The following is a 118,673-nucleotide window of genomic DNA, read 5'->3' as shown; positions in this document are numbered from 1 at the left end:
TACCCATTGGTGACTTATCCATGCTTCCAACTCGATTCCATCTCTACCCACCCCCACCCACCATCACCATTTCCCTCCCTATTGTGTAATTCCCATCAGTATGTAAACACGTTGTAATTCCTCCAAATTTAAATAGACTTCTCTTGACCACAATTCCTCCAACAGCTTTCCCTATTTATTTGTTTCTGTTTGCAGCAAATTCCTTAAAATAATTGATTGTACCCTGTCTCCAGTTCCTATTCTCCCAGTCTCTCTCCAGCTCTGCTCTGGCTTTTCCCACTGTCATTCCACCATACTGTGCTTTTCTGGGTCACCAATGACTCTGACACTGCTCCATGGAAGGATGGATCCTCAGTCTTTATCTCCACCTCGATGCACTTTCTTTCCTTGGCTTCTGAGTACTGAACTCCCCAGGTTTTCCTCCTACCTCAGTGGTCACGGGCTGGAGTGCAGTGGCGCTATCATTGCTCACGGCAGCCTCGAATTCCTGGGCTCAAGCATTCCTCCTGTTTCAGCCTCCTGAGTAGCTGGGACCACGGGCACACATCATCATGTCCAGCTAATTTTTAATTTTTTTGTAATGATGGAATCTCACTATGTTGCCCGGGTTAGTCTTCTTTCAAGTTTTTTTTTTTTTTTTTTTTTTTTTTTTTTTTTTCCATCTGTTACCAATTGGTTCTGACCAGGTTGGTCTTGAACTCCTGGGCTCAGACGATTCTCCAGCCTCGGCCTCCCAAAGTGCTAGGATTACAGGCATGAGCCACTGCTTTGGACCTAAATTTTTTTTAAATTTAAAGAGCACTATCTATTTTTTGAATAGATAAAACACCTACATCGTTAAAAATTTGAAAGATCAAAACAACATACAATGATAACTTTTCCTTCTACTCCTATGTCCCCACCAGAGACCACCAATATTTCTTGTATATCTTTCCAGTGATCTTTTATACACACGTAAGTGATATATACCTACTCCTGTTATGTATGCAAATAGTAGCATTTTATTTTATTTTATTTTATTTCTTTCATTTTTGTGGCAGAGCCTTGCTGTGTCACTCAGGCTGGAGTACAGTGGTGTGATCATAGTTCATTGCAGCTTCGACCTCCCAGGCTCAAGCCATCCTCCCACCTCAGTCTCTCAAGTAGCTGGGACTACAGGCTTGTGCCACCACACCCGGCTGCAAATGGAAATGGTAGCATTTTATACATAACATTTTATACATTCTGCATCTTACTTGTTTTCACTTAGCATGCTGTCTGTAGTAAGGATTGAGTGGTTACGTTGTATTTCATCATTTGGATATTCCGTAATTTACCTGAAACTTTGGTACCAGATACCTTTCAGAATGCAGGATTCCAATATTTTGTTATTATAAACAATGCTGCAATGACTAACCTACATGTGCCATTTATTTCATATGTGAGAAAATGTGAGCTAAATTCCTAGAAGTTGAATTGGTGAGTGAAAAGGCATATGCATTGGTAATTTTGGTTACCTGTCACCGAATTGCTCTCCGTAGGGTTTGTACCAATATACCTTCCAAAAAGCAATGTGTCAGAGTGATTCTTTCTCTTACGTTTTCAGCAACATAATATATTATTTTTGCCAATCTTACAGGTAAAAAGATGGCATTTTATTTAAATATTTTCCTTATTATGAGTGAAGTTAAGCCCCAAAGCCTCAGAGCAATTTATGTTTTCTTTTCTGTGAACCATCTATTCACAGATCATTGGTTTTGTCTGTATTTTCCAATTCCAGTGTGCTTTCAGAATAAGACACACATGAGTTTGGGCAGGGGAGTGGGAATTAGAAGGTCAGAGGAGTCATTTGTCTCTCCTGGGAACTCCTCCGATTATTAAAATAAGAATAAGAGGGCTGGGCGCTGTGGCTCGTGCCTGTAATCCCAGCCCTTTGGGAGGCCGAGGTGGGCAGATCACTTGAAGTCAGGAGTTCAAGACCAGCCTTGTCAACATGGTGAAACGCCATCTCTACCAAAAGTACAAAAATTAACTGGGCATAGTGGCAGGCGCCTGTAATCCCGGCTACTTGGAGGCTGAGGCAGGAGAATCTCTGGAACCTGGGAGGTGGAGGTTGCAGTGAGCTGAGATCAGGCCATTGCACTCCAGCCTGAATGACAGAGTGAGACTCTGTCTCAAAAAAAAAAAAAAAAAAAAAAAAAAAAAAGAAAAAAGGATAAGGGAACCAGATTCTTAGTTTCCCAGAAGTGTTAGAGATAATAGGGTTCAGGCCAGGTGTGGTGGCTCACACCTGTAATCCCAGCACTTTGGGAGGCTGAGGCGGGTGGGTCATCTGAGATCAGGAGTTCGAGACCAGCCAGGCCAACATGGCAAAACTCTGTCTCTGCTAAAAATACAAAAATCAGCCAGGCATGGTGGTGCATGCCTGTATGCCTAGCTACTCGGGAGGCTGAAGCAGGAATCGCTTGAACTCAGGAGGCAGAGGTTGCAGTGAGCTGAGATCTTGCCACTACACTCCAGCCTGGGCAGCAGAGCAAGACTCCATCTCAGAAAAAAAAAAATAAAAAATAAAAAATAAATAAATAATATGGTTCAGTGGCTTTTTGTTTATTTGTTTTGTTTCTACTACCCTCATCTCCACTCCACTCCAGTCCCCCGGTAGAATGCTGAAGGTGCTTCACTTCTGAAAACATTTCTAATCATTAAAAACCTGGAATAAATGTATACTCCTCAAGTGTATTACACAAAGTTGCTGTATGCTTCTGTGTAGATTGTGGGAAAAAGTTTCTTATGTCATTTCTGCCCATACAGGGCCACATTCCTGAAATCCAAAATGATCTAAAAATGGAAAGTGCTTTTGTAAGTTGGGCACTAAAACTTATTTAATGGCAAAATCTGACCTGAATAGATGGGTAGCTATTTAGAATTTTTTTAAAAAATTAATCTCACTTATTATGAATATTAAATATTTTTGTAAAGAATTATTAATCTATTTTATTATAGGGTGCTGCTCTGGACCATGCTGGCGACATCCCATAATACAGAGTGTATTACATTGTGAAATCTATAGAATCTTGAATATTGAACAGCACTTGGCCCTGAGAGTGTCACATATTGGACTGTGGACCTGCATTTGGGCTTATAAACTCATCACTTCGACTGGGCATGGTGGCACATGCCTGTAGTCCCAGCTACTTGGGAGGCTGAGGCATGAGAATCCCTTGAACCTGGGAGGCAGAGGCTGCAGTGAGCTGAGATTGCGCCACTGCACTCCAGCCTGGGTGATAGAATGAGACTCTGTCTCAAAAAAAAAAAAAAAAAAATTAAAAAAAGTTTAAAAAAAAGTTTAAAAAACCCCTCATCCCTTGGGAATGGTTTAACTCTGCTGGTCTTCTTAAGCTCAGGCCTGTGTGTGCTGGGTCATGTAAAGTTGTTTAAACAAGTCTGGAACAGTCAATTGTGCAATAACATCATGATAGTGTTCTACTACAAATACTTATAATGCTTAATCCAAGTTCTGGGTCCTTTTCTGATCTTTAAAGATGTCTTAAAGAATACAAGTGATTTAACAATATTGTTAGCGATTCAACTTGGAAACAAAAATTTCATAGCACTCCTCTCCTAAGGAATATTTAGAGATTGGAAGATGAGCTGTTAAAAAAGCTGTTGTAGGCTGGGCGCGGTGGTTCACACCTGTAATCTCAGCACTTTGGAGGCCGAGGCAGGTGGATCACTTGAGGTCAGGAGTTCGAGACTAGCCTGGCCAACATGGCAAAACTCTGTCTCTACTATTAGCCTGGCAGCGGTGACAGGTGCCTGTAATTCCAGCTACTCAGGTGGCTGAGGCACGAGAGTCCCTTGAACCCTAAGGCAGAGGTTGCAGATAGCCAAGATTGCGCCACTACACTCCAGCCTGGGCGACAGAGTGAGAGTGTGTCTTGAAAAATTTAAAAAAGCTGTTATATTTACAACTACGCATGTGGGAAAATCAGCATTTTCTTTTTATTGTACAATCAAAACAAAACACGGACATTTATTGTTATCCATAACCCTAATTGTAAGTGTGTGCATGACCTTAATTGTTCTTGTTGCCTTCCTAAGTAAATATTTTAAAAATGACCTTTCTTACAAAATATTTTTTTTTTTTTTTTTTTGAGATGGAGTCTTGCTGTGTCGCCCGGGCTGGAGTGCAGTGGCTGAATCTCAGCTCACTGCAAGCTCCGCCTCCTGGGTTTACGCCATTCTCCTGCCTCAGCCTCCCAAGTAGCTGGGACCACAGGCGCCCGCCACCTCGCCCGGCTAGTTTTTTGTATTTTTAGTAGAGATGGGGTTTCACCGTGTTAGCCAGGATGGTCTCGATCTCCTGACCTCGTGATCCGCCCGTCTCGGCCTCCCAAAGTGCTGGGATTACAGGCTTGAGCCACCGTGCCCGGCCTACAAAATATTTTTATATAAAATAAATACAACTTTTGACTCGTTTTGCACGCTGGCATTTCTCATAAAATTTTATTTGGAGAAAGTTATATTCAATGACCCAATGGTATAAAAGTGGAAAAGGAAAGTGACAGCTAGAGATTGATAACTACATCCTCTGCAATCCTCGGAAGAAAGAAAGGGCCTCTTTGGGTTGTTTCAGGTAAAGTACGTCAATGGGACCATAGGAAAGAGAATTTCCACACTGTCTTTCTGCATCAGTGATTTTAATAGAGACTCTTAGTGGTTATCAACAACTGGTCAGTCTTTTTTTTTTTCGCACTGCTCTCTGGATTTGGACCTAGCGAATTCTGGGCTCAGTCCTCTTCCTCCATCTCTTTCTTGATCCAATCCACGTAGTTGAGCACTTTGGTGTAGAAGCCATAGCCCTTGCTGCACCCGATGCCCCAGGACACGATGCCCGTTGCTATCCAGCGATCAGTGTTCGGGTCCCTTACTGCAAAAACGCCCCCACTATCCCCCTGACAGGCATCCTGCTTTAGAGACGGGTGCCCAGCACAGAACATGTTTTGAGAGAACACATCCATCCTATTCTTTCCCCGGAGCCAGGTCTCACAGTCCTTTCGATTAGCTATGGGCAGACGGACAAACCTGAGGTCGTGAGCAATCTTCTCCTCCATGACCCCAAAGCCACTGACATAGCCCATCAAGCCCAGGTCATAGAAAGTCTCGTTGTCAGGGAGGCAGATGGGGAGGAGGTTGGGACCCAGGGTGACACTATTTTCCAGCTCCAGCAGGGCGATGTCCCCCTCAAAATTGTGGGACTCATCCTGACGGTAGTCCGGGTGGATGCTGACCCTGCGGATGGGGTGATTGGCCAGCTTCATGAGCTCTTCCACATTTGTGTGGCCCAGGAACACATCCAAGGAGGCGTTGCTTTGTGCCTCATGTTCCTTGGGATACAGGGTGTGGGCAGCCGTAAGAATCCAGCGGTCGCCCAGCAGGGCTCCACCCCCTCGCCCATGGATGTTGGTGAACACCTGCCAGGGGAAGTTGCCCATCTTGGCTTTTTGCCCTCCGATGATGCGCTGCCTCTGTTCCACGGGGTTCACGGGCTTCCCACACACTGAGGGAGAGAGAGGGAAGACAAGGGCAAGTCAGCTCCAGGTCCCATACCTCTTCCCTCTGTGGCCAGCCAGCTCCGTATTTGCCCTCTCTTTTTGGCTTCTGTCTCTTTTCTCTTTCTCCTCCCATCCCCACACCTCCGTCATTGGCCTATTGACAGGCTCCTCTCCTTGTTCTTTTTTTTTTTTTTAAATTATTACTTTTATTTTTTGAGACTCCTTGCTTTGTCGCCCAGGCTGGAGTGCAGTGGCGCGATTTCAGCTTCCTGCAACCTCCGCCTCCTGGGTTCGAGTGATTCTTGTGCCTTAGCCACTCAAGTAGCTGGGACTACAGGCATGTGCCACCATGCTTGGCTAATTTTTCTATTTTTAGTAGAGGCTGGGTTTCACCATTGTTGGCCAGACTGGTCTCGAACTCCTGACCTCAGGTGATCCGCCTACCTTGGCCTCCCAAAGTGCTGGGATTACAGGTGTGAGCCACCACGTCTTACTCCTTGTTCTTGTTTATTTCCTCCTAGGATGTCTCCCATTGTTTTTATTCTCTGATTTCCCATCTGCTTAGTGAAAATGCTGGCATTTCGGGATTGAATTCAGCACTCTTCCCCTCTCTCGCTTTCTCCTGGTATGTTCCCCTCTCTTCTCCTCTGTCTCCTTTTTCTGGGCCACACTGCTTTTGAGGCCCTGCAGGCTGCTAAAGGCCCTGAGGGTTGCCCCAGAGGGTTTCCACTCACCTGGCAAGCACCGAGGAATCTTCTCTCCCTTTTGTTCATTCTTCCAAATACCCTGTGCTGTGCAGGTGTACAGCCCTGAAGGCAGAGGAGGCAAGAATCAAGTTGGGAGGTGATGGGTAAGAAAACTAGGTTGCAGAGGCCAGCAAGTACTGAGTGTGCTCGATAGGGAGAGGGGTAGGGAGGAACAACATGGCAAGGGCCAAAGGTCAAAGGCTCAACTCTAGAAGGAAAAAATGTCGAGTGTTCAGAGGCTCTAGACCTATATTTTGTTTTAATGTCAAGTAAAAAAATCAGAATGCTTAACCATTAATATATGTTTGCTGTAATCCCTGTTTGTGAAAGTAGACATAAAAACCAGAAGGAATATATCAAAATCTTATCAGTGATTGCGTCTTAGTCGTGGAATCATAGATGATAATTGTAGCTACGTCTTCTGATTGCTGAAAATGTGCCACGCTTGTTGCGAAGCACTTTATCTGCATGATCTCATTTAACCACTACAGTGACACTTGCAGGTGTGTGTTATTACCCTCACTGTGGATGAGGAAGCTGAGCTTAAATATTTTGCACAGGGTCACATAACTTCTGAGTGCCAGAACCAAGGTGCAAGAAGTTTTCTGACTCCAAAGCCCAGCTCTTAATGAATACCATTTATAATCCAGATTTTTTTTCCTTTTTTCTGTGTTTCAAACCTATAATGCATGTGATTTCTAATATTTCAAAAAAGTTTGAAAAATACCCAATAATGAGTGAGAGTCATTTAGTAAAACTAGGTGCAAAAATCACAACCAGGTTTAGAGGGGAGAATGGAAAGGGGAATTTCACTGAGTTAGCTGTAGGGCTTATGATGGTGATGAAGATTGTGGTGTTGGTGTTGGTGGTGACTGTGGTGTTGATGTTGGTAATGGTGGTGGTGATTGTGGTGTTGATGTTAGTAATGGTGGTGGTGATTGTGGTGTTGGTGTTGGTGGTGACAGTGGTGTTGTTAATGGTGGTATTGTTAATGGTGACAGTGGTGATGGTGGTGTTGGTGGTGATGATGGTGTTGGTACTGGTGGTAATGATGATAGTGTTGGTAATGGTGATGGTTGTAATGGTGGTGGTGGTGATGGTGGTGATGATGTTGGTAATGGTGGTGTTGGTGTTGGTAATGGTGGTGGTGCTGATAGTGGTGTTGGTAATGGTGTTAGTAATGGTGGTGGTTATAATGGTAGTTGTGATGGTGGTATTCGTAATGGTGATAGTGATGATGGTGGTGGTGTTAGTGTGGTGGTGATAGTGGTGTTGGTAATGGTGATGGTAGTGTTGGTGTTGGCAATGGTGGTGGTGGTGATAGTGGTGTTGGTAATGGTGGTGGTGATCATGGTAGTGTTGACAATGGTGTTGATTATGATGATGGTGGTGATGGTGGTGTTAGTGTTGGTGGTGATGAGGATGTTGGTAATGGTGATGGTGGTGATGATGGTGTTGGTGGTGGTGTTGGTGTTGGTAATGGTCATGGTGATAGTGGTGTTGGTAATGGTGGTGGTGATAATGGTAGTGGTGATGGTGGCATTGGTAATGATAATGGTATCGATTGTGGTGATGGCGATGATGGTGGTGATTGTGCTGGCATTGATGCTACTGGTGGTGTTGCTGGTGTTGTTACTAGTAGTAGTGGCGATGGCAGTGATGGTAGCAGTGGGAGTGTGGTGAAGGCAATGGTGGTAGTGGGGACGATGTGGTGACAGTGAGCTGTTTATGCGATTTGAATCTTTTCTTCGCATCAGCTCAGATGCCTTATTCTTCAAACTTACAAGGTTCCTGTTAGCACTATAATTTAGGCCCCTGTAGCCAGTGTCCTGGCAGATACCTTAATATGCATTCCCTAGGGATTCTACTGGGAGAAATCTTAGAGGATACCCCAAGGGGATGGAAGGGAGGAAATTTCCATTTGCATTGGTTCCTACCTTGCTCAGACTCCTTGCTGCCAGCTCTGGTCTGCATCTTGTAATATGGCTCGTGGCAGTAGTACTGGATACGTGCCTTGTAGGTGTTCACCCCCATTGTGGTGGTGTAACGGAAGGCACCATTAGGCAGGTTTCGGGGCTGCCCACAGTCCTTGACTTGGAGAGAACACAGGGCAGGGTGAGAGCTGAGAATGACTATGCTGGAACTTCAGTGCGGGGAGTGTGAGTTGTCCACCCGCAGAGCAGGCTGAGAAGCTTAGAAAAGATAGTCAGTGGAGAGGGCCCTTGCAATGGACAGGAGTTTGGTGGTGTGAAATTCAGTTCTGGGTAGAGCCCATCCATCCTGCTGAGATGAGGGCTCACTGATTCCTGAGATGGGCCATAGGCATCAAAGGACAAGTCAGGGTGAGGGTCTCTTGGAAAGAGGCTTACTCTCGATGCCTCTTTCTTTCTTGGCCCAGGTCCTCAAGGCTGGAGGTGGGAAGTCCCCAGGGTCATATCCCTGAATTATGACTTACTCTTGCATCTGGGCATGGCACGATGCCATGTGCCATCATCCTGGCAGACAGCTGTGAAGGAGTGCAGCACCTGGTTCCCCTGTTGAGCAGAGGACAGAGGTGTCATCAGTGCCAAGAGGCAATGCAGGTCCCCTTGCTGCCCTTCCCACATAGGAGTAGAAGGCAATACAAAGACATCTCTCAGCTCCCCGATGACTGTGGCTCCCCCATGGATGTGGCTCCTTCTTCCTTCTCCCCAGCCCATTGCAGACAGGAGCGCTGAGCCACCCTGCAGCAAGTCAGAGCGGGACTAATTGATAGACCTGATCATCCTCTCTCTAGACTGTGGCCTGTTCCCACTGAGGTCCAATTGAATCCCACAATTTGTAATTAAAAACATCACAAGCCACGTTTGAGTGTTTTTTGTATCAAAACAAAAGCCTGTGCTCCAGGGCAGAACCATGTTTCTCTGGCTGGAGTCCCCGCCTCCAGGCCTGTAGCACTTTCTCTCTCCTGGGTTGCAGTTTTCCTAAGGACAGAGGCCTTCCCTGAAATCCTAGAGCCACCTCACTCCTTTGAACGGTGCTGGAGACGTTGATGTATGTGAAGTGCTGTTGCTGTTGAGCAGGAACAAGACTAGGAAATGGCAGTCTTTGAAATGAAAAGTTACTGGACAATATGAATGAGTTTTACTAAGACCAAAAATCAGCCAGGTGCAGTGGCTCACGCCTGTAATCCCAGCACTTCCGGGGGCCGAGATGGGCGGATCACTTGAGGCCAGGAGTTCGAGACAAGCCTGGGCAACATGGAGAAACCCTGTCTCTACTAAAAATACAAAAATTAGCCGGGCATGGTGGCACACGCCTGTAATTCCAACAACTCAGGTGGCTGAGGCATTTGAATAGCTTGAATCCAAGAGAACCACTTGAAATTGGGAGGCGGAGTTTACAGTGAGCTGAGATCATGCCACTGCCTGGGTGACAGAGCAAGACTGTCTCTCAAAAACAAAACAAAAAGACCAAAAATCATTCCATAGAGTTAGCCCTGGGAAAGATTGCAAGAGAATGTGTATGCGAACTAGACCGTCTGAGTAAAATGTAGGTAATGTGAGAAACGGTGTGACTTGCTTTAAATTCTATGATGTGAATGACAAATGCAAAAGTAAGGGCAGTGGGTGGTGCAGGCAAGGGAGGGTTGTAATATGAGCAAAGAGGTTGTTGGTCTCCAGTCTTCTGGACCCAGGAGACCCACCCAATCCTCCTGATGGAGATGGAAGCACCTTGGAATAAAGAACTGGTGAACTGGACTTGATGCAACATTCAAATGTGAGCTCCACAAAGGCTGTGTGACTTTGTGGGTTTCTTTTTACTGAACCTCCCACATCTAGGACAGTGCCTGACAGTAGACCCTTAAAATGTGCATTATGAATTAACTATGACTTGAGGACATGTCATAGGTCTCGTCTTTGATTCTGATTAAGTCTTCCGTGTGGACCTATTGAGCAACGATGGGATGTTCAGTCTTGGGTCTCTGTCCAGAGAGACAGATAATTTTTAGTTTACCAACTTTTGTGAGATTGATCCATGGATAAAACCATATTCCTTCCTGAATCTTCAGATCTGAGGACAGGACGGTGGGCCCGGGGTGAGACCACCAACATGTGTAAAAGAGCCCTGGAGCAGGAGGCGGGAGATTGGGGTCCTAGTCCCTGCCGTAGACAATCACTATGTGATGTTGATGAGTCACTACATTTCTACCCTGCCTTTCCAGTTCCTTCAGCTTTCTTGATTATTGGATGAGGGCAATAGTTCTTAAACTTGGCTGCACGTTAGAATCACCTGGGTAGTTTAAATAGTCTTGTTGCTCAGGCTCTACTCCAGATCAATGGAATGAGAGTCTCTGCTGGGGGCCCTTGACTTCAGTATTGATTGATTGATTGATTTTTATTTTTTAGAGACAGAGTCTGGCTATATTGCTCAAGCTGGAGTGCAGTGGCTATTCACAGGAGCCTTGAATGATTGGGCTCAAGCAATCTTCCAGGATTGTAAACTCTCTGTTTTAAGTGTGCAGCAAGTTTGAGAGCTGGTGGACCAGGAGTCTCTTCCAGCTGAAACGTCTATGACTCCAGCTGGGGTGAGACTAAATCCTCTGTGAACACATCATCTGAATTCCCCCTGGGATGCTGGGCCGGCTCTCTCCCCTCAGCCCTGGGCTCTTACCTCTATGAGCTGGTAGCCTAGCTTGCAGGTAGCAATGAAGTAGTCACGGAATTGGTACTGAGGCTGCAGGTTCTGGATGACGGTGAACTCATCTAGGGTCTTGGGCTGGGGACACTTGATGACTATTGGGAAGACCAGAGGGCGTATTTATTTGAGAGCCACCTGCCCTTCGTTTTTCCCACTTTTTCCCCATTGCTGGCCATCAAGGGAGGCCCCCAGGGAGCCTTACTCTCGGTGGTGTAGCGCAGCTTCCAGCCCCGGCTGTCCCCCGACTCATCTGTGAAGAACAGCAGATCCACAGCATTGCTGCTGGTGTCAAAGTCGGGGGGCCTCTGCTTCCCACAGAACTCGCCAATGTTCTTCCCGTTGGCATAGATCTGGTAGGGGAGGAGGATTTTTTTTTTTTGTTTTTGTTTTTTTCCAGCTTGGACATTTTTACACAGGGCCAACTGTGTAGTAGCCTGGTGGCCAGGGTGGTGGTGGTGATGAAATCCTGCCTTATGCATGTTTTCAGGGGAAGGTGGAAAGGGATCCCCACGACCCAATTCCAGTTGTATGGGAACTTGCCCAGCCCGTGGTTGATGTTGGCCATTCCTGCCCCAGCAGGCCAGGGGATCCAGGAGGGAGTTGGGACAAGAGGAGCCAAGTGCAGACGGAAGGGAGGAGAAGGGGTCTTTCAGGGGTAGGACGGCTGTACCTGTAGCTGGTCATAGGGGCAGTGTACTTGCTGGTGGTCATCAATTTCAAAAGGCTCTAGGAACTTGAGGTGCAAGGTGAGGCCCCGCTCCACCCGGATGCTGTAGTTGCAGCGCAGGTCAGGGGGGTAGGACCGGGGGTACTCCAGGCTGGAGATGTAGCCCGATGCCTCCGTGTACAGCTCGCTGCTGCACTCAGCTGTGAGAACAGAGCCGCAGGGCATCATGGGGGCGCTCTGGCTGGCCCAGCAAGCCCTGGCTGAACCCCCGCCTCCCTGCTCCACCACTCTGGCTCACCCTGGCAGGAATGCCTGTCCTCCTGAAGCTCATAGCCTGGACGGCAGGAACAGAAGTAGCCTCCAACGTAGTTGTGACACAGGTGCTGGCACTGGGGCTGGAGGTCCTTCTCCCCTGATTCGCTCTGGGAAGCACATTCATCAAGGTCTGGAAGGCATTCAGGAAGGAGGGTTAAGCTCCTGCTGGGAGACCTGAGTAGTGGCTCTGACCTTAGGGAGGTCACTCACCAGAGGCCTAAAGACAAAGGCATCTTTAGGCCACCTGGACCTCCAGGCCTCTCCAAAGCTCTCTGGGGACTGCTCCATGGGGACAGAGCCCAGGTTGACAGGCCTCGTTAGGGAAAGTTCTCTTGAGGGGAGGAACAAGGAAAGCCAGGCTTTTGGCTTCTTTGGATTCAAGATTCCCTTTCTTGGCCTCCATTCAATGTGGCTGAGGTTAGAGAAAAGGGATCCCTGGGGGGCTACTCACCCACAGCTTGGTAGTAGGCCAGGAAGCCCTTGTAGAACATGATGGTCCCATTCTCCTCGTTGGAGAAGTCCGTGTGGAAGGTCAGCAGCATCTTGTTCCCTTGGGACATAAATTCCTTCTTTCCTGGGGGGTTGCCCAGTGGAGAACCCAGTTGCCCACAGAACCTCCCCAGGTTTTTCTTATCAGCAGAGATCTGGTGGAAGAAGGACAAGGAGTAGGAAGAAGACCTGTTGTGGAGTGGCACACGTGGTGGCTCAGTGACAGTCCTCCTTGTCCCGCCCAGAGTGAATCATGCACCACATTGGCTCTGCTGGTCACTACCTGCTGGGCTCGGCTGCTGCAAACTTCCCCATGTGACTTTCAACTGTTCCCTGAGTCTCCCACTGACTCACTCTTACATGTTGTCCTGCACTGGGTACCTCACCTTTCCCTGTTTTCTGCTCCACTGACAGGTTTCAGGTCATCTCCAACCCCACCACCTCCTATGGCCTGTTCCCCTGGGGTCCTGGTTGTCTGTACCCAGCCTTTACCCGCCCCTCATTCCCAGAGCTTGGACAGCTCTGCCTTATTTTTGTCTTCAGATTCCACCTCAGCCTAATCAAACCATTCACACCTGGAGTGCCTCCTGACGCCCTCGGGTGAACATGAGCCCTGAATCCCACCAGTCTCAGCCTCAGCAGACATTGTCTCATCCCTCATCCTTCCTACTCACAGCTCTTCAACCTCTCCTTGCCCCTGCCACCAAACGCCCTCCCCCAACACTGCACACTCGCGAAGTCTTCTGGGTGGGGAAGAAGTGCCATTTGCATGTAATTCACGCATAACCTCCAGGGGTCTCCTGGGAATGGTAGTTATTGGACCTTCGCAGGCTCTGCTTGAGCCCTGAATCTCATTTTTACTGGATAGAGAAAGATGGGCCAGGGAAGGTTGTCACAGAGGTGAGGGTTCTGAGCCTACTGTCCTTGCTGAAGACTATTCCCGTGCTGCCAGAGCACACATTTCTCCTCCTCCTGTTCCTGTGTTCCTGTTGAGGCAGGCAGCCATGCCAATCTTCTCCTTGGAGACAGGGAAGCTGAGGCACGGTGGTTTCCCAAAGGCTCTCAGCTAGAGAGCAGATGGGGAAGGTTTTCTTGACTCAGTGCACAGTGAATTTCCTGAGTGGGTCCTGTCCCCTTCCTTCTCTGTGCTTCTCCCCTCAGTGCTCACTGAGGGTCTCTACACCAGTGAGTGCTCCATCCAGGGCAACCCTTGGCTCTAAGAGATGCAGTCGGCCATCAGATCTTGTGGGGCTGGGCTGTGTTGGGGGTGTGCATGCCATACAGATCCCAGATCCCAGAGGGTCCCGTTTTGTCTCCCCTCTGCCGCCCATCCTGCCCCTACCTTGACATAATCATAGAAGCAGCCTTCAGAAGGCTCCAGGTCAAAGTGCTGGAAGACGAGCTTCACCCCGTATCCTGTGGGGACTGTGATCACAGTGGTTGTTTCAAAGCTGTTGGGGTAAGGCTTGGGGAACAGAGGGGAAGTCACCTCCCCAAATAACTTCTGAGGGATGGGAATGGAGCCTCCTGCCCTGCAGAACAGGGCCGGCACCAGGAGGTACAAGAGCCACCTGCCAAAACAAAAGAGAGTGTCTGGAGTTGGAGGGGTTCAGCACTCTTGCCATGTGGGCAGTGGCCATGGCAGGGGATGAGATGGCCATACTGCTGGGCATCCTCCTCTCTGCCCACTCTGGACCTCACCGACATGTTCTCAGCAGGGGTGCCTGGGTGGGGAGGGCGGCCTTTGCAGCTGCTGCATTGGGTCACTCCCCAGGGCAGTGTCCAGTCCAGAGGCCACCATACTCCCCTCACACTCCCCTTCCAGCCTCCTCCCCTGCCCAGCCCCATCCCTCCCCTCCCCTTCCAGGAATAGGACTGGCTTGGGACCAGTTAATGGAGGGTGAGGGTTTCCACCCGTGGGTCTCTGAAAGGGCTCCCACAGGTTCAGTAAGAGCGTCTGGGAGAGACCATCTGTGGAGTGTGAGACACAGGCAGAGTGTCCCCTCCTGGGCAGGGGGTCCCCTCCTCTCGCTGCTTCCTGCCGTGAGCCCAGAGGGAAGAAAGGACCATGGCATGGGCTTCTATGTATAAGGTCTCCTCTGGTCCTTAGGAGGAGGGATGGGGCGCGTGTTGTGTGTGTCCATGTGTGTGCACAGTGGGATTGATGAGAGAAGAGTGTGTGAAGAGAGAAGGGTGTCCCTGTCTCCCTGAATTGCCTCCTATGTCCTGGCTTCTCCCCTGGCTTCCCCCTCCCTCCTGGGTGCCCATCACCCTTACTCACATTTCTCAAGGCCCGTGTTGAATCCTGGGCTCTCCTGACAGCGTCTTCGTGCACTGTGTGCAGAGGGAGGCCGCGTCGCGCACAGCAGGGAGGGGAGGGTTTTCTGTGGAGTGGAGGGGGGACCATTCCCGGAGGAATGTTGGAGGGAATGAACTATTTGCATAAACAAAAGATCTGAGTTTCCACTTTAATTTAGTTTTGGTTTTGAAATCCCTGTCGGTGGTGCCACCTGCTGGTCTATGAGGGAAAGGGCTAAGGAGACAGGAGTCTGACTTTTTAGGGCCAGGGAGCCTTTGGTTGGAGGCCCAGATGCCTCAGTCTCTGAATCTGATCAGCTTCTCCTTCCTTCCAAGACTTTCCTGGGGGGCTGCTGCTGTGTTTACAAGGTTCCTACCAAAGCAGTGGGAGACCACAGGTTGTGAATTCTCTTTTCTGGGCTGTCCTTTCCCATGACCCCGTTCTTCTTGCCGTCATTCAGCCCACAGCCCTGGTTCAAGAATGGCCCGGGTTTCCATGCCCAGGATGTAATGATAGGAACACTGGGGCAGAGGAGGGCATGTGGGAGTGGGCAGAAGAGAGAGGAGCTTGGTTGCCTTGGGGCCCTGGCCTGCTTTAGCCGTGAATGACACGTGGACATAGAATAGGGATGGCCATGTCAGGGCAGCCCTAAATCAGCCCTGGGTTTGAGACCCTCTGGGGCGGCTGCGGAGGGGGTAAAATGTCCCCATCTCCTCAGCATCTGCTCAACACAACTGCCAGGGCTGAAGCCGAGGGTGCGGGTGTGGAGCAAGAGGCGCTTGGTGTTTCTGAGATGGAGCCAGGCCCCTGGGAGGGATGAGGGACCCTAGACTCTCTTGTCCATGAGGCCATAGTGTCCTGCTTTAAAAATTTTGCTCTTGGCCACGTGTGGTGGCTCATGCCTGTGATCCTGGCACTTTGTGAGGCCAGGGTGGGAAGATCTCTTGAGCCCAGGAGTTCGAGACCAGCCTGGGCAACATAGTGAAACCTCGTCTCTAAAAGTTAAAACAAATAAAAAACAATTTCACTGTTTTTGGAAGGCTTTCTTCATCAACTCTCCGTGGCACCAAATATCTGACGGCACTTTACCCCATAGAGGGGCTTGGGCTGCAGAGCAGGCCTCTGTGTTCTTAAGCCTTTGTAGGCTGTTCTGCTTGTTTCCCTTATTAGATTAATCCCTCCAACCTCCACCCTTCTGCCCCCAACCCCGTTCATCCATTTTTGGGCTACCTGTTTAATGGCAAGGCACTTTCCCAGGCAATAGATTGCAAGAATTCACAGAGCTGATGCAGTTCCCCATCAGGCAGTGACCAAGTCATCAGTAGTTAGACAGCAGGCACACAGTAGGAGCAAGATCCACCAACGCTTCGAGGGTTTCTCCAGCAGGCCTGTGTGTCAGAGCTGAGGACTGAACCTAATGGAGGGCTGGTCTGTACTGGGATCAGGATATGAACCACAGCCTTGTTAGGTCAGGAAAGACAAAAGATAGGGGAGAAGGAAAAGGACTAGATCAGAGGACGAGAAGGAAGAGGAATCTCGTGTAACAAACTGCACATTAATATCCTGGCAGCAGCAGTGGGGTGTGTGTGTGTGTGTGTGTGTGTGTGTGTGTATGCACTGTATGTTCATAATGGAGGCAGAGGGAACGGGTAAGGAGGTAAGTGTTAGCTGAAGTTCTTCCATCCATCCTAGGGAGTCTCGGTTCTGCCTTGTCATTGTGCAACATGCTTGGAGAGTGGCGTGAGCCACCGCGCCCAGCCATGAATTTTATCTCAATACTAATTTTTCAAATGGTTGATTTTTCTGGCATGTGTGGCATCTAGGTAGGGAGATATTTTAGGAATAGAGAGCCTGTCTGCATATCCTTAAAACATATGGCACAAAAAGAGAGTTTCCTCTTACTTCAGCTTGTCGGTCTCTCTTCCTCCTTTTCTTTTCCTTTTTTTCCTTTTTTTTTTTTTTTTTTTGAGATGGAGTCTTGCTCAGCCACCCAGGCTGGGTGCAGTGGCGCCATCCTGGCTACTGCAACCTCCGTCTACTAGGTTCAATGGATTCTCCCCTCTCAGCCTCCTGAGTAGCTGAGATTATAGGCACCTGCCATCAAGCCTGGCTAATTTTTGTGTTTTAGTAGAGATGGGGTTTCACCATGTTGGCCAGGGTGGTCTTGAACTCCTGACCTCAGGTGATCTGCCTGCCTCAGCCTCCCAAAGTGCTGGGATTACAGGCGTGAGCCACCGCTTCCAGCCTTTTCCTCCTTTTCTAGTCCATCTCATTAACTTCCTTCATGCTTTTCCTCAGATATGTCTTGACCCCTGAAGAATGAGGAACAAGCTCCCTGCCTCTTCTTTTCTGGGCCTTCTTGATTGCCGTGTTCTTCCCCACCTTCTGCTTCTTATCTTCCTTTCTATTCTAAGGCTTTCCTTTAACCCCTGTGTCCCGTAGGTCCCAGTCGCAGCTGAGGCTTGTTGGGGGAATGGTGCTGGCAGGTGGCTACTCACCAGACATACACTGAAGAACCTCTTCCCCATCCTGTCTGTGCTTCCAGGTCCCTGGGGTTGTGCAGGTGAGTGCCCCTGAGGCGCAAAATAAGGAGAGGCAAAGAAATAGGCTCAGAGTGGTAGCCGTTGGTTAACAAGGAGGTTCCTGCAGAGGGAGCGTCAAGGCCCTGTGCTGCTGTCCCCGGGGGCCGGAGGGGTTGCCCAGCATGCCCACTGGCCGGAGACAGGGGACTGATCCACTTGCTCCTACCTGCTTCTGAAGGTAAAATCCTTACAAACGAGGAGCAGAGCTTTGATGGAGGAAATAAGAAAGGCAGAAAGCTTCACGTGGGAGGGCTTGGGGCAGTGATAGAGGGCTGACAAAGACACCCTAAAAAAAAGGCAGAATATAGACAGCCTATTTCTCTTAGGCTCACCCCATCCACCCCTACTTCACCCCCTTACCTACCACTGTTTTCAGGGTTAAAGCAATTTTAGCAAGATTTTAGGAACTGTGGGGAGATAGCTTGGATTTTCAGTAATCGGGGGAACATAAACAACCCCAAACGAACTCTGGAAAACGAATGTAGGATGTTTTTATGTTCCTTGTCATTTGGCTGTCCCTTTTCTCCTTCCCCAGACAACCCTGTCTCAGTGGGGCAGCACTTCCTTCTCAGACCACTTGTCCCAGGGTCCCTGCCGTCCCCTAGTGAAAGAAGCTCCTGCCTCCACCTGTGGGCGTTGGGAGCATCAGCAGAGATGCTCCTCACACGGGGCACCAGCTTCTGGGGTCCGTCCCGCAGACCCTGACCCACAGACAGATGAATAACGTACCCAGACACACGGATACTCAGTGGAACAGCAGCTAGGGGTCCTGGCCCCTCAGAGACACCAAGGAAGGTGCTGTAAAGAGTAGCCACCACAGCCCCAACTAGCTGGCCCTGCAGACATTTATTAGCACAGTTTTAACAGCAAAGACTTGAGTCAACACGCCTGTGGGTAATTAATCTGGTCGCCCTCACCCTGGGAGAGCAATCCTGCCCGCCACTGATCAAGGATTAGTTTTAGGACTACATGAGTAAAAAGCTCTTTAGATAAAGTCCTGTATGCTCCTATGTATCTATGTCCTGAGCTTTTAAGAGAACTCAGCTGCCTTCAGCCAAGACTTTTACAAAAGCTGGGCAAACTTCTTGGCTTTCCAAGAAGGCTTATGTTTATTTCCTCTAAAATCTTTCCCACCACCCTAACTGAACTCCCACATATTTTTCTTAGAGATGGGGTTTCACCATGTTGGCCAGGATGGTCTCGATCTCCTGACTTCATGATCTGCCTGCCTCGGCCTCCCAAAATGCACCTAAGATTCTCCCCAGTGGCCGACTGACTGCCTCTCTTCTTCCCCCTTTCTTCTGCCTCTGAGAAATAGCACTTTCTGTCCTAGGCTACTAGTGCCTGGGCCACACACCAATCTATACCTCTTTTTTTTTTTTTTTTTTTTTCAGGTGCATTGTCCTGTTTTCCCTTTTGGCATGGGTTTATGCTGAGCCTACTATGTATGGGGAGATTCTGTCCCCTAACTATCCTCAGGCATACCCCAGTGAGGTAGAGAAATCTTGGGACATAGAAGTTCCTGAAGGGTATGGGATTCACCTCTACTTCACCCATCTGGACATAGAGCTGTCAGAGAACTGTGCGTAGGACTCAGTGCAGGTATGTTATAAGCACAAAAAGAATAGAGAGAGAAGACCAGGGCTGAGGTAGTGGAATAAGGATGTGGGAGGGAGAGCCACCTGTACTCACAGTGAACTGAAGTCAAGTCCTAGGGGCATAAATGTTCTACTCTCTCTGTCCCTTCTCTTACCTCCATACCAAAATATTACCCTTTCCTAGCTTTTTTATTGTTGCTGTTGACTCTTCTCTTAGATAATGTCAGGAGACATTGAAGAAGGGAGGCTCTGTGGACAGAGGACCAGTAACAATCCCCACTCTCCAATTGTGGAAGAGTTCCAAGTCCCATACAACAAACTCCAGGTGATCTTTAAGTCAGACTTTTCCAATGAAGAGCGTTTTACGGGGTTTGCTGCATACTATGTCGCCACAGGTAAGGCTCACCCTTCTGCATGTGCCTTATTGACCCAGCTAAAAGATTAGAAGTGAGAAATCCACTGAGCAACACGTTGAATGAGGATTCTGTTTGTAATTCATACAAAAAGTGTTGACTTGGCCTGAGTCCCTCCATAAATCACTTTTGTGAAATTCAAATGCATGATCACATCTTAGTGGTGACGATGATAATGGTAATAACACATATTACATAATACACAGTAATTTATTGAGAGCCACTGTAAACTGGGTATGTGCCGGGGATTTTTCCTATTTTAACACAATCATCACTTTCACCCTTCAAGGTAGGTGTTATTTGCTCCATATAAAGATGAAGAAAATATAGACTAGGAAAGTTAATAACTTGCCAAGAATCAGATGAGGAATGTGTAGTATTTAAACCCATTCAATATATGGCATTCAAACCTTCAAATTCTGGGTACTTCTGTATCTCTCTCCAGGTTAAAATGAAGCTAGGACATCTCATAAAGCCAAACTATTGTTTAGATTTGATAGAAGGACCAACATCATATAAAGCAATGAATGTACTGATTCCTCCCTGCAGAAGGCATCATCATGATGTTTACCTTGCAGAGCGTCATCCCTGGAGCTGAAACGCTCTGTACATGAGAAAAGTCAAGGATCTCTGACATTAAGAGCTCCCTAGGCCAGGCGTGGTGGCTCATGCCTGTAATCCCAGCACTTTGGGAGGCTGAGGCGGGTGGATTACTGGAGGCCAAGAGTTAAAGACCAGCCTCACCAACGTGATGAAATCCTGTCTCTACTAAAAATACGAAAAATTAACCAGGCATGGTGGCGGTGCTTGTGTTCCCAGATCCTCGGGAGGTGGAGGCATGAGACTTGCTTGAACCTGGGAGGCAGAGGTTGCAGTGAGCTGAGATCACATCACTGTACTCCATCCTGGTTGACAGAGTGAGTCTCTCTCTCTCTGTCACACGCACACATACTGCCCTCCAGCCTCAGTGACAGAGTAAGGCTATGTCACACACACCACACACACACACACACACACACACACACACACAGAGCACTCCAGCCTCAGTGACAGAGTAAGGCTATGTCACACATAACCCCCCCCCGACACACACCACTCCAACCTCGGTGACAGAGTGAGGCTATGTCACACACACACACACACACACACACACACACACAGCACTCCAGCCTCAGTGACAGAGTGAGGCTATGTCACACACACACACACACACACACAGAGCACTCCAGCCTCGGTGACAGAGTGAGGCTATGTCTCACACACACACACACACACACACACACACCCCACTCCAACCTCAGTGACAGAGTGAGGCTATGTCACACACACACACACACACCACTCCAACCTCGGTGACAGAGTGAGGCTATGTCACACACACACACACACACACCCCACTCCAACCTCAGTGACAGAGTGAGGCTATGTCACACACACACACACACACACACACACACACACACACAGAGCACTCCAGCCTCGGTGACAGAGTGAGGCTATGTCACACACACACACACACACACACACACAAGCTCCCTTATACCTGTGTAGTGGTAGGGCTCGACTCTGGAACCATATGTCAGGAGAGTAATATAGAATAATACCAGCCTGAAATGTGATCCCTTGAGAGATCTTTAAGCAATAGGCCTTTTCTACTTTTTCTTATCCTTATGGTTTTGGGTTTAACCTCATTCTGCCTTCTTGGTGTTTGTTCTTGACCTCAGCCTCTCTCTACTCTTTGTAGACATAAATGAATGCACAGATTTTGTAGATGCCCCTTGTAGACATTTCAGCAACAATTTCACTGGTGGTTACTTCTGCTCCTGCCCCCCGGAATATTTCCTCCATGATGACATGAAGAATTGTGGAGGTGAGCTTGGTGTTAAGAGGGTTGCATGTTCCCTGGGATTTGGAATGACTGAGGCCCCAGAAAGGGCTTTGTCCACCCTTCCAACTTCGATTAGGCCCAGCCTTCATTTGGCATTTCTTCTTCTTTTTTATTTTTAAATTTACTTATTTATTTATGTATTATTTTTAAGAATTTCAATAGTTTTGGGGGTACTGGTGGTTTTTGGTTACATGGATGAGTTCTTTAGTGGTCAATTCTGAGATTTTACTGCACCTGTTACCCGAGCAGTGTACACTATACCCAATGTGCAGTTTTCTCGTCCCGCTTCCAACCTCCCCCAATGCTGAGTCCGCTGAGTCCACAGAGTCCATTATATCACTCAGTATTGGCATCTATTCTTAGTTACTCATAAGCTGAGATGAAGCCACAAGAAGGGAGGAAGATAAGACTACAGGGTAAAGTTAGTTAATTGGAGAAAAGAGATAGATGTCTGTAAAGAGTCTACTGGGGGCTGTTCATAACCAGGAAAGGCTCCATCCTAAGCAGAGTGATGGAAACCTAATAGGACTTGGGTGTTCCTGCTGATATCTACTGCATGTGTAATTGCTGCATCCCTCCAGTTAGGGCGGGGATCTCTGGTTAGTTTGAATGGAGAACTGTCAGTTTCTGAGAGAAGGAATCATAGAATAGTGCAGGAATTCCTTTGTTTGATGCTGTATTTGATTCTCCCTTTCACTTTTTCTCTCTTAGTTAATTGCAGTGGGGATGTATTCACTGCACTGATTGGGGAGATTGCAAGTCCCAATTATCCCAAACCGTATCCAGAGAACTCAAGGTGTGAATACCAGATCCGGCTGGAGGAAGGGTTCCAAGTGGTGGTGACTGTGCGGAGAGAAGATTTTGATGTGGAACCAGCTGACTCAGAGGGAAACTGCCTTGACAGTTTAGTTGTGCGTGACGGTTGATTAATACCCCCACCCTCAACTTACACAAAGAGATCTCTCCCTGAAGACAAAGAAAAATTTTTTTTGAGACAGAGTCTTGCTCTTTTGCTCAAGCTGGAGTGCAGTGGTGCAAGCACGGCTCACTGTAGCCTTGACCTCTTGAACTCAAGCAAGCCTCCCACCTCAGCCTCCTGAGTAGCTAGGCCCACAGGCGTGCGCCACCATACCCAGCTAACATTTTTATTGTGATTATTATTATTATTTTTTACAGAGATGGGGTTTTGCTATGTTGCTCAGGTTGGCCTGAAACTCCTGGCCTCAAGCAATGCTCCCACCTCGGCCTCCCAAAGTGCTGGGATTATAGGCGTGAGCCACTGCACTCAGCCTGAAGATAAAATTATCTGTTCTCCTGACCCTTATTTTCCTTCCTCTTATTTTATGTGACATTCAATGCCTCTCTTATTTTTATCTCCCATCTTCCAATTTTACCTCTTTCCTTTAGTTCTTTCCCTCTTCTGATTTCATCATTTCGTTCAGTTTGTTGCAGGAGATCAGCAATTTGGTCCTTACTGCGGTCGTGGATTCCCTGGGCCACTAAATATTGAAACCAAGAGTAATGCTCTTGACATCATCTTCCAAACTGATCTAACAGGGCAAAACAAGGGCTGGAAACTTCGCTACCATGGAGATCGTGAGTAACCTAGAAGTACCTCTTTGGTTGGTGATACCAAAGTCCCCAAACAATGTGGGATCAAAGCAGGTAGATGATCCAGGCACAATGGAAGTACCTGTGATCTCAGCTACCAGGCGAGGCTGAGGCAGGAGGATCCCTTGAGCCCAGGAAGTAGGAGTCTGAGTCCACTCTGGGCAACAGAGCAAAACTTTGTCTCTAAAACAAAACAAAAACAAAACAACAATAATTTAAAAAACAGATAGATTGTTGTTCTGATAGTATCCTGAGATTCTTCACTTCCTCAGGAAAATCTAAACCAGTCAATGGTTGCCAGGAATGCCTCAACCCCTAGTAATCCTTTAACTAGACCTGAGAGTGCAGACAGTTTGGGGGTGGTTAGTTGGTAATGCCATATGATTTTAGACATCTGCTATATTGGAATGTTAAGCATCAGGAATGAGGACAACTGGATGATTTTAGAAAGTGTGAGAATGATGTAAATAGAATGAGAGTCTTCAACTATTTAGTAATTCTTTTTTCCTGTCCCAGCTTCTGTTCTTTCAAGCAATGCCCTGTCCTAAAGAAGAAACTCCCACTTCTGTTTGGGAGCCTGCAAAGGCAAAATATGTGTTTAGAGATGTGGTGTGGATAACCTGTCTGGATGGGTTTGAAGGTTGTGGAGATAAAGTACCATCTTGGCTTCTCCCCAATCCCTGGCCCCAGATCAGGATGAGCAGACTGAAATTGTCCAGTTGTTTACCAAAGTAAGTGTGTGATCAAGGTATAACGCCTTTCCCATAAACACGACAGCTTAAGATCTGTAGTTCTCCCTTGTGAGTCATGGAGCTCCCTGGCCAGCTTGGCATTCTCTCTCTGCCTTCAGTCTTCTTGGGGAAGGGGAGTTGACACGTTGGGGCAGAGCTGTCTGTCATCCTCGTCTCCTGGGTGCTTTGGGTCAGTCTGCTAAGGCGTTCCCAAGCTTCTTGTGGTGAGGACTCCTCATTGATCCAAGGCCAGAGATCAATTCCAGTTTTGATTTTGGTTTCCCATATTTCTCTTCAGAAATAAGTGGTGATGTTTATTATTCTCCAGGGACGTGTTGGTGCAACATCTTTCTATTCGACTTGTCAAAGCAATGGAAAGTGGAGTAATTCCAAACTGAAATGTCAACGTACGTGTCTCTTCAAAGTGGAAGTCTTTCTTTTTCTCTCAGAGAGAATGGAAAGATCAGCACATCCAAATTCAGATGCATGGTTTCCTCTTAGGCATGGAGGGAGTGGGTTGGGTTTTTGAAGGGAAGCCAGTCATGGAGGCTTTTCTAGTCCAGCCCCGAATCTGTTCCCAGGCCAACTAGATCGGCAAGTTTCTTTCCAAGAAAGGGGCTATGGGATAGGCCGAGTTAATAGTCCCATGTGGGTGCATTTGTGGCTTCCACTGGGCCATCACCAATCGCTGAGAACCAGGCTCTTCACTACGGCTTTCACGGGGCCATCTGAGTTGGCATCTCAGTGGGCCAGAGACCTGAGAATTGCCAGTTGGGGAGGATGGCCACAGAGAGGCTGGTGTGGGGAGGTTCATCCCAGGTGTGCCTGTGGATATGGGGTGGGGAAGCAGTGAGGATGAAACTGGCCCCATGACTCCTCCTTGGAGGAAGTGGCTGTCCTGACCATCGCTCTCCTTCCTTCGTCTGGTAGCTATGGACTGTGGCATTCCTGAATCCATTGAGAATGGTAAAGTTGAAGACCCAGAGAGCACTTTGTTTGGTTCTGTCACCCGCTGCACTTGTGAGGAGCCCTATTACTACATGGAAAATGGAGGAAATGGTAGGTTTCTTCTACTGGAGGAGAGAGAGTGAGAAGGTGTTGGAGGGTAAATAGCATAATCTGTCTGTGCCGGAGAGAGTCTGCAGACAAATGAAGGCGATAGGACAGACAGTGTTCATCCCCTTGACTTCATCTAAAGATACACTTTTCATATGGAGCAGGGCACGCTCAGGGCAGCACCAGTCACAGGGAATCATAGAGGTCACCAGCTCAGCTTCACAGCTGCTGTAGGAATTCCCCTATAACATCCATTCCATGGGATTACCCACCTTTGGACCAGTTATTTCATGTACAGCCCATAGGAGCAATGCCTCCCTCTTTAAGCCAGCAAGCTACACTGACTGGCTTTCTTGACGTAGAAGGGCTGAATGAGACACTAATACGTTCTCTGCATTGCCTTTATTTATTTATTTACTTATTTTAGACAGAGTCTCACTCTGTTGTCCAGGCTGGAGTGTAGTGGTGTGATCTCGGCTCACTGCAACTTCTGCTTCCTGGGTTCAAGTGATTCTTTTGCCTCAGCCTCCTGAGTAGCTGGGATTACAGGTGTATGCCACCACGCCCAGCTAATTCTTGTATTTTTAGTAGAGACAGGGTTTTTACCATGTTGGTCAGGCTGGTCTTAAATTCCTGACCTCGTGATCCACCTGCCCCAGCCTCCCAAAGTGCTGGGATTACAGGTGTAAGGCACCGAGCCTGGCTGTATTACTTTGTATTTATTTTCCCAGTTTCTCAATGCCTTCTTTCCTTCTGCTTTGGAGATGTTCGCTTTGTCTCCCCTGGTGGGCTAGAGGCCTGAGGGATTGTTTGGAGGAAGATATTTTTTTCTGGCTGATTTAATCTGATTTACTACTTGAATCCCAGAGGAGCTGAGGCTCTGAAGGAACAGAGCGAGCTGTGGGGTGGATGGAAGAGGGAAGATGTGGTGGTGAGTGTGACCTGTGTTCTCTGTGCTATTCCAGGGCAGTATCAGTGTGCTGGTAATGGGAGCTGGGTGAATGAGGCGCTGAGCCCAGAGCTGCCGAAATGTGTTCCAGGTAAGGAGGGCCGAGGCTTGGGGAGAGATGATAGGCATGGGTGAATGGGAGTCACCTTCTGAAAGCAGCTGTAACCCTCTTGGGAAAGGACTGAACAGTGGCCTGCCAGAGTCCAGCTCAGTGAGGTGGCAGTAGCACTGTGCCGTGGGCTGTCGGGGTTGTGGGGAACCTCCTCAGCTACACTGAAGCCAGGTCGACTGCAAGGAAATATAAGCGTCAGCCAGCGACAGTTGGTGTCTGGTAATGTAGCTGCAGCGAGAAGATACAGAACTGCTAAAAACAGGGCCTGAAAGCTGAGAGTGAGTAATCAACATTCGGAAACAAGACTAGTTAAATAACCTAGTTATTATATTAAAAGTTTATGGCTGGTCATGGTGGCTCATGCCTGTAATCCCAGCACTTTGGGAGGCCAAGGCAGGTGAATCATGAGGTCAGGAGTTTGAGGCCAGCCTGGCCAAAATGGTGAAACTCCATCTCTACTAAAAATATAAAAAATTAGCTGGGTGTAGTGGCGGGCACCTGTAATCCCATCTACTTGGGAGGGTGAGGCAGGAGAATAGCCTGAACTCAGGAGGCGGAGGTTTCAGTGAGCCGAGATCATGCCACTGCACTGCAGCCTTGAAGACAGTGGGAGACGCTGTCTCAAAAAAAAAAAAAAAAAAAAAAAAAAAAAATTACATGGCAACAAGATATAGAGGAATTCAAGATTCAGGGAACGAGCGAGATCAAGGTTTGGTAGCAGAAGGCTGGGGCAAATCCAGTAGGATAATAACCATCCTGGATGTAACTGAGAGCTGAAGACCGAGCTGATTTGTTGTGTTTATTATCTCATTCACATCCTTGTAACAGCCCCGTGAGCTAGGTGTCATTAGTCTCATTTGACCGGTCAATGGGTGGGTGCAAGTTTGCAGAGTTAGCAAGTTGCGAAGGCAGGCTTTGAGCCCAGGTGTGTCTAAGTCCAAAGCCTGTTGTGCTCAACTTGGAGTCCCTCCTGGCTGTCTAGCAAGGGATTTAGGTAAGCAGCTTCACTTGAATTCAGTTATTAGTATAACTGAATGGTAATGGCACCAGTCACTGGGAGTGAGAGGTCAAGGCCAAAGAAGGAACCCCTTTCTACTTCCTAGGCTGACCTATGGTTTACTAGGAGGGACTCAGGTGCAACTAGGACTCCAGTAAAGAAGGCGATTAAAGTTTGATCTGGGCATCTGAAGAAGGCAGAAAGCTTCCCTCCTCCACCATCTGTATGAGAAAAGGGTTTCCAGCACTGGCTCTTGGTTGGGCACTGGCCTCACATGCCGAGTTGGGAGGTGCAAGGTGGACCCCTGCCTCCAGAGGGGCTGTGAGTCACAATGTGGATAGCGTGAGGCACTAGTGCATCTGGACTCAGTGATTCACACACTGCCTCTGGTTAACTGAGCTCTGCCATGAGCCTGCTATGACATCGGCAAAGCGGGGTGTTTAGGTAAGACCAGGGTGGGTCAGGTATTGAGCTTGTTGACAAATAGGATTGACCATTTTGTACTAGAGAACCCTGCAACCTAGCAGGTAAAATTCTTTGAGTGGTTGGAGGATTTGCAGGAAGCCAGTATCATTTCTTGCTCCTTCCCCGTGTTTTTTTAAATTCCTTCCTAGTCTGTGGAGTCCCCAGAGAACCCTTTGAAGAAAAACAGAGGATAATTGGCGGATCTGATGCAGATATTAAAAACTTCCCGGCCGGGCGCGGTGGCTCAAGCCTGTAATCCCAGCACTTTGGGAGGCCGAGACGGGCGGATCACGAGGTCAGGAGATCAAGACCATCCTGGCTAACACGGTGAAACCCCATCTCTACTAAAAAATACAAAAAAAAAACTAGCCGGGCGAGGTGGCGGGCGCCTGTAGTCCCAGCTACTCGGGAGGCTGAGGCAGGAGAATGGCGTAAACCCGGGAGGCGGAGCTTGCAGTGAGCTGAGATCCGGCCACTGCACTCCAGCCTGGGCGACAGAGCCAGACTCCCTCTCAAAAAAAAAAAAACAAAAAAAAACAAAAAAAACTTCCCCTGGCAAGTCTTCTTTGACAACCCGTGGGCTGGTGGAGCGCTCATTGATGAGTACTGGGTGCTGACGGCAGCTCATGTTGTGGAGGGAAACCAGGAGCCAACAATGTATGTTGGGTCCACCTCAGTGCAGACCTCACGGCTGGCAAAATCCAAGATGCTGACTTCTGAGCGTGTGTTTATTCATCCGGGATGGAAGCTGCTGGAAGTCCCAGAAGCACAAACAAATTTTGATAATGACATTGCACTGGTGCAGCTGAAAGACCCAGTGAAAATGGGACCCACCGTCGCCCCCATCTGCCTACCAGGCACCTGTTCTGACTACAACCTCATGGATGGGGACCTGGGACTGATCGCAGGCTGGGGCCGAACAGAGAAGAGAGATCGCGCTCTTCGCCTCAAAGCGGCAAGGTTACCTGTAGCTCCTTTAAGAAAATGTAGAGAAGTGAAAGTGGAAAACCCCAAAGCAGATGCAGGGGCCTATGTTTTCACTCCTAACATGATCTGTGCTGGAGGAGAGAAGGGCATGGATAGCTGTAAAGGGGACAGTGGTGGGGCCTTTGCTGTACAGGATCCCAATGACAAGGCCAAATTCTACGTAGCTGGCCTGGTGTCCTGGGGGCCCCAGTGTGGGACCTATGGGCTCTACACACGGGTACAGAACTATGTTGACTGGATAATGAAGACTATGCAGGAAAATAGCACCCCCCAGTAAGGATTAATCCAGATACATCCCACCAGCCTCTCCAAGGGGCGTGACCAATGCATTGCCTTCTGTTCCTTATGATATTCTCATTATTTCATCATGACTAAAGGAAGACACGAGCGAATGATTTAAATAGAACTTGATTGTTGAGATGCCTGGCTGGAAGTAGAGAGGTAGAGTTTGATCATAGAATTGTGCTGGTCATTCATTCATGGTCTGACTCCTTGGGGTCCTTTCCCCTGAGTACCTATTGTAGATAACACTATGGGTGGGGCACTCCTATCTTGCACTATTCCACAGGGACACTTTGATTCTTTGTTTCCTCTTTACCTGTTCAAAATTCCATTTACTTGATCATTCTCAGTATCTACTCTATATGTAGAATAAAGTATGTTTATAAGCAAATTTTGGCTGACTTACCTCATTCCACACCAAACCCTCAGAATTATAGAAGGGGAGTGGGATGAGAAGGCTGTTATGTCACTGAAATTGGGCATCTAGCAACTTATATTTAATTTAATTGTCATGAAAACAGAGAATTCAGCTTTTCTTCTCTCTTCCAACTGAGATTTACTGAATATTGTGGATTAGTATGAAGATCACAAGTGTAAGGCATCATATTCTAGTTTTGAAATTCATTAATACTTACCTGGCCAAAAAAAAAAAAAAAAAAGGAAAAATAAGGAAAAAAAGAAACTCATTAAATCTCATTGGGTGCATGGCTCACACCTGTGATCCCAACACTGGGAGGCTGGGGTGGGAGGAACACTGACCCAGGGGTTCAAGATCAGTGTGAGCAACATAGGGAGACCCTGTCTCTACAAAAATAAAAAGTAAAAATTAGCTAGGCATGGTGGTGCTTGCCTTAGTCCCAGCTACTTAGGAGGCTGAGGTGGGAAGATCGCTGGAGCCCAGGAGGTCAAGGCTGCAGTGAGCTGTGATCATGCCACTGTACTCCAGTCTGGTAACCAGAGTGAGACATTGTCTTGAACAAAACAAAACAAAAAAACCCCAACTTATTCAGAAGTCCATGTACAATAGTTTGAGTTGGCTGTTTAAGATCTTCTTTAAGTATAATGCTTTTCAATATGTCAACTGAAAGTTAATTTTCCTTTAATACTCACTTGTATCACGCAATATTATGACAACAAAAAAGAAAAACTACAGAAATTGAGCATGCTCTTGTCTGCTTTCCTGGTGGTTTTGATCAATTTGTGACAATGTTTTCATTAGATTGAACTCTGTACCAAGATGACATAGCAGAAAATCTCCCTTCTATTTTCTAGGGGAAGGAAAAGAAAATATTCCTCCTCCCAAAGAATGATTAGTGATGAGAAATGACTACAGAATAGGGACTTAGCATTTTACAAACTGAGGACAGGAGAACTCTCTCAGGATGGCGGTTGCCCTAACAAGGTGTCTTAGGAAAGCAGAGGTCTGAGAAGAAGAGTTGAGGGGAAATCTGACCTATTCGATGTGACACGTGGCTTTCAGGAGGGCAGTTTTTACCAGAAGTCAAAAAGGGTTTGTTTGGGCCCATCAAGAATGGACTTTGATATTCCATAGACCAAGAGGGCTAAATTCAACAGTTGACCTTAGACTGGAGGGTAAACACGATGTGGTAACCAGAGGAACTCTAATTGAAGGGCCTGAAGAATTGAAGGGAATTACAACTGGGAGCCTCTGGGAGGATTATATCGTCAACCAAGCAGCATAAAGTCACTGTGTCACCCCTGAACTGTATGCATCGTAGCCACCTCCTGACACTTCCTGTCATTGCAGGGGCAATGGAATTGACAGTGTGGCCTGGGCGAGAGTGTTTCGGTGAGAGGAGGATTCTTCTAGAGATAAAAAGGCATTGGAGAAATATTAAGATTTAGAAACATGATCTGTGATAGAGATATTTTTCTTCTTTTTTTTATACTTGGGGTAACAGCAAAACATTAACCTGGAATCTGATAAGTAACAGAAAAGGAAGTTCCTCCCTCTCGGAGAATCACCAGTCTGTTTGGGTTCTGCCCTTGCCGATGGGCTGAGGTATTGGTGAAGAATTTCCCTCTTTGCTGCCGCCTTGTACAGCGTGATGGGTATGGGTTTTGGATCGTTGACTGTGCTGCAAGGTCATTTCTCTGGGTGAATGGCAGGGGGAAGATCTAAATGAATCACCATCAGAGACTTCAGAGCTGGGAAGAGCTCGTCACCAGGTCCTAGAGGGGCTAGAAAGTCATTCATTGTGTTTAAAGGGTATCCATCATAGTACCTTGCAAGTTACTTGGGAACATACGTCCGCTTCTTCTGAAACTCAGGAAAATAGTTAGCTTTTTAAAGAAGGTGAATTGTCACTTTTCTTTGGTCGGAAGAAAATGGGCTGGTGGGTCAGCAGCTCATGCCAGGGAGGAAAGACAATGTCCAGTGGTCAAGAGGAGTTGAAGCGAAGGAACCTACTTCAAATTGGACCAGCCCAGAAGGGGCTAGAAGGGATCCTGGGATCAGTGTTCCGGTCCCTTATTGCAAAAACGCCCCCACTATACCCCTGGCAGGCATCCTGCTTTAGAGATGGGTGCCCAGCACAGAACATGTTTTGAGAGAACACATCCATCCTATTCTTTCCCCGGAGCCAGGTCTCACAGTCCTCTCGATTAGCTATGGGCAGACGGACAAACCTGAGGTCATGAGCAATCTTCTCCTCCATGACCCCAAAGCCACTGACGTAGCCCATCAAGCCCAGGTCATAGAAGGTCTCGTTGTCAGGGAGGCAGATGGGGAGGAGGTTGGGACCCAGGGTGACACTATTTTCCAGCTCCAGGAGGGCGATGTCCCCCTCAAAATTGTGGGAGTCATCCTGACGGTAGTCCAGGTGGATGCTGACCCTGCGGATGGGGTGACTTGCCAGCTTCATGAGCTCTTCTACATTTGTATGGCCCAGGAACACATCCAAGGGGACATTGCTTTGTGCATCGTGTTCCTTGGGATACAGGGTGTGGGCAGCCGTGAGGATCCAGCGGTCGCCCAGCAGGGTCCCGCCCCTGTGCCCGTGGATGTTGGTGAACACCTGCCAGGGGAAGTTGCCCATGTTGGCTTTTTGCCCTCCGATGATGCGCTGCCTCTGTTCCACGGGGTTCATGGGCTTCCCACACACTGAGGGAGAGAGAGGGAAGACAAGGGCAAGTCGGCTCCGGGTCTCCCACCTCTTCCTTCTGCGGCCAGCCAGTTCCCCGTTTGCCCTCTCTTTTTGACTTGTCTCTTTTCTCTTTTTCCTCCCATCTCCACACTTCCTTCATTGGCCTATTGACAGGCTCTTCTCCTTGTTTTTGTTTTTATTTTTGTTTTTTGAGACTCCTTGCTCTGTGGCCCAGGCTGGGGTGCAGTGGCGTGATATCAGCTCACTGCAACCTTTGCCTGCCGAGTTCAAGCAATTCTTGTCCCTCAGCCACTCTAGTAGCTGGGACTACAGGTATGTGCCACCATGCTTGGCTAATTTTTGTATTTTCAATAGAGGCTGGGTTTCACCATGTTGGCCAGGCTGGTCTCGAACTCCTAACCTCAGGTGATCTGCCTGCCTCGGCCTCCCAAAGTGCTGGGATTACAGGTGTGAGCCACCACGTCTTGCCCCTTGTTCTTGTTTATTTCTTCCCGGGGTGTCTTCCGTTGTTTTTATTCTCTGATTTCCCATCTGCTTAGTGAAAATGCTGGCATTTCGGGACTGAATTCAGCACTCTTCCCCTCTCTCTCTTCCTGGTATGTTCCCCTCTCCTCTCCTCTGTCTCCTTTTTCTGGGCCATGCTGCGTCTGAGGACTTTCAGGCTGCTAACGATCCTGAGGATGGCCCCAGAGGGTTTCCACTCACCTGGCAAGCACCGAGGAATCTTCCCTTCCTTCTTTTCATTCTTCCAAATGCCCTGTGCTGTGCAGGTGTACACCCCCGAGGGCAGAGGAGGCAAGAATCAAGTTGGGAGGTGATGGGTAAGAAAATTAGGTTGCAGAGGCCAGCAAGTACTGAGTGTGCTCGACGGGGAGAGGGGTAGGGAGGAACAACATGGCAAGGTCCAAAGGTCAAAGGCTCAACTCTAGAAGGAAAAAATGTCAAGTGTTCAGAGGCTCTAGACCTATATTTTGTTTTAATGTCAAGTAAAAAAATCGGAATGCTTAACCATTAATATGTGTTTGCTGTGATCCGTTTGTGAAAGTAGACATAAAAACCAGAAGGAATGTATCAAAATCTTATCAGTGATTGCGTCTTAGTCGTGGAATCATAGATGATAATTGTAGCTACGTCTTCTGATTGCTGAAAATGTGCCATGCTTCTTACTTTATCTGCATGATCTCATTTAAACACTATAGTGACACTTGCAGGTGTGTGTTATTATCCTCATTGTGGATGAGCAGGCTGAGCTTAAATAATTTGCACAGGGTCACATAACTTCTAAGTGCCAGAACCAAGGTGCAAGAGGTTTTCTGACTCCAAAGTTCAGCTCTTAATGAATACCATTTATAATCCAGATTTTTTTCCTTTTTTTCTGTTTCAAACCTATAATGCATGTGATTTCTAATATTTAAAAAAAGTTTGAAAAATACCCACTAATAAGTGAGAGTCATTTAGTAAAACTAAGTGCAAAAATCACAACCAGGTTGAGAGGGGAGAATGGAGAGGGGAGTTTCACTGAGTTAGCTGTAGTGGTCATGATGGTGGCAAAGACTGTGGTGTCAGTGTTGGTGGTGATGGTGGTGTTGATGTTGGTAATGATGGTGGCAATTGTGATGTCGATGTTGATGATGATAGTGGTGTTGTTAATGGTGGTATTGTTAATGGTGTTAATGGTGGTGGTGGTATTGGTGGTGATGATGGTGTTGGTAATGGTGATGGTGGTAATGGTGGTGGTGATGGTAGTGTTGGTGTTGGCAATGGTGGTGGTGGTGATAGTGGTGTTGTAATGGTGGTGGTGATCATGGTAGTGTTGACAATGGTGTTGGTTATGATGATAGTGGTGATGGTGGTGATGGTGGTGTTAGTGTTGGTGGTGATGACGATGTTGGTAATGGTGGTGATGATGGTGTTGGTAGTGTTGATGGTGGCACTGGTGTTAGTAATGGTGGTGATAGTGGTGTTGGTAATGGTGGTAATAATGGTAGTGGTGATGGTGGTGTTGGTAATGGTAATGGTATCGATTGTGGTGATGGCAGTGATGGTGGTGATTGTGCTGGCATTGATGCTATTGGTAGTGTTGCTTGTGTTGTTACTGGTAGTGGTGGTGATGGCAATGATGGTAGCAGTGGGGATGTGGTGGAGGCAGTGGTGGTAGTGGGGATGATGTGGTGACAGTGAGCTGTTTATGTGATTTGAATCTTTTCTTTGCATCAGCTCCTCCTTCTTCAAACCTACTAGCTTCCTCTTTGCGCTACAATTCAGGCCCCTGAAGCCAGTGCCCTGGCAGATACCTTAATATGCATTCCCTAGGGATTCTACTGGGAGAAATCTCAGAGGATACCCCAAGGGGATGGAAGGGAGAAAATTTCCATTTGCGTTAGTCCCTACTTTGCTCAGACTCCCTGCTGCCAGCCCTGGTCTGCATCTTGTAATATGGCTCGTGGCAGTAGTACTGGATACAGGCCTTGTAGGTACTCACCCCCATTGTGGTGGTGTAATGGAAGGCAGATTTCGGGGCTGCCCACAGTCCTTGACTTGGAGAGAACACAGGGCAGGGTGAGAGCTGAGAAAGACTGTGCTGGAACTTTAGTGGTGAGAGTGTGAGTTGTCTACCTGAGAGCACATTGAGAGGCTTAGAAAAAATAGTCAGTGGCGAGGGCCCTTACAACGGACAGGAGTTGGGTGGTGTGAAATTCAGTTCTGGGTAGAGCCCATCCATCCCATTGAGATGAGGACTCACTGATTCCTGAGATGAGGGCTCACTGATTCCTGAGATGGGCCATAGGCATCAAAGGACAAGTCTCTTTGACCCTCATCCAAGGGTGAGGGTCTGTTGGAAAGAGGCTTAGTCTGGACCCCTCCTTCTTTCTTGGCCCAGGTCCTCAAGGTTGGAGGTGGGAAGTCCCCAGGATCATATCCCTGAATTGTGACTTACTGTTGCATCTGGGCATGGCACGATGCCATGTGCCATCATCCTGGCAGACAGCTGTGAAGGAGTGTGGCACCTGGTTCCCCTGTTGAGCAGAGGAACAGGCGCCATCAGTGCCAAGAGGCAATGCAGGTCCCTTTCCAGCCCTTCCCACACAGGAGTGGGAGGCAATACAAAGACATCTCTCAGCTCCCCCATGGATGTGGCTCCTTCTTCCTTCTCCCCAGCCTGTGACAGACAGGAGCACTGAGCTACACTGCAGCAAGTCAGAGCGGGACTAATTGATAGACCCGATCATCCTCTCTCTAGACTGTGGCCCGTTCCCACTGAGGTCCAATTGAATCCCACAATTTGTAATTTAAAAAATCACAAGCCACGTTTGAGTGTTTTTTGTATCAAAACAAAAGCCTGTGCTCCAGGGCAGAACCATGTTTCTCTGGCTGGAGTCCCCGCCTCCAGGCCTGCAGCACTTTCTCTCTCCTGGGTTGCAGTTTTCCTAAGGACAGAGGCCTTCCCTGAAATCCTAGAGCCACCTCACCCCGTTGAAAGGTGCTGGAGACGTTGATGTATGTGAAGTGCTGTTGCTGTTGAGCAGGAACAAGACTAGGAAATGGCAGTCTTTGAAATGAAAAGTTACTGGACAATATGAATGAGTTTTACTAAGACCAAAAATTGGCCAAGTGCGGTGGCTTACGCCTGTAATCCCAGCACTCTAGGGGGCTGAGGCAGGTGGATCACTTTACGCCAGGAGTTTGAGTCAAGTCTGGGAAAATTGAGAAACCCTATCTCTACCAAAAATACAAAAATTAGCCGGGCACGGTGGCACTTGCCTGTAATTCCAGCAACTCCGGTGGCTGAGGTACCTGAGTAGCTTGAATCCAGGAGCATCGCTTGAACCTGGGAGGCGGAGTTCACAGTGAGCTGAGATCATGCCACTGCCTGGGTGACAGAGCAAGACTCTGTCTCAAAAACAAAATAAACCCAAAAAGACCAAAAATCATCCCATAGAGTTAGCTCTGGTTGCAAAAGAATGTGTGTGAGAACTAGACCGTCTGAGTAAAATGTAGGTAATGTGAGAAACGGTGTGACTTGCTTTAAATTCTATGTTGTGAATGACATGTGCAAAAGTAAGGGCAGTGGGTGGTGTAGGCAAGGGAGGGTTGTAATATGAGCAAAGAGGTTGTTGGTCTCCAGTCCTCTGGACCCAGGACACCCACCTAATTCTCCTGATGGAGATGGAAGCACCTTGGAGTAAAGAACAATGCATCAGATGAACTCGACTTGATGCAACATTCAAATGTGAACTCCACAAAGGCTGTGTGACTATGTGGGTTTCTTTTTACTGAACCTCCCACATCTAGGACAGTGCCTGACAGTAGACCCTTACAATGTGCATTAAATGAATTAACTATGACTTGAGGACATGTCATAGGTCTCGTCTTTGATTCTGATTGTCTTCCGTGTGGACCTATTGAGCAACGAAGGGATGTTCAGTCTTGGGTCTCTGTCCAGAGAGACAGATAATTTTTAGTTTACCAGCTTTTGTGAGATTGATCCATGGATAAAACCATATTCCTTCCTGAATCTTCAGATCTGAGGACACGACGGTGGGCCCAGGGTGAGACCACTCACATGTGTAAAAGAGCCCTGGAGCAGGAGGCAGGAGATTGGGGTCCTAGTCCCTGCCGTAGACAATCACTACGTGGTGTTGATGAGTCACTACATTTCTACCCTGCCTTTCCAGTTCCTTCAGCTTTCTTGATTATTGGATGAGGGCAATAGTTCTTAAACTTGGCTGCACGTTAGAATCACCGGGTAGCTTTAAATAGTCTTGTTGCTCAGGCTCTACTCCAGATCAATGGAATGAGAGTCTCTGCTGGGGGACCTTGACTTCAGTATTGATTGATTGATTGATTTTTATTTTTTAGAGACAGAGTCTGGCTATATTGCTCAAGCTGGAGTGCAGTGGCTATTCACAGGGGTCTTGTATGATTGGGCTCAAGCAATCTTCCAGGATTGTAAACTCTCTGTTTTAAGTGTGCAGCAAGTTGGAGAGCTGGTGGACCAGGAGACTCTTCCAGCTGAAATGCCTATGACTCTAGCTGGGGTGAGACTAAATCCTCTGTGAACCCACCATCTGAATTCCCCCTGGGATGCTGGGCCGGCTCTCTCCCCTCATCCCTGGGCTCTTACCTCTATGAGCTGGTAGCCTAGCTTGCAGGTAGCAATGAAGTAGTCACTGAATTGGTACTGAGGCTGCAGGTTCTGGATGACAGTGAACTCGTCTAGGGTCTTGGGCTGGGGACACTTGATGACTATTGGGGAGACCAGAGGGCGTATTTATTTGAGAGCCACCTGCCCTTCCTTCTTCCCACTTTTTCCCCATTGCTGGCCATCGAGGGAGGCCCCCAGGGAGCCTTACTCTCGGTGGTGTAGGGCAGCCTCCAGCCCCGGCTGTCCCCCGACTCATCTGTGAAGAACAGCAGATCCACAGCATTGCTGCTGGTGTCAAATTCAGGGGGCCTCTGCTTCCCACAGAACTCGCCAATGTTCTTCCCGTTGGCATAGATCTGGTAGGGGAGGAGGGTTTTTTTTGTTTGTTTGTTTGTTTGTTTTCCAGCTTGGACATTTTTACACAGGGCCAACTGTGTAGTAGCCTGGTGGCCAGGGTGGTGGTGGTGATGAAATCCTGCCTTATGTGTGTTTTCAGGGGAAGGTGGAAAGGGATCCCCACAACCCAATTCCAGTTATGTGGGAACTTGCCCAGCCCATGGGTGATGTTGCCCAACTCCTGCCCCAGCTGGCCAGGGGATCCAGGAAGAAGTTGAGACAAGAGGAGCTAAGTGCAGACAGAAGAGGAGGAAGGGGTCTTTCAGGGGTAGGACGGCTGTATCTGTAGCTGGTCATAGGGGCAGTGTACTTGCTGGTGGTCATCAATTTCAAAAGGCTCCACGAACTTGAGGTGCGGGGTGAGGCCCCGCTCTACCCGGATGCTGTAGTTGCAGTGCAGGTCAGCGGGGTAGGACCGGGGGTACTCCAGGCTGGAGATGTAGCCCGATGCCTCCGTGTACAGCTTGCAGCTGCACTCAGCTGTGAGAACAGAGCCGCAGGGCATCATGGGGCCACTCTGGCTGGCTCAACCCCTGCCTCCCTGCTACACCACTCTGGCTCACCCTGGCAGGAATACCTGTCCTTCTGAAGCTCATAGCCTGGACGGCAGGAACAGAAGTACTCCAGGCTGGGCACGGTGGCTCAAGCCTGTAATCCCAGCACTTTGGGAGGCCGAGACAGGCGGATCATGAGGTCAGGAGATCGAGACCATCCTGGCTAACATGGTGAAACCCCGTCTCTACTAAAAAATACAAAAAACTAGCCAGGCGAGGTGGCGGGTGCCTGTAGTCCCAGCTACTCGGGAGGCTGAGGCAGGAGAATGGCGTAAACCCAGGAGGCGGAGCTTGCAGTGAGCTGAGATCCGGCCACTGCACTCCAGCCTGGGCGACAGAGCGAGACTCCATCTCAAAAAAAAAAAAAAAAAAAAAAAAAGAAGTAGCCTCCAACGTAGTTGTTACACAGGTGCTGGCACTGGGGCTGGGGGTCCCTCTCCCCTGATTTGCTCTGAGAAGCACATTCATCAAGGTCTGGAAGGCATTCAGGAAGGAGGGTTAAGCTCCTGCTGGGAGACCAGAGTAGGGGCTCTGACCTTAGGGAGGTCACTCACCAGAGGCCTAAAGACAAAGGCATCTTTAGGCCACCTGGATCTCCAGGCCAGGCCTCTCCAATGCTCTCTAGGGACTGCTCCACGGGGACAGATCCCAGGTTGACAGGCCTTGTTAGGAAAAGCTCTCTTGAGGGGAGGAACAAGGAAAGCCAGGCTTTCAGTTTCTTTGGATTCAAGATTCCCTTTCTTGGCCTCCATTCAATGTGGCTGAGGTCAGAGAAAAGGGATCCCTGGGGGGCTACTCACCCACAGCTTGGTAGTAGGCCAGGAAGCCCTTGTAGAACATGATGGTCCCATTCTCCTCGTTGGAGAAGTCTGTGTAGAAGGTCAGCAGCATCTTGTTCCCTTGAGACAAAAATTCCTTTTTTCCTGGGGGTTGCCCAGTGGAGAACCCAGTTGCCCACAGAACCTCCCCAGGTTTTTCTTATCAGCAGAGATCTGGTGGAAGAAGGACAAAGAGTAGGAAGAAGACCTGTTGTGGAGTGGCATACGTGGTGGCTCAGTGATGGTCCTCCTGGTCTCGCCGAGAGTGAATCATGCACCACATCGGCTCTGCTGGTCACTACCTGCTGGGTTCGGCTACTGCAAACTTCCCCATGTGACCTTCAACTGTTCCCCAAGTCTTCCACTGACTCACTCTTTGTGTGTTGTCCTGCACTGGGTACCTCACCCCTTCCCTGTTTTCTGCTCCTCTGGCAGGTTTCAGGTCATTCTCCATCCCCACCTCCTGCGGCCTGTTCCCCTGGGGTCCTGGTTGTCTGTACCCAGCCTTTCCCCTCCCCTCATTCCCTGAGCCCAGACATGTCTACTTTATTTTCTGCCTTCCGATTCCACCTAGGCTTAATGAAACCATTCACACCTTGAGTGCCTCCTTATGCCCTTGGCTGAACATGAGCCCTGAAGCCCACCAGTCTCAGTGTCAGGAGGCATTGCCTTGTCCCTCTTCCTTCCTCCTCAAAGCCTCCTCAACCTCTTTTTGCCCCTGCCAGCAAACACCCTCCCCCAGCACTGCACACTCACCAATTCCTCTGGGTGGGGAAGATGTTCCGTTTTCATGTTATGTTGGAGGCCAAAAGAGTGAGGGTGGTGATCAACTCAGTATACCACTGGAGGCTACATGAGTAAACAGCAAACTCTTCTCATAAATGCAGGATGTTGGCAAACTGACACACTGCATCTGCTGCCCAGAAGGAATGCTGAGGGCAGCCACGCCCCAAGTGTAGTGTTTCTTGTGATTATCTACAGGGCGCATCTGAAGCCTGTTAGTAATAATATAAACCTGTGATCAGTCAAGCAGCCAACCAATTGTTACCTCCTCCTCCCTGCTCATTCTACCCAATAAATGTGAAGGGCTGTGGAAGCTCGGGGTCTGCTGCTGTTGCTCACTAGAGCAGGGAGCTCTCTTCTTCTTCCCCTGGCCTCTTTCTTTAAAACAGTTTGTTTTGTCTTAAGTTTTCATTTCTACATTTGTCCTCCTTCGTTCAGTCTTGTAATGATGGACTCAAGTAGTAACATTAGTAACTGTTGTAGTGATGGTCTCAAGTAGTAATTGTGGCAGTCAGTTACAAGTGGCGCCCAAACAGGGACAATCAAGGACAAACAGGGACCTGAAGAGGCCTGCAGGGACAAATAGAGATTAGTAGGGATAAATAGAAATGAATAGAGATAAATAGAGACAAATGGAGATAGGTAGGGACTTGCAGGAACTTGTAGGAACTAACAGGGACCATAGGGACAGACAGGGACAGATAGGGATAAAGAAAGACTAGAAAAGACTGGCAGAAACTTGCAGGGACAGACAGAGACAGATAGGGTCCTATAGGGACTTGAGTGAGGACAGTCTGCTGGAGCAGAAAAACTAAAGCCCAGAAAAACCTAAAACCTAAAACCTACCAGACGAATGAGAAACCCCATTACAAGTCTGCCAGCAGCAATATAAGATCAGTGCTCTAAAGTGGTACAGAGAACAGGAAGTTTTTGAATCAGGGTAACATAGGGAAGAATTTGGTTATTTCTTTTCTCTTTTGTTTGGAGTTTGGTAAGTACCATCTTTTTGTTATTATTTCAGGGTTTGAGCTAATTTTTTGCTGCACCTACAGCACCTATTGAGGGTGGTGAACAGGAGAGGGAGGATAAAAACTGGCTTGAACCGTCTGCTTTTGTGACTACAGAAAGGCTAACTTTGGCTTTGGCTTTCATGGATTGTGGACATGTGCTGGCACCTGTGAGATGTGCAGAGGACTTGGGAGGTTTTCTCAGCTTGTCAAGATGTGGGAACCGAGCTTCCTTGCTCTGCAGTGTTGACTCAGGCAATGGCTAATTTGGTAGCTGACAGATCTAAAGGAAGCCAAGGGTTAAGCCCTAAAGTCAGAAAGTGTTATAAGTGTAGAAAAATTGGATGTTTTAAAGGAGAATGCCGTCAGACCTCTGGGCAGAAGCGATCTGGTAACATAGTTCTCCTCTCAACAGAAAAAAACGCTAGGCCTTTGCTCTCATTGCAATAAAGGAAATCATTGGACTAATCAATACCACTCAAAGTTTCATCAAAATGGCACCCCCCCACCCCTGTTGGGAAATGAGAAGGGGGCCTGGACCTGGGCACCTCAAACAATGAGGGCATTCCCTGTCTGGGTTGCAACTCCCTTTTCAGGGGTGGGTTTCTGGAGACTCATTGATTCCAGCTCCCTCCAGTAGCAGAAACACCTGTAAGCGCAGGATTCGATCTCCCAGTCAGAGAACGAGTTACATTAGTTGGAGGAGACAAACACACGAAGATTCCCACTGGTTTTGGGGACCTTTGCCAGCAGGACACATGGGATTAATTTTAGGCAAAAGTCATCTTAACTTACAGGGCATTGCTGTGATTCTGGGAGTTATTGATTTGGATTACAAACCAGAAACTCAGGTAGTGGTAATGGCATAAGATCTTTGGGTTTTTGAACCAGGGAGAACATATTGCTCAATTGTTGCTTATTCCCTGTAAATTGCACCCTTCTCCACGAAAGGAGAAACAAGGGAATCGGGGATTTGGAAGTACAACTACACAGGAAATTTATCTATCACAACCCATGGCATCTAATAGACCCACTTATTCAGTGTAAATTGAAGAAAGTTTTGTGGGCTTATGGATATGGGAGCAAGAGATTGGTCTCTTGTAGTAATAGATCTTGAAGATTGTTTTCTTTGCTGTGCTATTGCACAAGAAGGATAAGCCTTGATTTGCTTTCTCTGTGCCTTCTGTTGATTGGAAAGAGCCTGTCTCATTATCAGTGGAACGTTTTACCCCGCAGTAATTAACCAAAGAGGCAGAAGCTGAGTTACAGCTTGTGGAGCAGATGCTTCAGCAACAGCATGCCTCCTGGCTCCAGCCACAAAAGCCTTTGCTTTTGTTTCGGTTGATTTACTAACTGCGGATGAGGGTATGCTTGTGTTTTCACAGGAAATGAACAAATCGTGTGGGTGCCCCAAGGTGTGTGAGACCATGGAACCAGAGACTGGAGAGACCCATGGATCCCAGCTGTGGGCCTGGCTCCTGCAGTGCGAGCCATGAGCCGGTTGAATCTGAATGTGAAGATGGAACAAACCACCAACGGCAACTGAAGGCTGCACAGCCGGAATTGCCTTTACTAAATAATTCAAAAACAAAAAGGGAGAGATGTTGGAGGCTGAAAGAGTGAGGGTGGTGATCAACTCAGTATACCACTGGAGGCTACATGAGTAAACAGCAAACTCTTCTCATAAATGCAGGATGTTGGCAAACTGACACACTGCATCTGCTGCCCAGAAGGAATGCTGAGGGCAGTCATGCCCCAAGCGTTTCTTGTGATTATCTACAGGGCATATCTGAAGCCTGTTAGAAATAATATGAACCAGCCAGGTGCGGTGGCTCACTCCTGCAATCCCAGCACTTTGGGAGGCCGAGGCGGGTGGATCACGAGGTCAGGAGATTGAGACCATCCTGGCTAACATGGTGAAACCCTGTCTCTACTAAAAAATACAAAAAATTAGCCACGTGTGGTGGTGGGCACCTGTAGTCCCAGCTGCTGGGGAGGCTGAGGCAGGAGAATGGTGTGAACCCGGGAGGCGGAGCTTGCAGTGAGCCGCAACAGTGCAAGACTCCGTCTCCAAAAAAAAAAAAAAAATAATAATAATATGAACCTGTAATCAATCAAGCAGCTGACCAATCTTTATCTCCTCCTCCCTGCTCATTCTACCCAATAAATACGAAGGGCTGTGGAAGCTCGAGGTCTGTGGCCTTTGTTCACTAGAAGCAGGGAGCTCTCTTCTTCTTCCCTTGGTCTCTTTCTTTAAAACAGTTTCTTTTGTCTTAAATTTTCATTTCTATGTTTGTCCTCCTTTGTTCAGTCTCATAATGATGGTCTCAAGTAGTAACATCAGTAACTGTTGTAGTGACTGTCTCAAGTAGTAACTCTCTCAAGTAGTAACTGTGGCAGTCAGCCACAATCTTATTCCTGCATACCTCCTACCTCCGGGGGTCTCCTGGGAATGGTAGTTATTGGACCTTCGCAGGCTCTGCTTGAGCCCGGAATCTCATTTTTACTGGATAGAGAAAGATGGGCCAGGGAAGGTACCCTTGGTTGTCACAGAGGTGAGGGTTCTGAGCCTACTGTCCTTGCTGAAGACTATTCCCGTGCTGCCAGAGCACACATTTCTCCTCCTCATGTCCCTGTATTCCTGTTGAGGCAGGCAGCCATGCCAGTCTTCTCCTTGGAGACAGGGAAGCTGAGGCACAGTGGTTTCCCAAAGGCTCTCAGCTAGAGAGCAGATGGGGAAGGTTTTCTTGACTCAGTGGACAGTGAATTTCCTGAGTGGGTCCTGTCCCCTTCTCTGTGCTTCTCCCCTCAGTGCTCACTGAGGGCCTCTTCACCAGTGAGTGCCCCGTCCAGGGCAACCCTTGGCTCTAAGAGATGCAGTCGGCCATCAGCTCTTGTGGGGCTGGGCTGTGTCTGGGGGTGTGCATGCCATACAGATCCCAGAGGGTCCCGTTTTGTCTCCCCTCTGCCTGCCCATCCTGCCCCTACCTCAACATAGTCATAGGAGCAGCCTTCAGAAGGCTCCAGGTCAAAGTGCTGGAAGACGAGCTTCACCCCGTATCCTGTGGGGACTGTGATCATAGTGGTTGTTTCAAAGCTGTTGGGGTAAGGCTTGGGGAACAGAGGGGAAATCACCTCCCCAAATAACCTCTGAGGGATGAGAATGGGATTTCTTGGCCTTTGGAATAGGGTTGAGGCTAGGAGGTACAAGAGCCACCTGCCAAAACAAAAGAGTGTCTGGAGTTGGAGGGGTTCAGCACTCTTGCCATGTGGGCAGTGGCCATGGCAGGGGATGAGATGGCCATACTGCTGGGCATCCTCCTCCTCTCTGCCCACTCTGGACCTCACCGACATGTTCTCAGCAGGGGTGCCTGGGTGGGGAGGGCGGCCTTTGCAGCTGCTGCATTGGGTCACTCCCCAGGGCAGTGTCCAGTCCAGAGGCCACGACGCTCCCCTCACACTCCCTTTCCAGCCTCCTCCCTTGCCGGCCCCATCCCTCCCCTCCCCTTCCAGGAATAGGACTGGCTTGGGACCAGTTAATGGAGGGTGAGGGTTTCCACCCATGGGTCTCTGAAAGGGCTCCCACAGGTTCAGTAAGAGCGTCTGGGAGAGACCATCTGTGGAGTGTGAGACACAGGCAGAGTGTCCCCTCCTGGGCAGGGGGTCCCCTCCTCTCGCTGCTTCCTGCCGTGAGCCCAGAGGGAAGAAAGGACCATGGCATGGGCTTCTATGTATAAGGTCTCCTCTGGTCCTTAGGAGGAGGGATGGGGCGCGTGTTGTGTGTGTCCATGTGTGTGCACAGTGGGATTGATGAGAGAAGAGTGTGTGAAGAGAGAAGGGTGTTCCTGTCTCCCTGAATTGCCTCCTATGTCCTGGCTTCTCCCCTGGCTTCTCCCTCCCTCCTGGGTGCCCATCACCCTTGCAAGGCCCGTGTTGAATCCTGGGCTCTCCTGACAGCGTCTTCGTGCACTGTGTGCAGAGGGAGGCCGCGTCACGCACAGCAGGGAGGGGAGGGTTTTCTGTGGAGTGGAGGGGGGACCATTCCCGGAGGAATGTTGGAGGGAATGAACTATTTGCATAAACAAAAGATCTGAGTTTCCACTTTAATTTAGTTTTGGTTTTGAAATCCCTGTCGGTGGTGCCACCTGCTGGTCTATGAGGGAAAGGGCTAAGGAGACGGGAGTCTGACTTTTTAGGGCCAGGGGAGCCTTTGGTTGGAGGCCCAGATGCCTCAGTCTCTGAATCTGATCAGCTTCTCCTTCCTTCCAAGACTTTCCTGGGGGGCTGCTGCTGTGTTTACAAGGTTCCTACCAAAGCAGTGGGAGACCACAGGTTGTGAATTCTCTTTTCTGGGCTGTCCTTTCCCATGACCCCGTTCTTCTTGCCGTCATTCAGCCCACAGCCCTGGTTCAAGAATGGCCTGGGTTTCCATGCCCAGGATGTAATGATAGGAACACTGGGGCAGAGGAGGGCACGTGGGAGTGGGCAGAAGAGAGAGGAGCTTGGTTGCCTTGGGGCCCTGGCCTGCTTTAGCCGTGAATGACACGTGGACATAGAATAGGGATGGCCATGTCAGGGCAGCCCTAAATCAGCCCTGGGTTTGAGACCCTCTGGGGCGGCTGCGGAGGGGGTAAAATGTCCCCGTCTCCTCAGCATCTGCTCAACACAACTGCCAGGGCTGAAGCCGAGGGTGCGGGTGTGGAGCAAGAGGCTCTTGGTGTTTCTGAGATGGAGCCAGGCCCCTGGGAGGGAGGAGGGACCCTAGACTCTCTTGTCCATGAGGCCATAGTGTCCTGCTTTAAAAATTTTGCTCTTGGCCACGTGTGGTGGCTCATGCCTGTGATCCTGGCACTTTGTGAGGCCAGGGTGGGAAGATCTCTTGAGCCCAGGAGTTCGAGACCAGCCTGGGCAACATAGTGAGACCTTATCTCTAAAAGTTAAAACAAATAAAAAACAATTTCACTGTTTTTGGAAGGCTTTCTTCATCAACTCTCCATGGCATCAAATATCTGACGGCACTTTACCCCATAGAGGGGCTTGGGCTGCAGAGCAGGCCTCTGTGTTCTTAAGCCTTTGTAGGCTGTTCTGCTTGTTTCCCTTATTAGATTAATCCCTCCAACCTCCACCCTTCTGCCCCCAACCCCGTTCATCCATTTTTGGGCTACCTGTTTAATGGCAAGGCACTTTCCCAGGCAACAGATTGCAAGAATTCACAGAGCTGATGCAGTTCCCCATCAGGCAGTGACCAAGTCATCAGTAGTTAGACAGCAGGCACACAGAAGGTGCAAGATCCACCAACACTTGGAGGGTTTCTCCAGCAGGCCTGTGTGTCAGAGCTGAGGACTGAACCTAATGGAGGGCTGGTCTGTGATGCGATCAGGATATGAACCACAGCCTTGTTAGGTCAGGAAAGACAAAAGATAGGGGAGAAGGAAAAGGACTAGATCAGAGGACGAGAAGGAAGGGGAATCTTGTCTAACAAACTGCACATTAATATCCTGGCAGCAGCAGTGTTGCGTGTGTGTGTGTGTGTGTGTCTGTGTGTGTATGCAGTATATGTTGATAATGGAGGCAGAGGGAACAGGTAAGGAGGTAAGTCTTAGCTGAAGCTCTTCCATCCATCCTAGGGATTCTCAGTTCTGCCTTGGCATTGTGCAACATGCTTGGAGAGCGGCAAACCTGGACGTCATTAGCTCAGTCCCAGCCCTGTCTCCACTCTGTCCAACCATTCAAAATAACATTTACTCACACATTTTTGTTATGTCCTTGACTTATACCAAGAAGGAAAAAAATGCATATGAATGTTGCTGCATCTGTTTTAAAAGAAGTATTGAGGACCTTGTCTGTTACAGTGTTTGTTCCTCTAAGGATTTGATTCTTGGGAAAAAGATTTCTCTCTTAAAGTGGTGGTAGGTTTTCCTCTGTGGACATGTCTCTATCGCTAGTTCATCCATCTCCATCATCTCTCTCTAACTTCTCTCTCTCTCTCTCTCTATCTCATTGTCTATATCTCTATCTCTAGACCTAGAGACAGCGATGGAGGTGTAGATATAGATCTAGACGTACATATGTAAATATAGGTGTATATATATATATTTTTGCCTTGGTACGGAGAAACGCATATCATTTTTTCAATCATAAAAAATTAGTAAAATAAAAATGTTTTATGCTAATTAAACAAAATTCAGCAAATAGAGAATAGTGGAAAACCAAACAGCAAAAATCTTATCAATAAAACCACCTTTGTTTGGTATTTTGAGAGAATTATTATTATATTTTTGGAGATGGGGTTTCACTATGTTGCTTAGGCTGACCTTGAACTCCTGGGCTCAAGTGATCCTCCTGCATCAGCCTACTAAGTGGGGGGGACGATAGGTGTGCATCGTCCTTTTGGGAATATTTTAAATAATCTCTTGTACTGTGTGTGGGTGTTAAAAACAGAAGTAACCACATGTATGTACAACTTCGAATCCTGCCATTTTTTTTAGAGATACATTTAACCTTTGATCATAGTAGCAATGTGACTCTTGATGCTAACAAATTATCTGTCTCTCTTTTATTGTGTTTATTTTCTATTTCCATTGAATAGTTGTATTTTGTGTCTTTCACTGTAAATCACCTCCAATTATTTATTTATTTATTTATTTTTACTTTTATTTGTTTTAGACAGAGTCTTGCTCTGTCACCAGGCTGGAGTGCAGTCGCACGATCTCGGCTCACTTCAACCTCCACCTTCTGAATTCACGCCATTCTCCTGCCTCAGCCTCCCAAGTAGCTGGGACTACAGGCGCCCACCACCACACCCAGCTAATTTTTGCATTTTTAGTAGAGATGGGGTTTCACTGTGTTGGCCAGGATGGTCTGGAGCTCCTCACCTTGTGATCTGCCCACCTCGGCCTCTGAAAGTGCTGGGATTACAGGCGTGAGCCACCGTGCCCGGCCCATCACCTCCAGTCTTTACTAAAAATTAAAGCGTTGGTCCTCTCAGGTGGAGCAGTTCCCTTGATGATGGAGGCACAGGTGGGGTGTCCGCGGGAACTTCAGTCCAGTGCTGGGCTCACCTGGCTTCTTCAGGAGATGGGGCCATCAGGAAAGTGTGAGCCAGAGGACGCCGTTTTCACAGAAGCAGGAATTCCCAGGGAGGGACAATGGTCAGGATGTGGGGACTGAGTGACACAGCAGGTCAGAGGAGAGTTGAGAAGTATGGTGGCACACTGGGAAGAGCACAGTCTCTACAGTCACATGCCAGCTGAGGGATTTGGGCAAGTCCTCTATCCCGTGAGCCTCAGTTTCCTCATCTGTCATACATGGATAACACATCCTTTGCAAATATGCTATGAGGATTCAGTGAAATAACAGGTGAAGCACCTGGCATATAGAGGACCTAAAATAAAAAAGGAGCTATTTCCATAATTGCATCTTGGAGCTGTAGAATAGCTTGAATTTGAAGGTCAACTAAAGGGTCTTAGGAACGTTTCAGAAATGCAATGCAATGAAAACCCCTTCCTCCACACTCTCAGAGCGGGTGAGAAGGTGGCTCTTCCACAGGTGAGTATCAAAGCTGTGTCAACACATGAAGTAGGGGTTGGGGATTCTAAGGAATTCAAGGTGAAAGTTGCTGAGATGTACAGGCTTCTCTGGGCATGGTGCACGCGCACAGGGAGGTGGAGGGCGAGAAGCAGCGGTCTTTGGGACCTGCTTCCTGTCTGGGACGGTGCAGGCTTGCCGGGTGGGGGTTTCTCCTGCAGTGGCTTGGTGCAACAGTGATGTGAATAGGATTTCCCCGACTCCCCCACGCCCACCCCCCACCACTGCCCCCCCCCCGCACTGCCCCAGGGTTCAGTCTCACTCCCAGCCCTCTCTTGGCTGGGGCCTGCCCTGTGCTGGTCAGTCACTGTCCAAGCACCCCAGGGTCAGTTCTTGCCGTTCATCACTCCCTTGATCCAGTCCACGTAGCTGAGCACTTTGGTGTAGAAGTCATACCCTTCGCCACACCCTATGCCCCAGGACACAATGCCCGTGGCCACCCAGTGATGGGCACGATCGTCCCATACCACATAGACGCTGCCACTGTCCCCCTGGCAGACACTGTGCCGCTGCGTCTCGTCCCCAACACAGAACATATCGTCAGAAAACACCTCGGGCCTCTGTCTCTTTTGGAGCCAGGCCTCACAGGCCTCCCTGGGAGCTACAGGCAGCCTGGAGTATTTCAACTCAGTAGTTAGCCAGCCCATCTCCACGCCAAACCCACTGACGTAGCCCAGCAAGCCGCTGCGGTAGAGGGTCTCATTATCGGGCAGACAGACCGGGAGGATGTTGGGGCCCAGCGGGATGCTGTGCTGCAGCTCCAGGAGGGCGATGTCCCCGCTGAAGTTGTGGGACTCATTCTGACGGTAGTCGGGGTGCACAATGACACGGCGGACAGGGTGGTTCCCCAGTTTCAGCATCTCATCTATGGCTGTGTGGCCCAGGAACACATTCACGCTCCGGTTCTTCCTGAGAGAAACACTGTCCTTGGGGTAGATGGTGTGGGCAGCAGTGAGGATCCATCTGTCACCCAGCAGGGCCCCGCCCCCACGGCCATGGATACTGGTGAAGGCTTGCCAGGGGAAGTTGCCCAGCTTAGCTCTGGAAGAACGGAGGGTCGTCTGATTCTGGGCAATGGGGGTGACTGGCCGTCCGCAGACTGGGAGAGAGGAGGGGTAGGGGTGACAGTCAGCAGCTGCATCTAGGCACATTGATTGAAGGCCTACTTCTCTGAAGTGCTGTGGTAGGGGATGCGTGAAGAGGCTCTGGGATAAGGACTCTTTTTTTTTTTTGAGACCGAGTTTCGCTCTTGTTGCCCAGACTGGAGTGCAGTTGCGCGATCTCAGCTCACTGCAACCTCCGCCTCCCAGGCTCAAGCAATTCTCCTGCCTCAGTCTCCCGAGTAGCTGGGATTACCGGCACTGACCACCACACCCGGCTAATTTTTGTGTATTTTTATTAGAGATGGGGTTTCATCATGTGGGCCAGACTGGTCTGGAACTCCTGAACTCAAGTGATCCACCTGCCTCGGCCTCCCAAAGTGTAGGGATTACAGGCATGAGCCACTGTGCCCGGCCGGGATCAGGAGTCTTATACTGATGCAGACCCACAGTGTAGACCATGTGGGCAGACACGGGCAGGTAATCAACGCCAAGTGTACGGGGCACCCATCCTGCATGGAACTCAGGACAGTGGACTGAGGGTAGAGAGCAGAGATGAGCACATGTTTGGGGCTGGTTCTGCAGGGCTCTCCTTCCTGCCTCCTCAGAGGCATTAAAGCAATTCCTTTGGATCATCCTGGGCCCCCATGCTACAGGCAGAGTCTGTTTCAGTGCTTCCTGCCTCAGTTTTGTGTCACTTCCTCATTTGTAACATCTCTCACTACCACCTGCCCTCCAACCCATCCCCAAAGCACCATGAGCCTTCAGGCTACCCCTAGAGTGTTCCGTGGATCAGACTGGGTTAAGAAGGCAATGCTTTCATTCAAAAGTGTGGATCTCAAAAATGGTGGACTTGAACCCTCATGTATAGCTGGTGAGATGTAAAATGGTGCTGCTGCTGTTGAAGACAGTTTGGTGGTTCCTCAAAAAGTTAAATAGAATTATTATGCAATCCAGCAAGTCTACTCCTAGGTATATACCCAAGAGATTTGGAAATATATGTTGATACAAAAACTTGTACACAAATGCTCATAGAAGCATCATTCATAAAAGGCAAGAAATAGAGACAACCCAAATGTCCATCAGTTGAATGAATAAACAAAATGGTGTATCCATAGAAAGGAGTATTATTTAGCCATAAAAATGAAATACTGATGGATGCTATAACAGGAATGAACCTTGAAAACATTACACTAAGTGGAAGAAGCCAGACAGAAACAGCCGCATATTATATGATTCCACTGATACAAAATCCACAGAGGCAAATCCATAGAGACAGAAGATAGATTAGTGGTTGCCAGGGGTGGGGCAGGGGAGCGTTGGAGGTACTGGGCTTTTTTGAGGAGGGTGATGGAAATGTTCTGGAATTAGTGGTAGTGGTTTCACTACATTGTGAACACACTAAACATTACTGTATTGTACTGTTTAAAGTGGTTAAGGCTGGGCGCGGTGGCTCACCCCTGTAATCCCAGCACTTTGGGAGGCTGAGGTGGGTCGATCACCTGAGGTCAGGAGTTGTAGACCATCCTGGCCAACATGGTGAAACCCCGTCTCTACTAAAAATACAAAAAAAAAAAAAAAAAAATGAGCTGGGCATAGTGGCAGATGCCTGTAATCCCAGCTACTCAGGAGGCTGAGGCAGGAGAATCACTTGAACCCAGGAGGTGGAGGTTGCAGTGAGCCAAGATTGCGCCACTGCACTGCAGCCTGGGCAACAAGAGGGAAACTCCATCTCAAAAAAAAAAAAAAAAAAAAAAAGTGGTTAAAATGGTAAATTTTGTGCAATGTGAATTTTAAAAATTAACTTTTAATTTTTTCTTGGCAACTACAGATTTTGAGAAGTTCTGTAATTTTTTTTTTTTTTTTGAGACGGAGTCTTGCTCTGTTGCCCAGGCTGAAATGCAGCGGCACGATCTCAGCTCACTGCAACCTCCACCTTCTGGGTTCAAGCGATTCTCATGCCTCAGCCTCCTAAGTAGCTGGGATTATAGGCACACACCATCATGCTAATTTTTTGTATTTTTTTTAGTAGAAACGGGTTCTTGCCATGTTGGCCAGGCTGGTCTGGAACTCCTGATCTCAGGTGATTCACCCGCCTCGGCCTCCCAAAGGCTGGGATAACAGGCATGAGCCACTGCACCCAGCCGTGAATTTTATCTCAATAAATTTTTAAAAAAATGGTTGACTTTCTGGCACTGTGTGGCATCTAGGTAGGGAGATGTTTTAGGAATAGAGAGCCTGTCAGTAGATCCTTAAAACACATGGCACAAAAAGGGTTTTCTCTTACTTCAGCTTGTTGGTTTCTCTTCCTCCTTTTCTAGTCCATCTTATTAACTTCCTTCATGCTTTTCCTCAGATATATCTTGACCTCTGAAGAATGAGGAACAAGCCTCTTCTTTTCTGGGCCTTGTTGATTGCCCTGTTCTTCCTCACCTTCTGCTTCTTATCTTCCTTTCTATTCTAAGGCTTTCCTTTAACGCCTGTGTCCCGTAGGTCCCAGTTGCAGCTGCGACTTGTTGGGGGAATGGTGCTGGCAGGTGGCTACTCACCAGGCATACACTGAAGAACCTCCTTCCCATCCTGTCTGTCCTTCCAGGTCCCTGGGTTTGTGCCGGTGAGTGTCCCTGAGGCGCAAAATGAGGAGAGGCAAAGAAATAGGCTCAGAGTTGAAGCTGCTGGCGAACAAACCAGGCGCTCAGAGGCTGTCAGGCGTTTGGGTGGGAGTGAGGCGGATGGAAGCCACCCCTGAGCAGGTGGGGACTCACCTGCCACCGCGGCCTGATAATAGGGCTCCTGGCAGTGGTTCTGGACCTTGGCGGGGTTGTCTCCAGGTGCGCTGATGGCCTCAGAGCCCCTGCTGGCCTCGCTGATGGGCTGACTATAGTTCACAGCTATAGGAAAACAGCACCTAGCACAGATTTGCCAACTGGCAACCCAGGGGCTGATTCTGGCCCATGGCTATACTTGGTTTGACTTGCACAGTGATTTATTTTTTATTTTTACTTTTAGTTTTTTAAAAACATTTGAGTTAGTTTTCCCTGATCAGACTGTCAACACTCAAAGAGTTTGAAGGTAAGTGTGACAAGCAGGGTGGGCGAAACAGGCACTCCATATATGTTTGGTAGGTATGTAAATTAGCAAAACATTTTTGGAGAAAATTTTAGCAATATCAAAATTTAAAATGCAAATTTTTTTTAACCTACTACTCCATTTCTAAAAATTTAGTCTAAAGATATTCTCACACATGCGCTCAAAGACATAAATGCAAGGATATGCACAGTAGCACCGTGTGTGGCAGCAAAGTATCTATCAGGAGGGCTGATCAAATACGTTATGACACATCAGTCAAGGGGATTTTATGTGGTCAATAAAAATCATGAGTTCGCCGGTGCGGTGGCTCACGCCTGTAATCCTAGCACTTTGGGAGCCTGAGGCAGGCAGATCACCTGAGGTCAGGAGTTTGACACCTGGCCAACATGGTGAAACCATTACTAAAAATGCAAAAATTAGCTGGGTATAGTGGCATACCTATAATCCCAGCTACTCAGGAGGCTGAGGCAGGAGAATCACTTGAACCTAGGAGGCAGAGGTTGCAATGAGCAGAGATTGTGCCACTGCACTCCAGCCTGGGTGACAGAGCGAGACTCTGTCCCAAATAAATAAATAAATAAATAAATAAATAAATAAAAAATAAATGAGTTAATGCTGACCATATGGAATGGGATGATCTTTAAGATATATTATTCAGTGGGAAAATGCCAAGTTCAGAACACTTACAACACAGAAACACACAATTTATCCTCTTCCTAGGAAGAATATCTAGGAAATGGAGAACACAGCTGTTTCTGGGGAGGGCAGCTAGGAGTTAAGAGCCAGAGATAGAGGAAGACTTACTTTTTAGCATACTTAAAAAAATGATATTTTATCATGTGCACCCTTCCTTCCCTCCCTTCTTCCCTCCCTCCTTCCCAGCCTCCTTTCCTTCCCTTCCTTCTTTCCTTCCTCCCTCCCTCCCTCCCTTTATTTCTCCCTCTCTTTCTCTCTTTCTTTCTTCCTGTCTCACTATGTCTCCCAGGCTGGAGTGCAGTGGCATGATTATGGCTGACTGTAGCCTCAAACTCCCTGGCTCAAGCAATCCTCCCCCTCTGTCCCCGAGTAGCTGGTATTACAGGTGTGCACCACCACGCCTGGCTAATTCTTAATTTTTTTGTGGAAACGGGGTCTCACTATGTTGCCCAGGCTGGTCTCCAACTACTGACCTCAAGCAATCTTCCAGCCTTGGCCTTCCAAAGTGCTGGGATTACAGGCATGAACCACTGCCTCCAGCCAGTATTTATCTTTCAAAACCAATCTGAGTCATCATTTGAAAATTTATAATTTTACTTAAAAACCCGGATTTTTGGCATCTCTTTAAAAATGAGATGATCTGCAAACACCAGGCCTATAAATCTGTGCGGAAACCACCACTGGGGCTGGGCAATGGCTGTCTCTTAATAGGGTTGCTTGCCAGCAGGGGCAGGGCTGGGGTCCAGCCCAGGTGTCCCTGAGTCACCTCAGCTGTCACTCAAGCTTCCACTTAAGGCTTGAAGATACCAGGGTCATGGCTGGGGACAGAGGCTCCCTCCCTGCACCCCCAGGAGGGACACTCACCCACGGTTTGGTAGAGGGCCAGGAAGCCCTTGTGGAGGTGGACGGTCTTGTTCTCCGAGGAAGGCTGTGTGCGGAAGGTCAGCCGCAAACTCCTCCCTGAGGATACAAACTCCCTCTGACCGGGGGGCCTGCCCAGAGGGGCGTCTTGCTGACCACAGAACTGGCTTGGATCCGACCCGCTGGCTGAGATCTGAAAGCAGGAGGAGGAGTGAGGCTGCAGATAGGTGTGGGGTGAACCTGTGCTGCTGCCATCACAGGGGCACATCCTCGGTGTGACTCCAGCCCCATCTAGACGGGCCGTGCCCCTCTGGGGCTCAGAAGGCACCTCACAGAGGCTTCCTCAACTAGCTTCTGGTTCCATTATTGACTCCTGAGTTTCTTCCAGACATGACCGCATACTATAATGTTTCTTTAGCCTACCATAATTATTTCATACAACCCATTATATTTTCCTTCTTTTAAGAAGTTCCTTGGGAACCCCAGGGTTCCCATAAGAGTCGCTGGATTATAAACTCTAAGAAGTCAAGGACTAGTTCTGTCTTTTTCACCACTGAGTTCCTGGTGCTCAACGTGGTACCTATAGCACCACAGCTTTGACTCAAATGAACATAGGCATAAGCCCCTGCCATCCAGCTTCTCCTCCATCCCCAAGCCCCATCCCATCACCTTCCACTTCTCTGAGTAACTTTCTCTGGCCAACATCTGTGAAGCAGTAAGACCCTCTGCAGAGACTGAGCCTCTGGGGTCCCTGCCTTTTCCTGCTTTCCTTCTTTTGGGGTGCCCCTCCTCTTACCCCATGCACTTTGTAAACGAAGCTCTCACAATGTATGAAAGCCTAAGGACACAGGTGTCCACAGTCCAGGTGCACTGGATGGTATTGCTTCACCTGGCAGGTTGTCTCTGTTTCAATGCCCTTTGACTGTCTCACCTCTGCTCAAATCCCTTCCTGTGGGTTCCTCAACTCAAGGAAAGGGCGGCTTGGAGGGAGTTCCTGGGCCATGCTTCCTGCTTCATCTCTGTTCCAGGTACACAGCTCACTGCTTGGCTCATTTTAGTTCTGGTTTTCATACTGATCCATATATCCCAGGTTTTTGCTAGCTCTCCATTCCCTCATTCTCCACAAGTCCCAAATTCATTCAAGACTTCATCCAGACCATGTCATTATGATCAGAGTAACTGGGTAAAAGTTGCGATGAAGAAAATTTCCAAATCGCCCCAAATACCTTGCTCAGACAAATCCCAGTACTGGTCTTTTGCTTAGAATATCAACAAATGTAACTCCTGGCATTTAAGAGGCCTGCCTTTTGGGGAAGAAGCAATTTGATATAGGAAATGGTGCTCAACTGCTCTACTTGGTTGTAAAACCCTCCAGTTTTCCTTTTGCCCTTTTCCCTGAATTGTTAGCTAAATACAATTGCTTAGGATTCTAACTGGGAAAGTAGAGTGGACACAGGACGGAGTCCTAACACCCTTAAATTCTAGACTTTGCTACTAACTCCATGTGCGAAATGGGGAGTTTCTGAAGCACCCAAGATCTCAGTTTCCTCTCCTATGTAATGGTCTGTGTGGCCTCTTCCAGCATGTTCTATGGCATCTTCCAGAGTCCACACTAAGAGCAGTGGTGAGGATGGATACTCAATACCTGCTCCTTCAAAATTCATTCTGCTGTGTGTCCCGCACACACATAAGCTTGCATTTGATTCACTCTTTCACTTATTCCTTTAACACATGCACTGACTGTGTACTATGTGTAATACACTGTGCTAGGTGCTGGGGACACAGATATGACAAAGGCACAGTTCTGCTCCTGAGGAGCAGTGGCTGAGGACGCTGACAAGTAAAAAATAAACTAGATTATAGTGTGCTGAATTCTGCATTTGAGGGGTGTGTGTGTGTGACTTACTCTGGGAGGAATCCTATTTCTGATCTTGAAGTTTCTCAATGACAAGAAAAGAGGCCAGGATTAAAAATCTCTGTGATTTAAGAGGAACGGGACTCATGGTAGGTGCTCAACAGACACAGGCTGAATTGAGCAAAGTATCATCCCTTCTGGTTAAGTCTGAAGCAATAAATGCACGCACGTATCTCCTCTCCCACCTCAAACCCCAGTCATATGACAGCAAAGGGATAAAATGGTACATATAACCAAGGACAAAAAAGGGAGAGAGAGGATGACAGCAGATGAACACACTTTGGAAGATGGAGTGGAGACGCAAGTGATAACTTGAGTTTGCAATGATGGGAGCCAACATAAAGCAAGCAGGTTCTCATCACAGAACCAGGGTAAGTTTTAAAAATTGGGGCAATCAAGATAGGGATGAGGGAAGGACTGGCACAGGGATGGCAGACGGGAAGCCTGTGAGGGAGACTACAGAATCCTAGAATCTCTGTGCACCCAGGCAACTCCCTCGGGCCCACCCTGGAACAGGGCATGAGCTTAACGAGAAACCCTGGACTTGAGGCCCCATGGCACACTTGACAGAGGGGGCGAAGGTCAGTGCAGCAGGTCCATGAATAACATTGTTGTTTCATTATGACACTGATGAGAAAAAATATCGGCTCCTGTCTGGGGCCACTGTCTGGGTGAAGTTTGCACATTCTTCCCAGGTCTTCAGTGGTTTTCTTCAGGTCCTCTGGTTTCCTCCCACATCCCAAGCTGTGCCTGTTGGGTGACCTGGCATGTCCCCACGGCCCCAGTGTGAGTGAGTATGAATGTGTGTGAGTGCGTCCTGAAACAGGATGCTGTCCTGTCCAGCACTGATTCCTGCCTTGCATCCTGAACTGCTGGACCAGGCGGTGGCCACCCGTGACCCCAAACTGGAATAACTGGGTAAATAATCTTACTCATTTTTATTAAGCTTTCTTACATGTAGGCATAGTTCACATGTATTTCAATATTTAATATTAGAAGTGTTTGGGGTCTTTATTTAGGTGTTTGGTGATGTTTCTGTGATCAGTAATTGCTGCAGGTACTTCACTCTTGTCTATATCAATGGCCAAATTGGTTTCATTCTATGTTGTTTCTCTTAAAGTCATACTTGCCAAGAACCTATGGATGATATTAAGTGAGGACTCACTGAACCAAAAACAGAAGGATTAAGTGAAAGTCTACCTGCCAAACAGTGAGCTGCAGCTCCCTCCACCAGGCCCTTCTCTCAGCTTGTTGACCAGAATGCTAGGGTCCCTGAGCTGGAGACTGCAGGAGTTCTCTCAGGGGAAAATGGCTGTCCCCAAATAAAATGCTTTTACATCCTGACAGTTGGGAGGCCCCCAATGGCACATCTAGGTCACCCTGTTGATAACCCTATTTTCAAACCTATCATTTGACAAATTTTTAGCTATCTACACAGAACTTCCAATTAGTATTTTAGTGCTCCACTCTTTTTTTTTTTTTTTCCTTGAGACAGAGACTCACTCTGCCCCCCAGGCTGTAGTGCAGTGGCCTGATCTCAGCTTACTACAACCTCTGCCTCCCGGGTTCAAGTGATTCTTACGCCTCAGCCTCCCAAGTAGCTGGGATTACAGGCATACACCACCATGCCTGGCAAATTTTTGTGTTTTTAGTAGAGACGGGGTTTCATCATGTTGGCCAGGCTGGTCTCAAACTCCTGGCCTCAGGTGATCTGCCTGCCTTGGCCTGCCAAAGTGCTGGGATTACAGATGTGAATCACCACACCGGGCCTTAAATATGAATGGACAGCCAAGTATTATCAGACATTGTAGGAAAGTCTCTAACACAAAAAGCAGAGACCAAAACAAACAAATGGCAAAAAGGAACTTGGATGAAACAGACCTACTATAGATAACAGAAGAAACATTTAAAAATAATCCCAAAGGAGGGAAAGGAGTTGATATTGCATCAATGAAACAAGAACAATACTCTATAAAAAGGCACATGTAGAAAATTAGAATGAATCCTTAGAAATGAAATAGTATGTCAGTGGAAAGAAACCATTAACTAAAAGGTTGGGATTTAAAGATGAGGAAATTTCCCAGAAAGTGGAACTAAAGAGATGGTAAATAGAACAAAACAGATAACAAAGCTAGAGAATCAATCTAGAACGTACGACAGCTGAATTACAGGAGAAAGAGAAAATAAAGAAATGAGATGTCTAGAAATTATTTAAAAAATAGCACAAGAACATTCCTAGAATTGAAGGACTAGATTAAAAGAGGCTCTATATTAAAAGAAACCTGTACAATGCGTGAAAAACCACGTGTATCAAGGGACATCATAATGAAAGTCCAGAATACTGGTAATAAGGAAAATATTCCAAAAGTTCTAGAGAGAGAAAACAAAGGATTAGGAATGATAAGGGCATCAAACTTTTTAACAAAGTCTAGACCTAGAAGACAATATCATCAACATTCTAGAAAAAAAGGTGTCCAATCTAGAATGCTATACCCAGATCAACTATCCATCCGCTGTGAGCATAGAACTGAGACATTTAGATACATATAAGATCCTCTAAAATTCATTCTAAAATACTCTTTCTAAGGAAGCCACTGGTGAAGGTGCTCCTCCAAAATGGGAGAGTAAACCAAAAACGAGAAAGGTATGGGATTCAGGTTCAGCACAGGACAGGTAAAGGAAATCCCCAGGAAGAGGGAGAAGGGAACTCCCAGAATGTGTGATGGCTTAAAGAGCAAAGAACTCAGGCTGTGAAAATAAACCATCGAGAGATCTTCAGGAGGGATGTCACCAATTAAAAGGAGGACCAATAGACTGAAATTTGTGCTTGAGTATTTCAGAAGAAGATTTACACTCCTGGCTAAGAGTCTGGTGAGATTAGTTACAGAGACAACTAAGCAAACTAAAAAGCAAAACAAAAACAAACACCCCCCACCAAAAAACAAAACAAAACAAAACAAAAAACCTCCATGTAACTATCGACTCCTAAATTATTTTATGCCATGTGCTCAGATGCAAATATTTTATAGTCATAATAATGTAAATAATGAATAAAGAGTTAACTAAAAATGATAATATATGTAAACTGGCAGAATGGGGAGGGGAAATGTGGGTGGTGAAGACTGAAGACAGATAAAGCTAGTCCTTATCTTCTATACTGTAGTTGAATGTTAATAGAAAATATGTAAAAATGAAAGATAAATAAGCATGTTATTTATCATATGAAGTTAAAGACCAGATGAAACAGCTACATGAATTGGAAAATGACTGCTCCCAAGGAGCAGCTCTCAGGGGTGGGGAGGAACAGCTTGGAGACTGTTGCTATGCATAAGCCTTTTTAAAAAACTTTTATTTTTTTTGGAGACAGGGTCTCACTCTGTCACCCAGGCTGGAGTACAGTGTCATGATCAGAGCTCACTGCAGCCTCTACCTCCCAGGCACAAGTGACCCTCTCACTTCAGCATCTTTTGTAGCTGGGACCACAGGTGCGTGCCACCACACTTGGCTAATTTTTAAATGTTTTTGTAGAGATGGGGTCTTGCTATGTTGCCCAGGCTGGTCTCAAATTCCTGGGCTCAAGTGATCCTTTCGCCTCAGCCTCCCAAAGTGCTGGGACTACAGACATGAGCTACTGCGCCCAGGCTTAGAAAACTTTAATTTAAAAAAAAAAGTGTTACAACTATTATGTATCTATAATAATTAAAAATTTTAAAATTAAAAAATAAAGTTCAAAAGTTTGTATGTGTGTCATTTTGATATAAATAAAATTTAAATCAAAAGATAATGTGCTCTTTTTATTTTTATTTATTATTTATTTATTTTTGAGATGGGGTCTTGCTATATTGCTTAGGCTGGCTTTGAACTCCTGGGCTCCAGCCCTCTGATCCTCCAGCCTGTCTCCTGAGTATACTGCTGGGACTACAGGCCTGCATCACTCCATCAAGCACTGTTTCTAAAATGTCCTTATTCTCAATAAGGCTTTGGCGTTAGAAGTTTTGTGACAGCTCTTCTAAGGTAAGTGTGAACGGTGACTTAATCTTTTGTTATTATTTGTGCCCAGCTTCCTCACCTGATAGAGCAGGCACTCAACAAATACATGATGATATATTTTTAACAACCAATGTGTGCGTGCCTCACCCTGGCTCCATAGATTTGCAAGATTTGTGTGTCCCTTCATAAGTCTTCCAAATGCAGGGCCTGCTTGCTGCCCTCTTTGCTCGCTGGGGCCCAGACGGCAGCCCTGGAGGCACTGCTGGGAGGTTGTGTCCTGGGGTCCACCACTGCTGCCCGGTAAGCCAAGCCCGACTGTCCCTACATGGAAAATTCCTCCTCCAGATGGGTGATTCAGGGCACCGCCACTTCCCACGACCCCGGGAGTCTCCCTGGCCACAGTCCTGGCGGGACCCCCCCATGCCCAGCTCACTGTGACAGAGTCCCCTGCACAGTCCTGGGACGGCTCCAGGTCGAAGTCCTGGAAGACGAGCCTCACAGCAAAGCCCTCTGGAGCCTTGATGTCCGCGCTGCTCTCGTGGCCTTTGCGATACGGCTCTGGGTACCCGGGGGATGTCAGCTGCTGGGGTAGCTCTTGGGCCAAGAGGATGGAGCCCCCGGTGGGGCAAGCCTGGAGGACTCCCCAGAGGAGCAGCCACCACCTGTGAGTAGGGGGGAGGGCAAGGTGGGACCGCGCAGCTGTGGCCGGAAGCCTGTGGGTGTGGGAGGAGCGGGGGAGCCGCGCTAGGACTGAGAGGCCTGGCAAGGCCGGGTCAGAAGCGGTGGCCTCACCCTTGAGGCCCGGGCACTTCCCGTCTCCTCCCTTCCCCCCCTTCCTCACCCCATCCCTACAGCCTCCCGTGCAGCCTGAGCTCTAGGATTGTCGGTTTTCCCTCCTCCGAAGACATCACCTTTGCTCATCTCCCAGGAGAGTCTCATCCAAAGGAGGGGGTGCTTTCTGCTTCAGCAGATCCCACCCCATCCTGGGATCCGAGGGAGCAATGGTGGGGCGAGTGAGGGTCTGCCGCAAACACCCACCGACCACCCCCAAGGAAGGTGCTACAGGCCACAGGCAAATTTCAGTTTCCCCATGGAATATGTGCTGTGCTGCTGCTGCTGCTGCTGCTGCTGGTGGTGTGTGTGTGTGGGGTGTGTGTGTGTGTGTGTGTGTGTGTGTGTGTGGGTGGGTGGTAGGGTGGGGGGAGGGGAGGGTTTGCGGCCACACACCCTCCCATCCCTCTCCCTCCCGTCCTCTTCCCTCCTCGTCTGCCGGGAACACACTCACATTGCGCCTGGACAGCCTGTGGAGTGAGGCCTTCTCCAGAGATATTTCCCCCACACTCTGGGTCCAGGCATCTGGAACTGGACATCTGGGACCTGCGAGAGAACTGGCCCAGGCTAGGGAACAAAAGGTGAAGGCCGGTGGGGGAGGAGGAAGTTCCTGGAAGTGTTGAGCAACTCCTCAGTTCCCCTTCTCCAATTCTCCGGGCGGAGCGCCACCTGCCGTCGGACTCAGGAACAGCGGGCCGGCCGCAGCTTAGGGGAAAAGTCCCAAAACCTCGCTGGCCCTCAGAGGTCAGGGTGACAGGACACTGACTCAACCCTTTTGTACTATTTAACACTGATTTTTGCCACGTGTGTAGGATGACTCCTTGTGAGTTATGGCTGCTGCCTTCACTCAGCCATGTCTCTTCCTCCCCGACCTTTCCCTTCACCGACATACCTGGGGAGCCTCCCTCTTGTGGAATTGAAGTTTGTGATCCTTGAACTTGAGCTTTCTCTTCCTTTCCCTCCTCACCAAGCAGGGGTGGGGGACATGCGCTTAGGTGGCCTTTTGAATCCTACCCACAACCTCTGCAGGCTGCTCGTCCAGCATGGTCAGGGCTGGGGTCGAGCCCAGGTGTCCCTCAGTCCCTAGTCCCAGTCATCACTCAAGCCGTCACTCAAGCTTCTTTAGGCAGTCACTAGAGCCCGTGGCTGCTCTCACCGCTCCCCGAGGAAGGACATTCACCCACAACTTGGTAGAAGGCCAGAAGGCCCTTGTGGAGGTGGATGGTCCTGTCCTCAGAGAAGGCAGGTGTGTGGAAGGCCTTACACTGTACACACACACATGCACACACACACACACACACACACACACACCCCTCTCAGAGAAGAATCTATTGCTTCCTCCATTTTGCATATAGTAATATGGCAGCAAGTTACAGACCTAAACAGGATATGCTCTGCATCTTTGGTTTTTCTAGGCTAGAGAGATTTAGGAGAGCCACAGTCCATGGCTACAAGGAGATGATAAGAGAGTGATGGCCAGGACAGATACAATTTCTCAGGTACAGCCTTGAGCTCAAGCCTGCCTGTCTGCCACATCCCAACCCCAAACACACCTGGGGATGATCTCCTATGCCCGTCTTTTGAGGAGTGGGCCCCTCTGACTAGGACTTCTTTCCTCCGGTGAGATCACTGAAACCTCCTCTCTCATAGAACTCTTAGGGTCACCTGGAGCACCTTGGGAGCCAGAGATGCAGCCAAAGAGTGAACAATGGTACCAATCCCAAGACCCATGTGTTAGGAAGAAACCAGCCAAGACTCAGATCAGGACTGGGGAGTCTACCTCTCGTCTCCCTTCAGAGCATTATTTCCTTGTTTGCTAAGAGGGGCAGGAGCTGGAAAACCCGGCTAGCCCATCTGAGAAGACTTTCTTGGAGATGAGCTGGAGGAAGGAGGAGTAAGGCCTTGGAAGGAAACTCCAGGACAGGTAGGATGACTGACTGTTTTGATTTGCATGGGACTAACGGGTTTCCCAGGACATGAGGCTTTCAGTTTTAAAATGAGAGAAGTTCTGGGCAAGCCAGGACTGGTGGTCACCCTAAATGGATAGGGGCAAAAGTGCTAGAGTGAGGCTGGGTGGGAAAGAGGACAGAGAGCCAAGAGGGTGGAGAGGCAGTGACGCACCGGCAGCCCCAGGTGACTGGGCAGTCCAGGGCCTGGATGTGGTCCCTGTTTGGGGTAATCCAGCACTCTGAATATGAGGGCCCACCTTGGTCTCACCTAGGTGGTGTGTGTGGCTGCAGTGTGAGTTAGGGTCAAGGACAAGGGGACGAATGGCCGGTGATGTGGGACTGGAGAAGGAGCTGATGGCTCTGTACATAGCTGGTCACTGCAGGCCGCTGTGGGCCGGGGTTGAGCTGTGCCCTGCGGGTTTTCAGCACCACCTCCCCTACGTGGGACCTCGTCTCTAACTGGCAGAGTAGTCAGTTAAAAAAAGGGCGTGCCATGGCACGTCATGGTCAAACTGCTAAAAGCCGAAGACAAAGAGAAAATCTTTTCTTTTTTTCAATCTCATCCTAAAGACTATACACAACAATATTTTCAATATCACTGTTTTCTCATCAAAAGCAATATAGACCAGAAGACAGTGGAATAGCTCTAAAATGTTGAAGAAAAAAAAATGTCAACTCAGAATTATTTTTCTAGTGGAAGTATTCTTCCAGAATGAAGATGAAATAAAGCTATTTTCAGATAAAAGAAAACAGAGATTCTTGTCACCAGCAGACCTCCACTATGAGAAGCGGTAAAGAAAGTTCTCTAGGACGGGCACGATAGCTCATGCCTATAATCCCAGCATTTTGGGAGGCCAAGGTGGGAGGATTGCTTAAGCTTGGAAAATGGAGGCTGTAGTGAGCCATGATGGTGCCACTGCACTCCAGCTTGGGTGACAGAATGAGATCCTGTCTCAAGAAAAGAGTTCCTTAGAGGGAAGGAAAATGAAACCAGATGGAAGAGCAGAGCTGCATGCTGGAATAAAAAGAATGGTAAATTTGAAGGTAAATACAAAATACAATTTTCTTTTTAATGTCTTTAAAATATGTAAAACTGTTCTAGGCAAAAATGATAACATTGTATTGTGAGGTTTATAACATAGGTAGCTGTAACATATATGAAGGCTATAGTATAAAGGAGTCCCCAACCCCTGGGCCACGGACCGGTATTGGAGGTGAGTGGCGGGTGAGCAAGGAAGCTTCATTTGTATTTACAGCTGCTTCCCATCACTCCCATTACCACCTGAGCTCCGTCTTCTGTCAGAGCATTGGCGGCATTAGATTCTCATAGAAGCATGAACCCTATTGTGAACTATGCATGTGAGGGATCTAGGTTGCGTGCTGCTTATGAGAATCTAATGCCTAATGATCTGTCACTGTCTCCCATCACCCCTAGATGGGACTGTCTAGTTGCAAGAAAGCAAGCTCAGGGCTCCCAATGATTCCACATTACGGTGAGTTGTATAATTATTAATATTTCATTATATATTACAATAACAATAATAATAGCAAGAAAACATGTGATAAATGTAATGTGCTTGAATCATCCTGAAACCATCTCCCTCTGTCCCCCATCCCTGGTTTGTGGAAAAATTGGCTTCCATGAAACCAGTCCCTTGTGCCGAAAAGGGTGGGGACTGCTGGTATAGAGGACAAGGGGGTGGACTCATGGTTACAAGTTTCCTTCATTTCACACGAAGTGGTACAATAGGAACTGAGAAAACTGAAGAGTTCAGGATGCAGACGAATTCCCAGAGCAGCGGGTCTCCACCTGTGGTCTGGGAAGACACACAGTTCCTAAGATCCTTTCACGGGGTCTGTGAGGTAACAAAATGACTTTCATAAAAATACTCAGATGTTGTTTGCTTTTTTCCCTCATTCTGTCATGGTATACGGTGGATTTACAGAGGCCACATGATGTGCAATCCGTGGTAACGAGCGGGATGCATGCTTGTGTATCTTTGTGTTTTAAAATTTTCTCAATTTTTATTTCTAGTACAGTGACTATGAATAGATAAACCCTACATAAGCCAAAGCTCTCTGGGGTTCTCAATAATTTTTTAAGGGTATAAAGTTTGAGAACAGTTGCCCTAGGGGGACCACTAGTAGAAAAAAGGCAAAGAAGTATAGCTAAAAGGCCGATGTAGAAATGAAAATGGATGTCTGAGTTTGGGGGGACTTGTTTCTAATAGGGTAACTTATTAGAAATCATCCTGGTCTGTCTAGGACTGAGGGTTTCCTAGGACATGAGGTTTTCAACACTAAAACCAGTTAAGTTCCCTGGCACACACCAGGACAGTCGGTCACCTTTTTTCTAACACTTCAATCATTTACTTCGGTTCCCTTTTCCTTACCCAAGTGTGAGTCCCTAAAGAACACAGGCCGCTTCTGCTCTATGTTAAGGCCCCCAGATGTAGGTAAGGGAGCTGGGATTCCTGGCATGCTAAGTAAAGGTAGCTACCAAATTGTAAGGATACCATGTTTACAAATGCAGAAAGCACCTGTGAGAAAAATCTAAAATAACTGCTTCCTATTAGATTATGGGGTTGCGGATGATTTAAACCATGTTGCTCTGTTTAGTAAAACTTCTGTAATATTATTTAATAACTTTAATAGTTACAAAATAAATGTATCTGAAATTATAATTGTGACCAGATGGTCCTTTCTGAGCCAGACAGGACTAGAGAATGACGGGATGGATCCTTTAATCGACATCTCTGATCCACACGATTAATGAAGAAGTTTTTGTCCTTAGATATAAACTTAGGCCACGCATGGGTCTTTCCAATGGTAGCTGGGCGAACAAGATTGGGGTGCTCCAGTGACGTTTTGGTTTTATTTTTTAAAATCATGTTGGTGCTGCCCCCTACTGTCCTGAAAGGGGAAGGGCAGGACAACAGAAAGTGCCTTGGGGCTTCCTGGCCAGGGAGTTTCTCTGCAGCCTTCATCAGCCCCCAGCATTTAGAGAGGAGCTTGCCCTCTCTTGGAATCCAAACAGCCACAGGAGAGCCCAGGCAGAGGAGGCTGGGGCAGCACGAGTCACTCCTGTCCACAGCTTCCCTGTCTTATCTCTAGATACCTTGCCGTGGGCTGGGACACGTGGGGGCTTTTGTGCCCAGCGCCAGGTGAGAAGGGAGATACAGGAGCCAGGTGAAGAGCAGCAGGGGTGATGAGGCGGCTGAGTCAGCCAGGCTGGGACGCCGTGCTTCTGTCTGGCATGGCCAGTGGAGATGTGGACAGCCCAGGGCAGAGGGGTGACCCTGATGGGTCACACTCCTCCACCCCCAAGTTATCTCAGGCTTACAAGTCAGGGCCTTAACTTCCATGCCTTATGGACACTTGGGCAGTGGCTAGTTCAACCCCAGTGAAGTGTCAGCAACTAGGTTTAGCCCTTAAGCCCATCCTCCCTACTCTGCCAGTATCTAAAATCTCAATCAACCATGCCCCTTCCCAGGTTAAAACTTTTCAATGACTGCGCCTCCTGATCCATGAGATGAAGCCCCAGCCACTCGTTTTGTCTCGGCAGGTTCTTCCTTCATAATCGGGCTCTGCATGACTTTCTGGCCCCGCTCTCCACTGCTCCCACCTCGCATGTGTGTTCCAGGCACAGTCATGATGCTATGGCTTCGCAAACACGGTTGCATTTGCATGTGTGACTCCCGACCAATGCCATGTTCTTTAGTCATCAGCATAACATGCTGGTTAAAGGGTTGGGCTTGTGTGCCACACTCACCACGTTTAAACTCAGGCTCTACCATTTAAAAGTTTGGTGACCAAGGCCAGCTTACATAATTTCTCTGTGCCTCTAAACATCCTCATCTGAAGAACAAGGATGAGGACAACGGTACCCACACCCAGGGTTGTTGTGAGGGTTAAACGAGTTAACAACCAGAATTGCTTAGGGCAGTGCCTGTCATTTGGCGAACAATAAATATAATTAGGCAGAATGTAATAGCAAAATGGTTAGATCAGTGGTTCTAACCGGAGCAGTTTTGCTCCCTAGGGGATATTTGATGCATCTAGAGATTTTTTTTCCCATTACTAGCATTTAGTGGGTAGAGGCCAGAGATGCTACTAAGCATCCTACAATGCACAAGGCAGTGCCTCCCACAACAAAATGTTATCTGACCCTGAATGTCAATAGCGGCGAGATTGAGAAACTGAGGGTTGGGTGGTCAGGCTCCAATCTGTTTGGGTCCAAATCCCATCTCTGTCTTTAATTTGATGTATAACCTTTGGCAAATTACTTAAAATTCTCTGTTCCTTAGTGTTCTTACCTGTAGAATGGTGACAATGACATGTGCTTGGGTTCTTGAGAAGGGTCAGTGCCCGGCATGTGGTAATCATACCTGGGATGCCGGCCATTTTTACTCACCTCTCTCCCCGTGTCCTCTCTCCTGCGAAGCCTTCTTTGACTCAGAGAAAATGACTTTCCCTGTGCTCGTGGACTCTTGATGCATGATAACCTCCTGCCCATGTGTCTGTCTTTCCCACAGGGCTGTGGGCTCCTTGAGGGAGGAATTTTGTCCTGCAGGTTGTGGCAGCCCTAGGACTGAGCACATCTAGGTGTCCACCTGTGTCTGTGGGTGAGTTCTTGCGATGGGACAGGGTGGGGAGTATGTACCAGGTTTTGGAGTTTTCAAGGTGTACAGGGAGGAAGAGAAGCGGGTGGTAGACAGGTGCGTCTGGGAGCTGGGATTGAGTAGAGATTGAGGGTCTGAACACGGCCCTTCCCCATTTACTATTCTCTAGTGAGAAGCCTAATCATTGCCATGTGACTGCTTGCTCACTGTTGGTACCTGGTTGTAGACAGCAGCTCTGTGAGTGGAAGGAGAAGGATCCTGCCCTGGAGAGGGCCTGGCTGGTCCTCACCTGGGGTCTATCATTTGGTAACAGGGCTTCTGGAAGTGGTAGCAGATCTGGGCCTGGTGGGCATTTTGCTTCTCCTGGGTGGCAGCAGAAGTCTCTAGCTGGCAGACTGGGGACTGCCCAAAGGCTCTGACTCTTAGGAAGAGCACAGTGGAACAGAAGGCCCTTATACCACCTTCGCTGGTGTATTCGTCCATTCTCACACTGCTATACAGAGCTACCTGAGACTGGGTAATTCATGAAGAAAAGAAGTTTAATTGACTCACAGTTCTGCAGGCTTAACAGGAAGCATGACTGGGAGGCCTCAGGAAGCTTACAATCATGGCGGAAGGCGAAGGGGAAGCAAGGACCTTCTTCACATGGCAGCAGGAGAAAGAGAGAAGGCGGAAGTGCTACACGCTTTTAAACCACCAGATCTCATGAGAATTCCATCGGGAGACAGCACTAGGGGGATGGCACTAAACCATTAGACACTGCCCCCATGATCCAATCACCTCCCACCAGGCCCCTCCTCCAACACTTGAGGATTACAATTACACATGAGATTTGGGTGGGGACATAGAGCCAAATCCTATCAGCGGGTGTCCTCCTTTTTCCAGGCTTTAGATTTGGCAAAACCTGATGGCATCTGCACAAAGCCTCCTTTCATCTGCATCTCTCCGTCTCACTCACCCTCTTTTCAGCAAAGAACCCTCTAGCTCTAGTTTCACTGGGGTGGTCCTGAGAGGGGTAGGGAAGACCCAGAGGCTCCTTACCCTGGGAGGTCAAACTGACCATCCAGGTTTGGCTCTTCCCTGCTGGTGTGTCTAGAACACCATCTTCCCCTTCTCGCTGTGGACTTCAGGGCCCTGCTGCTCTGTCCTCCACAGAACTTGTCAATCAACTTCCTACCAGCTAAGATCCGGTGCTGTCTGATATATCCTCCCTACGTCTGGTCACTCATGCCGTCTAATGGTGCAAGGCACATTGAGTTGTATTCTGATGTCTCTGTCCTTTTGAAGCCACAGAGTAAGGTCACACAACTGTGAAAGGAGCAGGGTACCATCTGAAGATGCTGGACATTCCTTTTAACAATTACCTAGGGGAGAGGCAGTCCTCAGACAGGACTCAGGTCCCTCAAAGAGGAAGAGAAGGGGGCAGCTGCCCGCCTCTGAACTTCACACTCTAGACTCGTGGAAGGGCAGACGCTGAGCTGTGGGTGCTGAGTGGTGTGGGCTTAGAGCTAGGATGGGAGGGCTGCGAGCACTGAGGGTGGAGTCATAGCTTTTTGTGGCTGGATACGTTTTTACTGCCTGAAGTCATCTATTGCCCCCACACCCCAACCCCATTCTTCTGCCCACTTAGTGAATATTGAGGCTATAGTCAGGATGGGGTCATTGCAATGAAAATCAAGGTTAAGACTATGTTTCAGTTATCTGTCTGCTTGTAAAAAATCACCCCCACATTTTGTTTAAAACAGCGAGTATGTACTATTTCACACAGTTTCTGTGGGTCAGGAATCCAGAAGTGGCTGAGTTGGGTAGTTTAGGATCAGGGTCTCTCACAAGGCTTTGGTCCAGGTGCAGGTTGCAGTCCTCCGGAGGCAGGACTGGCGCTGGAGGTCTGCTTCCAGACGGTCACTCACATGGCTGTGGGCAGGAGGCCTCAGTTCCCTGCCACGTGGCCCTCCTTATAAGGACACTTGAGTGTCCTCGTGGCATAGCAGCTGGCTTTCCCCAGAGTGACCCAAGATGGAAAGAGCAAGGCAGAGGCTGCAGTGTCTTTTATAAGCCAGCCTTGGAAGTGACATAGCATCATTTCTGCCTTATTCCATTGGTCACACAGACAATCCTGGTACGATGTGGAAGGAGACATCACAAGGACAGGAATACTGGGAAGCGGGTATTGTTGGTGGCTGTCTCGGATGCTGGTTCTCATAGAAGTAGATGTATTATTTTAGTACAATACATGCAGACGATCAGCTGGCAGGATATTATTTTTGCTGGGTGTGCTTGTATTTCAGGTGCATTGACCCGAATCCGAGTGCCTTTGGGGGCTCTGACCCTCTCCTCCTCCACCTTGAGATCTGTAGAGTCCTCTCGTTCATCCCACCCAAGAGCAGGACTGGACGGATCAAAGCATGGCTTACAGGAGGCCAACACAATAGCGGGTAGAGCTTTGGGAAGACAGCATAGGTTTCAAAAGAATCAAGAAGCTGTTGAAAAGAAGAGCAGATGGGCAGGGAAGACAAGTCCCAGATAGAATGCCCTTTGCAACCTAGGGGAGGCAGACCACAGTGTGCATCCCGACACTCGAAGACAAGGTCTCCACCAGCAGATTGCCCAACAGAACAAGTTCAGAGCCTGGAGATCCCAGTTCCAGATCTCCCACACCCTGTGGGCTCTGTGGGGTCTTTCGTCCTGAAACAAAGTCCTTTAGTAAAGGACTCTTTAAATTCACTCTATCTGTGCTTTGCTTGCCAATAGCAGGGCGTTTCTGTTATACACTGGACTATCCCTTCCTTCAGTACGTTTATGGCTGAGGCTGCATTTGTGTCTCAGATAACCAAGGTGCGTATTACTCTCTGTTCTATTTCCCTTTTGTTTCCTTCAAGACTTTAATAAACCCTCATGCAAGAGGCCCACCTTGTCCCACCTGTGCTTCTCAGAAAAGACGGAGTGGTGGGAGACAGGCTGGGGTGGGGTTTTGCCACCTGGCTGCCCTTTCCCCTGTGGGTTCTTGCTCCAGTGAGGACCCAGCAGGATAAGCTTTAGTTGCATTAAGGGTGACAATAGTTTCCTTACAGCTGGGTCAAGGATATGAGCGAGCCTCTTCTGAAAACAGCCAGGAAGGGAGAGGAATCCAAGGGGAGGAGCAGGTGTGGAAGACAAGACAGAAGGTGGATCAGGACCAGGCCTGGGAGGGGGAACAGGCACACAGAAGTGAAAGAATTCACCTGAGGTTACACGACTCCTCGAGCGGTGTCTTTAGCTTTGCATTGTGCCACCTGCCTGGGTCAAGGAAGATGCCACAGCTGTAGTTCTGTGCACAAAGAGGGAAAGGAAGATGCTGGCTCTCAGCAATTCTATAGAACAGAACATGGAGAGGCCACATGACAATAGGCACACACACCGTACATTGAAGAAGTGCATGCAAGCAGAATCGTGTGGGATATGCACACTCGCGTGGAAGAAAAACTGTTCCATTCACACTGAGGTAGACCCTCCATCTACGACTCATCTGTAGGGCGGGGGTGTGGGTACAAACTGAGGCGTGAATGGAGGGGAAACTGGAGCTCTGCTAGTGTAGAAAGATAATAGGATGTGCTCGCTTCAGCAGCACATATACTCAAATTGGGAGGATACAGAAAAGATTAGCATGGCCCCTGTGCAAGGATGACATGCAAATTCATGAAGTGTTTTTAAAAAATTTTAAAAGAAGAAGAAGAAGAGGAGGAGGAGGAGGAGGAAGAGGAAGAAGAAGAAAGATGGCGAGATATCCTGCAGGAGACCAGGGGCAGGAAGGTGGAGGTCTCTCAAGAAGAGGGAAGCATGAGGAATCTCCAGCGTAGGGTGAGGGCGCTGGTTCCTGTATTCAGCTGTCATAGGGATGAGGGGAGCAGCTGGGAGGGTCAAGGGAGAGTGGCAGTACCTGCAGCTGGTGACTGGGGGAGTCCAGGCCTGGGATGTGGCCTCTGCTGCTGGTGCCTAGCACCTTGAATGAGATAGCTTCAGTACGTACTGTGGGGGATGGGGGAGTCCCAAGGGCTGGGGGGTTGGGGTGGTTGGAGCTGATGACTGTGCAGCCATCACTGCAGTAGTACTGGGCTGGACAGCTGACCCTGCACATCCCTTTTCTCCTGCATTGAAGCCTTCTCTCCATGGATGGGAAGGCTAGAGTGGCTGTTGCAGCAGGGGCTCTGGAGGGCAGTGCTGTCCTGGGGAGCCCATGCATCCTTCTCTGGGGATGGGGAGTGGGGTGCAATGAGAGACTCTGGATATGGATCCCTTGGGGAGGCAGCTCCCTTCATTCTTGTCACCCCCAGATGGTTTACCTGCCTGGACAGCAAGATGATGGCTACACTAGCCCCCATTCTCTGGTATGCGTCACTTACACTTTGGTGTAAATACGTCACTGTGTAACCCCAAGGGTAGTGGCACTTGCTGCCTTGTCCTTAACTGAAGAATACAAGGCTTTGCTTCTAGTTAAGAGAATTTCAATCATCAGGTGAAGAGGCAGGAAGTAGTGCAAGTAATGATAGCCAGCATCTGTCAGGGCGCACTCCACTCCAGGTCCTCTGCTGAGCGTGCGTGCAGTCTTCACAGAATTCCCAGCAGGAGGGAAATGCTCTTGGTGTTGCCTTGTGGGCTGGTCGATGTGGCTCATTTGCTGAAGGCTGGCGATTTGTATATACTCCTGCAGCTACTGATAGGTGGCATTTCATGCCTGGCCACTATGCAGCACTGCCTCCCAATTTTGGGTGGCATTTTAGGTTCCTCTAGAGCCTCTGAGGCAAGTGATTTGTCCATGAACTCAATGGCCTGGCTATGCTGGTGACCCTCTGCTTGGGCACTCACTGCCCATGGGGAACAGAACAGAGGCTCTGAGAGCTGCCTCCTCTCCCTGGCGGCCAGAGTAAAATGAGGGCAGAGGGAAGGCAGCTTGGGAAAGGGTGGGGTAGGGGGAGGCAGGAGGCTCACCCCCAGCTAGATGGTGGCTCAGGAAGCCCTTGAGAAAGATGGAGGTCCTTCTTGTTTTTGCTGGAAAGGTGAGTGTGGAAGGTCAGCTACCTTTTATCCCCCTGGTACCTAAGTGGCCTCTAGTGGGAGTGCGTATTCAGCATGGAGCACAGGTTCCCACAGAGCAATGCCATCCTGTTGGCTGAGGCCTGGGGAGAGGGTGAGGGCCTGGAGATTGCTGATTCTGGCCCCTGGGCAGGCAGGGTTCTCTGGGTACTGCTTGCACCCTGGCCTCAGAGGCCTTGGCTACCACTGTTGTTTCTTTCTTTCTGTCCTCCATGCAAACTTGGGTCAGTTATATCAGAGTCCTTCACAGGGTGCCTGGATTTGCCCACTAGGTCTCCTCACCTCTTGCCCTTCACCTCCTGCTGTACCTACAAGGTCTCCCTGATTCCCACCTGCCCATAATCATGGACACAGCCCCAGGATGTGCAGGGTGAGCCCCCAGGGACCCTGACAGCATGGATACTCTGATGACTGAGGGCGTTACCCCAGGGACAGGGAGCTGGGGGAGATTTCCCAGACAGCTGGTTGGGGGTTATGAAAGTGGCCTCATGGCTGATGCGGTGGCTCACACCTGTAATCCCAGCACTTTGGGAGGCTGAGGTGGGCAGACTGCTTGAGGTCAGGAGTTCGAGATCAGCTTGGCCAGCATGGTGAAACCGAGTCTCTACTAAAAATACAGAAAAATTACGTGGGCGTGGTGGCATGTGCCTGTAGTCCCAGCTACTCAGGAGGCTGAGGCACAAGAATCCCTTGAACCAGGGAGGTGGAGGCTGCAGTGAGTCGAGATTGCACCATTGCACTCCAGCCTGGGTGACAGAAAAAGATTCTGTCTCAAAAAAAAAAAAAAAAAAAAGAAAAGAAAGGAAGAAAAAGAAAAAGAAAAAGTGGTCCTGGTCCCAGGCCAGGTGGGAGCAGCAGGCTCTAGGGGAGGAATCGCATCCTGTGGAAGAGCAGGGAGCCGCTGGAGGGGGTGAGGGCGAGGGAAGGGGCAGCCCCCACCCTCATCTCTGTCCTCTGCATGCTAGGGGTACCAGGCCTCTTACTTGGGGTACTTAAGACTAGACCAGATGTGATTCCTGCATCTTAGGGAGTGACATTAGGGTGGGGGAAAGGGACCAAAATGGCCATGCCTCTGCTGTCTCTTGGGATCTTGGGATCTGTGGTGGCCTCTAGGGGTTCCCTGCTGCCAATAAGTGGTCCAACCATGTTACAGGATTGGACCCCTGGCTGGGATGGCCTTTGTGCTTTAGAGTTGAGGCACTTCCTGCTTCTACCTGAGCTCGTTTTCAACATACAGGCCTGGGCACGTAGGAGTCAGGGTCATGTGGGAGGTGGTGGCCGAGGGGAGAGGTGGGCAGTTGGGAGCGGTACACGGCTAGACGTTGTTGCTCTCCCTCCTCTTGGGATCCCCAGTGGGATGGAGCCCAAGTCCTGGGCAGCACATGGTCCTCTGCTTCACAGGACACACACCTGTACCCACCCTCCCCATCCACTTTCGCTCAGTTTATTTTGGGGAGAGGGCTCTGAATTGACCTTTGGTCTTTACAGACTCTCAAGGACCATCTGGAGTTCCAGCCAGAATCTGGACCTGGCGGAGTGGGAGTGGGGCAGGGGCCTGCATTGGGCTGACTTAGAGAGCACAGTTATTCCATCTCATATGGAAATAAACATTTTGGATTCCTGATCATATCCCTGGGGTTTAAGACTCTGGCGAACCAAGTCAACTCCACAACTTTGTGTGTCCCTGGGAGGGTCTGGTGTGCGACCCACCTGTCTGTGGCCCTTGTCCCCTCCCCTGCCCTTTCTCCACTCACATCTTGTTCCCACTGGAGACTATCTCTTCCTTCCGAGGATGGGTGGAACCTGATTTGAATGAGGGGTAAGGGTCTTGTGAGGACGAGGACATGGGGTGTGTGTGTGTGTGTGTGTGTGTGTGTGTGTGTGGTGGGAATGGAATATCCAAGAAGGTGGTGGAGGAGGGAGGATTGAATTTGGAGGATCCCTGGCTTCTGCTGCGGTGCATAGCGCCCCCTGCTGCCCGCAGGGGAAACAGCAGCTCCAGCCTCCCACAGCGGTCCCCTCCCCTCTGCCACCCTCTTGGAGATGCCTCTGAAGCTGCATAGTCCACTCCTGATGCTTGTGTTCCGTTAGGGGGTCTCCAGGCCTCTTGGTGGGGTCTGGCCCCTGGAGGAGTGTGGTCGAGTGGAGGATGGGGACCTGCAGTGGTCATGATCTGGACGCCTACATCACTGGGAGCTTTGAGGGACTGAACCCACTTTAGCTTGGGTCTTAAAACCACCATGGTAAGAAGTGTCAAACTTTGGGGGAAAAATTAAAATGTATAAGAATACTTAGAAAAACCCACCATGGGGGCCTACAAGCTCCTGAGTCAAGGCCTCTGCCAAGACTCCACTGACCAGCATGGTCACTGAAGGGCATGGAGGACCGTCCTGTGGGAAGAGGCTTGGACGCGCGCTGTAAACTCAAGAGCGAGGACACTGTTGATCTGGAGATGTGGGCGATGGGTGAGTACACACGGAGCATCCTCCTGTGCCTTGGAATGGGACAAGGTGGATTCCAGCAGCCCTCAGAGCTTCTGCTGGTTGGCTTTGCGAAGAAGGGGCTTTCCACTCTACTGGGGACATCTGCAGAGAGGTTGGGCAGGGAATAGGATATTCCATTCAACCCCGAGTTCCTTTTTTTTTTTTTTTTTTTTCTATTCCAAATTCATTCCAGAGTGTGTGGTAGGATCAGTATCGCACGCCCAGTTCTTGGCCAGAGCCCTAGTGACTGTCTTGTGTGCATGGGGGGGCCCAGCCATGGCAGGAAGATGGGGCAAGAGTCTTCATCTGATGAGGGCCAGGGACTTTCCAACTCCCTCGACCCTTCCCCCGGGCTCTGTTCCCACCCTCACATTGAGCCCTCTTCTCTCTGACACTTGCCCCCCTAGGACTTTTATTCTGAAAGAGCCAAGGCCCCTGGAGGTGGAGAGGAGGCCCGAGTCTGGAGCTGGCCTTGTCCCTGAGCCAGCTCCACCCTTCTGGGCTGTTTTCCAAGGCAGAGACTCTGGGACCCTTGCTGTCCTCAGCTCTCCTCTTTATCTCTGGTCTCCAGCCTTTCTGGCCTTTCAGCAGAGGGTCCCTATAGCCAGGACTGCTGGGCTTCTCCCTCCTATGCCCTCAGACCCCTGTATTCCTGTCTTTTATTCCTTGACCTCGCATCCTCCGTCTACTTCCTTTTTCTGCTTTTTCTGGCTTTCTTGCTGCTTGCCCTTCCCAAAGCAGACAGGTCACCGTTCAGAAGCTCCCCGCCTCCCCCAGCATTGGAAAAAGGTCTTACCCCATCCCATCCCTCTTTCCCAGCACATAGGATGGAAGTATCAAATAGCCAGATGCCTTCAGATGTCAGAACTGTGGGGTCCGTTGAACCCTGTGTGGGTGGGGCTGTGTCTTGGGCCTGGTTTTGTTGAGTACATGAGGCTTTCTTGAGAATAAGGACAAAGAAATGGACAAAAAGTCTCTGCCGGTAGCCCTCGTTTAAACTCTTGAACCCCAGTCACAGTTTTCCAGAAGTCCATCAGGATAGAATTTTCACTAATCGCCAAATGCCTATAGCTTAGTTCTTTCTTAGAAGGAAAAGAAGAGGTCAAATGGACAGGAGGGAGGGGACATTGGTTGTTCTCAGGGGTTCCTTCCCTTTGCCTGCTTCTTTCATCTGGGAGGCCAGACCTTGACCTGGAAGTGAGGTCACTATTGGGCAGTGGTGTGTGAGAAAGGACTTTGGCCTGGGGGCTGCAAGTTACAAATTAACAAGGGGAGGGGTGAGGAGGGACCCAGAGGGAGGGTAGGTGGCCAGAGGCAGGGACAGCTGACCTGGCACAATCTGGGCTTGAAGGGGGCACGGCAGGAGGGTCTGTGGGCTGGTGCTGTCTGGAGGGGCCTCAGTTCCTCTCTGGCTATCTGACCTTCCTGAAGACCTGCTCGCACACTGCATCCCTTGCAGTCAGTTCCTGGGGAGAGAGGGGAAGTAAGGGGGAGCGAGAAAGAGGGCTTTTGCCAGCCAGAGCCCCTTCGTCAAGGTCCTTGACCTCCATTTACTCCTTCCGGATACAGCAGCTTCAGTGTTTGATGTATGGGCAATTGTATCATTATTCCACATCCTCAACTTTCCACCCCTCAGGAAGGAAGGTGGCTGGGTCAGGGGATGTGAAATGGCTGAAGCCTCCATTGCTCCAGTGATGATTTATGGGCATTCATATGACTCGTAGCCAGGGCCCACCTTGGCCACTCTGTTTCTTCCTCTCCCCACTCCTCCCAGTGCTTTTGCTTTCCCTCCCTGGTCAATTCCTTAGACAGGGAGTGGGGCTGGGCTGGGGGAAGAGTGGTGGACCTATCTGATTTGGACAAGGGAATGCCTCATAGCTGGAGGCCCTTCTCCCAGACACCCAGCCCCTACCCCATTTACCAGATACAGCATCTCTCCCTCCAGCCAGTGTCTCCAGCCCCGGTTAGGGACCTCCCCTTTCTGCACACACACCAGCTGCTCCTCCTCCCAGGTTACTATGGTCTATAGGGAAAGAGGGAATAAAGACATTGGGAGGCAGGATGCTCAAAATGCTTCCCAACTCACTCTGAGTGGGCTCCCCTTTTACTCCGCAGCAGATACTGTCTGCTCCAGTCCCTCCACTGAGCGAGGGAGCTGCTCTGATTCAGCAGGACTCCCTTTTCCCCTTCGGTTTTTTTTTTTTTTTTTGGTGAGACAAGGTCTTGCTCCATCACCCAGGCTGGAGTGTAGTGGCAGGATCTCGGCTCACTGCAAACTCTGCCTCCTGGGTTCAAGTGAGTCTCATGCCTCACCTACCCAAGCAGCTGGGATTACAGGCATGCACCAACATGTCCGGCTAATTTTTATATTTTTAGTAGAGACAGGATTTCTCCACGTTGGCCAGGCTGGACTCAAACTCCTGAGCCCAAGTGATTTGCCCGCCATGGCTTCCTAACGTGTTGTGACTATAGGCATGAACCATCACACCCAGCTTCCCACTCCTAAAGGTCACCGAGGGGGGCCCAAAGTTGTCTACAGTGACCTTTGGGTGAGAGCAGGGGTGGTAGCAGAATAAGTAGAGGTGAAATTGGGGAGGGCATTTATGAAGAATGGAGACTTTTTTCTCTGGATACTTCTGGCTGACCTAGAGGGACTTTTGAGAAAAAAGAGAGATTGGTTGGAAATCCTACCAGGTAATCTCATTTCTCCTCTTTCTCGGTTTCAAGAACAGCTGAAGTATCCTTAGAAATAAAGAGTCAACCCCTCTGGGCCTGAGCATTCAATCAACCTTACTGAGTTTTCCCATAGGAGAGGCCCCAAACAAGGAGCTCAGAGTCTTGAACGGATAGAGGAGCAGTAAATAGGTAACTGTGACACCAGGCAGTGGGGCAGGCAGAGTGAAATCTTTAAGGAAGTTGGGAGTTAATTAGATTGGAGAGAATGGGAAATTTCTAGCAAGGAAAGAAACAGCTAGAAATAGCGGTAAAAGAGAAAGGCAATTAGTTCCGAAGGGCTCTAACCTAGAGTATATGTGTTGCAGGCAATTGAAGAGCTGATTCACAGAGACCCCTTGTATGCTGAGTTAAGTGTAATAGATGATGTAATGTAATAGATCATCACTGAAAGGGTGTAAGTCAGAGAGTGACATGGTCACATTTATATTTTAGGTAGACCCTGTGGCTACAGCATGCAGATTAGAGGAGGGTTAAGACTGAGAACCAGCTGGGTGCAGTGGCTTACACCCTTAATCCCAGCATTTGGGAGGCTGAGGCAGGAGAATCACTTGAAGTCAAGAGTTTGAGACCAGCCTGGGCAACACAGTGAGAACCCAACTTTAACAAAAACAAACAAACAAACAAACAAGCAAAAAACCAATTTCAGGCACCAGGTGAGAAATGAAGGCCTGAATTAGGGTGGTGATAGAGAAAGGTTAGGAGGGAACACAGGAGAGCCATTTAGAAGAGTGATGCTCAACAGAAATAAAATGGGTCAGGAGCCATATTAGACAAGTAAAGATAAATAGGGGAAATTAATTTAAATAATATATTTTAGTTAACCAAAAATATTCAAAATATTATTGTTTCAGCATGCAACCAATATAAACATTTCCAAAATGCTTGTTTTTTATTTGGCATTGTCTGAAAGTCCACTTACAGCATCTAGATTTGGACTAGTTATATTTCAAGTATTCAATGGCCATCTGAAGTTAGCAGCTGCTATACTGGGTAATCCAGAAAAGTTACAAAGGTTTCTTGGCCAATTAGATGTGGTGGTGGTGGGGTGTGTGTGTGTGTGTGTGTGTGTGTGTGCTAGGAGCCTAGAGGTAAGGAAACAAGAGATATTGATTATGACTCCCAGGTCTCTGGCCTGGCTGATTATTGCCATTAGTGGAGACAGTAGATATAAAAGTGGGGTAGATTTGGATAGGAAGACGGTGAATTTGAGTTTGACCTTGGGCCTTCAAATGGAAATTGGTTCCAGGACCCCCACCCCACCAAATCTGCTGAATAAAATGGCTTAGTATCTGTAGAGAACCTACGTATATTCCCCTGTATACTTTATTATTATTATTTTGATACAGAGTCTTGCTCTGTCACCCAGGCTAGAGTGCAATGGCGTGATCTTGGCTCACTGCAACCTCTGGCTCCCGGGTTCAAGTACGTCGAATTCTCCTGCCTCAGCCTCCCAAGTAGCTGGGAGTATAGGCATGAGCCACCATGCCCAGCTAATTGTTGTATTTTTGTTTTTTTGTTTTTTTTGAGACAGAGTTTTGCTCTTGTTGCCCAGGCTGGAGTGCAGTGGCGTGATCTTGGCTCACTGCAACCTCCGCCTCCCAGGTTCAAGTGATTATCCTGCCTCAGCCTCCTGAGTAGCTGGAATTACAGGCATGTGCCACCATGCCTGGCTAATTTTTTGTATTTTTAGTAGAGATAGGGTTTCTCCATGTTGGTCAGGCTGGTGTCGAACTCCCAACCTCAGGTGATCTGCCTGCCTTGGCCTCCTAAAGTGCTGGGATTACAGGCGTGAGCCACTGCGCCCGGCCTAATTTATGTATTTTTAGTACAGACGAGGTTTCACCATGTTGGCCAGGCTGGTCTTGAACTCCTGGCCTCAAATGATCTGCCTGCCTCAGCCTCCCAAAGTCCTGGAATTATGGGTGGACTTTTGGTGGAATTATGGGTGGACACCACGCCCAGCCTTTTCCCATATGCTTTAAATAATCTCTGGATTACTTGCAATACCTAATGCAATGCAAATGCTCTGTAAATAGTTGCTATACTGTGTTATTTTTTATTTGTATCATTTTGTATTTTTTTTTATTTTTATTTTTCCCAAATATTTGCCATTTGCAGTTTGCTGAAGCTGTGGATGCAGAACCCATGAATATGGAGGGCCAACTGTATTTTGTAGGCAGTTGAAAACATTGCCCTGGAGCTCAGGAGATGGCTCTGGCTGGAGAATTCATGCCAAGGGCAGCCTATAGATGGAAGCAGAAGGCATGGGTGTAGATGATTTAGCCTATGGATAGTGGGCAGACAAAAGGGAGAAAACATTAAGAACAAAACTCTGGGGAGAAAACTCCAGTTTAAAGAATTAATAGGAGGATTAGGATCTGCAAAGAGGCCAAGAAGGAATATGTAAGAAGTAGAAAGAAATGCAGGAGAGTGAAGTTATTGATGCTAAAGTAAAAGAGACTCTGGGTGACCAACAGTGTCACAGGCTAGAGAGTGGGCAAATGTTTGCTCTTCGGTCTGGGTGTCCCTGTTCTTTGCCCTTTGGGCTGGTGAGAAGAGAGGGCAGGGAAGAAGTGGGAGAGAGACGGGGAGCACCAGGACCTGTTAGTTCTGGAGACTGGTATCCTGGGGACTGCGTTCCCTGCTGTGGTGACCATTCCCCTCCTCCCCCCTGCTCTGGCTGGGGAAGGTCACTTTGTTTTGCCCCATGTTGTTAGGAGTCTCCTGTGATGCCTCCTTCTGGCCACCGCCCAGCCAGGGGAAACGTACCTGGCATTTCCGTCCGTCCACACTCCTGAGGTCCTCCTCAAACTCCACTCCCACATCGAACTGCACAGTGTAGTTTCGGAAGGTGCTGAGCGTCCTCACCGTCATGTGGTTGCCCTGGTGGTCGATCTCCTTGTCGGGCTTCAGTAGCAGCGCGATCTTCCGCACAGCCAAGCTGATGTCTGTGGGAGCTGCCTCTTAGTAGGGGTGCTGCTAGCCAGCCAGGAGCTCCTCTGCCAGCAGCAGCCCCTCAGGGCTGTGAGTTTCCCTTCCTTGGGTCTGGGACTATGGATTCACCCCCCCCACCAATGCCTGGTTAGAAATGGATCCCAGGTCAGGCGCCAGCCTCCTGAGCCTTTCCACAGTGTCCAACCCCGGGCATTCCCTCTTCTCCATGGGACCAAGAGGCAGGAAGAAAGAGGGGAGAAAGGGAGTGACAGGGGTCTGGGAGGGCGAAGACATTACTTAAGGCTTGCAGGTAGTCCTCCATGTTCTTCTGTGAGACAAAGCAGTAGTAGCCAGTGAGGTTGGGAGGCATTGTGTGGATCAAGGTTTCAGGAGAATACAGGAGACAGGGTGAGGAAGGAGGGGGCGTTGTCTGGCAGGTGAGGCTGAGAGACTCAGGCCAGCCGGCACACACAGAGACAGGATGTGTAACGGCCTGGTTACCAGGGCTTTTTATAAGGCTGGGGCCCTGTTGCAATAAGAGTCCCTATCAGACTTTCTCCCTCCCTCTATGGTGAGTTTGGGGGTGGTGTCTCCAGCCTGAAGAAGGGGCAGGGATTTGGCAAAGTTGTGTCTGACCTTGGCTTTTCCTGAGGAAAGAACCTGGAGCAGGATCTGGGGCTGTCAGTCATCCAAAACTCGAACCATCCAAAGGCCAGTTTTGGCCTCCACCTCATTTTTGGCAGGCTTGGGAACCCTCCCAGGGCCTGAGGGTCAGTCTTTCCTGGGAGGCACCTGAGGCTGGTCTGGCTGTGTGAGGTGGAGATGAGTTCCAGCAATATCCTGAGATCCTGGGACTGAGTGATGTTGGAAGATGTGAGGGGAGGGGTGAGGACAGCCAGCTGCCCAGAAGCCACCATGAAGAGCACCCTGTAGGCCTGGCCCCCAAAGCTCCCTCAGGCAATGTGCTCAACTGGGACCCCAAAGTGGCTTTCCAGACTCTTGGTCCTAACGAGCCTTTAGGAGGGAGGCAGAGCCCGAGGGCTGCTGAGTTCAAAGTCCGGAACAGACAGCCAGAGAGGAGTTTGTTGGCTATTCTGGAGAATTTTATTCTCTTTGGCTTGGGACCCTGAGGGTTTTCTCTCCCTCTGAGTCATCGATGAGACCATAACCCCCAGTCTCCAGCCCTAGGACAGCCCATGCTTTCCAGATGTATTTCTGTGAAGGTGGGGTGGAGGCGCCTAAATAATATTGTGCCCCGCCCCCAGCTGCCCAGTTCTGTCTCGAACCTGCCATCGTCCCGGGCTTCATAATCCCCTGGGCTTGGTTCATCATGGTTTAAGGTGAAATTCGGGGCGAAGGAGGGAGGCAGGTAGGCGGGAGGAGGCGACCGGTCCCTACAGGTGCGCGCGCGAGGGGTGCACGACGTCCTATCCCTCCTCGGGTCCCAGAGCCTCGTTACCGCCCTGCGATTTCCTCGCAGACCTTGGCTACAAATGCCAGGATTTCTCAGACTCAGACTGAGGGTTTTACTTCACTGTTCCCAGAGGGCACGCAGCAGGGATCTGTGGATGGAAGGGGCTGTGGAAAGAGGTTAATGCAGAGTTTGGGGGGCGGGGTGACGCGGCGCCACCCCTCCTGGCCGCCCTCAGGTCCCGCTGACGTCTCTCTTCTCCACCCCCTGGCTTCTGGCTTCTTTCTCCCCACGTCCCTCTTCTTTCCCACCCCCTCCGTGGCTCTCCAGCTTCCTCCCCAGCCCCCGCAGTTCCTCGGCTCCCCCAAATTGCAGCCAGGGGAAGGAGCCCTGAAGCTCTCCAGCCCCGACGCCCCAGTCCCATTGGCTCCCTCCCCCGCTGCAGCACCTGGTACCCCCCAGTCACCTGATTGGCCGGCGGCGCCATCAATCGTTGCCCGGCTGTGCTGACGTCATCCTGCAGTAGCGGGGTTGGGGTGGGAGTGAGAGAGTGAGGACGCTGGGCTGGGGGAAACTGGAAGCCACTGCAAGTCCCCCGCCTCAGCTACCCAGATTGGGATCTGCCCAGGCCCGCTTTATGGACTCGTGTGGGCGGTAGGCTCCTTTAGGTCCCTGCCCTGCTGTCCCCCGCTCCTTAGAGACCCCCTGTATCCCTCCCGCAAGGTGGAATCCGCAGGCTGGAGGCTCCCAGGGGAGGCAAACGCCTGGCCCTGCCCTGCCCCACGCCGCACCATGACCCTCCTGCTGCTGCCCCTTCTGCTGGCCTCTCTGCTCGCGTCCTGCTCCTGTAACAAAGGTGAGTGAGGTGGGGGTGGGGGTCCTGAAAGAGGGGTGTCGGGCAGCGCCGTGCGCGGTAGGGGTGGGAAGGTGTCGAGGCTCCCTGGCACCTGACAAGTGTCTGGTCCTCTTCTGATCACCCGCCTTCCCATCCATGTTCTCAGACCTGCTCCGTCTCCTCTCCCTCTCTTCCTCCCAGCTACACCTTCCTTTCCGGTCCATCTCTACCCATGCGTTTCTCTTGCTGGTCATCTTGCTCCCATTTGGTCTCCATTGCAGTCCTGTGGTCTCTATTCTCCCCCTCCCCCAATTTCTACACGCCGGTGGCTACCTCGGGTCTGGGAAGGATTGCCCCCGAGCGGGTGACAAACGTCTCCCAGCGGCTCTCCCTTTCACTGGCGCATGCTAAGGGTGTGTGGCAGATCCATCTGCTTCGCCTCCATCCCATCCTGGGGAGAAAGTATTTGCTGCAGTTCAGCAATTCGGAGCACGTATGTTTTTGCGTGTGCCTCTGCATTCATACCCTTATGCCTGCATCAGCTGGGCTGTGGGTTACCAGAGCTGCCCTCTCTGGCAGACAGCGGATACATTCAGCTGGGCGGGGCTGTCGGACGGACGGAGAGGGAGGACGTGGGGGGTGGGGGGCCTTGCGGGCAGAGGGCTCAGGTAGGTGGAAACGGATGGAGACTGGCAGGAAAGGGCAGAAGTGGGTGTGTGGGGGGCGCTAAATGAGTAGTGAGAGGGAAAGCTGAGAACGAGAAGACCGGAGATGAGGCGTGGGAGGGGGTGAGGAGGGGATGGAAAAGGGTAAAGGTGGAGGCAGAAAAAAGAGGGAAGAATGAGAGGAAAGTCAGGAAAAGAGTGAGTCAAGGAGGAGCCCAGGAGCCTAGGAGTGAAAGGGAGCAAATGCAGAGACCGCAGGGGGCCAGGAGGAGAGGAGACAGAGGCTCAGAGACCTGGGGAGACAAGCAGGGTGGGAGCGGGAGCTGCGCAGAAGGCGCCCAGCCCTGCCCTTCCATGGCGCTCTGTTCCTCTCCTGCATCTCTGACCTCAGCCTCCCCTCTTAGCCTCCTGCCACTTCCTGTACCGCCTCCTGTGCACCATCTTGTGGCTTTCTCCTCAGCATTCAGGAAGGGGTTATGGTGGTCATCAGTAAGAAAGCCTTCCCATGCCACAGGCTTGCTGGGGTGTGGTTGAAGGAGAGAATGGAAATCAGGGTTTCTTGCTCACCATGAGATACAGGGAATGAGGTTCCTTTTGGTGACTCAGTTTCCTTCTGCCTCATGGGTGTGCTTTGGGAGCCTGGGTGTTGGCTTGATGGGATTAGATAGAGCAAGTGTGGAGGCTGGGTTGGGGGGTGATGTGGAAGAGGAGGAAATATGCTTCCCCACAGTCCCTCACCAGCCTGAATCTGGTAGAAGATGGGGAGATTGGGAGTCTGATGAGTCCCGCATCCATTCTGAATTGGCTAGTGGTTGAAGGGCAGAGGGGTGGGGTAGATAAGAACTGGGATTGAGTTCTGTATAAAAAGTGGGTTTCAGGGAGTGTGGTTTGATGGTCTGGTGGAGGACATAGAAATGTGCCGGTTTCGAATGTGTTCTCCTGGGTGTGGGGGTGGGAAGCAGGGACAGGATTTGTCATGTTTCTAGGCCAGCCCGATAATCCCTTAGGATGACGGCTCTGCTGGGTCCAGTTGCTCGGCATTGATTCCTCTGCTCCATTCCTGCCCCTCTCTGCCCCCTCCCTCTGTCCTATATATCTTCACTTCTCTCCTTTCTCCCCATCCTGTGTTCTGGGAGAATGGCCTCAAGTTGGGGCTTGGCTGGGAGAAGTGCAGAGTGAAGGAATCAGGATTGAAATGAGTTAGGAGGAGGATAAGCAATCAGGATCTCAGGAAACTTCTACCTCTTTTTCTAGTTTCAATTCTGTCCTTAATCTATCCCATCCCTTTCCAGGGCCTTCTCACGGCCCACCACTGCTCCCTGAAGTTCCCAGTCTCCATTCTCTAGCATGTGAAATCCCTAAAGAACATTCTCCACATCCTGACCATGGTTCCCAGGGAGATAGTGATCCCCTCCTTCTCACCCCCAGGGCAGGTAGTTTCCATGGGAACTGTCTACCCTACTATAGGAGAAGGCTATGACCTTCCGCAGACCCCCTGACTCCTTTAGTAGCTGATTTCTTGTCCTCAACCACCCTCCTCCTGTAAGGTGCTCGTATAGGGGGTGGAAAGGGTGAGGGTGCTGAGGTGTGAGTTGTCTGGGTCAACAAGGGTTGTTGTGGGAGTAGAGGCCCTGCTCACAGGTGCTTCCTCTCCTCTCCCTGGGTTGGGGCCAGCCAACAAGCACAAGCCATGGATTGAGGCAGAGTACCAGGGCATCGTCATGGAGAATGACAACACGGTCCTGCTGAACCCACCACTCTTTGCCTTGGACAAGGATGCCCCGCTGCGCTATGCAGGTAATTGGGATTGGGGGATGGCAAGGCAGGATAGGACAGAGAAAAGTGGGTGGGAGGGCCAAAATCAAGGGAGGGAGGGAAGGTCCTGGGAGCAATGAGAAAGTAAGGGAAGAGGCCTTGGGAAAATAAAGGTGGGCTCAAGGAGGGAAATGGGCTCCATTGAAGAATGGAGATTGAGTCAGGGGTGCCAGAAAAGGACATGGCCAGGCAAGGGTTAAACACATCATGATTTTGTCAGATCTCAGGCCTGGAGGCTCTGGGAGGTTGCTGCTCAGGGAAGCTGGGCTTGGAGTTGTGTGTTTGATCATTAATGCTTTTATGCCTACAGGAGAAGGGACAGGGCTTCGGGAGGAGAGGTGGAGCTGGACCCCAGGTGGGGAGGCTGAGGGTGGGGAAGGAGACATAGCAGCCTCACTCCTCCCCTTCTCCCCTTTGCCAGGTGAGATCTGTGGCTTCCGGCTCCATGGGTCTGGGGTGCCCTTTGAGGCCGTGATCCTTGACAAGGCGACAGGAGAGGGGCTGATCCGGGCCAAGGAGCCTGTGGACTGCGAGGCCCAGAAGGAGCACACCTTCACCATCCAGGCCTATGACTGTGGCGAGGGCCCCGACGGGGCCAACACCAAGAAGTCCCACAAGTGAGCAAGTCCTTATCTCCTGCCCCATGTGTTGCGGGGTCCTCCTCCCTTCTCCCAAGCCCACCATCCTCTGTCAGTGCGGTCATCGAATGTCCACCCCCATCCGCTGCTGTTCCTAGGACTTAGGGAACCCCATCCCCTGCTGTTCCTAGGATTTAGGGACCTTCAGGCAAGGTGACAGAAACGTACAGTAGACTTCAGTGGATCTAATCTTGGTTTTGCCTCTCGTGACCTTGGGCAGCCTAGCCTCTCTGGACTTGCTTTTCCTTATCTGTAAAATGGGGATTGTGATGACACCTACTTCATAAGGTTGCTGTGAAGATTCCAGGAGATGGTTTGTGTTGAAAGCATGCGCCACAGGGCCTGATACACAGTGAAGGGCTCAGTACATGGGCGTAATGACGAGGAGGAGAGCAAGAAGGAAGAGGATGAATACACTCAGCACGCATCCAGATTCCTTTCCACTGCCCCCTCCAGTCTATTTGCAGTGTATACCACACACACGATCCCTAACATATACATATAGCTTTAGGTGAGGGTGGGCAGGGGATGGTTGTAGCAAGAAAGAGGCTCGGGTCTGGGACACCTACGCCTGTTGCCAGCTAACTTCTTGTTTGAGAATAAGAGAAAGATCTTCAGTCAGGATGCCTGAGCCACTAAGAGACACTAGAGATAAAAATGCTCTTTGTGACTCAGTTTCCCATTTGAAGATAGGACCCTTGCCTCTGGGGCCTGGGAGCCGGCGTCTTGGCTGGGGGCAGGGCTCAGTATGAAGGGCCTTGACCCAGCTCTGCTTGCCCTGGCGCATGACTACGGAGGGGCCACATGCACAGGAGCCAATGCTGCCCACACATGCTCTTCAGATGTGTCAGATGACTTGTGACCTTTGTACAAATGCCATTTCCCTTCTTATGGCTGGTTTTAATTTGGCTTTTACTCTGCATCTTCCTCGGTTATCCCCCTGGAGCTGACTGTTGTGAAGGAAGGCCCTGCTGGATTTTATGCCTTAGCCCGCCTCTTGGCATCCTTACCCATAGCATTCTGCACAGAAGTCATCAAAATCAGCTCCTGAGTACCCCGGGGCTTGTTCCTTATCCCCTACCTCAGTCCCCTTTCTTTGGGCCCTCCCCCTGGTGTTGTCCTCTCCCTGGCATGGCTCTGATGCAGCTTGGTGCTCTGTGGGGTGGCGAGGAGCGTGCTGGCTGCCTCAGTCTCAGGGATAGACGGGCAGGCTGCCTCCTGCTCTGGCTCCCGGTCGGGATTCCTGCTTGCTCCTTTCTGGCATATGGGTGTACCGTGTTGAGGCTGTACCTTGGTGTACAGTGTTGAGGCTGTATCTCGTTGTGCCCATATTGAGGCTGTTCGTTGGTGTACAGTATCGAAGCTGTATCTCGGTGTACTGTATCGAATCTGTCCCTCCGTGTGTCATATCAAGGCTGTATCTTGATGTACCGTATCGAGGCTGTACCTCGGTGTGCTGTATCAAGGCTGTATCTCGATGTATAATATCGAGGCTGGCTGACGTGTCCCCATCCCTCCTCCCCTCTGGTATGTGCAGGGCCACTGTGCACGTGCGGGTCAACGATGTGAACGAGTTTGCCCCAGTGTTTGTGGAGCGGCTGTACCGTGCGGCTGTGACAGAGGGAAAGCTGTATGATCGTATCCTGCGGGTGGAAGCCATTGATGGTGACTGCTCCCCCCAGTACAGCCAGATCTGCTACTACGAGATTCTCACACCCAACACCCCTTTCCTCATTGACAACGACGGTGAGTCCGCCCCTGGCTTCCCTGGCCACCCAATTCCCCTTGTGCACCCACCTCCCTCAGGACAACCCGGGGTTCCAGTCTCCACTTTCACTCCTCAGACCCTTGCCTCACCCTTCTTCCCAAATGGAGCCTTCCCTTCCCAGACGCCTTTTCCCAGCGTCTTGCTGCCTAACCTGCCTGCTGCCCGATGAACTCGCACATCCTCCCCTCTCTGCCCTGGGCTTTCTCCAGTGCTCTAACGCTCTGTCCTCCTGACCCCACCCCAGGGAACATTGAGAACACAGAGAAGCTGCAGTACAGTGGTGAGAGGCTCTATAAGTTTACAGTGACGGCTTATGACTGTGGGAAGAAGCGGGCGGCAGATGACGCCGAGGTGGAGATTCAGGTGAAGCCCACCTGTAAACCCAGCTGGCAAGGTGAGAGCTCAGCGCCGGGCCCCATCTTGTGAATCCTCTTTTTTCTTCGTCTCTCTTTCTGTCCCTTCTGACAATCATGGGGGCTAGGCTAGGGCTTGGAGGATATTGGGGCAGGTTTGCAGCTATCTCCTCTAGCCGGGCCATCCTGCCAGGAGTCCCAAACTGTCCATGGACATGGCAAGAGGAGCATGGAGAAGGGAGGCTGCTTTACCCTTCTCTCTCCCCATCGCCCTCTCTGTCTCACCCATGCAGGCTGGAACAAAAGGATCGAATATGCACCAGGCGCTGGGAGCTTGGCTTTGTTCCCTGGTATCCGTCTGGAGACCTGTGATGAACCACTCTGGAACATTCAGGCCACCATAGAGCTGCAGACCAGCCATGTGGCCAAGGGCTGCGACCGTGACAACTATTCAGAGCGGGCGCTGCGGAAACTCTGCGGTAGGTGTGCTCCCAACACTGCCTCAGGCCCATCCCTTCCCATCTAACCTCTGTCCAAACTTCTCCAAGACTCTGCTTTATGTCACCTCTGGCCATCCTCAGGTGTTTATCCATAGAGGTTGTGACACATGGTTAGCTTCTGTGGCCCAAAAGGCAGGTACATATGTCTTTGGCAAAAATGCATAGTCGTTGCACCAGACAGTCATGAGATGCATGGTGGAACGATGGTGGGGAGAGAAGAGCTGGAGAATGGGTTCACTGCAGAGATACTCTTAGAAGAGAGTTCATCCCTCTCTTGTCTTTGAAAGGCCACAAGAGGTGGCGAGATATGCTGCAGGAAATCTTTTCCCATCAGTCCCTCTTTCCCTGCCTCCTGCCCATTTCACCATCTGCTGCTTCTTGGCTCTGACACTTGTGCCTCCTGGGGCTCCCACAGGTGCTGCCACTGGGGAGGTGGATCTGTTGCCCATGCCCGGCCCCAATGCCAACTGGACAGCAGGACTCTCGGTACACTACAGCCAGGACAGCAGCCTGATCTACTGGTTCAATGGCACCCAGGCTGTGCAGGTGCCCCTGGGTGGCCCCAGTGGACTGGGTTCTGGGCCCCAGGACAGCCTCAGTGACCACTTCACCCTGTCCTTCTGGATGAAGCATGGCGTAACTCCCAACAAGGGCAAGAAGGAAGAGGAAACCATCGTATGTAACACTGTCCAGAATGGTGAGCCTCGCCTCCAGGCACTAGCCAGAGAGGGAAACTGGCTTCTTTTCCTGCCTCTGTCACTGCCCATTGTGTGACTGTGAACAGGTCACTTCCCTTGTCTTCATTTGTGAGGTGCAAGTGCCAGGTGTGATATGCCTTGATTCTGTGCTTTATCCCGAACATGACATGTTGGATCCTACTGCGTCAGAGTGCAATGGGATTCCTTGCTGCTACTCTCATTTTCAGTTGCCCAATCAACTTCCCTGTGTCCCACCATGTGGTAGGCTGCCCCCACCCCCTATCTCCACTCCCATTAAAACCCCTCCATTGCAATGGGAAAGCCTGGGTAATGGTGTGCCCCATTCTTTCATCTTCCCATTTTGGGACTGGTTGGCCCCATCTCCGAGCCCTGTTCTTCCCTCAACTGCAGGGCTTACTCCACTGGAGAGGGCTCAGTCTTGACCTGCTCTTTCATTTCTAGCCACTTCTCCAACCTCATTTCTCTTGACCTTGACAACTCTTTTGAAAAGGGTTGTCACCCATGATGTATGTATTAACCAAAGGACTGATGAAGAGCTGGTGAGGGAGTGGGCCCGCTGACGCTCCCCCCTCAGCCAGCCAGGGTGCCTCAGAAGCCCAAGTTATCACTTGGACTGGAGTGTGTGTGTGTGTGTGTGTGTGTGTGTGTGTGTGTGTGAGAGAGAGAGAGAGAGAGAGAGAAACGCTAGAGAATGAGGGAATGAGAGAGGATTAAGAGAATCCAGCGTCCTCTCCTTCCTGCTGCTTTGAACTTGTTCTGGCCTCAGCCTCTGTACTTGACCCCGTCCCCTTCCTGTGCCCTCAGAGGATGGCTTCTCTCATTACTCGCTGACTGTCCACGGCTGTAGGATTGCCTTCCTCTACTGGCCCCTGCTTGAGAGTGCCCGCCCAGTCAAGTTCCTCTGGAAGCTGGAGCAGGTGAGGCCAGAGCCAGGCTCCTGCGAGGGCTGAGTAGATGTGACTCACTTTTAGGAAAGGACCTTCTCTGGGCAGGGTCAGCATTTTCTGGGTTCCCCTTGTGCTCTCTTTGCTTCTCCACTTTCAGCCCCTGACCATTCTACTCCCAGGTCCTCTTGTTCCCTTTTCCCAAGGCTTGTTCCCTGCAGAAAGCACTTCTGGATTAAAAAAAAAAAAAAAAGAACAAATGACTACTAACAGCAAACTCGACCAACCATCTATTTCCTCCCTGTTTTATTCCATCTCTCTCTTAAATAGGACTTTAACAGTATATGTCCCTGACTTTCAGGCAGTTAGCCTGTTGTAATCAAGATAAGTCATTCTGAGGTACACACATTGGGTTTGAGTCTTGCCAAGGGAATTTGCTGGCTATGAAATCTTTGTTAATATGTGTAAACTTCAGGGTTAAAAAAAACTCTGTTAAATAGGGATAAAAAGAATTCTGTATCCCAGAGTCGTTAGGATTAAATGATGTAATAGACCCTTGTAGACTGAAAAGCACTCCCTCTGTATATGTTAATTCTCACTATTATCAGCCCTGATTATGGAGGGATAAATAAAAATGGATAAAATATTTAAAATCCTCTCTTGAGCCAAGAGTTGCAGCCTCTTTATTATTTATTCTCCAGGCTGACCGCAAGGACCAGTGAGGACTAATTTGAGTTTTCACTCCTTCTGTTTCTCTTGTAAGTCCTAGTGGAGTGGCTGAGTAAGCAAATGGCAAAAGAAAAAAAGCAGAACAGAGAAAGAGAAGTGCCCAGATAATTTATAAACTAGATAATTTAGGGCTATCTACAAAAGCTTTGCTGTCTGTGGCACTCTTTTAAAGAGACAGTCTGCCATTTGCTGCTTCTTGATTTCTGCTCCCCCCGCCTACACGTTGCAAATATTGATAATGTCACCCTTGCTATCTTTCTTTAATTCAATCTCATTTAATCAACCAGTATCTATTAAACACAACTAAGTCTCTGTCATTCAGCTAGGTTCTGGGGGTACAATGAATGAAACAAAATCTTTGCCATCATTGAACTTACATTTTAGTTGGGGAGATAAATTTTTAAAAAGTAAATAGACATGTAAAAACGATAAATTGTGATAAATGCTCTGAAAGTAGCAAGCAAGGGACTGGGGCAGAGCATGGAGGGAGGCAAGGAGAGGAGAAGTCACCTTGGATTGGATGCTCCTGGGGGACCTGACTGAGGCGGAATTTAAGCCTAGCGCTAAAGGATGAGAAACAGCTGCCTGTGGGAAGAGAGTGGGAAGGTTCCAGGAAGAGGGAAGAGCAGATGCAAAGGCACTGAGGCAAGAAAGAGCTCAGCATGTCCCAAGCATGGAAACAGGGCCAGTGAGGTTGGAGTACAGTGAACAAGGCTGGAGGTAAGTTGCAGAAATGGGCAGTGATCAGGTTGCACAGTGGACTCTTTGAGCAGAGTTAGTCTCAATTTTTGTCATATGAGAGATGGGAAGTGTTTTTTGAAGGATTTAAAGCAGAGGCATGACCTGATCAGATTTTTACATATATATATATAAATTTTTTTTTCTTTTTTCTTTTTTGAGACGGAGTCTCACTCTGTCACTAGGCTGGAGTGCAGTGGTGTGATCTTGGCTCACTGCAACCTCTGCCTCCCGGGTTCAAGCAATTCTCCTGCCTCAGCCTCCCTAGTAGCTGGGACTATAGGCACAACTAATTTTTGTATTTTTAGTAGAGACGGGGTTTCACCATGTTGGCCAGGATGGTCTTGATCTCTTGACCTTGTGATCCCCTGCCTCGGCCTCTTAAAATGCTGGGATTACAGGCGTGAGTCACCGCGCCTGGCCAGATTTACATTTTAACAAGATCCCCTTGGCAACTGTGGGATGGATGTATTGAAGATATCTAATGGAGACAGTAAACAGGACTGTTGCAACAGTCTTCATGAAAGGGGTTGGGGACATGACTGATGTGTGGCAATGGAGACGGAGAGTCCTGCACAGAAACCTGCAGCTTGTAACTCTGTTTGGACCTGGGATCAACAGCACCTGCTGATGGACTGGATGTGGAGGCTGAGGGAAAGGGAAGATCAAAGTTGTTTCCTGTGTCAGCCACTTGAGCAGCTGGTTGGATGATGGAGCATTTATACTGCCTGGGGAGAAACTGAGGGAGTTGGGAAAGGGCATGGACTTGCATCTTACATGTGTTAAATGTGAGATACTTGTGGACATCCAAGCAGAGAACCTGGCATTCAGAGGAGAATTCTGGGCTGGAGATGCAGATTTTGGAGTTACCAGTGTATAACTATGGTACCCAAACCCATGGCAACAGATGAGGTGACTTCTAGGAAGAGAGTGTAGAGAGGAAAGAGAAGAGGGCCTAGGTCTGAGCCTTGAGGAACCCCAATATTTGGAACTGGATGAGGCAGAGTACTCTCTGCCTCTTTTTCCTCTGACCATCCCCCGTTCCATCTTGGCTGGCCCTAGGAGAGACTGCAAAGGGAAGCAATATTTATTTTAGTGCTTAATGGTGGGTTAGAAGCTACCCTAGAGATAAACTGTAATCCCAGCTACTTGGGAGGCCGAGAGGATCACTGGAGGCCAGGAGTTTGAGACCAGCCTAGGCAACATAGTGAGAGCTCATCTCTAAAAAATAAAAAAATTAGCTGGATGTGGTGGCACATACCTGTAGTCCCAGCTACCCCAGAGGCTGAGGTGGGAGGATTGCTTGAGCCCAGGAGTTTGAGGCTTCAGTGAGCTATGATTGCATCACTGTACTCCAGCCTGGGGGACAGAAGGAAACCCCATCTCTAGAGTTTCCAGTGCCTTACATACATACGTAATACATAAGTTTTGGGGGGAAATTTATTCATGACAGTGTGTTACGCCTCTTAGGAATATTTATAGCTTTAATTTTCCCTGAAGAGTGGAATCTTTGCTACTAGGCTGATTACCTGGTAGATTTTGGACAAGGATGTTATTCCTTGAGCTGGGTAGGCAGCAAAGCACTAGTAAGCCCTATTGGTAGAACTGGGAATAAAGGGACCGTCCCCTGTCTCCCAGGAGACGGGGCAGTGCCTGGGGTTAGCTCTCTGAAGAGGAATTACCTGAGAGGCTCTTGCCCCTACCCTACTCGCCTAGGTCTGTGATGATGAGTGGCACCACTACGCTCTGAACCTCGAGTTCCCCACAGTCACACTCTACACCGATGGCATCTCCTTCGACCCTGCCCTCATCCATGACAATGGCCTCATCCACCCGCCCCGAAGGGAGCCTGCTCTCATGATTGGGGCCTGCTGGACTGGTAAGTCCCTCTGAGTCTTCTCAGTGAAGACTCCAGTGGTTTAGGATTTGGGAAGGGAGGTAGGCTGGTGAGGAGCGAGGGCAGTCTGACGCGGCGGCTGGGGCCACCTCATGCATCTCTCTGCAGCCGGGCAGGGTGACTCTGAGGATCTCCATGGAAGGGACCACAGCCTCCCTCCCATATCTCGCACTAATCCAATGGGTCATCACCTCTGACTCGGAGGAATTAATTTCTCAGGCATCCCCAGACTCTCTGTAACTCCAGCCCGTTTCCACTTTGTTCCATCAAAGCGATGATGACTTCCATAGCCTGTTCCCCTGCTTAAGGAGAGTAATCCCTTAGAGTGTCCTCAGTCTTTCAACTTTTAAGCCATTAAAAAACTTTTCTCCTCTTGGGAGTGTGTGTGTGCACATGTGCCTGCCTGTCTTACCAGAGCCCACGTGTTTCCTCAGCAGTGTATCGTATTTGGGGGTTTGTCTCTAACAGAGGCTGGAGAGTTTGGGACATGACAAAAGAAGGGTTGGGGTTGAGCTTAGAGGTTGCAGTTTATACACGGGAGGGTCAGAGTCCCATGTGAACATGAGAGCACTCATGGGGATGAGAGGAAGACGTCTCATTCCTCCCTGTCAATCTCTCCACATCCCTGAACTCATCACCACTGGTTTTTTTTTTTTTTTTTTTTTTTTTTTTTTTTTTTTTTTTTTTTTTTTTTTTTTTTTTTATCCCCAGAGGAGAAGAACAAAGAGAAGGAAAAGGGAGACAACAGTACAGACATCACCCAAGGTACTCTGTGTGTAAGAACTGGAGACTAGAGAGTTCTCATCCTCACTTTCTCTTCTAAGATCCCTTTTCCACCCCAAATCCTATCCAGCCTGTGGCAGCCTCCTAGGCCACCAGGTGGCAGAGTCTCCAAGAAATACAGCAGGGCGGAGGCTCCTGGAGTGGTAAGGCCAGAGGCAGCTCGGCTGGGTTCTGGGTGTCCTGTCCAGCCCACAGAATGAAGAATGAAGAATGGGGCTCTCTTGGTGGCTTTCCATATGGCAGAAGGGAGGTGGCAGGAGTCAGGAGTCAGATCTGGGCATCTGTGAAGCTCGCTCACATCCATCCTGGTCTCCCTGCATGTCTGGAAAGGCGTCCTCTCCTGCCACCTCCCGCTTCCTCCTTGTTTTGACTCTTTCCTCCTGTTGGTCCTGTTTCCTTTTCTTCCTCCCTCTCATCTTTGTTGCTTCTACTTTTCACCCTTTTTCTTCTCCCCGGCTTTATTCTGTCTTCTTTTGTCTCATTTTCTCCCTTCTCCAGCCTCCCCTCTTATCTCCACTTCTCCTTCACCTCTCATTTCTTTTCCTTTTTTTTTTGTTTCCACATTTCTCCTTTTTGTTTTCTTTCTCGACTCTTTTGCTCTTTCTCTCCTTTCCCTTTCTCTCAGCCTTCATCCTTTTCCATCCTCCTCTCTTCTCACCTTCTGTCCTGCTCCTGTGTTCCCACCCTAGGAGACCCTTTGCCGATCCACCACTATTTCCATGGCTACCTGGCTGGTTTCAGTGTGCGCTCAGGTCGCCTGGAGAGCCGTGAGGTCATCGAGTGCCTCTATGCATGTCGGGAGGGGCTGGACTATAGGGATTTCGAGAGCCTGGGCAAAGGCATGAAGGTATTGCCCCATCCTCTAGCCCTGTTCTTCCCCGCATGCTCCCCGCCCCTCCCCCTTGCCCTACCCCTCTAGCTCTGCTCCCTTCCTCTCCCACCTCCTGGCCCTGCTCTCAGCTGTATCTGTATCTGGGGCCCAGGTCCACGTGAACCCCTCACAGTCCCTGCTCACCCTGGAGGGGGATGATGTGGAGACCTTCAACCATGCCCTGCAGCACGTGGCTTACATGAACACTCTGCGCTTTGCCACGCCCGGCGTCAGGCCGCTGCGCCTCACCACTGCTGTCAAGTGAGTGTTGGGTGGGGCAGGGCAAATCGTGGAGCAGAGCCAGACTGTGTCACAGGTCCTTGGCCTAAGGCATCACTTAGAGCTAGGCATACCTCTTTTGTTTTATGGATGAGGAGACTGGGCCCTCAAATGGAGAGGGTCACAGAGCAATATTGGTAGAAGAGTCTGGACTACACTCAGATTTCTCAACAATCAATACGTTACTCTTTCTACCAAGTCACGCTTCTAGGGTTTTCGGGCTTTGATCTCCTTTATGCCTCTGTGCTAATATGTAAAGTGGGACACAGGATTGGGAGTGGGGAGACTGGACATTAATTCTGACTCAATACGAATTGCTTGGATAACCTTGGGCAAATGGTGAGTCCGGGCTGCTTCACTTGTTTTAGTCTTGCTTCACCAAGCTCTTGCAAGGTCACATACGATGACGTAAATCTAGGGGTTGGCAGTCCTCGGCCAAATCTGGCCTGCTGCCTGTTTTTGTAAATAGTTGTATTGGAACACACCAGTGCCCATTCATTTGCATATGTCTATGGCTACTTTCACACTGGGATGGCAGAACTGTGGGTAGTTGGGACAGAGATCATATGGCCCCGCAAACAGAACTATCTAATCCTTCATAGAAAAAGTTTGCTGGCCGGCCATGGTGGCTCACACCTGTAATCCCAGCACTTTGGGAGGCTGAGGCAGACGGATCACGAGGAGTTCAAGACCAGCCTGGCCAACATGGTGAAACCCCGTCTCTACTAAAAATACAAAAATTAGCTGGGCGTGGTGGCACATGCCTGTAATCCCAGCTACTTGGGAGGCTGAGGCAGGAGAATTGCTTGAACCGGGGCCTGGGAGATGGAGGTTGCAGTGAGTCAAGATTGTACCACTGCACTCCAGCCTGGGCTATAAAGTGAGACTCTGTCTCAAAAAAAAAAGAAAGAAAAAAGGAAAGTTTGCTGACCTCTGAATTCTAAGGGAATGACTTTTGGTGTCTTTAAAAGAAAAACTGTAGATTGATTATTTCAAGGTTTGAGTATATACTACATGTTTAAAAATACAGATCAATTGAGAGGCAATGAAAGTATGATAGTTAAGAGCATAGGGTCTGTTGCTAGCTTTTTGGCACTAGGCAAATGCTATAAAGTAGTGATAGCAATAGAGTAACTCATGGAATTGTTATCATAACTACATGATATAATCTGGATCAAATGCCTAGCAGAGAGCTGATGCTGCTTAAATGCTGGCTATTATTACATGAAGGCGTTTTCAACCCTTATTATGGTTTATGGGCTGTTTTTAGGAGATACTGCCATCTAGTGGGTGAATTATATGCTTTAGGAGTCAGGATTTCTGCGTTCCAATCTTGTTACCCCATCCCCCATTCTGCCTCAGTTTCTCTGTGAGCTATCTTTGTGAAGATAAACATCTCAAATTTGCCCCTATCCTGGGAGGGGTGGATTTAGAGAGGGGAGCGCTCTGAGCCCTAGAGGGTGACTGGGTGTGATCATCAGGCCTCAGAGTTAGAGCTGTGGAAGGGCCCGGGCCGTGGCTTTTGGGAATTTGCTGGTTCAGGGTATGGAGCTGAAGGTCACAGGCAGATGAGTTAATGTGGGTGCAGCTGATTGCTGAGTATGCACCCCACCATGTCCCGGTCAGAGCTCCAGTTGTTAAAGGGCTGTCATTCAGTTATGACAGGCTTAATCCCTCAGAGGCCAAGGCATTGCCTCGTTCCCTCCAGTGCTCAGGAGCCGTGTCAGAAGGGAGGGCTCTGGTTTTTGGCCTAGGGTGGAGCTCTGCAAGGGGAGTTCCTGCAGGGGGAGGAGTTGACATTTTCTTTGCTGAGTGGCTCATCTGAATTCCTCCTATCTTTTTCATGCCCAGGACAGAGGTTTATCCAAGGGCTTGGAACCTGCCTATGAGGAAAGGGGCCTTGATGTTTTCTCTATGAGGTTAAGAAACAGAGTTTACATTTCTCCATATCTAAGGTTACTACATGGTTGGTGCTATCCTTATACTTCCCTGAGGTGATGGGAGGAAATATGGAGGGATATGTGTGCGTGTGTGTGTGTGCGCGTGTGTGTGTGCATGCAACAGAGACAGACAGGTACCTAGCAACACTTCCCTTTCCCTGATGCTTCTCCTTGCCCCTGTTCATGTGGCTTTCGTAGCTTCCAGTTTTCAGTTCTTGGACGTCTGTCTATTTAAAGCCAGATTTATGCAGCTATTTGGTCAATGCCTAAATGCAGGTTTTCCTTAATTTTTTTTTTTTTTTTTTTTTTTTTTTAGTATTTTCTTGGAAAGCCCATCTACTTGTGGCATTGACCCCCAAACAGATAGATACCACATCTTTTTCTCTAGTATTGTCCTCTTTCCACAGCTTTTGACTTTCCACCTGCTTCCTGTAGCCTCTATGTAGAAGTTCCGCCAGCACCTCAACTGAATGAGCTAATGCTGAAATAATCAACTGCAATTCCAAACCAGCCCCTCCCCCCGAACTCTCTCTCTAATGATGCCTCTGGCCTTGCAGTCACCCAGAGCTGGAAAGCTCTGAGTCATCTTTGATTCTTCCCTGTCTTATCTTCCACTGCCCATCGGTTGCCAGGTCACCTGGACCCTGCCTCTGTGCTGGGTGTCTGAAATCTGTCTCCTCTTTCTTTTGCCGCTGTTACTATTCTAGCCCAGGTCTTATTACCTCTTGTCTGGCCCATTGCCTCCTAACTAGCTGACCTATCTCTAGTCTTCTAATTTTATTTATCCTCCACTCTGAGGCTGGGTGAGTGATCTTTTGCGTTTTCATCATCACACTTCCCTGATGAAAAAGATGTCAGTGGCTTCCTCTTGTCCACTGCATAAAAATGTCAAATGTGCTGGGCGCAGTGGCTCACACCTGTAATCCCAGCACTTTGGGAGGCCAAGGTGAGAGAATCACTTGAGGCCAGAAGTTTGAGACCAGCCTGGACAACCAACAGGCTGCATGCCTGTAGTCGCAGCTACTCAGAAGGCTGAGGTGGGAGAATCACTTGAGCCCAGGAGTTCAAGGCTGTAGTGAGTCATGATTGCACCACTGCACTCCAGCCTGAGTGACAGAGCGAGACCCTGTCTCTAAAAAGTTAGAGAAAAAAAGTCAGATCTTATCATGGCATTTAAAGCCACCAGCCATCTGGCTCCTGGTCGTTCCTGCCTCATATTCCTCTACTCCCCTTAGTTAAGCTTCTCACCATCCACTCTGGGTCAGTACTACCCTCCTTCAAAGGCTAGCTCAGTTGCTACTTTCTCTGATCATTCCTACCTTCCTTTTCCAAGCACCCTCCTCTTATCCTAGCCAGAACTAACCTCTCCCTCCTCTGAACTCTTCTGGTTGTTTGTTCCACTCATATGTCGATGACTATATTTACCTTTGTTTTAACTTTTGTGTGCCATGTCTAATCTCTCTACCAGACCAGCAGTGCCTGTGGGTCAGGCCTCCTGTTCCCCTTGGGATTCCCAGAGCGGCAGCACAGCACAGCATTGCTCATTGCAGGGAGGATGTCTGTTGGAGTCTGTGCCTTCAGGGTCATCTGGGATTGTTTCCCAAGGGGCTTTGCCCTAGGCCTATCTGGATGACAGTGCAGATTGTAATAGGCCCTGCTCCATGTGGCACAGGAACTCAGCACATCGTGGGCATTGGCAGCTTCAGGGACTCTGAGCTCGTCACGCCTGCTGAGATTATGCCTTCTCCCTTTTTGCTCCAGCATTCAAGCTGGGCATGCTCAGTAACACTAATAATTACAGTTCTCTCTGCAAAATTGTTTCCACTAGCACCAGCATGTGGATCAGAGTCCCTGCTCCTGCATCGCTAACTCCACTGTGAAGTCTGCTTGTTCAAGTGGGGAAACGTCTTTACACATAAATTTCCCTGGTGCAAACCCAGGCCCCAAATGGTGCCTGTGGTTTAGTGGAAAGATCAGTGGACTTGGGCCATGTGTGGTGGCGCATGCCTGTGGTCCCAGCTACTCAGGAGGCTGTGGCACGAAATCGCTTGAACCCGGGAGGCGGAGGTTGCAGTGAGCTGAGATGGCGCTACTACACTGCAGCCTGGGCAACAGAGTGAGACTCTGCAAAACAAAACAAAACAAAAATCAGTGGACCTGGAAGGAGAAGAATGGTTTAAGCCTTGACTCTTTTGTTTTCTCTGTCTTTCTTTTCTTTTTTTTGTTTTTGTTTTTGTTTTTGAGATAGGGTCTCACTCTGTCGCCCAGGCTGGAGTGCAGTGGCATGATCTTATTGGCTCACTGCAACCTCTGCCTCCTGGGCTCAAGTGTTCCTTCCACCTCAGCCTCCTGAGTAGCTGGGACTACAGGTGTCTGCCACCACACCTGGATAATTTTTGTATTTTTTGTAGAGACAGGGTTTCACTATGTTGCCCAGGCTGATCTTGAACTCCTAAACTCAAGGGATCCTCCCGCCTCAGCCTCCCAAAGTGCCAATATTACAGGCATGAGCCACCATGCCCAGCCTAAGCTTTAGGCATTTTACAGCATAGAAATGAGGTTATAATGAAATAATATGGGCCAGGTGCAGTGGCTCACGACTGTAATCCCAGCACTTTGGGAAGCCGAGATGGGCGGATCACCTGAGGTCAGGAGTTCAAGACCAGCCTGACCAATATGATGAAATCCCGTCTCTACTAAAACTACAAAAGTTAGCCAGGCGTGGTGGCCTGTGCCCTATAATCCCAGCTACTCCGGAGGCTGAGGCAGGAGAATCACTTGAACTCAGGAGGCAGAGGTTGCAGTGAGCCAAGATTGCACCATTGCACTCCAGCCTGGGCAACAGGAGTGAAACTCTACCAAAAAAAAAACAACAACAAAAAAAACCAAAACCCAAAGAAACCCCAAAAAACAAAAACAGACAAACAAACAAACAAAAGAAATAATATGGGAAAAATGCTTCATAAACTGGCAAGGGCTATTGATTGTGAGGTGTTGGTATTACTGGTAAAACGTGGGGCTAAATGTGATCCTGAGGGCATCACTCCTGAGCAGCTGTACTGTTGGTTGGTCTGGCTCAACGGAGTCCTCTAGGGATAGCTTGTCCTGGTGCCTGGATCCTAAAGCTTCATGAGACGGTGGATCTAGGTCCAAGGTGGCCAGATGATCTCACCTACCAAAGTGTGTTTCCCCGCTATTGAAGGGAATGAAAGACACACGAAAGAGGAGGACATCCTTTGATAGATGTCCACCCTCTACTTTTATTGTTGAATAATTTTGGGCGCATATGTGCTAGATAGTATACTGTTATGTATTTTTAAACTCCTGGATAAAGAACCGTGTGTGTATATATACATGTTTGTCAGTTCAGTTTGCTTTATTTTTCATTAAAATAGCATTTATAGGTACTCCATAATCCTGGGGTAGGGCATTGATGGTGTGATCACACCCACAGGTTGGGGTTACCTGACTTTCTGTCCTCAACATTTTCCTTAGTGACATCCTACCAGGAAAGGATATGTCCCCCTTCAACTGCTATGGGGGTTGGGGTGCAGAGGCATGACCCCCTTTCTTCCCTTGCCCCTCCCTGACATGAGATGCTCTATGATAGAGGTAGCTGGGGCAGGGAGTGAAACAGAATGTAGGTTTTCAGGGAGGAAGTGTTGGGGTCACATGCTGCTTCTCCTCCTTTCTCACATAGATGCTTCAGTGAAGAGTCCTGTGTGTCCATCCCTGAAGTGGAGGGCTATGTGGTGGTCCTTCAGCCCGATGCCCCCCAGATCCTGCTGAGTGGCACTGCCCATTTTGCCCGCCCAGCCGTGGACTTTGAGGGAACGGAGGGCGTCCCTTTGTTCCCTGATCTTCAAATCACCTGCTCCATTTCTCACCAGGTGGAGGCCAAAAAGGATGAAAGTTGGCAGGGCACAGGTAAGGATGACTCCGGGGAGTAACACCATCCAGAGAACCAGCCAGTGTCTGAAGCCAGAGTGCAGGAGAACTCCTGGGGCTGGAAGCAGAAAGTGACTCCACCCTGTGTTTGTCTGACTAAACAACTTCCCTTTAAGAAGGAGAGCAAGTGGGAAACCCATGAGTGGAAATGAATTGCTGCATAATGATATTCTTGAAAATGGTGCTGCCTTCCCTTTCCCTGATCCTGGAAAGGGAGGGAGAGTGGTGGTGAGGGGATGGCTGGGGCTCAGAACCTCTGTGGGCCCTTTGGCTCTGACCCAGACCCTGCTCTCCCCAACCCAGTGACAGACACACGCATGTCGGATGAGATTGTGCACAACCTGGATGGCTGTGAAATTTCTCTGGTGGGGGATGACCTGGACCCCGAGCGGGAAAGCCTGCTCCTGGACACGACCTCCGTGCAGCAGCGAGGGCTGGAGCTCACCAACACATCTGCCTACCTCACCATTGCTGGTAAGTGGGGCCTGAGGGCCTGTCCTCTGTGTGTGTGGGCCCCTCCTGAAAAGTAAGGGCCTGGGAAGCCCAGAGGGTCCTTCCTCCGGGTCGGGGGATGTGGACAAGTGCCGTTTTGCATTTTCCTAGCCTGGAAGATCCTCTGGCTTTGATTGTCCCTAGGGGAGGTGTGCTGGGTTTAGGCTCCGAATGCTTCTCTCTTCCTGCTCCTCTGCATAGCCTGGCTCACCTCCACTTCTGGTCCCACTCCTGTTTCCATTCAGGCTTCTCTCCTTCCTCTCCTCCTTCGGCTCATCTCTGCCCAGCTTTCTAACCCTCTGGCTGTTTGTTACTGGTCATCTCTGTTGTACAGCTCTCTCGTCTCACGTGCACACCAGAGCTTCACAAGAAGTGCTCATCTCTTAGTGAATAGTGGGAGAGATGATTTGGTAGTTTCCAAAGGAAGCCAGGAGGGAGAATGGAGAAGGTGGAGATCACCAGTTCCCTTCTATTTCCACTCCTTTCCAGGGCTCGCTGAGGCCTTCTGTGTTTTCCTCTTTCTCAGACTCCCTCCTGCTTGCCATCTCGCTTTCTGTCTTTCAGGATGTCTTTATCTCCTTCTTTCCATTCCTCCTCAGAACCTACAGAGCAGGAAACGGAGCCTTGATCTCTCCATCCTAGTTAGGCAGAGCGGGCAGGGATGGAGGGGAGCATCTCTCCCTTTGACCTCAGGTCGCACTTCTGCAGAGATGGGGCTGACCCGCTCTACAGCTTGTGTGGTGTCAGCTGGTGGGAGTCCAGCAGAGAGGGTCCTGCCCAGGTCCTGCCTCCACTGGACCTGCCCTGAGGTGCTTTCTCATCTCCAGGGGTGGAGAGCATCACTGTGTATGAAGAGATCCTGAGGCAGGCTCGTTATCGGCTGCGACACGGAGCTGCCCTCTACGCCAGGAAATTCCGGCTTTCCTGCTCGGAAATGAATGGCCGTTACTCCAGCAATGAATTCATCGTGGAGGTACCTGGAGAGTCTCCGTCCTTCCGCAGTTACCCACCCCCAGAAAGGAGCTGAGGTGGCATGGACTCAAAATGTTAGCTGGTGGGCATGGACATGGCAGTGTGGGGGGCTGCTGGACCCTGCGGTGGGTGGAGAAGAAGGCGATGGGGGCAGTAGTTAGGAGATGGGGCCGGGCTCTAGAGAAGTGAGGAAGACCTGGGAGAAGCGTGTGTGCCCATGGAGGCCTCCCTCTGCCCAGGTCAATGTCCTGCACAGCATGAATCGGGTTGCCCACCCCAGCCACGTGCTCAGCTCCCAGCAGTTCCTGCACCGTGGGCACCAGCCCCCGCCTGAGATGGCTGGACACAGCCTGGCCAGCTCCCACCGAAACTCCAGTACGTAAGCCTGGTGGGGCTGGGCAGGGAGGGGAAGGTGGCAGGTGAGTGGGTTGGGACAAGTATCCTCCCCTCCACCTGTGGGAGAGGACAAGGGGGGTGGAGCAATGGGTTCTGTTCCCCTGTGATACCTGCCTTAGTTGACAGCTACGGACCAATCCCTCTCTCCCTTTGGATCACTCACTTTCCCTTGTGAAGAACATGAGCCTTGTGTCATTGTAGGGGTGCTTATTCCTGGAATCATAAAAGTCAGTGTGGGTTTAGAAGTGTTTGTTTTTCCTGATGATGCCTCCTTCCCCAGCCCCAAGCAGTATCAAATTAGCCCTGGACCTAGGATCCTCTGTGGTGAAGCTATCAAGCATTTACTAAGCACCTACTGTGTACTAGCACTGTCCTAAGATGATCTAAATGATTTATAGGATAGATACAGTCCCTATCCCCAAGGAGAGAATTGGTACTATTACATGTAAAATTATGTGCTATGTGTGCAGTCACAAGAATATTTCTAAAAAATATATGCAAATATGCAAAGCATTACATTCAGATGGAGTGCTGCCCTTCAAAGCTGCCCTTCAAAGCAACCTGGCCATGGTCCCAAAGGTTCCCAGTCATGGTCCTTTACCAATGGTGCAATTTTATTTTCAACTTTTGAGTTGCATAATTGTAGAAAAACCAGAAAATAAATATCAAATATTTCTTTTAAAGAAGAAAAATCAGGCCAGGCACAGTGGCTCACGCCTGCAATCCCAACACACTGGGAGGCTGAGGCGGGAGGATCACTTGAGCCCAGGAGTTTGAGACCAGCCTGGGCAACATAGTGAGACTCTGTCTTTACAAAAAATTAAAAAAATTAACTGGGCATGGTAGCACCTGCCTGTAGTCCTAGCTACTTGGGAGGCTGAGGTAGGAGGATCTCTTGGGCCTGGGAGGCTGAGGCTACAGTGAGCCATGATCACACCATTGCATTCCAGTCTGGGAGACAGAGCAAGACTCTGTGTCCAAAAAAAAAAAAAAAAAGAAGATGACGAAGAAAAATCAGCCATAATTTCATCAGAGAGGAAACCACTGATAATATGAGATTTTCTGTTCCAGTCTTTTTTCTATGCCTAATTTTTCCTTTTTATAGAGTTAGGATTAACCTATTTTGTGACCTGATATTTACACTTCATATTATAAAACAAGTATTCTCCCACGTTATTAAAAATCGCTACTGATGCTGAAGTTGTTGAAAGTGATTTTTGGAACCCCTTCTTAGAATTGCTTTCAGAGCCCATTTATGAGGTGCATTTATTTTTGTTATTTTTTGGACATAACTTGCTTTTGACCCTGTTCAGTGTTACTCAACTTCATCATCCACTTTTGCCAAAGTTGACTCTGGATATAGTTCTAAGGTTTTAAACATTAAACCCACTCTCAAAGGCCGTAGACTGGTCACCTTTGAAAAAAGTCAAAAGGTTGTGCCACAGGCTCTTAAGGCAATTCTCAAAGGATTCCACGAGTGCTTTCCTGGAAGAAGTTCGTGGTCTGTGAATACTACGTGAAAGTACAGAGCTTATTTCAATGTATGTGATGGTAATAATAGTTATAACAAACACAGGGTGCTCTCATCATGTGCCAGGCACCGTGCTGGGGGATTACGCATATTAACTCATTTAGCCATCATAAACAACCAATGAAATGGGTACCAGAATTATCCCCTTTACAGGCAAGGAAACAGAGGCACAGAAAGTTCAAGTGCCTTACCCAAGTTCACACAGCTAGAAAGTAAGTGGAGCCAGGATTTAAATCCAAGAGGCATGATTTCAGTCTGTGCACTAACCATGGCCCTCACCCCTCTCGCCAGATGTTGGATGCTTTAAAAAAGATTAGTCTGATAACTTTAGAGTTGTACATAATTAGGGGGAGCCCCTGAGGGGCTTCCCAGGGTTTTCTGACAGAGGCCAGCTCCTCTGATGCCCCCAGGGATTCAGTCTGGCTTCCTCTCCTCCTGCAGCGGCCACCACCTACGCTGTCTCTTATGTTTTCTTTTTTCTGCTTGCTTTCTCTGAAAACAATTGCAGAGGTTTTTGGGAGGGGGAGACAGGGTCTTGTTCTGTCGCCTAGGCTGGAGAACAGTGGTAATCAGCTCACTGGAGCCTCAAACTTCTGAGCTCAAGCAATCCTCTTGCCTTAGCCCCCCGAGGAGCAGATGCATGCCACTATGCTGGCTATTTTTAAGATTTTTTTTATAGAGACAAGGTCTCACTTTGTTGTTCAGGCTGGTCTTGAACTCCCGGGCTCAAGCACTCATCCTGGCTCAGCTTCTGAAGTGCTGGGATTACAGGTGTGAGCCGCCGCATGTGGACTTGCAGAGGCCTTTTTCAGTGTTCTACTGTGATTCACTATAGCAAGTAGGTGGAAGTGAGGATTCGCGGGGAATATAAGGCATAACCAAGCTGCAAAGATTCAGAGAAGTTTCACACAGTATTTAGTCAATAGAGACATGTTAGCAAACCAAACCTATTTATTTCAAATAAACTCTTGAGGCCAGCTATGTATTTTTTTTCCTTCTTGTGATTCCATAGCACTTTCTCCAGTTCTTTCATTGGGGATCATTCCACTCAATCTTTTCTGGGTTGGATACTAGGTCCTGCTACTCGGATTAGGCTCAAGGTAGATAGGGGTGCTGCCCAGCCTGGTGAGACTCTCGATCCTTACTTTCTTTGGTATAAGGCCCGAGGTGAGGGACTTCTTGTTCTAAGAGCCCAGCACCTTCTCCCCTGAGTGTCCAGCTGCCCTGCATGGGCTGGCCTGGCGGGCAGCGCTTCTCACCCCTCGGCCCCTGGAGCAGTGTCTGCACATGGCACCCTTTCACCTCCCCACAGTGAAGCCCAGTCTCCCCATCCTTTGTTCTGAGCTCATGTCCAGGCTGATCAAGCTTCCCTCAGATTTCAGTTGAGAGCAGCAGTTTTCCTTTGCTGCTTCTCTTATTTTGGCCTGAGAAGGACACAGAGTTCATAGCTTCCCTGAGGGCACTGGTGATTGGCATGCCTGAGCTGACAGGCCGTTCATTGCATAAAACCTCTTCTATATGCCTTTTCTGACTCTGCAAGCTGCTCCCTCCCTTTCACCTGCAAGCGCTGAGTGGTGTTGCAGAATTGTGGTTTCACAATATCAAACCATTCTAAATATGCAGAAGCAGTGAGAGGCGCCATCTCCTCCAGTGGCACAGAGGCCCATCGCTCTAAATCTCCTAAGTGCACCAGAGAAAGAGAGACCAATGTGAACTGGAACCAGTGTAAACTGGAACAGTCAGGGGAGATTTTATGGCACATGTAGAGTTTGCATTTGGACCTGAAGTGTAGAAGGGAGTTTTGCATGGGCATGAGAGAGAATGAGAATTTGAGAACTGGGGGTAGATGGGTGGTTAGGAGTGTTTACGGTTAGAGAGAATAAGGTTGGTTAAGAAGAGTGAGCCAAGATGATGAGGGTATTGTGCATCTACTCATACCAAATTTTGATGCCTGCCAGAATCACCTGGGGAGCTTTAAAAACTCTTGGCACCTAAATCACACCCTAGAATGTTTAGCGCGTGGGAGCCATGTATCAGTGGTTTTTAAAAATCCCATGTGATCTTTAAAAGTTTGGGAATAATTTTCCTCCTTTGTTTCCTACAAGTATCTGAAGCTTTGCAGAGTTAGAAAGCAATAGGACAGAAAGAAAATGAATGAGGAAGTAAGGAGGAACAGGTAATGATGAAATAAAGATCAAATGAAGCCAGGGAATAAAGTCAGCTCATAACATGCATACTATGAGATGCCGTGCAGTTGCTACCATGGGCCAGAATTTTGACTCTGAGCTTCTTTGAAGCTAAAGCAAAAGGAAACCTGAGCAGTTCTGAAAGCCATGATGGAGCCAAACGCTATTTCATGAAAAGCCCCGGGACTGTGAGCAGAAAGAAATCTCTCCCGGGGCTCTTCGCAGAGGGCACCGTGTGGGGCTGTGGGCAGGGCTTCCAACAGTGTCCTCGCAATCCCACAGGCCATTTGCTAAGTCACCCCTTGTGTTGGCTCTGGAGGTCATTCAAGGCTGGAATTAACTGCTCACATCTCAGGTAGCAAGAAAAGTTAACCGTACTACTTAAATCCTTGATTTTTATCTGTAGCTGATTTAAAAATCCTCCCATCTCCCTGGGCTGCTGACTCATCTTAAACTAATTAACCAGACTTGTCTGCTTGTAGATACAGTGTCTGCATTTTGTCTTTCCTGTGGTCATTTCTTATTGTCCTGGCAATCAACTTGTCATTTCCTTCATTAGGCCAGGAGCTCGGAGGGACACTGCGTTGATTAAGGCACAAACCAGCTTTAGCTCATCACCATTGTGTGCTTACAGCAAGTTCACCTGCTTTGGCCTCCACTCTGAGGCTGGGGTCACCACTCTTTCTAGAGCCTAGGCTTAGCCACCGGGCCCATCTGCCAGTGGAGGCACTGCCCCTAGGTCTGGTCTGTTGACATGGAGACCTGAGAGGCACTATTTTCTGCCGATGGGCAGAAGAGGCAGCTCTGTCCCCTCCTCCCTCATCCCCTGTTCCCAGGCAGTTGGGAAATACTGATCCAGCCAGTCCTGTCTTCACCTTGGAACCATTGTCGAGGGAGTGTGCCCCAGCAGAGTCCGTTCTAATTGGCTAGTGGCCTCAAGTGGGCTGTGGGTCGGGTCAGGAGGGGGACCAACTTGGCAGACAGCCATCAGGGCGGCCTCAGGGAGGTGTGTGGCCTGCCCAGGCAGGGCGTTCTCCACACACCTGCTTGGCCCTGGCGTGCGTGGCAGCGGAGTGTGCTGGCTGCTGGGGAGGGGGCGCTGCAGCAGGGTGTGTGTGTGGGCGCAGGGGAGCTTCTGGGCCATGTACTTCCCTACGCTCTGCTCTGTCTATTGACACATGAGTCTCGGGCTGTAGGTAATTTGGGGACGGGGCTGGGATGTGATGTGTGCATGTTTCTAGGAGCTTGCTTGTGTGATTGCCGGTCTCTGTGTGTGTTTGGGGCACACATACATGGAATAGTCCCTCAGCAACGGGACTGGGACTGCCCAGGGAGAAGCCGTGTGCATGCATGGTGGGCAGGGGTGTGCACCCATGTGGGGAGTAGTGACCCAGCTGCCTGTAAGGGCCCTGGGCTTGGGGGTGCGTGTGTGGGGTCTCTACCTCCACCTGCTGTCCCTGGGGCTGCGGGCTTTCCTGCTTTGCTTCCTTGTGCTTCTCCGAGAGCTGTGTGTGTGTGTGCAGGAAGCAGGCAGGGCTGTGCTCACGGTGGCTCGCTCTGTGGCCCTCACGGCCCATGTCTGTAGTGTCTACGTCTTCCTTCAGGGGGCTGCCTGGTCTGCCCAGCTGGTGGGGAGCTGGGTGACGCTGCACATATGGCTCTGCTGTGCCTTACTGGAGACCCTCAGACGCGTTCCTTTACTCCCGCTGTGTGAGCAGGCGGCCAGGTGGCTGGTGTGGGCCGGCACGCAGGCTGGCAGAGGCCTGGCTCCAGTGTGGGGTGTGGCGATCTTTGTGCAGCTGTGTGCCCACACGGTCTTCCTGTGCATGCACATGTGCTTTGCCGCCATCAGCTCTCAGGTCCGTGTGAGAGTGCACGCGCCGTTCTGTGTCTCACTGCCTTTGAAGGCCCATGCCCCTCTGAACCTGGGCATCAAAGTGGGGCTGCAGGGCCGGAAGCATGGCAGAGCCATGGGGGAGGCAGGTACGCCTCAAGGGGAGATGTTGGGGAAGCAGGAACCCCAGACGTCCAGGAGCCCCAAGCCCACCAGGAGAAGGGAGGTGTCACGGAGTGAGCTCAGCCCAGGTGGGTAAGGGAAGGGGTTGCTCTGTGCCCCTTGGACTTGTCCCCAGCCTCAGGTGCTAGTGCCCTCTTCCTGCAGCCAGGCCAGGCTTGGAGCTGCGTCTCCTCCTGCACAGCCAAGCTCATGTAGGGGCCCCGCCCCTCCCTCACTGGGCACTGGCACCTCTTTCCTAGGCTGAGTGGTCTCTGGGGAAGGCACAGGTGGAATGACAGGGGCAGATTCCAGTCCTTGCCCTCTGTCCTGTGCGAATAGAGCTGTTCACGACAGTGTTGGGTTGAGAGTCTTTTTCCTCTGCTGCCCTTGCCTGTCTGTACACCTGCCACCCTCTGTGTTTGTCCCTTTACCTTGCAGCAGCTCCCTTCCTCCCCTCTCGTCTCCTGCCCTTCCTGGCGGGCTGTTTCTCTTCTGGCTTCTCTAGGTGTTCCTCTCTTCTCGGCCACTGTGGGTTCTGCCCTGGGACTCCTTCAGCCTGGGCTGCCTCTTTTCCTACCCAGCCCCCTGTCTGAGTGCCCCCAGGTGTGCCTGGTCACGTTCTGCTCACCCCCCGCCCCCCGCACTCTCTCTGCAGTGATTCCCAGCGCCGCGACCCTCATCATTGTGGTGTGTGTGGGCTTCCTGGTGCTCATGGTCGTCCTGGGCCTGGTGCGCATCCATTCCCTTCACCGCCGCGTCTCAGGGGCTGGCGGGCCTCCAGGGGCCTCCGGTGACCCCAAGGACCCCGACCTCTTCTGGGATGACTCAGCTCTCACCATCATTGTGAACCCCATGGAGGTGAGAGGCTGGGGAAGGGGGTTCTGTAGGGTCAAGACTGTGGAGCACACACTGGGAGAACTCCTGAAGAGGGGCAGGCCCCGGTGGAGGCTGTTCGCAGAGCTGCAGTGAGCAGGAGGGAGAGAGGTTCAGGCAGGGAAGGGGGTGCAAAGGGGATAAGGGGACCGAGGGAAGTGTGGCCCCTGAAAGAGAGGCTGGGGTGTATGCAGGCCATTGATCCCTTCTCCTCTCTGTTCCCGCCCTCCAGTCCTACCAGAATCGGCAGGCCTGTGTGGCAGGGGCTGCGGGGGGCCAGCAGGAGGACGAGGACAGTAGTGACTCGGAGGTGGCCGACTCCCCCAGCAGCGACGAGAGACGCATCATCGAGACTCCCCCACACCGCTACTGAGGCCGACACCTCTTCCCACGCAGAGGGAGAATTCTGCCCTGGTGAAACAGACACTCCAGACGTGGGAGAAGGACCTTCTGGGAGAACAGAGACCAAGAGGGAGAGAGGCTTCAGAACCAGTCCTCCTTTCATCTCAAAACTCCAGCGGGCCCTCTGGAGTCTGCCCTGCCCCTCCCCTAGCCCCCCATCCCTCGCCTCTGGGCTGTCATGCTCCTGGTGTGCCCCTTGCACTGGGGCTGGCTGGGTTGGAAAGTGGGCTGGACTTCAGTTGCCTTTCTACCCCCAATGGCATCTGCCCCCTTAGCAGTCACTGTGTTGGGGAGAGGGTGATGATTGCAATGGCTGGGGCTGGAGCTGGGAGTGGGATTGAAGGAAACCCTCTCCTCTCCCCTTCCCTTCTCTCTCCTGTCCATGGGAAGCTTCTCTCCCTCTGCAGGACTCCCTCAGCTGGGCTGTCGTCCCTGCTTCTCTTATGATCGCCCCACCTCGTTTCCATTTCAGTCTGGGGACCCCGCTTCTCCCTCCTTTCCAACTTCCTTCCTTTCTTGTCCTGTTTCCCTTCCTGCCCTTGCAGTCCTGAGGTCCTGCAGCCCCGGCCCCTCCTCTGTGACCTGGTGTGGCCAAGTTGCGGGGACGGGAGGGGATGTGGGGGCCCCAGGTGTATATATATAATGTATATTTTTTCAATGTTGTCGTGAGTGCAGCCCCTGTGTTCCCGTGTGCAGCTCACGGCCTTGTGTGTGTGTGTGTGTGTGTGTGTGTGTGTGTGTGTGTGTGGCATCGTCATGTCCTGGGGCAGGGGCGGGGGGATGGGTGTGGTGAGGGAAGGGACATATCCTAGGGTTTTCAAATAAAACAATCAGAAAAAAAAAAGCTCTGTGAGGTGTCTCCTGCCTGCCTGGTCCTGTGTGGGCGTGACGGAGGCTCTGAGGCCTCAGGGGCTGTTTTGGTCTCTGCGCAGGGCTGAATTGAGGTGGGCAGGGCTGGTGATCTTGAGGGCCTGACCGGGTAAGTCCTCAGGATGCCAGATCACCTGGAAAGTAAGCTGGGGCAGAAGGTTCCCACACCCCCTTCCTTCAGTACCCCCTGGAAAAGTATAGAAGATTCAGGGAACCTTCTATAGCCCAGTGCCTTGTAGGGGCGCTGCCAACCCCACCCCACAACTTGGAACATATTGCCTGTGCACACGGGCTCCCTGCTGGGTGTCCCCAGGGAGAAGGCAGGCAACCCTGATATTTGTACCAAAGGGATCTAGAGACTGTTCCCAGGCTGAGCCTTCCCTGCTGGCCAAGGTTCAGACCCAGGGGATATCTGCCTTCCTTGCCCATGTCCTTGTGGCCACCTCACATGGCCGCTGAATGGCCTCGGCCCTCTCCACGCTGGCCCAGCCCCTGGCCTGACAGCAGGCAGAGTCTGGCCCTTCCGCAGCCTTTTGGGCCACTAGTTCTCTGACCCAGGTCTTACTTAACCCGCAGGTGATAAAGGATGGTAACCCGAAGGGGTTATTTCAGAAGAGTGAACTGCTGGTAGGAGCATCCCTCCGGTGCTGTCGTGGCCCAGGAAATACCAGGGATCCAAGTCTTAGTTCCTTCCTGCAGCATGAGGGGGTAGGGCATCCTTAGGCTCTTCCTGGTTCTCTGCGGTTGCCTGTAGCGCAGTTGGGGTGGAGGTGGGTGCTCCACCTGACGCCTGTTCTGATATCTACGAGGTACCATTGTCCTTGCCCATGGCTGCAAACTCCCAGCTGTGTGTTGATGCCTCCATATTTTTATCTCCCACCTGAATCTCTCTCCTAACTCATATTTGCAACTACCTATTGGCATATTCACCTGCCCTTCCTGTGCCTCAGACTCCACCTTTCCCCGATTTCTCTGTGACCTATCCCTATCACCTTTCACCCATTTGCCTATGCCAGAAATCTGAGAGTCAGCCTAGATTCCTCCCTCTCCCTCAACCCGATGGCCAAATGGTGACGAAATTCTGTTGTTCTTACCCCTTAAAATCTCTCCAATAGGTCTTTTGCTTTCTATTCCCCCTATCGCTGCCGCTGCCTTGACCGGCACCTTCTGTGTTTTTGCCTGGTCTGTGGCAAAAGCCTCCCCCCTGCCCTCCACCTGTCTCCCCCCGCCCTCCACCTGCCTACCACCTGCCCTCTACCTGCCTCCCCCCGCCCTCCACCTGCCCTCCACCTGCCCTGCACCTGCCTCCCCCCTGCCCTCCACCTACCTCCTCCCTGCCCTCCACCTGCCTCCCCCCGCCCTCTACCTACCTCCCCCCTGCCCTCCACCTGCCTCCCACCTGCCCTCCACCTGCCCTCTCACGTGCCCTCCACCTGCCCTCCACCTGCCTCACCCCTGCCCTCCATCTGCCTTCCCCCTGCCCTCCACCTGCCCTCCACCTGCCTCCCCCCTGCCCTCCACCTGCCTCCCACCTGTCCTCCACCTGCCTCCCCCCTGCCTTCCACCTGCCTCCCCCCTGCCCTCCACCTGCCTCCCCCTTGCCCTCCACCTGCCTCCCACCTGCCTCCCCCCTGCCCTCCATCTGCCTCCCCCCTGCCCTCCACCTGCCTCCCACCTGCCTCCCCCCTGCCCTCCATCTGCCTCCCCCCTGCCCTTCACCTGCCCTCCACCTGCCTCCCCCCTGCCCTCCATCTGCCTCCCACCTGCCCTCCACCTGCCTCCCCCCTGCCCTCCACCTGCCTCCCCCCTGCCCTCCACCTGCCCTCCATCTGCCTCCTACCTGCCCTCCACCTGCCCTCCATCTGCCTCCCACCTGCCCTCCACCTGCCTCCCCCCTGCCCTCCACCTGCCTCCCCCCGCCCTCCACCTGCTTCCCACCTGCCTCCCCCCGCCCTCCACCTGCCTCCCCCCTGCCCTCCACCTGCCTCCCCCCTGCCCTCCACCTGCCTCCCCCCTGCCCTCCACCTGCCCTCCACCTGCCTCCCCCCGCCCTCCACCTGCTTCCCACCTGCCTCCCCCCGCCCTCCACCTGCCTCCCCCCTGCCCTCCACCTGCCTCCCCTCTGCCCTCCACCTGCCTCCCCCCTGCCCTTGTCTCCTGTGCCTTGCTCCACTCCAACCCATCCTCAACTCTGGATCTCAGTGGCCTTTCTCAAGTGCAACTCCGTTTGGACCACTCTCCGGTATAGCAACTTTCCTACCTCCTTGACAGGCCTGGGTCGCGTCCCGACGCCTTAGCCCCTTAACCCAGATGGAGCAGGTCCTGCCTTCCTCCTTCTCTGGCCTCTTTGCAGCTACCACCCCTGCACCCCTGCGGTGGGGTCACAGACATCATGTATGCTTCCCACACGCACCCTGCTCTTTCTCGCCTCTGTGTCTGCAGGTATTGTTCCCTCTCCCTGGCATGTCCCTTACCCATTGTGTGCCTCGCCAGTCTTCTACTATTACTGGAGACCCGGTTCAAGAGTTGCCTCTTCCAGGAGTTCTGCTGTGCTTCGGGACCGCTTGTTCATGCCTCCATGATGGTAGTGACTACAAAGCTGTGGGACATGTCTGTCTCCCCACAGATTCTTTGTATCCCCAGCAACTTGCATAGGGCCTGGCACACAGTAGGGGCTCAGTCAGTGGTGACTGAGGTGATGTGTATGACTCTCAGACTCAGGGAAGACTCACTGGTAGGAAGAGAGAGGAGACCTCCATTGGTGGCCCACGGCATGGGAGGTCCAGGGGCTGAGCATGGCCAAGCAGACGCCCTGCAGTGGCCTCTCCGGTAGTCCAGGTCTGATAGACACCAAGCTGATGCTCCGGGGTCTGTGGTAATACTGCATGGAAGGCCGCATTGCCTGTCTGCCTAGAGTCTTCCAGAGGCTCGAAAGATCACAGACTTCAGACATCTGAGAGCTTTGGTTCTCAAAGGGGCTTGAAGGAGAGTTTTTATTAATAGTTGGTGTCCTGAATTTCAGTGGGTGAAGTTCAGCCCCCTCCTCCTTCTTGTCATCCTCTTAGTCCTCACCTACCCTGTCTCAGAGATACAGTTTCCCATGAAGAGGAGCAGACGCCAAGTGGCTTCTACTATTTTTGTGTTTGTCCTTGGAGCCCCTACACTGTTGTTGAGACTTATTCACCTCTAGCTCAAGCCTCAGGGGTAGTGGCCACGGGTGAGAAGGCAAGTTTGCCATGAACTCTGCTTCCCTCTTGATGTACACACCCCTGCAGACTGCCACAGAGTAGCATATGTCCTTCTCTTAGTGTCTGCCCAGCCTCGGCTTGACTCTTGGCCTTCCTGGATTGGTTGCCTCTGGGGCTGGACATGGGTTTTCTCTTAAATGCATCCACTCTACCTGAGATTCCTGGAAACTCTCTCCAGAATCAGAAGCCCTGACCACTGATTATTTCTGCTGGTGTAACCTTTCCTGGCCCTCCTCTTCACCCTCAGTGTTTGACGCCCAGGTCTTGGCCCATGGTTAGCACATCTCCCTGTGTGACTACTGGGCCCATCCAGATGTTACCTGGGGTGGGGGTATACATGGGCACCAGAGGCCTGGAGAAGACCATGAATTCCTTGTGCCACCACATGCCCTGAACCTCTGCTGTCACTTGCTGACTTCCTTCCCTCTCTCAATCTCTGCCTGTCTCCGACACGCACACTCACACACACACTGTGCAGGGATCAGGTTTGAGGCAGGAGGCCAGCTCCAGTGACGCAGGGAAAGGGCAGCAGGGAGGACTCTGCATGAGTTTTTATTTTGTTGCTCAAGATCTCCTGGAAAGATGTTTCCTAACCTCCCTCCAAGAAGCTGGCAAAGCCTGGAGATATCAGGCCCGGGGCAGAGTTTCCAATTCACCTATTCCCAGTTTAATTTGAAACAGCAAACACATTTCCCTTGGCATCACTCGAATCGTTCTTTCCGCAATGGAAGGCTGTTTTCCTCTCAAGTCCACTCTCCACAATGAAAATTAATTAGCTTCTCTAAAGGTGCATGATGAAAAGCATGTCCTTGAGAAAGCGATGCTCTAGAGGCAACTATGTTAACCACCAGTTCAAGAAGAATTCCCTTTTGTGCCGTCAGTGCAGCTGGACACAAATGCACTGGCGGTGCGCAGAGGTGTGGCTCTACCACTTCCAAAGTCTGCACTCCATCCTGCAGCCTTTGGGCTGATGCACCTTCACCCTGGGGGCTTCACTGGGGTGGGCCTGGAAGGTCACATGTGCTCCTAGCCTTCTAGGTACTGTGGGATAGTTCATGTTCCCTTCAGATTTTAGGTCCGTGTCAGGGACTCCCCAAAGTAGATGCCCTATATCCCCAGACCTACCCCAACTAGGAGCTCTTCTGGACTGTGTGTCGAGCCGGTGAACCTTTCAGACTCTGGGGTGTTTCCCTGAGATGTCCATAAGCGTGAATTGGAGATGAGTGTGTCCATTAGGTTCCTTTGTGCAGTTTCCTAAACTCCCCAGCAACCTGCGGAGGCTCTCAGTGTGCTCCCTCTGGCGGCCTCCCGGGAGAAAGGAAGAACAGGAGGAAGGCAGACAGGTGTGGAGAGAGCTGGGTGAGCCCGGGCAGGTGGGCGTGTCTGACAGGCAGCGAGGAGGAGCTGACGCGCCTACTTCCACGGTGCTGGCGTCACTGCCTCTGCTGCGGCACCACGCTGCGGAGCACTTAAAATACGTCCGACAGGAAGAGGACAGATGAGGCTCTAAATTTAGCGACAGTGGGTAGGAGAGGGGGAATGAAGACTCCGGGTTGGAGGGGAGCTGGCGTTGTCAGAAAAGGAGTAGGAATCCTGTATTTCCTGGGTGGGGATTCTAATTCATAAGGATACGGGAAGTTCTGTCCCAATATCCAATCTCAGCCACCTGACTCCAGTTTCAGAAGTTCTCACCCCAGCTCTGTCGCCCCTCTCCCACGTCCCCCATCAGACGTGGTCTCTTCCCTTCCACACTTAAAGGTTGGGATTGTGTTACCCTTTCTCCTTGAGTCGCAGTGTGGCTGGCTCTGGGGGAAGACGGTATTACCAGGGGACAAAAGCAGCATTTGAGAAAACCTCTGATTTTTAGTTAGGTCACTGGAAGGAGAGTAGTTTTCCTTCCATGGCACTGCAGAGAGGAAAGGTAAGTCGAAAGGCATGAAGCAGTGAAGCGAGGCAAACACAATTTCCAGACAACTGCGCAAAGCCCCAGGGTACCAGGCCCAAGGAGGATGCAGGCTGCTCTTGCCACTTGCCCCCTGAAAGTCTAGCCCCCTCCCTGACCATTGGACCACTTCCCCTCTTCCTCAGGGACCTATTCTTGCTATGCCATCTTTTTGCTTTGAGGAAATCCCAAAGCACAGAGGGCTCCTGTTGCTGGGTGCGGTGGTGGTGGGGAGGGAGCTGAGACCATGGACTTCGCTGTCAGTGCTGCCTATGTTCATATTCCAGGAACTTAGTGTTGACTCTTGGTCTTCAGCTTCTCTAAGGGTTGGTTCATCACCTAAATGGGGAAATTACTTACTCAAGGGGTTGAATGAGGCTTAAACAAGATAACCTTTTCTGAATAACTCAGAGCTGACATACTGCAAAGTGCATGCTACTTGTTAGCTCTCATTGTCATTAATTACCGGGAGGTAACAAAACCATCCTTAGTTCCAGCGATGCTGGGGTCTTTAAAAGCATGGGGTTTTAGGAATGGCGGAATTCCTCAAGCTTCTCCATCTGAAGCCCAGGCAGCATGGGGTTGTGGTTTTGAACACATGCTTTGGAGCCAGACACACCTGGATTTTTTCACGTTGGCAGCTCACAGAAGCTTACTGTGGTTAATGTCCATAGGAGTGTGACTATCATTGCCAGGCTGTTTTGAACAGGCACAGTGTTATTATTTAAACAGGCACAGTGTTATTACTGTTGTTATTATTTGAGACGGAGTTTCGCATTTGTTGCCCAGGCTGGAGTGCAATGGCGCGATCTCAGCTCACTGCAACCTCTGCTTCCTGGGTTAAAGCGATTCCCCTGCCTCAGCCTCCCGAGTAGCTGGGATTACAGGCATGTGCCACCACACCCGGCTAATTTTTGTATTTTTAATAGGGATGAGGTTTCTCCATGTTGGTCAGGCTGGTCTCGAATTCCCGACCTCAGGTGGTCCACCCACCTCGGCCTCCCAAAGTGCTGGGATTACAGGCATGAGCCATTGCACCCGGCCTGTTATTATTTTTTAATAGATGGGGGCTTCAGCACACAGGAACTGAGCTGCTAGGGTCTTAGTAAGCAAGATCTCACAGAGTTTTGGATTCCAACTTCTGTGGCCGATTTTGAGCTGCATGAGCAAAGGTGACCTAGTGCTGCACGGAAGGCAAAGATAGAGGAGGTTAGCTTACCATATAGAAAGTCCTTTGGAATCATCTCAAAATGGTCAGAATCTCCAAAGATTCTCAAAAATATAAGCTTTCTAGGTAAGCATTAGTGGATGCAATGATTTTTTTTCTGTTGTGTTTTTCAGCCAGGTTTTCAGTCTGAGCTTCAAATCTAAAAAGAAGCTAAGTTGTTCTCCCAAGCATGTGTGTGTGAGCTTTGTGCAGGCCTAAGTGGGCCATGCCTGGTCAGTTTCTTACTGTCACTTGGAGCTGTACCATGAGATGAGACAGTGAAGTGTGGAGGTGTCTTGAGCTCAGATCATAAGGCTTGTCCAGAAGCTCTGAGGAGTTACTTCCAACCATCTCAAGGTGGCTGTTGAATTGTAATCTTTATAATGCTTTGGTTACCTATACAATCCTTGGCCATGAAGTTGAATTTTGGAGACCAAAACTGTGACTTTACCCACTAAGAGTATTATATTTTTTCCAATGTAGATATCAAAAGGAGGAGGAATCCCTCATTATATACCATTTTCTTGTTAAGATACAGAGATAACTGAACTTACTGCAAACCCAAAGGCTCAAGAAGGCAATTAAAATGCCTATGTATAAAACATTCTAAGAATCAGATTTGCTCAAGGAATCAAGGAAGAACTAGTTAAAGACAGCAGCAGCAACAACAAAACAACATAGAATTTAGTCTTTCTTCTGGAACAGGTGCAGTGAAAATAAATAAAAACAAAAGAAAAATAAAAGGCCATTAAGATGGAGGAAGAGGGAAATTTCATTGGGAGAAAGGTTTATGGACTTTGAAGACAAGCTAGACAATTTTTTTTTTGTTTTGTTTTTGAGGCCGAGTCTCGCTCTGTCACCCAGGCTGGAGTGCAGTGGCCGGATCTCAGCTCACTGCAAGCTCCGCCTCCCGGGTTCCCGCCATTCTCCTGCCTCAGCCTCCCGAGTAGCTGGGACTACAGGCGCCCGCCACCTCGCCCGGCTAGTTTTTTATATTTTGTTAGTAGAGACGGGGTTTCATTGTGTTAGCCAGGATGGTCTCGATCTCCTGACCTCGTGATCCGCCCGTCTCGGCCTCCCAAAGTGCTGGGATTACAGGCTTGAGCCACCGCGCCCGGCCCAAGCTAGACAATATTAAAGGAGTATGAGGATTTAGAGGCCAGGCCAGATGTGTATGAAAGAGAAAAGGTGTATGTGGGTCTGATGACCCTCAATTAGAGGGTTAGACAAGGCCATTAACAGGTCTGGTGAGACAAGAAAAATGCAATACAGAATGCAGAACTTATTAAGTGAGGAAAACTTGCTAAGGATCCAGGTACGGGAGCAGTACTGTTCCATCTACCTAAGACGGGAGAAGGCACAATGCAAAAGATGCCCTGCTGATGTGAGCTGTGAAACAGTCCAGCCAAAAACCTGGCCTGTGGTCAGCAGAGGTAAATCTACCAGGAGAATGCTCATGAGGTCACTGGTGAGAATTACCTTGGCAGCATGTAGCTCTCTTGTCCTGCTCTTCAATCTGACAAGTAACTATTTTATAGCACTGTCTTAGTCAATTGGGCTGCTGTAACAGAATACCATGGTATATAATGAGGGATTCTTCCTCCTTTTGATATCTACACTGGAAAAAACATAATACTCTTAGTGGGTACAGCCACAGTTTTGGTCTCCAAAATTCAACTTCAGGGCCA

The 118,673-nt window shown here is 49.8% G+C and overlaps 7 protein-coding genes and 1 non-coding gene across 9 annotated transcripts; 4 read left to right on the top strand and 4 right to left on the bottom strand.

The window, feature by feature from the left end:
* Positions 1-4,466: 4,466 nt before the first annotated feature.
* On the bottom strand, positions 4,467-14,844 carry LOC105484220 (complement C1r). Of its 2 annotated transcripts, none has more exons than XM_011745671.2 (11): positions 14,713-14,844; positions 13,774-14,002; positions 12,394-12,586; positions 11,926-12,072; positions 11,631-11,827; positions 11,163-11,310; positions 10,934-11,055; positions 8,736-8,814; positions 8,218-8,373; positions 6,269-6,343; positions 4,467-5,539 (listed from the first exon to the last, which is right to left on the bottom strand). In XM_011745671.2, coding segments are annotated over exons 1-11 (2,118 nt in total). In that variant the 5' UTR covers positions 14,715-14,844; the 3' UTR covers positions 4,467-4,769. The 2 variants fall into 2 exon arrangements, with proteins under 2 accessions (XP_011743973.1, XP_011743972.2); XM_011745670.3 differs by lacking the exon at positions 14,713-14,844 and adding an exon at positions 14,095-14,216.
* Positions 14,845-16,360: 1,516 nt separating this feature from the next.
* LOC139356499 (complement C1s subcomponent-like) lies at positions 16,361-28,786 on the top strand. Its single transcript, XM_071070587.1, is given in 14 exon segments — positions 16,361-16,387; positions 17,276-17,293; positions 17,848-17,861; positions 18,707-18,914; positions 19,128-19,305; positions 21,068-21,193; positions 21,923-22,122; positions 22,654-22,807; positions 23,355-23,462; positions 23,859-23,960; positions 24,484-24,612; positions 25,575-25,649; positions 27,282-27,346; positions 27,671-28,786. Coding segments are annotated over 14 exon segments (2,130 nt in total). The 3' UTR covers positions 28,397-28,786.
* A 2,022-nt stretch (positions 28,787-30,808) lies between these two features.
* LOC105484253 (complement C1r subcomponent-like) lies at positions 30,809-38,897 on the bottom strand. Its single transcript, XM_071072017.1, is given in 12 exon segments — positions 30,809-31,525; positions 32,235-32,311; positions 33,923-34,031; positions 34,034-34,066; positions 34,468-34,546; positions 36,655-36,776; positions 36,884-37,035; positions 37,359-37,551; positions 37,635-37,693; positions 38,012-38,099; positions 38,426-38,602; positions 38,813-38,897. Coding segments are annotated over 12 exon segments (1,866 nt in total). The 3' UTR covers positions 30,809-30,833.
* An 8,806-nt stretch (positions 38,898-47,703) lies between these two features.
* On the bottom strand, positions 47,704-60,921 carry LOC105484222 (complement C1r subcomponent like). Its single transcript, XM_011745672.3, has 6 exons — positions 60,758-60,921; positions 59,906-60,134; positions 53,571-53,760; positions 51,686-51,811; positions 51,470-51,544; positions 47,704-48,919 (listed from the first exon to the last, which is right to left on the bottom strand). Exons 1-6 carry the CDS (start codon positions 60,826-60,828, stop codon positions 48,147-48,149), a joined length of 1,464 nt encoding a protein of 487 aa, XP_011743974.2. The 5' UTR covers positions 60,829-60,921; the 3' UTR covers positions 47,704-48,146.
* Positions 60,922-70,462: 9,541 nt separating this feature from the next.
* LOC112427154 (U6 spliceosomal RNA) lies at positions 70,463-70,572 on the top strand. Its single transcript, XR_003018624.2, has one exon. It is a non-coding gene; the product is annotated as a U6 spliceosomal RNA (small nuclear RNA).
* Positions 70,573-75,402: 4,830 nt separating this feature from the next.
* LOC105484225 (retinol binding protein 5) lies at positions 75,403-82,114 on the bottom strand. Its single transcript, XM_024793554.2, has 6 exons — positions 81,975-82,114; positions 81,384-81,675; positions 80,395-80,951; positions 79,933-80,111; positions 76,349-76,450; positions 75,403-75,893 (listed from the first exon to the last, which is right to left on the bottom strand). The coding sequence occupies exons 3-6, from the start codon at positions 80,465-80,467 to the stop codon at positions 75,840-75,842; spliced, it is 408 nt and encodes a 135-aa protein (XP_024649322.1). The 5' UTR covers positions 80,468-80,951; positions 81,384-81,675; positions 81,975-82,114; the 3' UTR covers positions 75,403-75,839.
* A 116-nt stretch (positions 82,115-82,230) lies between these two features.
* LOC105484224 (calsyntenin 3) lies at positions 82,231-110,242 on the top strand. Its single transcript, XM_011745675.2, has 18 exons — positions 82,231-82,364; positions 84,683-84,805; positions 85,245-85,440; positions 86,999-87,207; positions 87,474-87,623; positions 87,876-88,061; positions 88,498-88,779; positions 89,606-89,718; positions 92,869-93,031; positions 93,761-93,814; positions 94,522-94,679; positions 94,816-94,964; positions 100,623-100,849; positions 101,174-101,344; positions 102,190-102,335; positions 102,574-102,709; positions 109,099-109,301; positions 109,549-110,242. The coding sequence occupies exons 1-18, from the start codon at positions 82,301-82,303 to the stop codon at positions 109,687-109,689; spliced, it is 2,871 nt and encodes a 956-aa protein (XP_011743977.2). The 5' UTR covers positions 82,231-82,300; the 3' UTR covers positions 109,690-110,242.
* LOC105484223 (uncharacterized) lies at positions 102,717-109,092 on the top strand. The gene has a single exon (XM_011745673.2). The coding sequence runs from the start codon at positions 107,794-107,796 to the stop codon at positions 108,538-108,540; it is 747 nt and encodes a 248-aa protein (XP_011743975.2). The 5' UTR covers positions 102,717-107,793; the 3' UTR covers positions 108,541-109,092.
* Positions 110,243-118,673: the final 8,431 nt, after the last annotated feature.

This window comes from Macaca nemestrina, chromosome 10, assembly GCF_043159975.1.
Source record: "Macaca nemestrina isolate mMacNem1 chromosome 10, mMacNem.hap1, whole genome shotgun sequence".
Lineage (NCBI taxonomy): Eukaryota > Metazoa > Chordata > Mammalia > Primates > Cercopithecidae > Macaca > Macaca nemestrina.
The sequence above is the reverse complement of the archived record's forward strand: the minus strand, read 5'-3'. Positions and strand labels throughout refer to the sequence as shown.

What these genes read in the sequence shown, in the direction of transcription:
- LOC105484222 (XM_011745672.3), bottom strand. Translation starts at nt 60,828, where the DNA reads ATGCCTGGACCCAGAGTGTGGGGGAAATATCTCTGGAGAAGGCCTCAC. An exon ending in TTATCAGGCCGCGGTGGCAG is followed by an intron (nt 51,545 to 51,685) that starts GTGAGTCCCCAC and finishes TTTGCGCCTCAG; the next exon opens with GGACACTCACCGGCACAAAC. An exon ending in GGTTCTTCAGTGTATGCCTG is followed by an intron (nt 48,920 to 51,469) that starts GTGAGTAGCCAC and finishes CCTCTCTCCCAG; the next exon opens with TCTGCGGACGGCCAGTCACC.
- LOC105484224 (XM_011745675.2), top strand. Translation starts at nt 82,301, where the DNA reads ATGACCCTCCTGCTGCTGCCCCTTCTGCTGGCCTCTCTGCTCGCGTCC. An exon ending in CGCCTCACCACTGCTGTCAA is followed by an intron (nt 94,965 to 100,622) that starts GTGAGTGTTGGG and finishes TTTCTCACATAG; the next exon opens with ATGCTTCAGTGAAGAGTCCT. An exon ending in TGAAAGTTGGCAGGGCACAG is followed by an intron (nt 100,850 to 101,173) that starts GTAAGGATGACT and finishes TCCCCAACCCAG; the next exon opens with TGACAGACACACGCATGTCG.
- LOC105484223 (XM_011745673.2), top strand. Translation starts at nt 107,794, where the DNA reads ATGCATGGTGGGCAGGGGTGTGCACCCATGTGGGGAGTAGTGACCCAG.
- LOC105484220 (XM_011745670.3), bottom strand. Translation starts at nt 14,138, where the DNA reads ATGTCGGTGAGGTCCAGAGTGGGCAGAGAGGAGGATGCCCAGCA. An exon ending in GGCCTACTACCAAGCTGTGG is followed by an intron (nt 12,073 to 12,393) that starts GTGAGTAGCCCC and finishes AATGCCTTCCAG; the next exon opens with ACCTTGATGAATGTGCTTCC. An exon ending in GCCCCTATGACCAGCTACAG is followed by an intron (nt 11,311 to 11,630) that starts GTACAGCCGTCC and finishes CTCCCCTACCAG; the next exon opens with ATCTATGCCAACGGGAAGAA.
- LOC105484225 (XM_024793554.2), bottom strand. Translation starts at nt 80,467, where the DNA reads ATGCCTCCCAACCTCACTGGCTACTACTGCTTTGTCTCACAGAAGAAC. An exon ending in GGACTACCTGCAAGCCTTAA is followed by an intron (nt 80,112 to 80,394) that starts GTAATGTCTTCG and finishes CAGCTCCCACAG; the next exon opens with ACATCAGCTTGGCTGTGCGG. An exon ending in AGGGAGAGATGCTGTATCTG is followed by an intron (nt 75,894 to 76,348) that starts GTAAATGGGGTA and finishes CTCTCTCCCCAG; the next exon opens with GAACTGACTGCAAGGGATGC.